Raw genomic sequence first — 144179 nt, 5'->3', positions numbered from 1 at the left:
CTTTTTCACACTTCTCACCCTCTCAGCCTCGTCTCTTTCCTCCTTACCCTCTCCCTCTCTCTCTCTCTCTCTCTCTCTCTCTCCTTCCATTCCATTTCCAAGGTGTGATTTTGCTTTAATTGAGCAGAAACATGTTGAGAGATCAGACATATCTCGGGGGATTAGAGGAAAGCTGGGAGTTTGTGCGACTGGCAGCCTGTGTTTGGAGCGAGGGGTCTGCTGGGAATGAATGTAGTTAGTGTGACCTTTAACCCGGGAGGCTGTTGACGTGGAAGGCAGCCAAGAGGGGTCCAACAGAACGCTTTTGTTAATCTCATTCAGGGCTCCCTGTGAACCCCAGGCAGCAGGGGGAAGCTGGCGATTCAGACCTGTGGAATGCCCGACCTCTTTTTTCCCATGCTTTGGAAACAGAGGTGGGCCCTGGACCAGCAAGACTGGTTTTGCAGGAGCTCCTCCACTCAGCTCAATCGACACTGACAGTTTCCTGGCTTAGGCTTGCCAACTGGCAGAGCAGCGGAGCAGGGGGGACAAATGTGCTCCGTCGGAGCCGCCGAGGTCACAGCCCGCAGGACGGCACCTCTAGCGCGCTGCCACGCTACGAACACGGCTCCACAGGGTCCAGAGGTAGAGATTCGTCAGCCGGACGTGGTCTTCATCACCTGGGCTTCAGCACCGCCTATTCTACACCCTGGACCCCCCCCCCCCCCCCCTCCGCTAAACCCTCACCCAACCGCACGTATAGCTAGTGTCAGTTGTTAGACACAGAGTGAAATCACTTCACGGCGGAACAGGAAAGCGTCCCAGCCTGAGGAGAAGAAAACGATAAGGAGAATTTGTCACTCAGGTAATGGTTTTTGTCTCTCTCCCCTTCTCACACCAAACTTCCCCAGTGCCAACCCCACCGCCCACCCCCACCCCGTTTGGGGTACAGCTGTGGGGATTAGAGCAGCTCCCCTCCTCACATTCAGGACATTAACCACTCAGCGACCGGCTGAAATCAGTCAGGATTAGATTAGTTTACCTCTCCGTCGGCCATAATAGCCAGCGGCTGGAGCCTAAGTGGTAATCTGTTGGGCTCAGGGAGTTAGAAAGGACACGTCACACCGTGTTTGATGAACACTCTAGCTGCTCAAATCCAAATGGTTAGTGATTACACATGCCTGACCGCACCTTTGTCTGCTCTCTTGCACTCTCTATCTCGCCGGGCGAGCACATGCACGCACGCACAAACACACGCGCGCAACCAGTAGTGCTCAACCTTATAACCACGTACAGCCGCTCTTACCAAGTCATGAGAGCAACTGGTGTGTGCCGAAATGTGCGCGCGTCGTACAAAGCCAGAGTGGTGTAAAACGGGAGGTGCTCTGGGCGGTACCTCTCCCGCTCTCTCCTGCTCCCTCAGCGCCAGTCCCAGTCAGCTGAGTGCTGCTCCGTGGTTGTGGGGAAGTTCCTGCCGGCCGGCACAATGGAGCTGCTGGGATTACAGGCCCTCCTCTAGAGAGCTGCCTGGTGGGGCGGCCGCCACAGTCTGTTTGGCACAGCAGACACCTCCCGTCCCTCCCTCCTGTCCCCCCGTGCCCCAATCCCCTTGCCTTCTCACTCCTGGCTCCCTCCCAAACCCCAAACACACAACCCACCTGGGCCGTCTCCACCCATCCCCCTTGTTTCCCTTCTTTTCCTCAGAGTATCCCTCTCTCTTATTCTTCCTATATCTCTCTCTTCTTTGCTCCTTCCCTCTCTCTTTCTTTCTTCCCACCTTCTGTTTCTCTTTCCCTGTAGGTTGTAACCGCCAACCTGTTTTTGGTTAACGTGGGTTGTTCTAAGATGCGGGAACCAGCTCTGTGGTTTACCTGCAGTCCATGTGTTTTATGTGCCTCATTTGGAGAACAATGGCCCATAAAGCCAGTCCAAAACAAGACAGGAGATGTTAGGGCAGCCCAGGGCTTGTTCACATTACAAGAGAGAGAGAATATAATGCTGGACAGGCTTACCTTGGTTTGCAAAATCATTTCCATAGCGCTTGAATTTACACTTGCATGTTCGAGTACCACTCAGGATTCTGTCCGTCCTTCGCTGGAAAATTTTGCACACTGCACAGAAACCTAATACAGTAGAGAGTGGTTTTCACACATGCAAACCTCCAGGGGGTCTTTATTGAAAAGGTGGCATATCTCTAGATATCAATATAAGTTTCCACAACAATATAATCTAGCATCTTGGAATTTGCAGCATAATTTAAACAAGCCCCCAGACTGTGGTCAGTCTGAAGGGCAATGTAAAACCAAGACTGGAGCGTATTAGCCAATGCTAACTAACTAATTGGGGACAAAGATACACAGCTAAACTGAGGGGTGAGCCATTGTACAATGAGCACAATGGCCCAGTTGGGACAAATGGACACATTTCAAACGGATGTTGTGTCGTGGTCTGTCGAGGAGAGAGCTTTTGATTAGACAAATTACATTCTAATAGGACTCTAAAAGTTATTTCTCATTGCAGAAAGGTTTCAGATAAAATTCTGCAAACAAAAAGTGGGTGATACTGATTTCTAACACCTTTTATTGATAGAACTCGAAATTCCTGTTGTGAAACAAGTCAGATCAATTTGACAGTATAGGGATTATGGTAATGGGATACCAAGCAAAAAACATTGAAACTTACCCTTTACCAATACAGAGGAGATCATGGCTTGACTGAGCTGAGCGAAGGTTTTCAAAAAAATCGACCTGGCTACTGCATAACAACATGTGTTGTAGGATGATGAGTCAAACAAATACATCACCGTCAAACCCCACAGGGTGTTATTTATGCACAACAGGTTACCCTTTGGAGTTAGCTCAGCTCCTTCTGTCTTTCAAAGGATAATGGAAAATCTGACGATGGATCTTGATATGGTTGTTTACTTGGACGGTTAGTATCCGGCCATAACCAAAATGAACACCTGAAAAAACTTCCAGAGGCTACTGCAACATCAACAAATGAAAAAGTCCAAATGTGAGTCCGGAAAAACAGATTGAGTATCTAGGCCATGTGTTGAATAGCGGAGGAATCCCACCATCCACAGATAAAATGAAAGCCATCGAATTGCACTTCCGCCTACCAATGTTAATGAACTAAGAGCTTTTCTTGGTCTGGATGACTATGGTTGTTTGTGCTACAGCAAAGTACTGTCCAAACACCGCTGTACAGGCTGCTGAGAGATAAAGTGGCCTGGCGTTGGAGAAAGCAGGAACGGGATGCTGTCAACAAATTCCAAGAACTGTTAACAAGTGATCAGAACTGAGTCCCAATGTGACTCAAAATGACCTCTAACTTTGCCATGTGACACGTCTGCAGAAGGTTTTGGAACAGTCATTCAGTATACCAAACTGAGATGAACGTCCCATGGCTTCAGCATCCAGAACTTTATCCAAAATATATTGAAAGTTTGAAAAGCAAGCCTCTGGGCTAATCTACTGGCATGAAAGAAGTTCTGTCAGTATCTGTGGTAGAGCACAACAGCCTTCTTACAATGGCCGCTGCCCGCATTTAGCAATGAGCCATTATCTTAAAAATAGCTTGTTGAGAGGACAATGTGGAAAGTGCATTCAACTGTTTATTTTTATAGGACACATGGCAATGGTTTGTGTTCATAGATGTTACTGTTCCTACGGTCTTTCATTCTAGGAATTGGATGAGAATTGTTGCTTGATGTACTGTATTATTAACCAAAAGTAACATTGTGTTCTTTGGAGTATTAACTTGACAGTACATGCAGATTGCCTTGCAGGGGCTTCAGAAAAGTGCATTACAGGAAAACACATGCTCATTCATTCAATAATTCAAACATTGGACTTAACAGGATGACTCTGTCTGCTCAAATACGATCCTGGAGGGCCAAAACACTTCTGGTTTTCATCCTACCCTGCCAATCGGAGACCAATCCAAACCCGGGACACCAGTTGAGGGCAATAAACAAGCCGGTAGAAACCTTTGAATAGCCCTGCTGTAGAATGTATGACATAGCTTGATGCCCTTTTGACTGTATTTGAATTGCCCTGCTACCACACATTGGAATCTGGATCCTGTAGACTATTTGCTTTCCTGTATGAAAATATCTGTTTTCTAGACCTTTTCTAGCCATGTAGTGGATGCTCACAGGGCTAAGACCCAGACATGGTGATTCACCGCACAGAGCTGCACCAGTGCGGTTGTGGTTTGGTATTGGTCATTTTATAGCTCCCCAACTAATACAGACATGACGGAACCTTTGGGCAGACTTCCTCTGATTTAATTTCCCGTTGCAAAGATCAAACATGTAGCGACGTTTGAGGAAGGACGTCCAGTGATTATTCCTTCTGGGCCTGCCAAATTTGCTTGTCCCGTGCTGTGACTACCTGATGAGTTATTCACACAAAGGTGTTAGGCATTAACATTCGCAGCATTAATCAAACGCTGTGCGACAGTAAACAGAGATACAGTAAAGCTGTGTTTCAGGACTGTTTTCTTTAGCTGCCCCCCACCCCCACGAGACAAACATGCTGGGACACGTATGCAGGGGTATTTCATGACAGACAGTAAATCCTGGGTGACTCTTCCTCTAGGAGACTCCCTCCACGGGACCACGTCTTTATGAAGGTGGGATGGGCAGCAGGCACCATAGGGATTTCACAGTAAATAAACGTATATGTTTACACACGGCGGAGTGGGGGAGCCAGTGGGGCGTGTAACAGGGTTTGGGGACCGCCCCTCGGGGGTTTATGGCCAATGGGGCTGTAAAGATGTCACGCCCAACCACCAAGCGAACGTCCTGCAGGAGAAGGGGTAAGGCGATCCAGCCTGTAATATGAAAATGTCATCATCTGAAATACAACAAGGATCATCAATGGCGATGCTATCTGCTCACCGTCCTTTATTGCCTTCTGTAACGGCCTGTCTCCCCGCCGGATGGCCGAGCTAAACCTTTGACCTCAACGCGTCCTTCGGTCAGTGCTTGCCAGCCTGGGGGGAGGCGGAGTCCGTGACACATCCAGCTCCGCCCCCTCCTGCTAGCCGTGCGCAGCGATTCCTTTGTTTAACCCCTGACCTGTGAAAACAAGACATTCTCCAGAGTTCTGAGGCGGCAGAGAGGAAAGGGAAGTGTTCGGTTGCAAATTAAATATGTGCGTGTCGTGAGCCATAAATCGCGGGTCCCGCTAGCAGCGCTGCTACTGAAACGCCATGTGTTACCAGGGCTTCGGCAGTAAAGTTTTAAAGCTTCGCCTCCATCGCAGCCTTTCAAAGGAGATCTCGCTGACGGCTGGACATCGGGCAGGATGGATCCCAGCTGTCAGTACAGGGAAGAGGAGAGAGGAGAGAGGAGAGTGGAGGACAGCAGGAGAGGGGAGGTACATGGTAGAACCGTGTGTCGGTCTCAGCAGGCCTGCCATAACAGCATGTAACAGAGCCCCTCCAACACAGGCGTGACTGTCTCTTGTTCTGACAGACAGACACGCATTCTGTAAGTCTACTGTCCTGAGGATTGGAACCTGGTAAACGTGCGGACAGTTGGACGTCACGGTCTGTTCAGCTACTAAGCATCTTATAAGCGATCCGTGTGTACTGTTGGCACAGATGTGCCGGGTGTAACACGTTTCATTTGAGCTAGAATAATGGTTCTGTTGTAACTCCCCGACAGTCAACGGAGCATGGCGTTTTTATTTGTCTTCTAATCCACGCCTTCAATAGAAGACGCCCAATAAACATGATGCTGCACATGTTTGCCAGAAATGGTGTCTCTGTGAGTGTAGGTGTCTGTGTTGTGTATGTGTGAGTTTAGGTGTGAGTGTGTGTTTAGATGTAGGTGTGTCTGTGAGTGTAGATGTGTGAGTGTGTGTATGTGTGTGTCAGTGTGTTCCTGCTGAGTGGCTGGGACCCGGTGTGTGTCCTGAGAGGCAGTAGAGAGAGTGTGCAGACCCTGATGGTTACAGGTCCAGACATCCCTCTGATGTGATAGTAGTGCAGTGGGATTGTCCCCTCTGGGACTTGGGGTAGTTCCACGACTGATGCTCACTGACAGACAGCACTCACCTCCTCATCGCCACTGCAGCTTAACACTGAGGAAACCGAGTTTGATGATTAAACCGTCTGAGTATTAACGCTGATGAAAGATTTTCATAATAAACCTCAGTATTAAAACCTAGGAAACACAGAGTTTCAGAATTAACCATCTGAGTGTTAACATTGAGAAAACTGTTTAATGATAAACTTTGTCAGTATTAACGCTGAGGAAACTACACTTGTTCAATTACTTTATACAGTCAAGCTACTAAAACGTGTCCTTTCTTACGTTGTTTTCACAGAGGAATCAAATCTCATCCTCGGCTCTGTTTACAAATCTTGCCCATATCTTTATAGAACGCATCCTTTCAGAATTCCACGCTTGAGAAGTTTCCCTTCTTTAAATATATGTGCTGGATGAAAGTCAAAACAGGATTAGGCTGTAATCCCCCTCGATTGTTTGTGTCTTTTTGCCACTGGGAGAACTAACTCCTCAGGCAGACTGCTGGGGTCCTGCTCTGACTGACGGAGAGAGATGGAGAAGGGGGGGGGGTGAAGGAGAAAAGAGAAAGGGAAGCAGGTCAGAAGGGAGAAGAAGGCGAGCAGGAAAAAAATACTTTAGAGGCAGAGAGACAGAGCGAGAAAGAGAGACAAGAAGAGACTGGGGCTGGCTGTGGCTGCCGGCTTGTAATGAAAGCAAGTAATAAAGTGGATGCATTCATGGCCAACTGAAGCCAGCAATTAAGGAGAGAGGTAGCTAGCTAGCTTCTGTTGGACACTCCAGATCTTTTAAATGTAAATACAGCCGCTTCTCTCCGAGTGCTCTGTGAGATGTATTCCAAATGAAATCCCTTTCGCTAATGAGAGAATTGTGATATTTCTCCGTGAAGAACTTCTCCTCAGTCAGCACCACACCAGGACTCCTGTTGAAATGTTTTAATCAGGACGAAGGAACAGGGATTATGATATAACAGTGGTGGGGAGACTCACTCTTTCTCTGTTTCCCATAATCAACACAGCCCTGTTTGATCTGAGTAGATATCCACACGACGGTGACTCTCTTAATTAGCTGAGTATTCTGTAGACTTCATGTTCTACATAGTAATTGCAAGAGCCAACATGTCACTAAGCACCATATATCGAATTATAAAAGAAAAGCTCCATGACAATGAAAAGTAAGTCACCGTTACTAAACGCATGGAGAAAATAATGAGAGATATGGTAGTGTGCTGTTTTTCTTGACAGAAAGCAAATTATGGTAATTTTGATAAGCAAAGCTTTGTATATTCTGTATCATTTCGTGTTTGCAAGATCTTCTCTTATTGCCAGTAAATTGCCGGAGCCTTGATCAGATGATACGTACAAGCTGTCACGGATGCGTGGCTCGCTGCTTGCTCGTTTCATCCCCAGCTATGTGCCTGCCTGCCTGCCTGGGTTTGAAGTCTCCTCCACAACGCTCACCATCCGCACACACACATTATCTAAGCAGAGGGTCAGGTCAGTACACAACACTGCTTCTGACGAGAGTCGTGAAGCCAGCATCATCCTGCTGCCCACTAACAAACAACAGCTTGACTCACAATATTGTTGTTTGTTCGTAAGGAGGAAGAGACTCACTTGGCAGCGCACCAATTCAAATGAGCTGTTTATGATATCCGAGCGGAGGAAGAATATGAATAGGAACGAACATGGGATCTGTGTTTGAGGGCTGCCCCAAGGCTTGGAGATGAGGCATTTTCTAACATTTTCTAAACGGTTAATGATTTCACCATGGACCACGGCCCAGGGAGGAAGTGCAAATTAGATTTTTATTAGCATTTTGCATTTTGCATCACATCCAATTAGCACCATTTAAGGGGTCACTTCTGACATACATTGGCTAAGTGGGTGCTGTATTTTCCAGTGAATCTTCCCCTCAGTCAGGGCACTAATACAGTTTGGGAGGTGAACAGCCTATCCTATAGTTTTTGGAAAACCATCCAAGTTAATTCAAAACAGAACACTGAAAACCATATAAAACACCACGCCAATAAAGCAACCGTTTCTATGCCTTTGTATTGCGTGCAACATGTCTGAAATGAGATATAACTGGTGTAGAGCGAGCCTTAATCAAACTTCCTACTTAACGCCAGCTGTTAATCCTCTGAGTATAGTTTTATCTCTACCTTGGATGAAGTTAAATCCTTAATCCCTCTGCCTGCCGGCCTGACACAGGTTTGGTTTGTTCTAGCTCTGCTTCATGTGGAGTGATGCAAGCTCAGTGTGCATCAGTGCAACAGCATGGGGCCCCCAAAGGACCGCGCCGACTGCGTGTGTGTGTGTGTGTGTACATGTGTTTGTTACACTACAACAAGCTGCCTGCTATGCTCCTAAACTTCCTGGGTGTTATTGTTCCGCAGCTAATGCAGAGACAGCACATACAGAGGCACTGCTCACACATTGCCCCCCGACACCCTTAACCTTCAGTGGGGTTGGTCAGGTCCGAGGAGAGTTAGAAGGATGCCAAACTCTCATTCTTATGAATCTCTTCTGTGTTGCCTTTAGGAACCGGGGCTCTGTCTGTGACGGGGAACGTTTGGCCGGAGGATGTCTCCTTGTTCCTTCTGGCCAATGCTGCCCTCTGTCTTTAATTGAGTTCATCCACCCTGACTCCACCCTCCTCACCCAACCTGTGTGCCACACATACTGCCGTGACGGGCACCTTTGTTTCATCTGGCGGGTGTTTGGGAGCGGGACGCTTTTTCGGGATGTAGATCCGGCAGTGTGGGCGGCTCAGCCTTAATGGCGGCCGCGGGAATGCTAACAGACAGGAAGCAGAAGTCGGCCCCCGCTAGGTCGGACCCGGGGCTTAGCGGATGACCCAAGCAATCCTGCACCCCCCCCCTTCCCCCCCCACCCCCCACGCCCGGGGTATCTCATGGGCTTTTGTTGCATGATGGGATACGTTATGCCTTAGTGGAATGCTGCTCCGGGTGTGCCCCCTGCCGTTGTCCGGGCGTCGGAGCAAGGGGGGAGAGAGAGAGAGAGAGGAGGGGTGGGGGGGGGGGGGTCATGACTCAGTGAGCTGAGCAGGGGGTAGCAGGGGGGTGGGGGGGTACGTCACATGGCTGATGGCTGATTTAACACTCCACTGGAGAGGCCTCTGAGGCCACCTCGCTCTGGTTGCGCTCTGCCCACATCCGTGCTAACACGCGCGCACTCACACACATGCACTCGCATATAAGCGCACTCACAAACCGCAGACACATACCTACACACACACAACCCACTCCACCCACACACACACACACACCTGCCCCAAATAGGTCTCATTCTCTCCTCCTCTTCGCCAGTGGACAAGGAGGACAACGTCAGCCTTTCCACCATGGTGCCCATCATTGCATGGAAAGCTGTTGTGTCATTCATTTTAACAGGCCTCAGGTGAAGCACCTGCTCATAATTGAATGTTCAGTTATAGGCCTTTCATGTGGCCTCTCAGTTTCGGCTTTTCCTCGCGACATGAAACACATTTTCCCTGTTCTTACAACCAGACTTTCTTTGTGTATTCCCACAGCACTTTAACATCCGGAGCCATTCACTCTCAGTAAGGATAGCGCTCTTGCCCGTTTCTTTTTCTTCCTTACCTATTGCGTCCCTGAAAACACGCATCTTTGTCTCTTACCGCGTTATTATGGCGGAACATTTGGAGCACCATTCGCTTTCTTTCTGTAGCATATAACTGAAGTCCCGTCGGATATATTCATGTGACAGGCCAGAGGCTAGAAAGTGTTTCCTTCCTCAGCGAGAGCAAGGCCATCGATACAGAGGAGCTCACATAAGCACTCTCCCTTTTAAAAAAAACAGAATAGGAAGCCCACATCCATAATATGACGGCAGGCATAAAAGTAACCCTCTTGCCGTTTTCTTTTAACCTGTTAATGTGTATTGATTTGTACTCCTACAGTCTAGGTGAATGGGTGACCTGCTTACAGCACGTCTCCATCAGAGCAGCCCCACCGGCTGAAGAGCAGTAGCATCTTTAAAAACAACCTCTCCGCAGTATCTGGTTTCTCAGGTTTGTGAAGTGTCCGGAACAAGAGCATAAAACAATAAAGCTTCCAGCAGCTCAGCTGAGGCATTTGCCAACTCCGTGTACACCGTTTGTCCATGAAAGCGTTTGGAGCCTTGCCCAGTCAGACAATCGCTTCATCATTGTGTAAGTGTAAGTGCGCTGAATAAACTGTGGCTTTGTGGAGTGGCTCTGTGCAGGTGTATTTGGGTATGCTGATTTGACCTTGAATTTCATGCAAGGATTCTTAAATGCAACATTTTACACTTGCAAACGCGGGTTGCCCAAGCCTTCCTGTACTTGACATTTTAGTGAGACTTGCGTAAAGGCTATTTTCGTTCAGCCAAGCTGTAGCAGTAAACCTGGTCCCCTTCATCGCTCCTCTACTGTGAGCGTTGCACATGTTTTGGGTTAGCTGTCTTAAAAAAATACCGTCGCGAGATAAGAGAACACTCGTCTCTTTCTCTCTGTCAACATGTAAGTGTTAAGCGAAGCCGAGTGCTAGCTGGGATTCCTGTCTGGTATCCTGTCTGACATGAAAGGCCACTTGCTGGGACTGTGGAGCTCACAGAGGAACAATTCCCGCCGGACCCTCCCTTCGGCTGATGGAATGAGCAGAACGAACGCACCTTAAAGGATAGGAGTGTCACCGCCGCTGTCGTGCCGAGCCTGATCAACACGGCAATCTGGGAATCTGAGCGACGTGGAGAGAGCACCTGGCTTTTCAAGGAAAACAGCCACTTCAGATGTGAAAGAACGGATGTCAGATAGAATCAGTTTAATAGTGAGATAATCCCACAGTCATCACTCAGAAAGCCATATCTTCAGGGCGTCTTGGAGGGACAAGGAGTATCTGCGTCATTACGTTTAGCCGGTAGATGTAATTAAATACAAAAAGCTGCAGCATTTTTCATCATTGCTGAAATGAAACAAAGAGGAATCATACTGTTAATTTCATTGGGACAACGCCAAACTTCAATTGTTTTTATTTCAGAAAATGCTTTTTAGATTTGTAATCATTTATTAGTACACCTCTAAGAAAAATGTTTTGATGATAAAGTATGAATTGAATGTGTCCATGCACGGCTCCGTGTTACAGTGGTAGGCACAGTGCAGTCCACGGAGGGATGTGGGGTGACAGGGAGGGATGTGGGGCGCTCTCAACCACACTAGCATGTGACGACGTGTTGTTCCTGTTCATGTCTTGTCACTCAGAGGAGCTCGCTGGAGTTTTGTTACCCAGCCAGCCAGCCAGCCACCTTCCCTGACCTGTCACTCATTTCTCTGACAGCTGCTGGGTAGACCGCCCCTCCTCTCTGTCCCCCAGCACGATGCAGGCCAGGCTCATTTTCATGTGTCAGGGCCCCTGGTTGGCATGACAGCTCCCTGTCCGCCTGTCTCATTAGAACAGCTTGGCCTCGGAGCAGGAGAGCAGGGAGTGCTAGCCACCGTAGCCCGGTCTTCAGAGATCAACCCTGCTCAGCAAGGTGCTAACAGTCATCCCACTACTTGACATCATCAGGCTAGGTCCAGATCTGTTTATTACTCTCGCCCTCTGTGCTATCCACACTATTCACTCACTACATTCTATACAGTTTCTATAAGGACCTCATCCACACACTTGCCTTCACTGTGCTGCACTTTTTTTATCCATTCATTAGTTGGGCTTATGACTTAAAATTTTAACTTTCAAACTTTTTGTGTAAGAGCTGGTTGAATTATATATTTTTTTATTTCTCCCTGTTCAGGTTAGATGGAACTTTTCAACCTGTTCAGGTGTATCTTATTCTTATTAGAACACAAAACATCTACATATAGCCCCTTTAAGCGTAACTTCAATTCTGGTCACTTGGTCCATGGTCACTAACTAGTAACATTCTATTAACATGGCAGCCATATTGTTGACCAGGAGTTGAATGGGGGAAATGTATTTTGAATGGGGACAAATTACCGTTTAGTCTAAATTAAACTATAGAATTAAAATATATCAAAATTACAAATGTAGGATAATATTTAGTAGAAGAAAACACTGCCATCATATTTTTACCAAATGTAAGATGGCAATTTTGTCATTAGCTAGCAAATTCCATCAATAATAGCAAGTGATTTTAATATTAGCTGGCTAAAATTTGCCAACTCCCTCCAACTAGCTATTTAACATTGTACTGCCTCTCAAATCAATTTGATGACGTCAAAACGTTGATTTAGTTACTGATTATTGGAGGTACAGCTACTAATTATTTGCCTTGTTTAGAAATAGTATTATGTTTTAAAGCCTTAGTAATGCACTTTAGACCAAATCTTGATCAGCTCCAATTGAGGAAGCATTGAGTAGAATTCTCAGTTAGTCATCTGCCCCATGTTACCGTTTGGTAGAATGAGTTCTAGAATGTACATTCATTTCTGATATATAGGGCAGTTGGATATCTTCAGGACACATAACCGAAACCTAATCATGACGTAAAAGGTCACAAAAGCAATATATTAAGAAAGTGATAAATGCCATCATTTATGGAGGCGTTAATCCCTTTCAAATCCCTTGCCACAACAAACATGAACATAAGGAAATGTTTACTACTAGAAATTAAAATATTTGAAACATGGAATAGAAATAACCTGCAAACCTTTTAAGAACCACACCTGTTTTTTTAAGGGCACAACCAATGTTTTTATCCTCGGAAATATTGACTATTTTAAAATAAATTAGAGTGCCAGTTCCGCAGCCATAGATTAAGTCCAGTCTTTGGAATGTGCAACATTAGAATGTGTTGTTACTTTTTTCCAAAACTGGCATAAAATTGTATAAATCCACTAAAACTGACTCAATAAGGCTAAACGTTTTTGTTTAGGCCAATTGTAATAGTGTCCCAAAAACAATCAAAAGTTTGGCAGGATTTATGTTTTAATCCCATTCCCCAAACCCAATAGTGTCAATCCTGGCACCAACAACATGTTTGGGTACATGCATATTTTCACCAATTTCATAGATGTAACATATAAAAGTATAACCTAGTCTATGGAAAATGGTTATGTAACTTACCTGGACATAAACACACAGTAATCTACATTGTAACAACATACTCTGAACAGAAACATTTGTCCCCAACATTTTTTGTGAATGGCAGTGCTGCCGGCAAACAGGAACAGCATTGAGGCATTCATTTCACTACTATATTTAGGCATGTATAAAATATTCAGCATGCAATGAATATCTTACAACAAAATGTGTACGCTTTACTTTGATATATCAATATGTCTACTAGAGAGTATAGCCTAGAGAGAATGAACAAACTCATACATGGACAACACATCAAAGGTCCTATCAATCCAACCAAGCATATTTCAAACACTCAAGGTCTAATCAAGTACTTGTTTTCTTTCAAATGTAGCCCATTTGAAAACCTAAGGCTATTGGACAATGCTAAAAGAATGTAGCCTATCAAATGGACTGACATGGAAAGTTTGAAATGTAGTGAGAGAGGGAGCGATTCAATAATAGAATTAAGAATTATTATAGAACATCTCTCTTTAGGCTATGCAATAGACAACCATTAGAAATTAGAAACAAAACCCAAGCTATCCTTACACTAATGATCAGCTGTGGATGCATTTTTGTAAAGCAATGTAAGTCAGATGCATTATTAGGCTATAATCCTTTAGGATTTGCACATAGGCCTATTGGGGAAAAATGTAAGGTCTGGGAAAAAGGGGGGGGGGGGGGGGGGGGGGGGGGGGGCGCAGGATAGATATTTGCCAAATTATTAATTGTGCATCTATGTCATATCACTGGATTGACCATTAAGTTTGATAGTTAAAACTAGCTACTTAGCATATTACATACTTAGCGTAACAATGTGCATTTTACAGTCGTCCTGGCAGCCAAGTCGACTTTCATTAAGTTAGCTAACCAATTTTAAATGTTTAGGGGAAGGCAACAATGACTTAAAATGTTTGTATTTTAATTTGGTTCAAAGTTTTAAATTACCTTTACCATTTTACACACATGGAAAAATCACTTCCCAACTAACTAAAACTTAAAACAAGTTGGGTTGCATGCATTAGAATATTTTTGGTTTTGTTTCCAGTTCTGTTAGCAGACTTTTCTTACTTTCTTTGGTTCAAATTCATACTCGATTCTTATAAAAGTATTACAATTTCACTGAATATGTATTTATTATTATCCCAGTTGTCCAGAATATGGAAGACTGACAAATTGCTCTTTCTGATACATGTTAGCAAAACTGTGCAAATAGCCCAAAAACATGACTCAGTCTCAGTTAAAGATTAATTTTAGGACTCCAAACAACAAACTTTTTTTAAACCCCCCATTTTGGGCTGATGACCTGTGGTCTATATCTAAAATAGCAGAATCTCTAACACACCTAAGTTACAGTTACCTGGGGCACATATCAGTAAATACCATACATGCCATAGTATACAGTTTTCAGGGAGCTGTTTTTGCTCGTCAGCCCCACATTTACAATCATTGGCCAAATATAGTGAAAATATATTTAAGGATATCAAATTCTCTTCTAAAATCTAATCCTGTCCCTAGCTGTGAGGTTTTTGGATTCAGACTCACATTAACTAATTTAACACAGTGAAAGACAAAGTATTCATACCTGACTTTTAGCCATTTGTTTGCATGTGTTCAATAAAAAATGCTTGAGCTGCTTTACTTGCAGAAAAATGTTTGGCTGTATTGACGTTTTGTTTAACAAAATACGACCAAACTTTAGAACAATGTGATTTTCTGGCTACACAGATAAATAGCTCTAAATATCAAAACGGCTCTAACTAGCTAAATACCTCTAACTAGCTAAATTGCTTCAGCTTTCACCACACCAGTAGCCAACATTCAGTTAGCTTTCAGAGTATTGTTGTTATATGCTTTTTACATGATGCTGGCTAGTAACACTAGCTAATTGCAGAGCAAATGACATAGCCTGTAACCATCTAGTGCAATAACATAGCCATACTGAATTATAGAAAAGAGGGTCTACTGTATATATTTAAACAAAGCACACTTTAGGGAAATTATTTATCGTTATCTGGTCCCATTGGAACCGAAAATCTGGTTGCCGCTGCCTGACATTTGGTTGCAAGTGAAATTATGTATTCAAACTAATATTACCAATCTAAAAATGCAGTTTGAGAAACTTCATGAACTGATTATCTTCTTAAGATATTCAAAAATATTTATACACTATGTGTGTTTGTGTATACATATACATATTTTTAAGAGTTAAAGGAATCCTGAAAACTTTTTAGTTAAAATCTAGTTTAATTAATTGTTTTGCTACTAGGGAATAGTGGCTAAAAAAAATCCTCAATGTATTACTTCATGGGAGCGAATGTGATGAAAAGAGCTTGGATGTTTATTATCCTATTCTACATACAGTACATATCAAATATTTTGACCTTGAAAGTGAAATTAAAATTAAAAAAACAAAAGCTACTATTTCAGCTTTTGAGTTCTGTATTTTTTGTCCTTGAATGTTATTGTGAAATGTGGAAAGACATCCATTAGTCTTGGCTGTGTTTGATGTTTTTGATGTGAGACCTAGATGTGAGAAGTGAATAGTTAAATTATAATTGCAAGAGGAATTAGTATCATTATAATTTGGATGCTTTGTATTCCACCCTTAATGAACGTAACATCCCCATCTCGGAAGAGCAGTGATTTTGTAAGTTTATAATGAACTGTGAAAAGCATTTGAATATTTATGACGATGTAAGACCTGGGGCAAGATGTACACAAGCTCCCCTGATGGGTGTGAAGTTGATCAGATCATTTCCTTCCAAGTGCAGGTCTCATTTGGATCCGTGTCTGATAGTGGGCCTCTTTGTAAATACAGCTCTGTGGTAAAGTATGGGGCGGAATTTTGTGGTTCATGGACCAAAGCTGTGTTGTGAGTTACAGTCTGGTATACTGGATTGGTGTTTATTCATTTCTGAAGATCCCATGGGTAGATCATGATTATGTTAATCAATATGTTTTTGTTGTGTTTCAGATATTATGTTTCTAAATGCGACTATGGGGCTAAACATATTTATGCCAATATTTGGAATCAAATTATTTCGCAAGATATAAGGTCAACAAGCTGACGTTACATTTTGTATGGTTTTCTGTGTTTTGGTGGGACAGAAGCATTGGGAGTGGGATCTGTTGACATGGTCCATTGGCAGGTAACGTGGACTCTTTCACGTGGTCCAAGTCCCTCTTGCCCCTAATGCCTCTGACATCCGCTGGCAGGTGAACTTGACCTTGCGCACGGTCATTGACAAGGACCAGCCAGTGGCTTTACCTGGCGCGGCCTCCACCCTTTCAATTGGGACCTGCAACAACCCTCGTGGAGAATACCGTAAAGGCTAAGTGCGTCTTACAATCCGGGTAGTGTGTGTGTGTGTGTGTGTGGGGGGGGGGGGACCGACGGGTTGAAGAGCGGTGAGTGAGGTGGCGGTGGGTTGAGCCAGCGGCAGGCGGTTGCGCTGGCCTCATTTCCCCTGCCAGCAGGTGTCCTCTCTGGGTATAATAGGCTTTACATGTTCAATTAACACATGGCACTGTGGCACTGCTGCCTGGCCCTGTCACTAAGCCTGGAACTCAGAGAGCTGAGGCTGAGAGATGCTCACGCACCTCAAACTTGTCTCCCTCTGTCTTCGTCTGTCCGTCTCTCCTCTCTACGTCCCCCACCCCCCCAGCCCCCTCTCTATCACCCCTCTGTCTGTCACTCTCACGTCCATGGCTGGCTGAATGTAACGTTCCCTGGACCCGTCCCGCTGTGCTGAGAGCAGGTGCAGACAAAGGAAAGTCCTCGTGGAGAATGAAAAGAGAAAAGGCCCTCCTGACTCCTGAGAAAGGGAGAGCGATCGGTAGGAGATGGAATTGGAGAACAGGACATGTATGGAGTTAACAGCTTGCTGTGTGGGCCCACTAATGCTTTATAAACCCCTCTCGTGAAACCTGTAATTACCAGGGCCGTGTTAATCAGGAATGAAGCAGAGAAGAAACCGTGGGCTAATTGGGGCCGACGTGCTCTGTAATTAGAGTAATAGTCACACATTGGGATTTTATGAATGAATGACTTTGCCAGGTTTTTACGTGGCTTCGTTACGTTCTAAGCGCTACCAGCAGTTTATTTGCATGCATTTATATAAAGGAGACAATATGTTTCTGGTCATTTTTTTTCGGTCCAAACAGCAGATTTTCTCTCCAGGCCTCCTGACTAGTCCTGTGTTAATTAGGGATGTCCGAGGCGCAGGAGAGGAGGCGGGGGGGGGGGGAGGGGAGTCCAATTATTTCTCCTGTTTTTTGCCCCAGACCATTTCCACCCGTGCGCTGCCTAGCGCTGCCTAGCTTGCGGGGAAAGTGAAGCCGGATTGCTGCAGTGAGAGTGAAAAGAGCCCGGCTCATTGGGTTGGTATGGGGCTGTGCTCTAATTTCACCATTTGGCTTTCAGAAGCCGTTTGACCCACGGTTGATGGAGAACCAGCCCTGAATTCCACAGTGAAATCCACAACTCCACGTACAGATTATATTTCTTATTCTTTTATGATCGCTGGCTTTCTCTTGTCTTCCTATCGAAAATGGCATGATTATAAATGGTTATAGATCCTTGTGAAAATGAGATGCTTAAAAAATGTGTTTCTCATTCTGACTTTAATTCCCCCTCCCTTTCTCTCAATCAGAGAATGTGTGGGAGGGAGTAGAGGGAGAATAGCCATGAGAAATCATTCATGAGCAACATATATTCAAACTACACAGGTTAAAGAGAAAACAAATTCAGATTTGTATCAAGTATCTGTACTTCTTCATTCATAATTCATTTGACTGTTTCTTAATATTGATGTGATGTATTGAATGCATTGGGTGATCATATTGGTAAGATTAATTAAAGGTTAGTAAATCATTTATTTTTGTAGACATGCTTTAAATGCTATCTGTATTCATATTGATGAGATGTATAGAAATTTATTTTTTGTTCATAGTCTTGTGCATCATTTTTGTTTTGTTGTTGTAGTCTTGTGCATAATTTCCTGTCTTTTGCAGAAAAAACTTCACATTTTGTGCTGAGAAAGAATATTTTGTCTGTATGTACATACTCTTTAAATATAGCCACTATCATACCTCAATTAGCCATTAAATATCAAGTTTGAAAGCGGGTATATTTTGGTGACACATTCACAAGAGAGTGCACACATTTCGGGGACCTGTTTTGGCTCAACAGCCCACTTTAGGCCAAAAATATTGGATTGCATCTTTAAGAGGTTGTTTTACCCATTTTCAAGGTATCCCCAGTAGTGTGTTGGTTTTGGAACATGTTAGTCATGATGGCCATCCTAATCAGAGCGGAGTGTGTCACACATTGAGAGTCTCATTCCGATTGGCTGAGCCCCTGTTGACAGGGGAAAGACCACTCCAATGATTTATTGGAAGTTCTTCTATCTGAAAGTCCAGTAGCTGTCACTAATGCTCGCACCCCCGCCCCCCCCCCGCTCCTCTTCTCCACTCTCGTCACCTCGTTTGTCATGGCCCGCCGCCGTCCCCCATAAAACCCACTTCAAAGGGCGTTAAGCAGATCGAGTTCCGCCTGTGTCCTCCCTGCTCCTCTGACCAGTGATGGAGTCAGATAGGAGCCTCCCGTCCTGGCCCTAACCCCGTAATCAGAATCACATTGGCTCATTGATCTCTGGATGACAGGCTGTGGGCTGGTGGGCAGGCTATGTTTTTTGGTTGTAAAAGTGGACACACCAAAGGACTTTCATTGGGATGACTTGTCCACCTAAAGAGGCCCGATTACATGTGTGAGAGCACGTGATGATGCCTGTGTGTGTGTGTTCTAGCAGGCGCTCAGTTAAAACCGCCATGTTTTATATTAAACTTGTGCAATGTACTTATGCTCTGAGCAGTGTCGATGTTGAGACCGGAATTAGTGTACGTTTCTAGTCGTCTAATGACCACAAAGCAGGAACGATATTTGACGGTAAAAATAATGTACAGTTTGTTTCCTGTAGCCCTCTGGAGAATCCCCACCTCCTCTGAAGCGTTAATGTTTTCTCCCAGTCAGTGACATCTTCAAAGTCTGTCTAATGGTCTGGTCTCGGCCTCTCAGCTCCCCTTCCACTCCTCCCCTCTAGAGCCCCTTCCACTCCCCCGTAGCCTCCCACACACAGGTCGCCTGCCCTCCATCACGACAGGATCCCCGGCCCTCTCCTCTCTCCACAGCTCCACGCCATTCAAATCCACACACCATTATGGACAGGGCACCTTTCTCTCTGTATGCTTGTAATTGCATAGCTTGTTGTTTTGTATAGGCTGCAGCTTTCAGGGGTCAACGTCCTCCGTTGCTGGTCTCTTTTCAGACTCCATTATGACTTTCATCTTGGCTCCATCATTTAGCCGAGTGGCCGCTGCCATTTCCACTTCCTTTGGCCTTGTGTTTCAGCTGTACTCAGGCCAGGTCCCTACTCCCCACTCATCCTCCCTGTGACATCTCTCTCCGCTGAGTGCCGCGTCTCCTGTGGCATCCTGGGGGGGACGTGTTTTGTGCGTGTCTTTCCCTGTTGGTTTAGGGGCCTGTCTGAGCCACCTGCTCCTGAAGGAGCCTCTTAATGATCAGATCAAAGCAAGTGAAAAGGTGCTAAGTGTCTAGGAGCCGCAGCTACCTGACTACTCGGCTCTAAATTAAATATGGACTACGGGGGCAGAGATTTCTCTTTGAATTATTTTTGTTGTGGTAAAAACGTACATTTCCCCGTCCTTTATGTTGTTTGGTTGCAGACAGAGAGCCCAGTCGCAGGGTTTTGATGAGAGCACTGACAATGGGAAGCTTATGGTGAGCCGTGGCGTTCCCCTAACTGGATACCAACGTCTCCTGCTGCGGTACAGTAGGTATAAAGGTCTCTGCTCTCATTGGACCACAGATATAGGCCCATTAAGCGTTGCCAGTAGAGCCTAATAAGGCCTTGACTGTGTGTCCTTTACCCCGTTTGATGTGTGATTTGTTTGATGATCTATCTGATCTTGGAGTAAACAAACACCAACCCCCTGTATTCCAGCCCTCATGGAGAGACTTAGTCAACACTTTCCTCATGTACTGAGTACTGTGAGCCCGTGCCGGCCTGGCACCCCTGTCTTGCATTAAACCAGGGCCTGTTTATGAGTCAGACTGGGCAGGCTGGCCTGAAACAATTGAGGCCTTTGTGTCACCAGATGTTTTATGAGGCAGCGGCACTGTGGAGGCAGGAGTCAGTTAGGACATCATAGCAGCCTGGCCAGAGCGATCTGGGGCTGATTCAGTGACTGGATGGGGAACTGGGTGCAGGGATAAGGCTGGGGCTGGGGACAAGGATGAGGCTGGGGACAGGAATGAGGCTGGAGCTAAGAACAGGGATGAGGCTGGAGCTGGGGACAGGGATGAAGCTGGGGATAGGGATGAAGCTGGAGCTGGGGATAGGAATGAAGCAGGGGCTGGGGACAGGGATGAGGCTGGGTCAGGGGACAGGTATGAGGCTGGGGACAGGGATGAGGCTGAGGCTGGGGACAGGGATGAGGCTCGAGCTGAGGACAGGGATGAGGCTTGGGCAGGGGACAGGGGTGAGGCTGGGGCAGGGGCAGGGGACAGGGATGAGGCTGGAGCGGTGGACAGGGATGAGGCAAGGGACAGGGATGATGTAGGGGAGTGGACTGGAGACGGGGAGTGGAGCATTTGCCCGGGACTAGTGCTGGGCAAACCTCTGTCAGGTGCTCTGGTCTGGGTGCCCTTTTATGGGCCCGGGTCACTAATGAAAGCAGGGTTGTGGGATCACTGTGGAACATCAGAGACCACTCCACACTGGAAGCACCCCCCGCCCCCCAGACACACCCCCACGTCCGCCCCTGCAGACGAAGGAATGTCATAAAGCTTTAAGAGACTTCCCCTCTTTCATTATTCACTTCCACCTCACTCCACTCACCTCTGCACCTCCTGCTTTTATCACACAACCCTGGATTGATTCGCTTTGATTTGTTGTTTCACGTGAGGTTTAGTGGCAGTTGCACAAAGCTATTTCTCTTCCTCTCTTTCTCCTTCTTTGTTTCTGTGTGTCTCTTAAATTGAAATTAATTTGCTTTAATTACATACATATTCAAGGTGTCCCAAGTGAAGTAATACACACAAAAACATTATGAAAAAACCATAACAAGAGATGTATATATGAAAGAACAATACCATTAGTAGATATAAGACGGCAATAAGAGGCACCAATATCATATGTCAGTAATGGATACATACATTTGTACATACATATATAGATGCATATACTGTACTTAAATACATATAAAACAAAGATGACTGTATTAAATACATAAATGTGATGACGGTCAATATTTACATTCTAATTCAACATAGAATATTTAAAAGTTACTGTATAATTACTTACAGTTAAACATTGAAAATATATTATTTTTGTTCCCACACTTAATGTAGAGTGTGTAGATAAAAGATTCATGGTCTACTAAGTAGTGATACTTATTCTGAATCTTTTGTTGTCTATTACTGTATCTTCTAGAGCAGGGCTGCTCCATCCTGTCCTGGAGATCTACCATCCGATAGGTTTTCTGTCCAACCCCAGTTGTGACTTACCTGACTTTGCCATTCATCCAGCTTGTTATTAGAATCAGGTGTGCAGAATTTGGGCTGGAGAGAAAACCTACCGGATGGTAGCTATCCAGGAACAGGATTGAGCAGCCCTGTTCCAGAACCATCTGCTTTAGGTATGGTCTAGAGTTCAACAAGCCTATTTGAACTGTGAACTGCGGAGAGTGTAAAATGTCCTGCTAGCTGACTGTTGACTGGTGAACTAGGTTTAAGGTGCAGGGCAATTTGTCTTTGTTTGGGTAATCAATGCCAGTATTGGAGGGGGAGGATTTCAAATCAGCTTGAGAGTCATCAATTAGCATGAGTACTAAAGCCTCCCCAGGTTTTCAGTGGAGCAGCAAGCGCCATTCTTGTCAAGCGCCCTCATTTTTGCCCAGAATGTAGACTTGCACCAAAACAAAGACAGTTCTGCCTAGTTGATCTGTGAAGGGAAAATAGAGACATCGTCACTGACTCAACTGACTTCATTTTGGGTCCACATTCTGCCACTTTGTACTCTTTGGCAAGGAGGTTAATTACTACAAGTTAGCATTCCAGTGGGATCTGTTTACTTATTGATTATTTCCAGGGTTTCAAAGAGTTATCTTTTTAGTTTTTTCTAAATGTGTTGTTCTTCCGAGGGCTCTGTGGGGTTTGTTTGTGTTTGTGAACAAAACCCCATTATCACTCTCTGAGGGCTTTGTTAGGTTTGAGAATCCTGTAAATGGGTGTGAAATTTCTAACAGCTCTTTTCTGGATCTTAATAATTAGTAGGTTTAGTCCTAAATCTGCTCTGTGTGCATTATTTGTTGTTTTACGCTGTACACTGAATAATTTTAGAGTTCATATTTTACTATTTTTTATTTATTATTATAACTGGTTGTAGTTTTCTAAGCCCAAACCAGACTAGGATGCAGTTTTATGTTATTTTCATAGTGTAGAAGGTCTTTCTTGCTTTGTCTCTCAGATCATTCACAGCCTTGTTAAATTTACCGTGGAATGCATGTTTAGGGTGAGATAGGTTTAACACTCTGTTTTAGAAGAACAGAGTCGAATGGTATTATTTCTATTTTACTGAAATTTAATGTCAGGGCCTTAATCTTACTTAGTGTTGAAGATCTAAGAAGCACCAAATCATTTTGTAGTGCCCGTGTCAATTCAATGATATACGTAAATGCTGAAAATAATTTGGCTCTAGCTGCTTACTGTACCAACCTCAGCCCAAGGCCCTGAGGGATGAAATGGGTGCATTCGCTGCCAATTATATAGCATATCATGCCACACCCACTCAACACTGTTTTCCATTAATCTGTGGAAGACCTTTATACCAAATCGAGGTTCATTTTTTTTCATTGAACAAAATGTCATAAGACATCACTTGTCAGGGTGTATACATGGTGTGTCATGCAGTATTTTGGTAAATAAACAATTTCACATTTGCTCAGGAAGTGGTTGTTACAAGGCCAGGGTTAGCTCCCGGGGCCCTATGTAGGACAGTGCACTTGGCTAGCTCATCTGGGGTCTAGTAATCGAATACAGGTTCTCTGGTTTTCTACCTACATTTGGATACCACTATATTAATTGTAATAATGATCATGTTTTCCACAGTTAAACAATAAGCATGAGCATCAAAAACAAACATCTTATGTACTGGCTGTCTTTCTGAGTGTGTCTGTTTCTGTCTTTATCCACCCACATCTCTTCCTCTCTGTCTCTTCCTCTGCCTCTCTCTCACTCCGTCTTTTCTGTCTGTTGGTTCTGTATGTTATTCTTTGTCTGCCTGTCTCTCTCTCTCTCTGTCTCTCTCTATGTCTCTCTCTCTCTCTCTCTCTTACTAGACTGTTATGAATGATAGCCAAATGCTGAGTCCTACCTGAGGGGACAGACAGGCGGCCCACTGTTTAGGTGCATGGTCCTTAACGCAGACACACATGGGATAGATAAAGGGTGTGTTTCAGTGCTGAGTTGTGATGCTGACACTTCAGGGGCCTGCTGGAGTAAAGTTGCTACAGAGAGGATACGGACGTTCCCTGATCCCTAAATCTCTCCCTTCTTTCACTCTTCCATCATCCTCCCAGCCGAGTCGCGCTTCTTTTATCCACAGAGAGATACTTCCTGTGTCCTTCACTCCTGCTGATTCCATACTCAACTATCTTCTGTCAATCCCCACTCAATTCAAACGGAATTTATTGGCGAAACATTTACATTGGCAAAGCAAGTGGAAAATAAATAATTATAAAAATCAACAAATATGAAATATGCAACACACAACACACACACACACAAACAGAGTCTTTTATGTCTGTCTCACATGCCTCCCTGTTACCGAAACTTTTAAAGCACATGCCACAGAATTTTAACATTCACGTAAATCAGCAGGCCAAGACATACATCCTGAACCGGTCGCCTGTAGCTCGCGCCGCGGTGTCATGTAGAAGGGTTCAAAGTGTGTTCGCTGTCTGTTTCCTCATGGAAGCGCATTAACAGTCTGAAAACCCCACCAGGCCTCCGAACGATCTGACTGGATTACAGCCTTCAGCCCCACTTACAGCATGTCTTAGTCACAGTTAAACACGCATGACTGATAGCAGAAAGAGGACAACAACAAGGGGAGGGAAAAACAGTGAGGGAAAGAGCGTTCCCACTGGCCACGTTAGTGTGTCTTGGCCCCGGCGCAACGTTGCGCTAAAGAGGGGCTGTACAGAGTGTGGCGGTGTGGAACAACGGACAGTTGTCATGTTAAACAGCAGGCTACGTGGGGGGATGTGACTCCCGAACACCCTGCAGGGGGCAGGGGAGTGCAGTTGATCTGGATGTAGCCGGGGGGGGGGGGGGGGGGGGGGAGGATGACAAGATAGAATGTGCCTCTCCAGTGTTAACCAGTACTTGGTTGTATTCACCAGTCAAGGGAATGTCCTAGTTAAGCCCTTAATGGTCCCTTTACCTAGTCATTTAAGTCTACATTAGGAACTTCTCTCACCTGGTGAAAATGATCAGGTACTTTTATTTAAGGTGGATGTGGTCGGAATGAAGAAGTGGAGGTGGTAGGATGAGAAAGTAGAGGTGGTAGGATGAGAATGTAGAGGTGGTAGGATGAGAATGTAGAGGTGGTAGGATGAGAAAGTAGAGGTGGTAGGATGAGAATGTAGAGGTGGTAGGATGAGAAAGTGGAGGTGGTAGGATGAGAATGTAGAGGTGGTAGGATGAGAATGTAGAGGTGGTAGGATGAGAAACTGGAGGTGGTAGGATGAGAAAGTGGAGGTGGTAGGATGTGAAAGTGGAGGTGATAGGATGAGAAAGTGGAGGTGGTAGGATGTGAAAGTGGAGGTGGTAGGATGTGAAAGTGGAGGTGATAGGATGAGAAAGTGGAGGTGGTAGGATGTGAAAGTAGAGGTGGTAGGATGTGAAAGTGGAGGTGGTAGGATGTGAAAGTGGAGGTGGTAGGATGTGATAGTGGAGGTGGTAGGATGTGAAAGTGGAGGTGGTAGGATGTGAAAGTGGAGGTGGTAGGATAGGTAGAGGTTGCAGCATCAGGATCAAGGGTTCTGTGTAAAGGCACTATCTTCGGTGGTGAAATCAATGTGAGCCTTTCATTTCCTGCGGCAACTCAAACCAGTTCTCCTTCTCTCATGTCTACTCTTCACTGCCTGCATAACCTACTTCTGGACACTCCCCTGCCTCCCACCCCGCCCCCCTTCCCCATCCTGTGCCCCGTCATTGGCCTGTGTAAGTGTGCTCCGGGGGGGGGTCTGCGGCCACTCCGTGGAAGGGGCTGCTCAGGAGTTAGTCAGCGGTGCAGGCGCGGTCATGCACGGTCATGCGCGAACAGCCAGAGCGCTTGTGGTCATTATCAGAGCAAGTCTCAATGCTGCCGCACCAATTAGGTTTGACCCAGAAGGAATATCTGGATACTGGGGGATAGGTGCTGCTCCGATATGGTCGGACACACACCGCAAAGTACCCTCTCGTACACACGTACGCACGCACACACACGTACGTACGCACATACACACGCACGCCCGTGCACACGCACGCACTGCACATGGCTTTTGCAAACACGCGCCCTCTACGCTCTTCGCCTCCCTTTACCTTCCCCGTCCCTCCCCAGTGGCCGGGACTGTCCCTCTCTCTCCGCTGTCTCTGTTTCCCTGGTAGGTCGGGGCCCAGTTCCCCCTTCTGATTTGTTAAGGTAATGATGTAATCTGCGGCCATTAGGGGACAGCAGGCTTTAGTGTTTAATGTTTGGCCAGGTGGCCCAGCTGCCAGCTTCACACATTAAACGGCTCCTCTTCCCCCTCCACACCCTTTGAGTAATGAGGGGCATTTAAAAACTGCCTTACCTGAGCTTCACGGCCGATATGCCTCAATATGGCCAGGTTGAGATGAATAACTTTCATGTTTTTTTTTCTCCCGCTTGATTCCACAGATGCTGTTGGTTTTGCCCACTGCACACACACTTGCACACATACACATCTGCGCACATACACACACACACACACACACTGAGGGAGCGGTAGGCTGAGCCTGGCCGGTCAGACTGGGCGGTCCCTTGCCAGTGCTGTGTTTAATGAAGGCATGATGAATGCCATGTCACATCACACTCAGACACCACGAAGACAAGCTCCGATGATTCCTTAACCAGCTCTCAAATCCACCTCAGATAGCTCAGCATTCAGTACACATGCAGTAATCAAGCTCCAAACAAACCAGGGCGTAGATCTGTCCTCGGGCTAAATGTCCCTTTAGAAAGGGTTCTGGTCAGCTCGACCAGAACCAGGTAGACCCAAACGTTTGCATGTCTCCGTATGTATTTGTTTTATAATTTTTTGGCTTGTCACTCTGTAGATCTGCATGCTTCACTTCTAAATAACAATTTCTATGCTGTATACTGTGGGCATTATTTTTACATAGGTAAATCATTACACTGAAAATAACCACAAAGCTCTTGTGTATGTATATCGTTGAATGACTTAGGTTTAAATAAATAAAAAGCTTTGGAAGGCTATCAATCCATACTTTTTTCCCTCAAGCACTCGTTGTGTAACTAACGGTTGCCTGTTGAATATCCAATAAGTCAATATAAGGTCATGAGGTAATCTTTAACACTCCTCTCCCTCTCCCGTAGCCTCTTCTAGCTGGGGAGATGAACCCCCGGTTTGGTTTCCGTGCAACCGTGGCGTTAGACATGTCATTAACAGACCTGATTTGAATATTCAGATGGCTGTTTTAATTGAAGTGAACAAGTGTTCACACATGGCAGGGCTGACAGCGCTGTGGACAACCCGGGGGCCTGTCCCGGAGCACAGCGGACCATCTGAGCACGGCCCAGTGGACCCTGGTTCTGCCCGACCCACGCCGTTGCCCAACACTACACAGACCGCTGTACCCTGCCCGGTTTCATGGGCCCTGGGGCTCCACACACACAGAGGAGAGGAGATCACACTAAATCTGGAGAGAATTAGTCAACACTTGAGTGTACTCATCTCTGGAGCCAAGGAGGCTGAAAAGTGTCCAATAAAGAAAAACTAACTAGTAAAATATTTACAATACATTTGTTGCCTTTGAAATATGAAGAATTACCTTTTGTGCAATTACTTTGATGCACCTTTTGTGCAATTACTTTGAAGCTGTGGAATACTTCTGGCAATGTGTTTGGAACATACATTTGTTAATGTTAGGCATAGAGATAACTAAGCAACTGGGAGTCTGGGCTGGTCTGGAGACGTCTCTCCACCTGTTTACAGGGCTGGTCTGGAGACGTCTCTCCACCTGTTTACAGGGCTGATCTGGAGACGTCTCTCCACCTGTTTACAGGGCTGGTCTGGAGACGTCTCTCCACCTGTTTACAGGGCTGGTCTGGAGACATCTCTCCACCTGTTTACAGGGCTGATCTGGAGACGTCTCTCCACCTGTTTACAGGGCTGGTCTGGAGACGTCTCTCCACCTGTTTACAGGGCTGATCTGGAGACATCTCTCCACCTGTTTACAGGGCTGGTCTGGAGACGTCTCTCCACCTGTTTACAGGGCTGGTCTGGAGACATCTCTCCACCTGTTTAAAGGGCTGGTCTGGAGATGTCTCTCCACCTGTTTACAGGGCTGGTCTGGAGACGTCTCTCCACCTGTTTACAGGGCTGGTCTGGAGACATCTCTCCACCTGTTTACAGGGCTGGTCTGGAGACGTCTCTCCACCTGTTTACAGGGCTGGTCTGGAGACGTCTCTCCACCTGTTTACAGGGCTGGTCTGGAGACGTCTCTCCACCTGTTTACAGGGCTGGTCTGGAGACGTCTCTCCACTTGTTTACAGGGCTGGTCTGGAGACGTCTCTCCAACTGTTTAAAGGGCTGGTCTGCATGAAGTAGCCATTTGATTGAAAAAAACTTAAAAGAAACTTTAAGAGCTAAGCACGGTCTGTTAGGTTGTGTTGTCTTTTTGATGACATGAGGGTGCAATTCAATCCAACGCCCTGTCAAATTCACTCATCGACAGTTTTTCAGTACTGTATTGACAACTACTACCCTGCTGATTCACAGGAAAGATTTCACTATTCCCAGTTAAACCTGTCTGGGCACGGGATGAATAGTGTAAATACAGATACAGTGTTGTCACAGCTATAGTAGGTTCCTCCCCCTGTCTCCCTCTTCTTCTCCCTGTCTACCCCTCTCTCCCCCTACCTCCCCCTGTCTACCCCTAACACCCCCATGTCCCCCTACCTCCCCCTGTCTCCCCCTACCTCCCTGTCTCCCCCTACCTCCCCGTCTCCCCCTACCTCTGAGTCTCCCCCTACCTCCCCGTCTCCCCCTACCTCTGAGTCTCCCCCTACCTCCCCGTCTCCCCCGACCCCCCTGTCTTCTCCTACCTGCCTAATGCCTGTCAATAGATCCCCCTGTCTCCCCCTTCCTCCCCCACAATGCCCTGTCTACCTCCGTGTGCCCCTGCCTCATGCCACCTCCCCCCTCTGTCCTTTGGCTCTGTGCGGAAGGCCGTTACAGATATGCATCCAGGACATTTGAGCGGATTGCATTTCATTAGTTTGATTCGAGCGGACAGCACTAAGCTGCTGAAGGCTCTGTGCTGACAGCTAATTACACGAATCAGCCTTGTCCACTGATAGAGAACAATGGCCTGAGATGAGCATCTCCTCCTCGCCTCCCCTTGTCTCTCCTCGCCAGGGGGACTCGGTCTCTGGCGGCCCCTCTGCAATACTGTACCATGTTGAGCGGTTGCATTGCTAAATATCGTCCTACCACGTCCAACATTACTAGTGTTAAAGACTTTTTAAAGCCCCATTGCCTTGCTGTAACTTCCAATGTCAAAAAGCTTTGCAAGTGTTTGGTGTGAAGGTAGACAGACAGAAATAGAGAGACTGATGAAGAGAGAGATGGTTGGGGTAACCTACGGATCCTACCTTACAGGCGATTTTTCTCTGACTGTGTGTGTGTGTGTGTGTGTGTGCATGTGTGTGTGTTTGTCTGCGCACACGCACGGATCTGTCCTCCTCCCTAACCCCTTCCATCTTTAAATCGTCAACATTAAAACTTCCCGCTCACTCATGTGAACAGTTTCCCCCTTAAAAGAGAATTAAATGCATTAGTGGAAACGTCAGTAAATTTAGCGGTGCATTACCCCTGCTACACTCATACAGCCAATCGCAGAGGGACCTTCGGATTAGGCCCGTTGAGGGTCCCGCCTTCTTCAGAAGACCCTTTTGTCATGACTTTATTCCACAGTGCACAATGCTCAATTTCTTCTGGAGGGTAAAAGCAAAGACGGATAATCGGTGAAACTGTCGCCACGAGATTTCCAACCGCAACCACACTGCACTCTAACAGCGCCTGTTATAAGCGGTGCTCCCTTCCTTGTGTGAGTGCTATAAGTCCTCAGCGCACAATTTCAAAACCACTCGCAATTACTTCAGTGTTGTTTGCTAGTGTCCCTGTGACCGGTGGCAGGGTGCACCAGCACACATTATCTTTTTCATGGTGAACCTCCTCATCTCGTGCTTTGCGTGCCATTTTCAGGTCAAGCCTCTAGGTCACGTCCCCCCTGTCGATTCTACCAGTCTGTTTTCTGGTTCCGTGATGGGACGTAATGATTGAGAGGCCCATCCTGCTGAACGTGGGCCCGTGCCTGTCTGTGTGTCTGCGTGTGATCCTGTCAGGTCTGCTCAGTGATGGGGCCCGCGGTCGAGGCCGCGGAGAGCACGGAAGCCCAGCCGGCACCATGGTCCCTGGGGGGGGGGGTCACCGAAATGGCCCCGTGTTGAGTGACAGGGCGCTGGGGTTTGTTAGTGAGATTTGTCCCGTGCTGGATCTCCTGTCGCCGTGGCTACGGCCCACGTGTCAGTTTGCACCCCCGCTCACGTCCCAACCGTGCCTGACAGGTGAGCTGCAGAGTGGCCTGCCGGACCTCCTAATTATCTCCTCTAGTCCTTTTATTTTGTGGGGGTGCAGAGAGGGCGGCTGGGCAACCGCAGCCCGGTGCTGTTAGATGGCCCTATGGGGCCTGGCGGCCTGGCCCAGAGCAGGGCTCCTCAGCTGGGGAGGTAATCCAACATGAGGGCCTGTCTCTCTCATGGCTGGTTCTCTGGTTGTCTGTTGTCCGTGGTGCTGATGGACAGCCAGTTCGCCCTACGGAACAGGTTGACATGCTGTAGTCTGATCACTGGTTCTGTCCTACCAAAAGTAATGTACACCAAAGTAATCTCTCTCTCTGTGTCTCTCTCTTTCTTGTATGTGCACATGCATGCACAATAAATCTGGTAACTTTTACATAAATCCAAGGATGAGGTATGTATCATTTCTGCTGTGGTCTTCGGGGAATTCATGGCTTTCAGCGAAGGGGGATGTGTAATTGTCAAATAATTCCATGCTTTGAATTCCCCAAAGTATTGCATGTCTAACACTGAAGGCAGTTAATGCTGTATATGTTTTTGTTGCATGGTGTTACATGATGAATTGAACGGAAGGGACGTCACAAACAAACTCCTCATGTTACGGAAACGTTTCACAAAAGATGTACACATTTTCGTATCATGTACGCCGTCCCCCTAAGATGACTCAGAGCATGAACAACAACACACTCAACAGACAATGCTACCATTTCCATCAATCAGCGATGCCGTTTATTGGCTCGAGACGAGCTCAAAAGCGATGAACGTTTCGCCGAGTGAGAAGAGAGAGGGGAGGGTTGTGAGCGTGCGCGCGCGCGCGCGTGTGTGTGTGTGTGTGGGGGGGGGAGACGAGAAGAGAGGGGAGGCGTGCTATTTCCTGGCACATGAAGGCCTTGATGCCAGCTGTGCAGGGCTGGTGCTGTTTCCTGGGGGCAGATGCCTGCAGTGCTGCTTCCATGATCCCAGCTCCGTTCCAGCTCCATCCCCAGCAGTCTGCTCCATGCCCTGGGGTGGGGGGGTGGGGTGGGGGGGGGGTGCACACACACATACACTCTCTCCAACACACCCAAGAGCACACAGGCACACGTACACAAAAACACAACACGCACGCACGCGCACACACCCAGACACACACGGCGCTGGAGCCTTAATTAGGCGGACTGGAAACCCACAGTACCATCACCGAGCTTGTATTATACTGAGGGATAGGACACTAACATCCACAGCTTCACACACACACACACACACACACACACACACACACACACACACAGAAACATATATACAGACACACACACAAGACTCAAAGACAGACGTGTACAGACACCAGATAAACAGACTGACATACAGCCACCGACATCAATTCTGGAGGAACAGAAAACAGAATGAAAGAGAGAAAAAAGAGATCCATGCAGTTATTTGAAGAAGTTGGCTCCTCCTCTCCTCCGCTGGCTGTTGTACCATTCTGTCAATCCTCTCATCCTCTCCCTCTCATCCTCTCCCTCTCTTCATGGCTCTTCGTGTTACTGACACCACACTGCCACCCAGAGGCCACTGACAGCACTGGAATTAATGAGTCTGTAATTAATTGCTTTGAGAATGCTGTTCAAAATGTACACTGTAGGTTTTACATCCCTCTTCAAATTGATGTTATGCAGGTACATTATCAAACTCATTTGAAGGAGGAATAGAAAACTGGCAGGGATACAGAGTGTTCAGTACTGTATTGACTTGGTGCTGCTCTACGAACAACACATGATAATCCTCTTCTGTGTGAACGCTGCTGTTTTATATGGACTCATGTTACTACTGGCAGGTTGTTCACCGTATCTGTGTGGACCGAAAGCAACCAACTCACTCTACTGCACTCCACTGTTGTACTGCCACGCCTTGCTTTTGGAAACAGGTGGCTGTATCTGGCTGGTTGTACTGGGCTGACTCTTTCTATCTGGCTGGTTGTACTGGGCTGACTCTTTCTATCTGGCTGGTTGTACTGGGCTGACTCTTTCTATCTGGCTGGTTGTACTGGGCTGACTCTTTCTATCTGGCTGGTTGTACTGGGCTGACTCTTTCTATCTGGCTGGTTGTACTGGGCTGACTCTTTCTATCTGGCTGGTTGTACTGGGCTGACTCTTTCTATCTGGCTGGTTGTACTGGGCTGACTCTTTCTATCTGGCTGGTTGTACTGGGCTGACTGTGTCTTTATTTCTGGGTTTGTTGAGCTGACTGTTTCCTTCTTTCTGGCTGTACTGGGCTGACGGTTTCAATTTGCCCGGCAGTGTTGGGCTGACTGTTTCAATCTGCCCTGCTGTGTTGAGCTGACTCTTTCAATCTGCCCGGCTGTTTTGGGCTGACTGTTTCTTTCTTTCTGGCTGTATTGGGCTGACTGTTTCCATCTGCCTGGCTGTATTGGGCTGACTGTTTCCTTCTTGCTGGGTGTATTGGGCTGACTGTTTCCTTCTTGCTGGGTGTATTGGGCTGACTGTTTCCTTCTTGCTGGCTGTATTGGTTGACTGTTTCATTCTGTCTGGATGTATTGGAATGACTGTTTCTATCTGCCTGGCTGTATTGGGCAGACTGTTTCCTTCTTGCTGGGTGTATTGGGCTTACTGTTTCCTTCTTGCTGGGTGTATTGGGCTGACTGTTTCCTTCTTGCTGGCTGTATTGATTGACTGTTTCATTCTGTCTGGCTGTATTGGGATGACTGTTTCTATCCACCTGGCTGTATTGGGATGACTGTTTCCTTCTTGCTGGGTGTATTGGGCTGACTGTTTCCTTCTGGCTGGGTGTATTGGGCTGACTGTTTCCTTCTTGCTGGCTATATTGGTTGACTGTTTCATTCTGTCTGGCTGTATTGGGATGACTGTTTCTATCTGCCTGGCTGTATTGGGCTGACTGTTTCCTTCTTGCTGGGTGTATTGGGCTGACTGTTTCCTTCTGGCTGAGTGTAGTGGTTGCCCGGGCGCGTGTGTGACCAGCTGGGGCAGCCCTGCTCTGCATCCAGTGATTTCCGATAGGTCTCCTCCTCAGCTGCGCATGGCCTGCGGCTCCTCCTCTCCTCACGTCTCCTCTCCTGGTCCTCCTCTTCACTCAATCAATCGACTGATACGGCTGCCCGGCTCCCACAACACACTGCTAGGGGGAAGCGGATTACAGTGGGAGTGTGTGATCGTGTGTGCGAATATCTAATGGGAGAAGATACCTTCACTGGGTTAATGTGCCTACAGTGCATTCCTGTAGGGAAGGACCACAGCCATAGGCGTGTATACATAGTAAAACATCTACATTCATACACAGTACATGTAACATTTACATTCATACACAGTACAGGGATGTGAAAGAACATATCCCAGGTAACAGGTGTGTGTGTGTGTGTGTCCACACACTCCAGGGAGCTGGTCATCTGTTGTTCTGTGCAGAGGAAAATTCAGTGCTTAATCAGGACCCGAGATCAGTTGCACCTGATGCCAGCCTCAACCCCCTTTACACCCAATTAGCCCCATTACTGAGCTCTGAGCTCTGTGGCCCGCGCCTGGGGAGGGGAACATAACGGCCCCATACTGCAGGTAGGCACTGGTTACCACTGAACACAGATAAACACACACATGTAGGTGTTTTACACACGATCAGAAACAGTGCTGTATGACACACTTTTCTCAAGCAGTGCGTGGGCGTAAAACTTAAATGCATCTAGATATGTCAAATACATGTTCTTGGGTTACACACGGGTGTTTAGAATGTTATATTAGAGTAATCTGTTTTATTATCTCTTTCTTCGTGCACATTAATTGATTAATTGATCCTATCCTATACAATGATGCACATTAGTTTTTCTCAAAACAATGTAATGTGGTCTGTTTATGAAGTTTCATTACCACTGAAGTCATTCTGAGTGCAGGTGTTGGATGATCAAATATTATTGTAGGTCTCCTCAAACTAATACTGACTTGCACATCTGGCCTTGCTGCTCCATAGGCAGGAGTGCTTCTCCTTGCAGCTAGGATGGCCCACATTCACAAATGTGTGAAACTCTAGCTAAAATAAAGAAAATATCTACAGGGTAAAAGTTTATTTTAAGAGACCTAATTCCGTCTGTATAGGTTCTATGGACAGTAATGCTATCAAAACATTTTAAACAATCTATCTGTTGATAAACATCTGTTTGCTAAAGATATGGGTGTATTTAGGGATGGAATAAGGGTTAGGGTAAGTGTTAAGGATGGAATAAGGGTTAGGGTATGTGTTAAGGATGGAATAAGGGTTAGGGTAAGTGTTAAGGATGGAATAAGGGTTAGGGTAAGTGTTAAGGATGGAATAAGGGTTAGGGTAAGTGTTAAGGATGGAATAAGGGTTAGGGTATGTGTTAAGGATGGAATAAGGGTTAGGGTAAGTGTTAAGGATGGAATAAGGGTTAGGGTAAGTGTTAAGGATGGAATAAGGGTTAGGGTAAGTGTTAAGGATGGAATAACGGTTAGGGTAAGTGTTAAGGATGGAATAAGGGTTAGGGTAAGTGATAGGTTTAGTAGATTGTTAAAATGTTACTGATAGTCAGTAGATAAACTGTAGTGCATCTACAGAAACACCTTTGGGACTCAAAGTAAAGTGTTACCAACAGTTGTAGTGCCTTAGAGAGGTCCATCGGTCTAAGCTGCTGCCTCTGGTACCTTTATGCTACTCCAGCATCGGTTTGTCTTTGGCCTACAGCTATTTCCAGCACACTCTCACGTCCCACAACTTTGTCAATAACACGTAAATTGTCCCAAAATATAAAAAAACTATTTACTGTACATTCCTCACATTTGCCACATTGCACGAGCACATCCCTTACAGCGCACCAAAAAAACATGTTCACATAATCGTCTTCGTTACTTATTCACCTAATCACCTTCCATGTTAATCCACTTGATCAATTATCTAGTGTTACTGTTCTATCATTTAATATTTCGTGCATGTGAAACTATAGGCCATATACGCTATGTGACTGGCACTAAGGTTCATCATTTATTATTAAAGGGAAAAGGACGTCCTTGGTTGATTCAGCCTGCTGTCAGACGTACAAATGAATGGAGTCGTATTTTGAAGCAATTATTATGGCCTTTGTGTGTCGCTGATTGGTCGATCACACTACTGGCAGGTAGGTATGGGCGCTGACCTCTGCTGGTCTGGACACTTAAAGACTTAGTTATGGATATTCTCAATGAATATAAAAAGAAAAACGTATACTTATAATATTCAAAGCATAACATTAAAGTGCAAAGTTTCTTAAGCACCACGAGTTCTAAAAGTTATGTATGGTCACATGATTTTTGCAAAATCCAAGCTCCCGCAGTTCTCTTTTGGATGCCAAGTTGCTTTCAAACACTGACCTCTACTGGACAGCTTATTTATCTAGGTACAATAGTTTTCAGATTGCCACTTGAGTGGTCGAGAACCAGGTATCAACAGGATCTTTAACAGGCACTGGCTTGAAATTGACTTCTGTGAAAGAACAGAAAATATATGTTTTCTTGAATCCTTCCTGATCATTATTCCTGGTTAATAAAATATGCTTTAATTTTTATTAAATCTATTGTTATGGAATGAGTTATTTTCAGTGCATCGTTTGACCTGGTTTGGTCTTCATCGTTCCTTGTATTACCGGTGGCGTTTCTATATGTAAAACATGTGTGGGGCACAAACCATTTCAAAATACAAGGAACATACCAGTAAAGCTACAAAACTCCCTCATGCTACTGATGTGTTTATTTAACACATCAACAAACAGCATGGCTCCACAAAACACTTTTAATGACAGAGCGGCTTGCTTCTACCAGGTGTTGTATTACACATACTGGAGAGAGAGAGAGAGAGAGAGACCTTCTTGTGTAACTGCTCTCCTTCTTTCTCACACACATGTCAAATTACCATTGTCACATTTACTAACCTAAATTAGGAATGCAACCAAGCTCAGAACCAATGTGCCTACAGGGCCATACTCGAACAGCAATGAGCTCAACACCACTGAAGGCCACAACGAAGCAGAAAGACAACTTTTTAGGGATACATATCCATTCTATGACAACAACCGTAATAGATAAGCATGGACACACTGACACTTGTCACCATTTATATCAATCGATCCAGCACAAAAACATAAACAATGCACGGACCAGCACCACAAAGGCAGGATGATAAAATATGCTTAAGGCTGAGGGCTCACTTGAAGAGAAAGGTGGCACGGCAGTTCTTCCTCTGGGAAAACTTTTCGATTACTTTGTGAATGAAGTCATGTAGCTGCTGAATCAGCTGGCTTTCGATGGACAACACGGCCAATGCGTGGAGTCGCGGCTGTCCCATGGTATTTCGAGTGAAGGTTTTTACCCTCTTCAAGGTGGAAAAGTTCCTCTCTGCCTCGGATGTCGTCATAGGTGTTGTTATGATCATTTTCAGCAGAGTGACGGTCTCAGCAAAGCCTCCTCTAGTGTGTTCTCATGGATGGATCTTAACAGAGACAGGTGTGTTAACAGAGACGTCTTACCAGTGTGAAGCTCAGTGTGGCAGTACAGAGTGGTCAGCTCAGACTTCAACTTATCCTCGTTTCCTCGAGGCCATAGTTTCACCGCACAGTCAAACTCAGATATAGGGAATGACAGGACGAATTGTGGGAAGAGCGAGCTACCAACCAGCTTGGCAGCGATCAGGTGGTCACTTTGTGAAAACCTCTGGTCCACCTGGGAGATGATTGTGTCGCATGCCTCCTTCATCACCGGCGCTGTGTTGGTTACTCATCGGCCTGGTTCGTCTGTTCCATCGTGAACGATGGCAGCCCGTTCCTCAGTTTTCTTCCGCATATTCTGGACATTCTCCTTGAAATGGGTGAGTGCACTGCTAATCCCAGATGCATCGATGTTCCGTTTTTGCAGAGTGTTATATAAAACATCAACATCAGGCATTAGGAAGAAAAAAAATCCAGCAGCTGCAGAAAGGTTCGGTCCCAGAGTTTTTTTGACAGGCCGTAGGCCTCACTTATTGTAGCCTTATCCCATCCTGGTTGTGTGCCTATGTCCTCCATATACAGGAGCAGCGCAGCGCGATTTTCCGGAATTGCATTGACAGTTCTAGTTTTAAATTTCCATCGTACAATGGGTGGCCTTGGAATGCGTCTCTGTTGCCTCAGCAAGTGCCGCAACACGTTTTGGAGCACCAGAGAAAAAGGTGGCAAAAGCAGTAAAATCTGCAAAAAAAAAACTTCAGGATGCTCATCCTTGATGAACAAAGTTGCAAGGTCAGGTTCAGCTGGTGAGAATAGCTGTGAACAAACTGGGCATGCAGGTATGTCTCTTTCATTAGCGTCTATACCCTCGGACATTTCCTAACAGAAATGATATGCAATTTAGGCATATGCTATATTCATAGTTAATAAGTTATAGGAAGTAATCTTCGAGAAATAAAAATAACATAATTTTGTTCCACTCATTACAGCCGCACCATCTGAGCGATCAGCTTTTTTCCAAGCTTCATTGGTTCCAGCACACCCTTGATTCTATTTGAGAGGCCAAGTCCAGTTTTATCTTTGACTTCCACAAACTCCAAAAACCTCTCTGTCACTGTATTGTTAGGCAACATGTATTGCAACACAACCACCATTTCTGATTTACAGGAGACATCAGTTGTCTCATCTGCCTGTATGGCAACAAATGCTGTCTCGTCCACTTGCTTGGCTTTCCCCTACCTGTACACTTCATACATACAGTCTAACAGTTCGTTTTGTACAGTGCTAGATGTCCCTTTGAAGATGGGCTGAGCGTCATAGTGCCTCTGAAGTCTCGAATCGCCCTCACACAGTCTTGAAAATGCATCTGAATATTCCAGGATTCAGGGAGTCCACCGACTCGTCGTGCCCCTGCAGTGCGGTTTCACATTTACCACACAGTTTAATACATGTTATGATCCGAAAGAGAACGTATCTGTTTTCCTCCACCTGTTTGTTATGCTGCTCAATGGAGCATCTGTATGCACTATCAACTTGGGCTGTGACATTTACCCTTCCAAGTAAGCCCAATTTCACAGCATTTTCCAGATGACCCCCGCTGCTCTCATGCTTTGCAATCCTCTCTGAAAGATGTTTCAAATCTTTGTAACCCGTCCTCGACCAAGTAACATCACCAAATAGCAGACATGGATGCTAACTGTTAGCCACTTTTTCTTCAAAAACCACTCCACGTTAAACCTGCGGTTACCTTTACCAGCAGTTTGAGTGATGACAGTATCCCGTAGCTGATGGGTACCAAGTCGCTTTACTTCAAGTTTCTCCTCCAAATTAAGGGTTTCAAACCGGTGCTCGAGTATGAAATCCACTTTATTAATTTTCTGAAGTTATCTGGCATTTGTGAAGCTAACAATCTAGCTAAGACAATCTACCCTCCTTGCTATTCTTGCCGATTAATGTTGGCGCAAGACAGACAGCCAATCAGGTCTGAAATACGAAATGACACTGTAGTGGGGCTACCGGCTGTCAGCCCCACTTGGCATCAAATTTTTGTGATCTACATTGATCACACCAACATTCTGAGCATGCGTATTGATATTTTCACATGTTCAATGTACATTCATGCTTAGCCTAAAGCCTTCTACTGCAAACTCAAATCGTCAGAACACAGTCTGAAGCACCAAGGCAAGGACCAATGAACATGAAATAAAATCCTAACAGGATTTTGGGGGAAAATAGCCGGAAAGCCAGAAAGTATGATGTGGAATGCTGAATCCCACATTCTAACCAAATACAGTACAGAATAGAAAACTAACAAATGTCACATCTTTAATGAGAAAGGATGTTTTTTATAAACATCAACAATTCTATTTATTTCTGACTGGGGTCCATGCTTTGCTCTTTGTTAAAACCATAAAGTAATAAACAATTGGTTAACCTTATTTTAATCCGCTGTTTTGCCCCAACTAACCGTAGAAAAAAAAATATATATATATATATTTTCCTCTATATATAGCCATGCATCATTCACTAGGACAGTGTCCATAGTTAAGCTATTCAATTTAAATCCCAACCCTCCACAGATCATTAAATCTTTCCCAATATTTCATCATGTTATTGTTTCCTTCTGAAGTGCATTCCTCCGTTCTTCTCACTAGGGTCTTGAACCTACATATTTGTCAATATATTTGCCGATACTGCTCCCACTCCAGGTTGCCCAATTCATTTCCCCAGGTCACCCAATACCGTCCCGCAGTTCCCCAACACTAGATTCTGCATCTCCCTGATATTATGGTTTGACATTCATTGCAGGTGTTTTGAAATGCAGATAGATGGGGATGTGTAGATAGGGGTGTAAAAACAAGGAAATGTAGGCATGTTGTTTGAGACAGGACGGTGCAGACAGGGAGGTGTAGATGGGGGCGTGCAGACAGGGAGGTGCAATCAGGACGATGCAGATATACAGGTCTACATAGGAAGATGTAGACAGGGAGGAATTGATTGGGAGGCGTGGATAGGAAATTCCAGTCAGATATGGGAGGTTTAAAAGGGAGATGTGTGTGTGGCGGTGCAAACAGGAAGTTGTAGACAGGGAGGTATAGCTTGGGAGGTGTAGATAGGGAGGTGTTGGTAGGGAGGTGAATATAGGGAGGTGCAGAATAAAACTTAGAAAGGAAGTTGTAGCCAGGGAGCTGTAGGCAGCCTGACAGACAGACAGCAGGTGAGATCTCTATTCCAGTTCCCACTCTGCTCTGACAGGACTTCCCACCGGCTTGGCGCAGTGTGCTGTAACCACCCACACAGAGACTAGACAGCAAACCCCTCCTTCCCTGCACCTCGACATCCTAAAAACCCATTGCGAACCTCCTCTCCCACACATACACAGCAACACGAGGCTCCCGGTGAACACGGGCGCATCTTCGCCGCGCTCACCCTGCAGAGGCTGATAGGCATGTAACAGGCTCACGCTGAGCCCTGTTGAGCGGAGATCACTTTACGCGTCGTATCTGTCCGCTAGGTGCTACGCAGACACCCCCGGGAGGCAGCGAGTGTCTTTGTCCCTCTGCCTGTCTTCTTCACTCATTCTGTCTGTCTTCATGTCTGCCTGCCTGCCTGTCTGTCTGCCTGCCGTGGGGAGCCCACTCATCTCAGCTGTCCCTCTCCCTCTGACGTGTCTGGAGATTAATTAAATGCCTGCACCCAGGCAACACCGTCACATTACCCATCAGCCCTGCCCAAATCTACCTCCAGACCCACTAAGACGCCGTGTGTGTGTGTGTGTGTTCTCCTGGGTAAATCACTCTCCGATCATGGAGATCTGCCACGGCAGACGTCAAACCCAGCGACGGCAGCAGCATCCAGAGGGGGAGATGACAGTGGGGGTTTATCCGGAATTTAGTTTGATTGTTTTGCCATCATTGTTGTCATTATAGCTGAAACTAGCGCTGCTATATCGCTCTGGCCACTCTTATCATTACTGTGTTACCTCACAGTGCTACAGGAGTTGTCAATTTTTCAGCCCTTCTCAAGATGTACCACTGCTGTCAGGAAGCTGAAGGATTTTCTTCTTCTTCCTTTCAGTTTTTTTTTTCCCCTTTCTTCTTTGTTCTTTTCATTTCCCTGCCACCCTTAAAGGAAGTGAGTGTGTGTAGGGGGGGTCAGTGAAGCAGGCAGCTTGCAGACAGAAGCCTTGGTGAGGAGAGACTAGCTCTGCTCGGCTATGGGCCTTAATTGAGACATACTGTCAGAGTGACAAACACATTTGCATGGAATGTGTTTCTGTTTGGGCTCCGTTCGTCTCGGCCGGCGCTCCTTTCTCGCCACGCTGCTCTGCACTCTGTTAATCAGCTCCCCATCACGCACACACACAGACACACACACACACACACACACACACACACACACACACATGCACACAGAAAGACACACAGATACATAGAAGCACAGGCAGACACACAGCTGTCCTGAGACATCTCCTCCTCCAAACTTGACAGATTCAACATAGCCAGGAGGCGGGGTGTGGGGTGGGGTGTGGGAGGGAGGGGGTGGGGGGTGGGTGGGAGGGGGTGAGAGCAAGGGAGAGGGAAGTAGGGGGTGATGCCCCGGGACTGTCCTTTTACACTTTTATTATTTATCAGTCCTTTTGCTCCTTTTTCCTCCTCATTTTCTCCTCTGTTTCCATTTGTGAGTTCGTCTCTCACAGAAGTTAGACAAAGTAACTATCCTGTAAATGGCATTCATCTGTGGCGTAGTGGAGCCACCTGAGTGACTAGACTTCTCTTGAAAAATAAAACACATTATTCAACGATAAAAAGCCATCTTTTTTGCGTCTTTTTATTGTATTAACAATAATCTTGTCCCCAATCTTGGACCTTAGAAAGGTGGGGCCCTAAACCGAGGGAGGGTTGTCCCTAGTTTCCATAGCTGAAAATTAAAGAAACCCCATCACAATCAGTCTACAATCTTGCAGTTCAATCTTAACTTCAACCTTGACCTAGCATAAACTAAATTCATGAACAAATAGGTTATATAAGCTATTTTCTGTGTATGCTGTCCAACAATGTGACTATGGATTTTAATAAATATGTTTTAATAATTTTCAATCAAGCAATTAGGGCTAAGTGCCTCAAAGAGCATGACAGCATGACGAATAATCTTGTTGGACTGGGGATTCAAACCAGTGAAATTTTTACATTTACATTTTAGTCATTTAGCAGACGCTTTTATCCAGAGCGACTTAAAATAAGTGCATTCTTCTTAAGGTGTCTTGGAAAAACCTCTGACAATCATAATAAGCACATTTTCCTTCACCGAAGTTATTAGTTAGCGAAGTCAGTGCCAGAGAAATCAAAGTTAAGTGCATTTTATATATAATGCACTTAACTTTGATTTCTCTGTCACTGACTTCTCAGGTGGTGGGGGCAGGGGGGGCACAGAAGTGACTTTTGGTTACTGGCTCTATGCAGTCTTACCACTACACAACCTGCAGTTTCTATATCTGGTGGAAACTAAACAAATGTTATTACTATATTATTTATGGTTTAGAATTTAGGTTGCTTAGGCCTGCTTTCAATGTTTCAGCTCTCCCCTCCTTGTTTAAATTGCATGCACTGCTTATATTTTGAAGTTCATCCAACGTATGGATAGATCCTCAGTCTTGTAATTTGCCAGCTACACTCTTCAATGATTCAACAGAGGAAAGCCAGCTGCATGGTGGACAAGATCATATTGACAAGAACAAAACCTTTCTTTTATTATCGTCTGTATGTGTATTGAGGAAATTCTATCGTGAAAAGGACTATACAGAGAGTGAGCTTTAAGTTTATATTCTGGATTGTTTGAAGCCTGAGTACCCATTTCATGTGTGTGACGGGGAAATAAATACTTGTTAATGTTCTGATTACATTGGTAACCAAATTGTAATACATGATTGTAGCTTCAGCTTATGCAGTAGCAGGCTATATCTGGGTGGACACACATGCAAAGAGCAGTGTTTCCTCATACTTCAAAGACAAAGCAGGACTGACTGTTCACTGCTTTCACTGGAACTCATTCAGTGTCACCTATCAATCAATCAATCCAATTTATTTATAAAGCCCTTTTTACATCAGCAGTTGTCACAAAGTACTTTTGCAAAACACCCAGCCTGAAACATCAAGGAGCAAGCAACAACAGTGTTGAAGCACAGTGGCTAGGAAAAAATCATTGACAATCTAGCTCTATCCGGGGGAGGCCCCGGACGGTGCCCAACAGGCAGGAAGTCAATCCACCCACATTGCCAAGCATCTACCAAAGGGACACTCACCAACCCCAACCACCCTGAATGAGGGCAGAGAATTGAGAGAAAACAACAAGCCAGTCTCTCTGCCCCCGAATGGCATTGGAGAGTGGGCATCCCAGTGGCGATGAGAGCCTACCTGGCAAGACAGTGGTTAATGCTGCACTTCACCCTGAAGTCGTGTCGTATAGGACCCTTTATTGCTTGCTAGTTTGCATTGAATTGTTTAATCTTTTTGTAATTTAGAAGAAGCCCTTCTCCAACTCTGTGTGGCATTCAGTTGGTCTCTAATCTGAGCTGCTGTTAACCTGCGATTTCTGAGGCTGGTGACTCGGATGAACTTATTCTCAGCAATAGAGGTGACTCTTGGTCTTCCTTTCCTGGGGCGGGCCTCATGTGAGCCAGTTTCGTTGTGTGGGCGGTCCTCATGTGAGCCAGCGCTTAATGTTTTTTGCGACTGCACATTCAAAGTTTTCTCAATTTTCGGGACTGACTGACCTTTATTTGTTAAAGTAATGATGGCCACTTGTTTCTCTTTACTTAGCTGATTGGTTCTTGCCATAATATGAATTCTAACAGTTGTCCAATAGGGCTGTCGGCTGTGTATCAACCTGACTTCTGCACAACACAACTGATGGTCCCAACCCCATTAATAAGGGAAGAAAATTCAAATTATTAACCCTGACAAGGCACACCTGTGAAGTGAAAACCATTTCAGGTGACTACCTCATGAAACTCACTGAGAGAACACCAAGGGTTTGCAGCGCTATCAAAAAAGCAAAGGGTGGCTACTTTGAGGAATCTAAAATATAAAACGTTTTCAGTTATTTCACATAATTCCATATGTGTTCATTCATAATTTTGATGCCTTCAGTGAGAATCTACAATGTAAATAGACATGAAAATAAAGAAAACGCATTGAATGAGAAGGTGTGTCCAAACCTTTGGCCTGTACTGTAGGTTGAGTGGGAAAGGCCTTGTTGTAGGGGCAGGAAGGCAAAGAGAACAGAGGTGGCGGAACGACAAGCCCAGGTTGGTTTATAGGATTTGAGCATTGCCTTAAGGGAGGGAGGAGAAGCTCCCCTTGCTGTTCTATAAGCACTTTGGCCTTGTATTTGATGTAAGTCTCAACTGGAATATAGGAGTGGGAAGAGTAGTGGAATGACTTGGAATCAACAGTTTTGGTGGCAATAGCAGAATAGTCTACCAACAGTAAGGTGTAGTAGTCAGTGAGGTGCAGTAGATACGAGATGCCAAATGCCTCTGCACACCTTACTGTGTGAATTGTGGTTGTATTCAATCAGATTTGTAAAGAAGCATTGTCTAGATCTTTTGTACAAGGGGCAGGCAACTTACGTGTTCTTTCTCAGGGGCCTGCTGGCATAAAGAAAAATACAGGGCATCTTTTTGTTTTATTTACAACTTTCTATCACAATTTTTACTACCCTAACAACACTTTGAATAACATTGTTTTAATATTCTCCAAACACGATCAATCAAGCAAATTCATTCTGTATTTTAAGACTTGGCCTTCAGAATACTCTTATAATGTTAAAGGGGCATTTCACCTTTGCACATCTACTTAGTGTACCAGTTACTAATGTGATACATTTGTGTCATAAAAACACAAGGTCTCCCCGACACAGACTAGGAAAAGCTCATTTGAATTTCACAGTATCTACTTCCTCTGCATTGGTCTGTCCATAAAGTACCACAATTATCAGAATTCATAAAAGGGCGAATGAAGACAACGGTAATTTTTTGAAGACGGAAAATACACTTGAAAACAACAGACTGCAACGTGGATCATGCCCATGTAGTGTGCTGTGCCTGTCTGTAGTATTAACAAGCCAATGCAGTAAAATGCTCTTTTGGTTTTCTTGGTGCCACTGTCAGTAATGCAACCAAGAAGCTACAACAGATCTCACTGGTAAACACCACTTTCACGTTTACCTCTTCCAAAATATACCTTCCAAAATGTAGCAATAAACAATAATATTAACACTTATTTACCCCATAGAAATGACTGTTTCCATTGATAATTTGCTTTTGACAAGCTAATCTTTTACATTCACGGTTACTTAGCAAAAACGCAAACAAACTGTGGCATGAATGTCCCCGCACCCCACAAATCAGTGTTGCATCAATGCCCCCAAAAGAAAATGCTGGTAGATTCCGTAAGAAAAATTACTGTACTGTAAGCTTAAAACATCAGGGGGTACTTCAGCGGCAGTCAGTGAAGGGCAAAATTCAGTTGGTGGTACAGTAACAAAAATAGGTTGGGTACCACTGTCAACACAGTATCAGACCCATTTTTCATTGAATATAATATAACATCAGCTTTAATATAATACATATGTCACAAGTAATAACAATGTTGTAATACTGTGAAATGGCAGTTGTTATTAACACTTCACATTAGAGCAAATGACCGATGTATGGTTGTCATAGATGGTTTTAAGACTTCCATATGGACACTTACAGTAAAGTTTTAACCCCAAAGCTTCCCTGGAGTCAAGGTGCATTATTAAAATCTGGTTGTATAATTCCCACAGTTAACGGGTGGCCGTGGTCGCTGCTTTATTCCATCCGAAATGGCATTTTAATGAATATAAAAGGCAAACGGCTAACAGGCATTTTGTTCTAGAATCTCCTAAGGAATATGGATTATGAATGAAGGCGGGAGCAGAACAGACCTGCTGTGGTTTCAATATGTATGAGCCCTTTCATATTCAGTGCACTGGCTCTTTGTTTGCCTCAGCAGGTGATAGAAAAGGAGGAAGGAAGGAGCACTTTCACAGAGGTTCACGAAGTGGGGAAGGTGAGGACGGACGGTTTTTGGCTGGCCTACAGGTAGATATTCTCAGCTTCTGCCAAAGGATGCAAAGGATGCACCACGTTTACGTGATGCAAAGCCAATGTGCAAAGTGCAAAAGTTACCATAAACCAGCATGATTAAACGTGAAACTTTTCTTCAACAATGTGCCAATTGTACTGAACCCAGACCATCTTGTAAGACCCCGTTTGCACTTTGAGATTATAATTAGGGTTACGGTAAAGGTTGTTCTTCGCACCATGAATTCACGCCCTGAAAATGTCACCCAAGGAAGATTGAGGACGAAGGTGACCTGAAATGATGAAGGTGCCGTGGCATACAAAGCTCTAGGCAAAGTGGTCCCTGATTGAACCAATTTCTGCTGTTTAGCCTTGTAAATGATTGGTCATCCATAAAACATGCAGTATAATGTCAGAGTTTATTATTACTGTAGAAAAAAAGGACGATTTCGCAAATGGTCACACTTCATCTCATGCCGTCAAAACTCAACATCGTGCGACACTGGGCAACATGTGCTTTGAGTGAAACAAAAGACTGGTGTACTGACACCATCTGCTCTCAAATGAAAAACAACATTACTTTACATGCAGACTTCTCACGAATGTCTCACCAGTAAATCGAGAATAATTATCTAGCACAATAATTAAGTGTGAGAAAATAAGACAGAGCGGTGAGCACAAATGTACAACACTAAATTGACTGAGCCTTGATCTACCTGTAGTAAACAAGCACCAGTCTCCATTCGTCACTGATACTCGCATGGTAACCTGTTTCTCTGGGAAGACTAACTGCTGCAGAGACTGTAACTGTAATGTAGAAAACCCTGGACATATGCAGAGCACTTAACATCTTAGTTCTAGAGAATCTGCGTTCCAGTAATTCTGTAACCACAGTCAGGCTGTATGTGTGTGTGTGTGTGTGTGTGTGTATTTTTATTCACACCAGACAAGGAACGATTCTGAGCACACTGACAGGCTGGCTACATGAGTCGCCCTCCAGTCTCAGCTTAATTAAACACACTTTCATTTCTCCTCCTTTATGTGTCTACTCTACCTTCCTCCCTCTGTCACTCCTCTCCGTCCTCCCTCTTTTGCCTGTCTTCTTCCCTCCCTCCCTTTTTTCCAGTCTTTCTGCTTGTCTCTCTCCCTCCCTTTCTGCCTGTCTCCATTCCTCCTGCTCTCTCTATTGCTTTCTTTCCTTCCTTCCACCCTCCGCCAGTTCCTTCCCTTACACTCTGCCTCCAAATTTCCCTCTGTGCCTGTCTTCCTCTCTCCTACCTCTTCTTCCCTTCCTTAGCTCCAGTCGGACGTTAATGAAGCAGTCTCTCCCCCACCCATTGGGCCCATGCCCCACCACTGCTTTTGTGTTCTGGCACCGAGCCATTTGGCTGGGCTCTGTCAGCTCCGCTCCTCTCCTTTTGCCTAATTAGCTCTGTTGTTCTTCTCCTCCCAAGATCCCCTGTTTCAAGTTCAGACAATCAGCGCCGGGCTTTAATCCCCTCGCCTCCCCCCATCGCCATCCCAGCCAAAGGCCTAGCATGGCTCAGATGTGACCCCTGGTGTTGACCTCTGTGTGAAGGCTGTCACCCCTAACCTCTAGACTGTCCAGCACTCTGGCTTTGGACAGATTAGAGTCTGGTACTACAGCGTAACCCACAAATCACCAGGCAGTCTGCCTCTGGTCTGGTACCATAGATTAACCACAACATTACCAGGCAGTCTGCCTCTGGTCTGGTACTACAGATTAACCCCATAATCACCAGGCCGCCTGCCTCTGGTCTGGTACTACAGATTTACCACAACATTACCAGGTAGTCTGCCTCTGGTCTGGTACTACAGATTTACTCCATAATCACCAGGCAGTCTGCCTCTGGTCTGGTACAACAGGTTAACCCCAAAATCACCAGGAAGTCTGCATCTGGTCTGGTACTATAGATTAACCACAAAATCACCAGGCAGTCTGCCTCTGGTCTGGTAATACAGATTAACCCCAGCATCATCAGGAAGTATACAGGTGTTGAGCTATATGGGATTATTTCCAGAGAAAGTATGTTTCTGGAGCTGTCCATGGGCTGTCCAGGGGATGCTCGCCTTCCCTTTCCTGCAGGTCTAATTACAGTAATTAGTTATTTCTCCCTCCCTATCAGTCCTACCCTAGGGTACACATTAGCATTCCACTCACATAGTGCTACACCAACGCTAACAATTAAGAAATACTCATCAGCAGAGTAAATATACACCCATGCTTCCACACAAAACTTAGTCCTCTTAAACTCTTGCTTCCGTGAGAAATATACCCTCAAGTCAAGTGATTCAGGCTGAACTCAAAGGAATCCTGAGCTACTGGAGTTGTGTCTGCTCACAGTTCCAAAAGATACTTTAAGGTGAGAAGGAACATGGTTTTTCACAGATCAGACAGTTATTCTGCTGTATCATTCCCACCCACTCATCCAATTTTGCATCTAGGTATCTACCTGACAGTTCGATATCTAATTATGTTTCATTGTGACCTGTAACTAGTGTGTGTGTGCGTGTGTGTGTGTGTGTGTATGGCGTGAGTGCATTAGTTTCAGAGGCGTTGGCAGCCCGAACGGTGTCAGGGAAAGGCCAAGCTACACTCTGGGTCATAGCTTTATTCATGAGAACCGGGTTTATCCATTTAAATTGATCAGATGAGAAAAACCCCAAACCGTGGAGTAAATACATTTATACTTTTGCATTCTCCTTCCCTTTTGTCCCCCTCCATCTCAATACAGAGCTGCAGCTCACTCTTGCTCTCTAGTGGTGTGGAATGGGATTTGTTAATCGTTCATATTAGCCTTAAGAAAGCAAGCAACATACAGTTGAATTTTTTTTTTATTATTATAGAGCACGTTTATCTGAATCTACGGTTTCAGTGCTCAGTTAAAATAACCTCCTGCTATAATTCTAAAAAGGGATGATTTCTATTCCACAAACAATTGTACACCTGTTATCATCGGGCTAAGCCTCTGCAAACCATATCAACTGATCCATAATAATTAAACCGGCTAAATTAGTTGCCTAGTTAGCATTTGGCAGGTGTGTACAGTTACTGTACAAATCAGCTGTTAGCCTGCCGCCGTGCCAGTGTTGAGCAGTGTTTCCTGGGGTAAGGCTGTCACAGTGGGCTGACAAGCCTCAGGAACATACTTCTAATGTAAGCGTGCTTTTATTCTCCTCTTCAACCACGAGCGGAGTACGCAGGGAGAATGACATTCTGTGCAAATATTCAACATCCTTCCAGCTTATTCCTACATCTTATTTTCTCTATGGCTCTTTACATCACTGCTTTCCACTCTCTTTTCTCTTCTCTCCCACTCTTTCCCCCCGTTTCCTCTGGCTCTCCCTCCCTCTTTTCATTGTATTGTCTCCTCAGAAGCCCAGGCAACAGATCATTTCCATCTCTTAGTGTCAATTAAAAGTGAAATATCTGCATTTGTCAACGTATCATTTGTGGCCGTCGGACGCGCGGCTGATTTGTCGGCGATTCCTGACGCGTGGGGGAGAGCAGGAGACGGCCGTCTCCCTCATTAGAGCAAGAGCTGGCACCATGATGGCTGACACCGCTGCGTGGAGTGCTTCCCGCGGTGCGCCGCCTCCCCTGACATGATACTTACCCAGGAACAGCCCTCGTCTGTCAGGGCTGTCACACGCCAGCGCTAGGGAGAGGGCCCCTGCACACCAGGCACCCATCTCTCAGGCCCCAGGAGGAGAGGAGAGGGGCGGAGGGGTTTGGGAGAACCATGCTGGAGTTTGTCTTTGTCCAAGTTTCCATTTACTGTGTTTGTCTTTTATTCCTCAAATCATTTATTTAGAACAAAAGTTCACTGTAATTTAGAGCTAAACATGCTCCCAATGTTAACTTAAAATGATATAACTTTTCTATTACTTCACTATCTAAACACTTCAGAAGAGTCTTTGAGAAAATGAATAAAGTTAAATTTAGGAGGTGTATCATTACAACCTGCTTCAATTTGAGGTTCAAATCAAATCACGCTGAATTTGTTACCTGCTTCTTTAACAACTGGTGTGGACTACAGTGGAATGCTATCTAATATCCAGAAGTATAGTGATAAAGTAAATGTTTTCTCTCATTACTTGTATTTCATCACTGTGTGCCCTTTTTACTGGAAACATTCTACCAAAAGCAAAACAGAGCTGTTTGCCCCAATGTGTTCCAGGACCTCCCGAATTACAAATTAAGCACTGCATGATAAGATACGTCACCCAAATGAAAATAAATACATATTGGTGTCCTTACCCTGTAAGCAGGCTATGGATAGGTCTTAATACCGATTTTAGCATTTTATGAGCATCATATGCAAATCATCTGAGAGTATGTTAAATTGATATCAGTTATGGATTGTTTGAACAATAAAATATGCATAGTTGACATATTTGGGAACAGTGGGAACAATCGAAGTGCTGAGGCAAATCATGATTTTAGGAGTAAACTCCATTGTTGTTCTCACTCGAACAAGAAGTTGGCACAGCAGTTCTTTTTCTGGGCAAACAAATGTTTTAAACACTTCAAACCAGACTTTGACCACAAATGCTCTCAGCTGATTATCAGGCAGGGCAATCACAATTGGGCTTGTTTTGTTATGCTAGGTGCATACCACAGCTTTTAAATGAGCCACGCTAGCAACTTTGCAAACAACTTTGTTTATGCTTTAGTTTATATTGGCATTTTCTCTGCAGTTTGTTGTCATATAATACATTTAAAAGAATATTTGTAGTAAATTGTCAACATAAATCTCAGTGACTACTTAGCTAGTAGCTGAATAAAATATTTTTAAAATGTAGAAGTGACACTACAATCAAAGCTACAGAATATACATGACATTATGGGATTTTATCTCTGGTCAGTGGCCTTGACTCTTCTTGACCAGCACTCGTACAGTAAATCTATGACAGAATCCAAGCGGTCCACTCTCAGCTAGCTACCCCACTAAGTGCTGTAGGTATATTCCCCATGAGTGACAGCCCCCTGAGGTAATCACAAGCAGCTAAAGAAGATTTACAAGGCTGTATCTATGCATCGATATTTTGGAACATCTTCTCCTGGTCACACTAAAATGTACCAAAACAATGATTTGAAGGTACAGAAAGCGAGTTTGTCAATTATTATTACATAGGTACAGTGGGGAGAACAAGTATTTGATAACCTGCTAAATCGGCAGTGTGTACCACTTACAAAGCATGTAGAAGTCTGTAATTTTTATCATAGGTACTCTTCATCTGTGAGTGACAGAATCTAAAAAAAAAATCCAGAAAATCACCTTGTTTTTTTATAGTAATTAATTAGCATTTTAGTGCATGACATAAGTATTTGATACATCAGAAAAGCAGAACTTAATATTTGGTACAGAAACCTTTGTTTGCAATTACAGAGATCATACGTTTCCTGTAGTTCTTGACCAGGTTTGCACACACTGCAGCAGGGATTCTGGCCCACTCCTCCATACAGACCTTCTCCAGATCCTTCAGGTTTCGGCGCTGTCGCTGGGCAATACGGACTTTCAGCTCCCTCCAAAGATTTTCTATTGGGTTCAGGTCTGGAGACTGGCTAGGCCACTCCAGGACCTTGAGATGCTTCTTACGCAGCCACTCCTTAGATGCCCTGGCTGTGTATTTCGGGTCGTTGTCATGCTGGAAGACCCAGCCATGACCCATCTTCAATGCTCTTACTGAAGGAGGTTGTTTGCCAAGATCTCGTGATACATGGCCCCATCCATCCTCCCCTCAATACGGTGCAGTCGTCCTGTCCCCTTTGCTGAAAAGCATCCCCAAAGAATGATGTTTCCACCTCCATGTTTCACGGTTGGGATGGGGTTCTTGGGGTTGTACTCATCCTTCTTCTTTCTCCAACCACGGCGAGTGGAGTATGGACCAAAAAGCTCAATTTTTGTCTCATCAGACCACATGCCCTTCTCCCATTCCTCCTCTGGATCATCCAGATGGTCATTGGCAAACTTCAGCGGGGCCTGGACATGCGCTGGCTTGAGCAGGGTGACCTTGTGTGCGCTGCCGGATTTTAATCCATGACAGCGTAGTGTGTTACTAATGGTTTTCTTTGAGTCTGTGGTCCCAGCTCTCTTCAGGTCATTGACCAGGTCCTGCCGTGTAGTTCTGGGCTGATCCCTCACCTTCCTCATGATCATTGATGCCCCACGAGGTGAGATCTTGCATGGAGCCCCAGACCAAGGGAGATTGACCGCCATCTTGAACTTCTTCCATTTTCTAATAATTGCGCCAAAAGTTGTTGCCTTCTCACCAGGCTGCTTGCCTATTGTCCTGTAGCCCATCCCAGCCTTGTGCAGGTCTACAATTTTATCCCTGATGTCCTTACACAGCTCTCTGGTCTTGGCTATTTTGGAGAGGTTGGAGTCTGTTTGATTGAGTGTGTGGACAGGTAACGAGTTCAAAAAAGTGCAGTTAATAAAGGTAATGAGTGGAGAACAGGAGGGATTCTTAAAGAAAAACTAACAGGTCTGTGAGAGCTGGAATTCTTACTGGTTGGTAGGTGATCAAATACTTGTGTTGTGCAATAAAATGCAAATTAATTATTTAAAAATCATACAATGTGATTTTCTGGATTTTTTTTTAGATTCCGTCTCTCACAGTTGAAGTGTACATATGATAAAAATGACAGACCTCTACATGCTTTGTAAGTAGGAGAACCTGCAAAATCAGTGTATCAAATACTTGTTCTCCCCACTGTATATTTTATACTGTGTTTAACTGGGAAGTTGTATATGCAGTTGGAGCTGCCGGTGTGAATGTGTGTGTGGATTCTAGCCCAACATTCCTGCCTCCTCCCTCCCACGCTGTGGATCACGGAGGAAGCCAGTCAGTGTTCCCTCCCTCTCCCGTCCTGTTCATTAGAGAGGCACTGACCACCGCTGCACTGATCTGAGCGTGGGACACTGACAAAGACACAAAGGAATTCATCAAAGAGGCCAGTGAGGGAGGGAGGGAGGGAGGGAGGGAGGACAATGCTGAGTCAGAGAGAGTGACAGAGACTGAGATACCTATACAATAACTTATAATCTCTCTGACAACCACATTTTTCTACATATCCATAACCATCAAATGTAATGACAATAACTGTTCTGTGAGGGGTTCTATGCACTGAGAGGTCCCATTTCCAGCCTTTGTGTTTTGTTGGGAGAGGAAATGACATCTGCTTGTGAGTGACAGTATGACATATGTGAGAGCTCCTAGTGGTTTGTGGGATGGAAACCCTTCGGCACAATTGCATTAATACTATGGACACAAACCATGGACATTGATTTTTTATATTCTATTGGAAAAAATAGCAATCAAACTATTTTAAGATGACTGTTGACTCCAAAATAAAATTAACAATCAAAATTTCGAAGAGACAATTCACAAACCACAATGTATCCAATTAATCCATTCATTCATGGTATTTTATTATCCTTCTAAAGACCTCTTTTCCATCATTAAATATGTAAATCCAATAGAAACGTTTGATCTTTACAATTTCATTATACAACAGCGTTGCTTTCCAGTCGCATTGTACAGAATAATCCCATAACACTCCCTGCACACCCCAGTGTAATCTACCTCAGCCCGACCCAGTATCACACACTATTAAGCTGCATTTGGTGCGGCTTGAGTGTCCAGTGTGAGCTCCTTTTACACTGTTCACAGCTGGTATACTGATTTGTCCAGTAGTTCCACAGTTGTAGATGTGCATACAGAGAGTAGCAGTTTGACTCAATTCATTATATAATTGTCAATTCCCTTACTGAATTAATTGGGCAAAATTCACTTCCTGAATTGACACCAACCCTGGAATGTACTCTGTATAATCCAGCATTGAGCAGAGCTGACATCAGCCTATACCCAGTACCATTTTCTCTGGTACATCTCTTAGCCCTGCAGTAAAGGAGTAGAACCAGTTTACCTGGAAGTGTATTTCTGTCAGCCTGCCTGGTACTCTGTTAGTTTGTCATTACAAAATTACACACATATATCTATACAATCATCACAGGACGTTCATTGATATTTAAAATGTATCTTTCACTGATTTGCCTCAAGTGTCTTCAATGAATGTCATATCAAGCAAATTCCATTAAAAAAATAATATATAGCCTTAGTTTTGTTCAGCTCATTTAGGCTATAGTATAAGAAAAAACATACAGAAAAATAACTACAGCACAGTATTTAACTTCAGCACCTTTGGACAGTGAGAATATAAATTGGTCACTTGGCTTGTTTAGTGGCACTGCTGAGCAAAGGATACGTGTAGGGTTACAAACATCTGGCCACTTCCACAAAATTCCTAGATTTCCAGAAATGGTTGTAAGATCCTTAATCCTCTGTACAGAATATATTATTCTTTTTAACAAAAAAAGAGTAAAATCACTAGAACTGTGTAACCCTGTGTAACCCCATGACTGTATGTTTGGCTAAATGAGACCTGTTGAATACTGTGGCATCTTGAATACTTCAAGATAGCATTAAAGTGGTCTCAATCCAATCTACAGATTCTAGCACATGAACAAACACATATTGTATATTTCGAAAATAGAGAGAATTATTTACAAGTAAAAAAAAATAGCCCATGGTTGGTGTAGTGGTTTGCCTGTTAGTGCACATCCAGAAACATATTGTATTACCATCAGTCTCAGTGTGACATTTCCTAATCAATGTGGGTTTAACAGTGTTCACAGGTAGTTGTTGGTAGATGCTGGTCCATCAGTCCAGGGAGGGGACCAGCTGATGAGACTCGCAGGTAGAAGACAGGCTCTTTCAGCCTCCACCCTCCCTATCTCTGAGTCAGACTCCGTCACCTCCTACGGCCGAAGCAGCTCTGGGTCCAACCAGCTGCATGACACAGCACTATTGTCAGGGCATGATGTCTACATCACCCCCTGGACACCCCTCCATGAGTCTGGCCAATCTGTGCGTCTCTGCAGCTGGGTAGAGTGGTTTGTTCCCATCGTGTGCCATGTTCATATGAGCCTCTCCTCTGGGGGTACTTTGAGCACACTGCCCATCTCCAGCCGTGCGCCTGCCCTCTCCTGGGCACTGGGGTCATAGCTGCCTTCCGACTGGCGTTTCTTGCGGGCGGTCAGAACCATGAAAACCAGGGCCAACACAGCCAGCAGCACACTCAGGCTGGCCAAAGGGATGGCCACCACCAGCCAGGGAACACGGTTCCTGTGCTCCTGCCGCTACAGAAGGGAAGGAGCAGGATAGCACAGATCAGCACTATTATGGTAATATAAACACCTATGGAATAAAGAGGACAGCACTGACGCTACGTTTTAACTGCTTCCGATGCAGACCAAACATTCACTTTCAATGAAGGGTGGTGTAACGAGGACGCGCGTGGAGGACGCGCATGGAGGACGCGCGCCACCCCTCCCGACGTGGTGTTCGGCGCACGTCATCGCCGGCCTTCTAGCCACGCCGCTCCTCCTCCCACGGCACTGTCCTGTCTTGTTATTGCACACACCTGGTGTCCATTCCCTCATTAGGTTGCCTATATTAGTTCCCTTGTTTCTGGGCATCTTTGTGTGGTATTGTTCTATGTTTGGTGTTTGTAATTGCAAAGCTGTTGCACGCTTTTGCGCTCTGGTTGTTATGTGTGCCATTTTTTGTTATTAAGAAAGAAGAAAGAAGAGTAACTACCTCCCTGCGTTTGGCTCCCTTATTCACGCACCTCGACACACCAATGACAGATGGTTAAGTTGGTGTTTGGACAGGTTAGCATGGGGAGGAAACCAAAAGAGTCAGATTGTACCGACTTGGAAAGTGGAACAGCCCATATTTTGTCATCTTGGTTCCGTGGGTCACGTGACCCATTAATTTTACCTTTTGAGAGTCAGTGGGAAAATTAACTACTTATCCCATCAAGCATTGCCTTCTGTAATGTCCAATCATCAACTAAATACAAGTCATCTGGCCTATCTCCTCACAGAGATTCCACATAGATCTGGGGTGCAATAACTGATGTCGGGAAGATACTGGCTAGCATAACTTTGTTTGGTAACTACCCAGCAAACACGTTACGTAACCACGACCAAACGTGATGTAGTGGATTGGTCATGTCGTGAAATTACCTTCTTACAAAGATGTGGCAACGTTGTCCGAAGGTAATTGCATGACCACATATTCCTCAACTGCTCAGGACGTTTTAGAAACGTAATTAAATGACGTATTGACAATGTAAAAACGTTCATACCAGTTTGGTAACGATCTTACGTAACTACAACAGAAAAAGTTAAACTCCTATTTTCGTTGCTACAGTACTTTGCTTATGATGTCATTACTTGCCACCACTTCGGAAACCATATTCCAAATATTTCAGAATTAAACTGAAGAAACAATAATACTCCAATACACGCAATTGCTCAATTCAAATGCCACACCAGATGGAAGATATACACAAATTAACTGTGCACGCACGGAAGAGCCGCAGCTCGAGGGTCCCGCCATTACTTCGCTGTAGTATATGTACTCCTAAATTATCATGAGAAGTTTACCTCAGCAATTACATTATTGCGGTGTCTGTATTCTTCTGATGTGTTAAACTAGATTTATGTTTTTTACTCCAGTTTAAGATAATTCTGTTTTAGTCCTATCTGTGAGTTTTCACAAGTACTCTTCTACTCTTGTTAGCCCAATAGAATAGATTATATTGCTTAAGTTTCAGCCGCTATCATAGTTTTTTCGAATTGGTCATTGTTTTCTATTTAGAAAGCTTTCAAACTACAGCAAGGTACTTTCGGTTTTCATAATCTAGTGATTTTTCAATTTAGAATTGATCATTGTTTTCTATTTAGAAACCTTTCAAACTACAGCAAGGTACTTTCGGTTTTCATAATCTAGCGATTTTTCAATTTAGAATTGATCATTGTTTTCTATTTAGAAACCTTTGAAACTACAGCAAGGTTATTGGGGTACCAATATGTGATTCATAAAAAATGCAGAGTAACTTTAGCTTTTGTCATCATAAAGACAATGTCCCCTTAATATTTTGGTCAGTCTCAAGGAAGATATGTAGACTGAGACCAGTAATACAAAAATACTAATACTATACAGCTCTGGAAAAAAGAGACCGCTCCTAATTTTTCTTAAATCAGCATCTCTAAATGTATGCCAGCCATTCCATTCCAGTGTCTGTTAAATTCCAACACAGGCACACCTCATTTTACTTAATGAGGTACTGATTAGGTGATTACCCAATTCAGTGTTTTGTGCCAGGTTGTAATTATCTCTGTGGAGTGAGTAATAGCAAATCGTTTTACTGGTTTCCCAACAAAGAAGCTAAGAAGCACCAGTGGATCAGACTGATAAGGTAAATAGCTAGGTACATAGCTAAATGTACAGTAACGTTATACTTCAATAATAGCTAAAAAAAAATTGCTACATACCTAACGTTATCTACAAGGCTACTCACTACTTGTAGCCGGCCATGCTCAAACCCACTGGATGAAATTAGCTGAATTAGCTACCACTTTGGTTAGCTCTGAAGACAATTAATAGCTAAGGCAGTGCTACTGAAGCTGATTAGGGTGTCCTATAGTATGTCTTCCATGTAGACAAATCAATAACAAAATCTAGAAAAAATGATAATAGTTGGGTAGGTGGGTTTTCTTGAGGTGATCACAATAGCAAGGAATTTCCTCAGTTTCTATAAATAATGGTAATAAGTAGAAAATGTATTACCTTACTATTTGTCAGGAGATAAAATATGAATGCAGATGTCAATTGTTTGACAAAATGAATTAGCTAAATCCCCTACAAGTGAGAAACTCTAGGCAGTGTCTGAGTGGCTATTTGGATTTTCATGTTTAGTTAAAACGCAGCCTAATTCATACAGCTTAAATGTCTACAGGATAGACATATTGATTAGATACAGTAGAGTCGGTTGGTTACTGGGTGTATTGTGGAGATTGGGTCACTTACATTGCTTTCACATTGTGTGCCACTGTAGCCTGACACACACAAACACTGGAAACTGTTGATTTTGTCCAGGCAGGTACCACCATTAAAGCAGGGATCGGACTCACACTCATCGATGTCTGTTTCACACCTGGAAGAGTTAAACACGGCACTGACACAACAGTAGAACCACAGCCTTCCACATACATGTACTATCAGAACTCAAACAGTGTCCATCCACTGGCATAGACAGCATTTTAACCGTGGCCACTTCCCTGGAAATAGGGTACACCCAATCCATAGGGAATGCATGTAGTCCTATTTAGTCAACATACAGTACCGGTCAAGTGTTTGGACACACCTACTTACTCAACATAAGTTAATGATCTTACCAGTCCCCAGTGTATCCTGGCTTGCAGGTGCAATTAATGCCCCAGATCCCCTCCAAACACATCCCGCCATTGTCACACTTGGTCTCATCACACGTCTCCATGTCAAATCTGGACCTGTGGAACACATTCATTCAGTTGTTACAGCGTCTCCACATACTTTCAGTAACATGTCCCGGGTATATAGTTTTCCGTACTCACTGGCAGCGGTTCCCAGTGTATCCAGGGGGGCAGACACACCGGTAGGTGCCCATCTCGCTCACGCAGGAGCCCCCGTTCGTACAATTGTGTCCCTGGCAGCTGTCCACCACCTCGTTGCAATCCCTGCCCCCCCATCCTCTGTGGCACTCACACTGGTAGTCTGCCAGCAGGTCTGTGCAGGTGCCATGAGCGCAGGGATCCGAAGCGCAGTCGTCTGTGTCCCTCTGGCACAGTCGTCCTTCCCAGCCTGGGGCACAGCTGCACGTCAGCATGTTCCAGAGGTCCTGGCAGATGCCCTGGTTGAGGCAGGGCTTGGACAGGCACACATCTTCACCGAAACACCCCACCTTGGGCCCCTGACCACTCCGCCGGATAAATCGGGCCGCCTGGGGGGAGTCCTGGCCATCCACCAGGGGGAGATAGACCCCCCCCACTCTCACTTCACCCAGACAGCCCGTGTAGTTCTCAGCAAGCCACACTGTGGCATCGTTGAGGAAGTTAAGATGCCTGGCGTTGCCTCGGGAGCTTCCCGCCCAGCGCCCGTCCACGGTGAGGCGCCAGCGGGACACAGGTTGCAGGGGGTCATCCATGGCCAAGTGGAGGTGGTGCCAGGCTCCATCTGAGATGAGCATGTCACTGCTGAACGCCTGCAGCTCCAGGCTGCTGCCGCTCTGCAGTTTGACGAGTAGGGAGGAGTTGAGAAGACCCAGGCAGAAGACTTCGGTTCCGTTGGCGGCCCGCAGAAGCACGCCATTCTCCTCCCGCGTCCGTATGTCCATGGAGACACTGCTCACCGCGGTGACCAGCGAGCCACTGGCCGTGAATTGCAGAGCGTTGTTCTTAAAGGTGGAGTTGGTGAGGCCTGTGGGGAGAGCAGTGTATCAGCAAGGTGGTAAAATATAATTATTTTTATTCAAATTATTCAAATGTATGCACTCGCTACTTTAAGCCGCTTTGGATAAGAGAATATGGTAAATAATGAAAATGGAAATAAAATATAAATCCAATGGAAATAAATCAAAGAAACCCACGTACATTCATAACCGTCCACTAGATCCACACACCGACTTCCATTCATACATGGGTCGCTGACACACCAAACCCGAGTGGCACACCTCCTGCCGGAGAAATTCATGGGACAGGTGCACTCAAAGTCATTCCAGGTGACCGTGCACGTTCCTCCATTCTGACAGGGACCGGGCTGACATAAACAGAGAGATCAATGTCAGTTAAAGAGTCTTTCTCAGGACCGTCACCTGACAAATGTAGACACATTCATTACCAGCATCACTGTCTGGAGGAGTTTAACCAACTTCCTGCAGTTACAGTGAAACGCCCCAAAAACAAGAAAAAGCAGCCGTCGTTGTACCTCACATGCCTCATCGCTGACGCAGTCGTCCAACACGTTCTCAGCCTTGTTTGGGAAGAAGCACCGGTGCTCGTTGGGGGCGTGGCACTGGTTGGTGTGGCTGGGGTACAGGTGCATGTTGTCCAGGGTGATGTCCTGCAGGCAGCCTTTGAAGTGACCACCCCATGGGGCTGTGGTCTCCCCCGGGGGCAGACCCCCCAGGTACACCACATCCCCACGCTCCATCCTCACCTTCCCCAGGCGGAGCTGTGGCCCGGCCCGGCTAAACCGGACCTGGTCCGGCCCCAGTGCCACGGAGACCGGCTCGCTCTTCCCGCCGGTGATATAGGACCCGTTGGAGAACAGAGTGGTGGGGGGGCTGTTGATGACCAGGGTTCCCTCGCGCAAGTACAGGGAGAGGTACGCCCTCCTCCCTCTCCTCAGCTGGAGGAGCAGGCCGTTGGGCTTCAGGGAGCGCAGGAAGAAGGAGATGCTCAGGTTCTCCCTGTCGGTTTCGTTGAAGTTGAAGGCTGCATAGCTCACTGTGTCTTCATGGCTGAATGTCCATGAAGGGAATTCTGAAGGAAGCGACAAAAAGCAATGGTTTGGTCCGTGAGTGACGAAACCTGTACAAACCAGAGTCGAGGGAAATTGGCTGTAAGCTCAGTTCTTACCTTTTTCACACCGGGAGCCGTGATAGGGTCGATTACACACACATCTGAAGTTTGTCCACAGGTCAACACACTGACCCCGATGATTGCAGGGGTCAGGATGACACCAGTCCGTCTTATTGCAGCCTAGCTTCATGCTCCGAAAGTGCTCCAGCGAGATATTCTGAGGCTCTACCAGCAGGTGGTCAACTTGTAGATCCTCCATGCATCCAATAAAACCCTTCCTGCTTTCCGTGTTATCCAGATATTTCTCGGGGACGCCCGCTACAAAGACCTCAGGGAGTGGTCCGGAAAGGAAGATGAGTTTGTTGTGCGCTTCATCCTCCACCTTGCACCCGTCGTCGTTGTCACAGACCGGTCCTTTAACCGTCAGCGCCAGCTTCTCGTCTATGGTCACGTTGGCTTCATGCCAGTCCCCGTCGTTCACAGGAAGTCGGTAGGTGGCCTTTAAGTCCTTTCCTGACCTAGCTTTAGCCTGGAGGAAACCCTGCACAATCTCCAGGGACACAAAGTAGTCCTCAGTCCCCCTGTAGAATAGTAGTACGTCAGGCAGGGTGGTCCTGAAGCGCAGCTTAACGCAGAGCGCCTGCTGTGGCAGAGAGGGGGTGTTTTCTCCCGTGCTACTGTTAGCCATATGAGGGAGCCGGATGACGATGTGGCCATCCGTTTCGAAGGAGAAGGTGGTGGGGACAGTGCAGCGCTTCCCGGTGAAGCCCGGGGGACAGAGGCAGACGTGTCCGTGCTCATGTTCTCCGCTTAGGGTGGGCACGCAGGTGGCCCTGTTGTCACACTGGTGTTCCCTGCAGCCAATCAGACGAACGTCACAGTTGCGGTCACCCCACGGGTCCTCCCCTGGCTCCGCCCCCACACAGTGGCAGGTGTAGGAGTTGTCACCATCAACGCAGGAGCCTCCGTTCTGACAGGGGTCGCTCTCACACTCGTCAATGTCCACCTCGCAGTGCACACCTGGAATGAGACGTAACACGCCATCAGTACTTCATCCGGCTCAGGAGTTTGGCCATATTTTTTCTCTGCACTGCGGCATCCCACCAAGACACTGACTCCATTAGCCACACAGATAATCAGATATGCAATTAACTACACTGGCACACATGAGGTTCTCTAGGAAGCGCTTGATTGGATTGTGCCCTTTACTTATGAGGAAATGGCTTACGCAAATGGCCTACAGTTGATTAGGATTGAAACGTTTTCTACACAATTAATAACTGTCACTTCAATTGTTCTGACAGTTGATATATTGATATGGACACGAGCCGAGTTATTCCTTCTCTTCCTGCATCACAGTGAAATTGCATTAAAGATAAGCAATTGCTATGGAGAATATTTCAAGGTTATTCACACGAGAGCAATTCAATAAGACTATGACACGCTTCTAAAGCAATGAGCCCAGAAGGTTCATGCACCAGCAAACCCCGCTTAACGGCTCTCCGCACAGCATCTCCCCATGTCAGCCCTCTCACCCCCCCCAATAAACACAGTTTCCCAGCTGCCTTTCTCAGGTCCAAGGTGTCTCTTTACCTGTCTGTCCCAGTGGGCAACACCACACAGCCAGCCAGAGCAGTATCTGTAGCTCCTTCATTTTCCCAGACTCATAGCCAAACAGGTCCCCCAGAAGAGATCTAACTTGTGCCCTTTCTCTATAACACACAGTCACAGAGTACACACCGTCCGTAACACTCATATACTCCCTCCTGTACCAGGCAGGCAGAAGTGATTACACCAGCCCAGCCCTCTTCACTCCCCCTCACTCCACTCAGCAGCCCAGCCCTCCCACCCAGCTGGCTCCTGTCACCGCTGACAACAGGAATGTTATGCTGCAGTCCCTCCCGATCAATGTTTTACGGATGCCCGCTAGAGGCAGACAGCGTTCTAACCGCGAGACTCCCGGGGCGTGGGGCTGTACCCTCCTGGACTGACCCTGGGGAGGGGGGTTGGGTGGGGTTACAGTGTTTAATTGGATGAACCTGTTTCGTGAGTATCTTCACATGTGAAGGACCTAGACGGAATCACAATGAATATGCAGTCATACGTTGCATCATTTGTTGTGCGTGTCTTATTTCCCTCTATTTTGCAATATATGAAAGTATGCTAACACTGCAAATCGTCGGGGACTAGATGAATCACAGCATTCTGCGCTAATTGGTAACAGCCTTTGTTTTTGTGTTGAGAGGGTCTTTCATATGGCTGCTTTTATTCATCAGGGGTTCATAAGGCTTAAGCAGCATTCTGGTAATCTCTGGTAAACTGCAGGAGAGGCCTCTGTTAAATGCCTGGGCAGGACACTGGACATATGGCAGTGGGGTTAATGGGCTTTGTGGTTCTTCTAGAGCCCAAGCCCCTCCATCTGGGCTGCTACCCACCCTGTCAAAGCACTTGTGTGTGGCAAGTCACCCACAAACACTGGAGATACACTCATCCTGTTGTTATTCAGAGTTATTAACTGTTCATCCGAAATATAAATGGGTGGTCTTCCAGGAGATTTTTTGATTTTGTTTGATTTAACTGTTATTTAACCGGGGAAATTGTTTGAGAGCAAAGTTATTATTTATGACAACCTGGTCGTACAGTATATTCAATACCCTCTGTAATTATTGTGACATTTACTTTTTCATCTTCTTCTTTTGGCTCTTCTTTCAAGTAAAAACATTTAGATTAGAAATCAGACTATGACTATGAGGTACTATAAATTATAGTATAGCTCTCTTACGCCTGACAGAACACATTTATCTAAGCAAAACCATCAGTCAAGCCAACTGTCTCAATACTTCTAATGTGCTGAAATAGGTGTCTTGTAGTTGATATAGAGCCAAAAGAAGAACTACATTAACCTACGCTACATATAGCCAGACATACCCGTACTGTAGATTTAATGATTCAGCAGGTACACTTTTGTAAAGGAAGTGTCAAGTTTATAATTCTTTCCATTTACTGGGGCAACGCCAGCCATGAGTTCCCTGACCAACTGTCAACCCACAGGGACGGTACCAGCGCATTAAGTCATACTTAGTAAGAGGCTCAGAGACTCGCAAGCTATCAGACCTTTAGACGCCTGATCAACCTCACCAACCCGACTCAACTGGGCAAACAAACTCATTCATGCACTAATCCACCGAAAAACAAACATGTAGTTGCTCAGTCAAAACCTTTACAAAGATTATTGTCTGTACTATAAATATTAACACACTTTAACCATTACTATGATTATTACATGATTGCTGCATTTGATGCTATTTGACTTAATAGCTCTTTCTTTTTACAAGGTGAAACATTCAAATAATAATTTTGGCTTGTGTGCTTTGCTTAAGAATATGACAACCAAAACATATGAATATGAATACCAAAACATATGAATACCAAAACATATGAATATGAATACCAAGAGTTGTAAATATGACAACCAAAACATGAATATGAATACCAAGAGTTATGAATATGAATACCAAAACATATGAATATGAATACCAAGAGTTATGAATATGAATACCAAGAGTTATGAATATGGATACCAAAACATATGAATATGAATACCAAAACATAAGAATATGACTACCAAAACATATGAATATGAATACCAAAACATATGAATATGACAACCTGGAAGTAGGGTTTTGGCCACCACGAGCCTCTAGTGCAGCTTTAATTCCTTGTGGCATAGATTCTGCCTTTAACTCAATGGGAATACGCAACACCATTATTCGACAAGGATTATCATGTATAGGTGCCCCTGCTTTGAATGCACTTTCTATGGCATTTTTTAAAATGTCCTCTTTATTTTTGCATTAGCAATCTGTCTGAATTAGTATGTTGGTGTTTGTTATGTGATTACACAGTAAAGCAGAGGGACAGTCTTACCTGTGAATCCAGGTCGACAGGCACACTCATAGGAATTGACCAGGTCCTCGCAGCTCCCTCCGTTTTGACACGGGGCCGACTCACACTCGTCCACATTCCGTTCACAGCTCTCTCCTGCATTAGACAGGCCATGAAAAACCCTCAACTCAAATTACCTTTGAGTACAATAACAGATCCCATTCCAATTAAAACCTCCCATTCCTATTCAGTGATCATAAGTGTGCTTATATCCCTATTTTGCTTTACCAGCAAACCCAGCTTGACAGTGGCAGAGGAACCCTGCTGCCTCCTGATAGTTGAACTCCGTGTTCCTCAGTCCAGACAGCACGCCATAGTGCAGCAGCTCGGAGCGCTGGAAACATTCTCCTCCGTTCTCACAGGGCTCCAGTTCACACTCATCTACATCTACCTGGCAGTGATCGCCCTCATAACCTGCAACACAGCAGAGTAGGAACAGAGCCACACGCTAGGTCGTCCACACTGCTCAATACATGTCTATCGTACCAATTAATCGAGGTGTTTAAAACACCAAAATAATAACATTAATAGGAATGTCCTTGTTTCATTATTGTTCGGCCCTCCAGCTGCGACCGTCCTACACTAGATGGCGTTGTGGTGTAAAACCACTTTTGGGGTAAAAGTTTGCCATCCGTAACTGCATGAGTAATACTTCCTGTAGTGTAGGGAATGCTTGGCAAATACGTGACCTGACGTTATGACTGATAATTAAAGTTGCAACTCCCTCATCTGGGGAGAAGTGTGTACTGAGGGTATTTGGAGTGTGTACCTGGCCAGCAGGAACAGGCATACTGGTTGGTCCCGTCTACACAGGTGGCTCCATTCTGGCAAGGATCAGAAGCACATTCAGGGATGTCCTCTTCACACTGGTCTCCTGTGAAGCCTGTGCCATTACAGTCACACTCATAGCTGAGGAAGTGAGAAAGATCATTAATAACCAATTCAAGAAACTGTGATGTCTTGATAAATCCTTTCTGATCTTTAGGTTTACTTTCTTTTTTTCTTTTGTTTTTGTGATGTGAGTGAAATGACACCCGCTTACATCTATAAATGTTTTCATTGGATGGAACAGCTATCAGCGGACCGGAATAAGTCAAAACCGTACCAACAAACCACATTGTTTCTATTTGAAAAAAAGGCTGCGAAACAGGACACATTCCACTAAACGATCAATTTTGTTATTGGAATGTAACTTGTTTGATCTAACTCATCTCCACCTGAAGATGACACACGGCCCATGTCTGATGAAGCTCTTTTTCAGGTTTTCCTAACATCCCCAACTAACAAGTAATTATCACCCCAATAAGCCGATTAATCCTTATCCTTGCACTGTTAAACTTTACTGTCTGGACGTGATCCATCGTCTGACATACTGCTCGCCGACACATTGGGGTTAAGCAGCTGATCCAGCCTATGATAGGGCAGACACTCGGAGCCGCCTTACCTGTCCACTAGGTCGGTACACATGCCCTCATGCAGACAAGGCTCGCTGGCGCACTCGTCAACGTCCAGCTCGCAGTCTTCGCCCTCGTATCCGGACGTACACTCGCAGGTGTACGTGGCCACGTGGTCGTGGCAGGTGGCACCGTTCTGGCAGGGCTCCTCTTCACAGTCATCTATCTCCACCTCACAGTTCACCCCTGCCACACACACAACGCACAGACGATGGTACCGCCGTGAGAAAAAGTCCTACGGAGTGACAGTAAGCGCGCTCCTTTAATTGTTCCTGATTGCTGTGTTATTTTTAGGCGGGCAACAGTGCCTGCCCTAGCCTTTTGGGGGCCCTAAGCAAAATTTTATTGTGGGCCTCTCCCCTAGTGGTCTGGGGCTCACTAGCAGTCGGGGGCCGTAAGCGGCCGCTTATTTAATTTATGCCGAGGGCCAGCCTGGCTGGCAAAGTAGTCGGCTCGGAACTGATGTTGTCTGCTCTTCATATGTCTGATTGGTCATTTCTAGTTGCTAAGCTCCGTTGGAACGTCGAAGCACTGAAAGAAAGAGGTTACCTCTCGCTTTAGAGGCGGTGGAATAAGCTGACCTAAACAGAGAGGCTATCTTACCTTTGTAGCCCAGCACACAGTTGCATCTGTAGTGATCCACCTCGTCGACACAGGTCCCATTGTTCTTACACGGCCGCGACACACACTCATTGATGTCCAGGTCGCAGTGGAAGCCTTGGAAACCCGGGACACAGAAGCACTGATACCCGTTGGGCACGTTTTTACAGATGGCGCCGTTCTGACAGGGCTGTGACTTACAGTCACCGACATCCTCCTCGCAGTCCCTCCCCTTGAAGCCCGGGACACACTGGCACTCATAACCCTCTGCCATGCCCACGCACGTGGCCCCATTCTGGCAGGGTTCCTCTGAGCAGTGTCCGATCCCCTGCTGACACTGCTCACCTTGGTAACCAGGGGGACAGTGGCAGGTGTAGTCGCTGGTGCCCAGCGTGCTGGTACAGTTGGCACAGGGGGCGTCGTGGGCGCACGGGTCGTAGAGCTCGTCGCAGTCTTTGCCCGAGTAACGAACCGGCCATGTCGGGCAGACGCACGTGTAGTCGCCCGTGTTGTCTGTACAGATACCTCCGTTCTGACACGGTGCTGAGAGGCACAGGTCTGCTGACGCAGTGAACAGCGTACCTGTAGGAAAACGGAAAGAAAAACAATTATTAACATAACTGAGACTTATCCTCTCAGATAAGTAGGCCTTGTCGATGTTCAGATTTTAAAACCGAGTTAAGATAGTCACTTCTGAAGCAGTGTGTCCATTATACAGGTATGTACAGTTGTGCTCATAAGTTTGCATACCCTGGCAGAAATTGACATTTTGGCATTGATTTTGGTTCTGGTTCGTAATTTTTATGGACAGAATTTCTAGGCGCAGCCAGGGGCCGGAGGGTGTCAGGTTTGGGGACCACGCGATTTCGTCTCTGCTCTTTGCGGATGATGTTGTCGTGTTGGCCCCTTCTAACCAGGACCTTCAGCATGCACTGGGACGGTTTGCAGCCGAGTGTGAAGCGGTTGGGATGAAAATCAGTACCTCCAAATCCGAGGCCATGGTCCTCATTTGGAAAAGGGTGGCTTGACCACTTCAGGTTGGTGGAGAGTTCCTGCCTCAAGTGGAAGAGTTTAAGTATCTAGGGGTCTTGTTCACGAATGAGGGAAGGATGGAACAGGAGATCGGTGCAGCTTCTGCAGTAATGCGGTCAATGTATCGGTCTGTCGTGGTGAAGAAAGAGCTGAGCCGCAAGGTGAAGCTCTCGATTTACCGGTCAATCTACGTCCCTACTCTCTTGGTCATGGGCTTTGGGTCATGACCGAAAGGACAAGATCCCGGATACAGGCGGCCGAAATGAGCTTTCTCCGCAGGGTGGCTGGGCAAACCCTTAGAGATAGGGTGAGAAGCTTGGTCACCCGGGAGGAGCTCAGAGTAGAGCCGCTGCTCCTCCACATCGAGAGGGGTCAGCTGAGGTGGCTTGGGCATCTGTTTCGGATGCCTCCGGAACGCCTTCCTGGGAAGGTGTTCCGGTCCCGTCCCATCGGGAGGAGACCCCGGGGAAGACCTAGGACACGCTGGAGGGACTATGTCTCCCGGCTGGCCTGGGAACGCCTCGGTGCCCCCCGGAAGAGCTGGAGGAAGTGTCTGGGGAGAGGGAAGTCTGGGCATCCCTGCTTAGACTGCTGCCCCCGCGACCCGGCCCCGGATAAGCGGAAGAAGATGGATGGATGGCATTGATTTTGAAAATATGATTGATCATGCAAAAAAAATGTCTTTTGTTGAAGGATAGTGATCATATGAAGCCATTTATTATCACATAGTGGCCAGTCAGTACTCTTCAATCACTTATTTAGAAGTGGGAAATTTGGGGATCCCTTGATACCAAGCTACGGTCAGGTAGACCAAAAAACATTTCAGCCAGAATTGCCAGAAGAATTGTTCAGGATACAAAGAAAAACCCACAGGTAACCTCAGAAGAAATACAGGCTGCTCGGGAAAAAGTCAGTGTGGTTGATTCAATGAGCACAATACAACAAAACTTTTAAAAAGTTGCATGGTTGAGTTGCCAGAAAGAAGCCTTCATTACGCCAATGTCACAAAAAACCCCAGTTACAATATGCCCAACAACACCTTGAAACGCCTCACAGCTTCTGGCACACTTGTAACCATAATACGGATTTATGGTCACAACCATAAGTGCTATGTTTGGACAGGGGTCAACAAAGCCTATAGTGAACAGAATACCATCCCCACCATGAAGCATGGTGGTGACTCACTGATGTTTTAGTGGTGTGTGAGCTTTAAAGGCACGGGGAATCTTGTGAAAATTAATGGCAAGATGAATGCAGTATGTTATCTGAAAATACTGGCAGACAATTTGCCTTCTTCTGCATGAAAGCTGCGCATGGGACGCTCTTGGACTCCAGCATGACAATGACACTAAGCACAAGGCCAAGTTGAACCTCCAGTGCTTACAGATGAAAAAGGTAAGGGTTCTGGAGTGGCCATCACAGTCTGCTGACCTTCATATCATCGAGCCACTCTGGGGAGATCTCAAAATGCGGTTCATGCAAGACGACCAAAGACTTTGCATGACCTGGAGGCATTTTGCCAAGACGAATGGGCAGCTATACCACCTGCAAGAATTTGGAGCCTCATAGACAATGATTACAAAAGACTGCACGCTGTCATTGATGCTATAGGGGGCAATACACAGTATTAAGGACTAAGAGTATGCAGACTTTTAAACAGGGGTCAAAGTTTTTTTTCTTTGTTGCCATGTTTTGTTTTATGATTGTGTCATTCTGTTATGACCTACAGTTGAATGTGAATCCCATAAGAAATAAAAGACGTGTTTTGCCTGCTCACTCATGTTTTCTTAACAAATGGTACGTATATATCCAATTCTCCAAGGATATGCAAACTTTTGAGCACAATCGTGTTATTACCTGTCCTTCACACTAGTTGGTACAACAACCTTTCCTTCACATTGGTTGGTATAGAGACCTGTCTTTAACACTGGTTGATATAAAGACCTGTCCTTGACACTGGTTGGTATAACGACCTGTAGTTCACACTGGTTGGCATAACGACCTGTCCTTCACACTGGCTGTTATAAAGACTTGTCGTTCATGCTGGTTGATACAACAACCTGTCCTTCACACTGGTTGTTATAAAGACTTGTCGTTCATGCTGGTTGATACAACGACCTGTCCTTCACACTGGTTAAAATAACAACCTGTCGTTCACACTGGTTGATTTAACTACCAGTCATTTACAGGGTTGGAGAACCAGTGAGATTACCAAGTATTAGTGATGAGAGTTCTTTGAAGCTTGACATCCTACAAGCTCATTAGTAGGCAAATACACCAGCTCCTATTGACCTCTGCTTGTCCCTGCTTTTGAGGTCTTTACAGAGCACTCCTAGAGTAAACCTTCCCACTTCACCCTCTCTCTAGTCTGGATTTACAGTAACACAGCAGATGGTGTCAGTAGTAACCGTATTACACACCCTCTTTGTGAGCAGCTGCCACCCAATGCTACATAATTGAAAGTTCCCTTCACTCTGATTACTCCAAACCTGGGTTTGACCACATGGGCGACCACACAGGCCGTCCTAATATACACTCTCAGTTCACCATTCACTAGTTTCGTAACCACATCCTGTTTGACCCTGGCTATGATTTACAATACAGTTTGGGATACAGCAGACAATTGTTTCTGCTCAATTTCCCTTATGAATAATTTGTTATATGGAGAAATAATACGCTTACAGTAGTGAAAATTATTATATGATGGAAAGCGATCGCACTGCGGGTTCACATACATAAATACGCATTCTATTAAAAATATAATTACATGTATTCATTGTATTACTGACCTAATGAACACAGATATCTATAGTTCATAGCTTATCATAGTTTTTCTATTTTCTAGTATAGTTTACTATGTATTGTGTTTAATAGCTAACATTAGCAGGGATTTGTAACATATGACATGAGATGTTTCTGTCCTGTGAGTCACCCACAGTTTATCTTCAGGAAGGTCACGTTGTGAATACTTCTCTGTCTCTTGTAAATCATTCCCTCATCATAAAACACCAGCCTCTACATCCATGGTAACATTTCCTGTACCGACATAGCCTAAGCTCTACAGCAGGCCCCAAGAGGGAGTCTGTGAAGTGACTTTGGGTTTTGGCCATTAAGGCAACACTTCATCTTAACTCATCATCCACTTTCACTGGCTTGGTAGAAGAGTGTAGAAAAAAATTATCCCGATACCTTTTAGTCCTTGTTGACAGGACCATGAATTTGGAACCCCTCCTCTCAGGTGTTCCTTTGTTTGTTGGATTAAGTAGGCCTTTTATTCCTTCCTGTGTCACACCTAACCCATACTGGTACCTCCACATTAACCCTGACTATCAGCCACCTGTATCTGGTGGCACCCATTAGCATGTGACATGACCACCCATTGTGCTGAAGAGCTGAAGGGTGGGCAGGCCGTTGCTCCGGTTCAGGGCCTAGATTCAAAGAACTGATCATCACCTTGATGAACCTTATGTGAGCCTTGCGTTGGGGATAGGACTGTTGATATTTGGCAAATTTTAGCTCCGCTTGTCTCTCTCTGCGTCAGCAGCCGCCAACTACTGATGGTCTCCAACTGTGAGGTCTTCTGACTGGACGTCCATTTCCCCATTCTCCGCTAACGGCCTGAGGGCCAGACACGGAGAAATGTTTTACTGGTTTCCTCCTGTTCATCCGTCAGCTCTGAAGCTTCTCGCGTCATTATATTACAGAGCGTGTGTTAATCCCACATTAGTGACCCAAAGACGGTCCAGATATCGTTGTCATGCTCCACTGTACTGTGTTGTGCAGGCTAACATCTGGGTCCGTCCGTACCTGGAACCCATAGCCGTCTAGTCATAGGGAGGGATGGTGATTGGCTGAGACAGTCGGGGGCTCCGGCCTGTTCTATTCTGCTGCAGCCAGACTACTGCCCCATGAAACATTCCACGGCTCTGATGTCATCGCTGACTCCTGTGTCATGAATCAGTTCATAGATCATGGTTTCAGGCAGATTGAGGCGTTGCTCTCTGACACTGCTTTTCACCAACCACTTATTCCAAAAGAATCAAGATGAACAGAATAGAGCCAGGTCTTAATTGAAGTGCAGCTAAAGTCGCAGAACCCCGAGTTGACATGTGCCGAGAAGTTTCCCAGACTGAACTCTAAAGTGAGTGTGTCAGTGTTTCCTTCTAACAGTTTGACAAAAGGCGGCTATATATATAAGATATGATTAATGGTTGTTGTGTTGGAATATTTGTCAAAATAAGGAGCATTTATTTCCACAATCCGTGAAGTCAGATGTCAACCCACACTGAGAGTTATTTTTAGGGCAGTGTTGCCATGACAAATGTGAGAAGATGCTCCTGAATGGTTCTGACACAAGTTATAGTTAGATTCCTTCTCTGGTCACCAAAGGGAACCACCAGCCATGCCAGTGTCACGCTTTGTACCAAACCTTATTCATACTCAAAGGACTCCGCTGTGGTGATTCATTTGGCTTTAAAATGCACAAACTCACACATATTTAGTCACAGTTCTCTCAGAAATGTAAATGTCTGAAATTCATGTGGGTTGATATTGAAGAACTCATATTGCGGCTAAGATGGTATTTCAAATCAACCATGTTTCTTTCAATGAGCTACGCAATACCAAAGTACTGTTTGTTTTTCCACACTTCCCCGAACACGCGCCTCTTCATTCTTAAGACAAAAAAGCGGAGCAGCCAAACTCTTAGCACGTCACCATGGTGATGCATAACAATGGCCACCACATGCGATCCCATCAGCCTGTTCAATTTAACGAGGTTCAGATGCTTCCCACAAGCAGGGCCACAGAATAAATGGGTCAGCGCATCATTAGGTGGGGTTCAAAATATCCCCCACACAACGGCACCCCAATACCCGCCTCCCTACTGCTCCCACTGCTCCCATCATAGAAGACATCCATGGTTTCACGGATTAAAAACAAACCAATTATCTCATTGTGTTAATTGAACGTGAACTATTCATTCATGCATGATAAGCGTTCAAGCCAATCACTGTATGTCAAAGTCTTTCGCATGGTGTTGGATGTTGTTATGGTGACAGACATTTTACCACTTCTCTTGTTTTACATATATGTATCAAAGGTTTGCTTGCTGTCCTCTAAGGCATGTCTGGCCGTATAATTAAAGAGTAACTCACTTATTGAAGGGAGACGGCACTCAGGTTTTCAGATTATCATCCACTATAAGACACTGACTACCAGCTGGCCATCACCACTTGTCCTCCTGTAACATTGTCTCGCCTTGCTAATGCCCAATTAATGCCCTCCCCCCTCGACACACGCGCACACACACACACACACACACACACACACACACACACACATAGACCCACACGAACACACACAACCGAGGACACGAGTGTTCACCTCGTCCCCATTAACACTCACACAAGCGTTCACATCCCCGTTGAAACACTCACACCAGTGCCGGCATACACCGCAATTACTAATTAGACCACTGGAACCTACAGACATAAGCCTTCTAGTTGACAACAGTGAGGCCTACCCAGATCGAACAGCACCAAGGTGATCAGCAAAGTTCTTCGGTAGTCGGGAAAAAGCTCGCCAAACTCCATGGTGGTGGTGGGACACGTTGAGTCCTGTTGTGTCCAACTGAAGAGGTGATGCCTGTCACTCGTCCACAGTGTTCCCACCCAGCATTCTGGGCCAGCCGATCAGCTCCCTGCTCGAACAGAAGTTAGCTGGAAGTGTGCTGTGGCCTCTCCATGCCTGGTCAGTCCTGCGAGAGTGTGAGCTCTCTGGGGACAGAGCTGGGCTGGCTGGGGTAAAGGCAGCATAATCTCCCCTGCAGAGAGAGGCCAGGAAAACATGGACTGGATTCCCTGACATGGACTGTCTGTTTCCCTAGCGCCCTTACGTTCTGCCACACCCATCCTCCCTCTGGTCTTCTTACTTTGGTCTATTTCCGCCTCAATCCTCATTCCTCTCTCCCACTTTATTTAACTATCTGAAAAAAAATCTTTAAGTCACTGTTTACCGATAACAACAGTACCTTTCGATCTGAGTCTAAATATGTAATGGAACTTAAGGTTTCAATAGATCTAGTCTAGCGTAGGGGTTTGTCTTAGCACAAATGTTAAGCTGGGCATTGAAGTCTCTTGACCGTCATGCACTAGCCGTACAACAGTGGCGGGAGGGACGGGGAGAGGTCCAGTCCCATGCAGGCAAACATGGAGAGGTCCAGTCCCTTGCGGACACACATGGAGAGGTCCAGTCCCATGCAGACACACATGGAGAGGTCCAGTCACATGCGGACACACATGGAGAGGTCCAGTCCCGGTTTAATGAGTGCATGCACGTCCGTCATTGGCTAGCCTGTTCCTTTTGTGAGTAGGGGGCTTATCCCGTCACGCTTTAACACGTCTCTGGACAGCAGAGCCCCCCCCCCCGGCAGCTGGGTCGACCCTCCGCCTGCCCCTCCACCCCCACCCCCCGGAGCAGTGTCCTGAGGCCGGCCAGGCTTAACTGTGTGGCATGCTGGGATTGAACAAGACAGAGTTTAATTAAGCACTCGGCATCGTCGCTGGACAGATTGAAGTCTACGTCCATTTACCACAGCCTGGAAGTCTGGGAGTGACAAAGTGACAGAGTGACAGACGGGGTCACTACCAAAGCAGGGCAACTCTCAGCATTCCTGACCTGGCAGGCCTGTCAAAGTGATGGCTGCATCTTTCATTAATCGCCAAGACAATGGAGAGAGGGCAGGAAGACAATTCAAGTTGGTCAGTTTTTCTTTTTTGATTTACATTTATGTAATGAGGCAAGGTAATAAGAATTACTTATTTTAAAAATATATATATTTTGTATGGCCTGTACAAAATATACAAACAGATAAAAGTCAATAAAATACTCTATAAAAAACCTTAATTAAGGGAAAACCAGTTGCACGACACACTCAGAAGCCTCCCTCACAGATAAGCAAAAAGCCTTGGCTCGTTTGAAGAAAAATATCAGCTCTACAAGGGTGCATTAAAAAACTCCTCTTGTACTCTCTATTCAGCCATGACAGTTTGGCTACAAGACGAGTGGTGAAAACCCTCACTGTCAACATAAAAATCAATCAAATCAATCAAATGTGTTTTATAAAGCCCTTAAAACATCAGCAGTCCTCACAAAGTGCTTTTACGGATGCCCGCCCTGAAACCCCAAAGAGCAGGCAACAACGAGAGCTGACACGCAGGTATTTAAATGAGAAGATGACAGTGGATTTCCGAGGGACAGAGTATTGAACATGTCCTCCTACACATCGATTGCATCACTGTAGAGAGGGTCAAGAGCTTCAACTAAGGACCAGAAATAGTCCAACCACACAGAGACCACGGTGAAAGAAGCAGCACAGTGCCTCTTCCACCTCAGGTGGCTTATGAGATGTATCATGTCCCAAAATATTAAGAAAAACAGCTTTTACCCCGAGGCCCGACTATTAAACCTGCCTACCTGACCAGCTGCCTGATATGCATGGTAAAGCCCAGTTGCACACAAATTCACACTGCAGTTAAGTTATACAGTCACCATCCACACGCTCTATCACACACAAACTGTATGGTCACACAGTCACTCTTAACTCACACATGTTCACCCACAAGCATGCATACATTAGATCCACACCTCTTTCTCACTGGTCACATCATGTTATTTATGTTCAGTTTACCTAGTTTAAGCTTTGATTTTCATTGTGAATTTGTGATTGTGTACTTTTATGAACTTTCTTGTTTCATTCAATTATTCTTTACTGACTGTGTTTTTATTAAACACGCATTTTGATAATAGGTGCTTTAATATACAAATTGAAAACATAAAACTGGATCTTTGAAACTATGGGTACTTATATATGTAAGAGGATTATTGTGGAACCCTGACTGAAGGCTTTATCATAGGATTTATGGCTGTGTCTATGTGAGTGTTCCCAGACCAGGCCCACCCCCAGACCAACTTTTCTTATGATCAGTCGTCTGCAGGCAGACAGGATTGATGGGGGGGATCTTCTCCAGCCTGAGTAAAAATAATTGGCTTTTTTACAGGACATAATTGTTTTTTTTACAAAAATAATTGCTGAATTACAGGAAGCTTTTTGTAATAATTATGTTTAGTTAATTATGTGATTATCTGAATTCCTCAACATTTTCTCGACACACGTGGTTTTTCAGTGTTCAGCTCACTAATCTGACAAAGTAAATTTCTACTAAACATCTACTATGAGGAGCAAGAGTGTGTTCACCTGATCCCTGCAGGAATGGGAATAACAGTGATGAGGCGGGTTAACCTATACCAAAAAAACAATATTCACATTAGAGCTAGAAGCTCAACACACTTGAAGAGCCCAGAATTGATTCACTATAAGGACTGCTGGAATAGTTATCTAGTAGAGACTTTATAGAGGAATCCCGTTTCAGAGAAACAGTCTTATCACAGTTGACAACTGGGATATGAAAATAAGCATCCCCTCTGCTGGCTGAACCTGAGATGACCACTGAGACAGGAAGCAAATAGCATCACTGAATTTACGGCAGCATTGTGTGGTAATGTGGTGAATCAATGACACCGACACTGTAATATTGACAAACTACAGGTGGGCCAGTGTCAGAGTGCTGGCGTGCTGGTTTAACAAGGATGCTTTAACAGGGAGGAGTTCACACGAGGCGTTGAACAACTCGTGCAACTATTTGAATGGGCACTAATGGAGGATTGTGACATTCCTTCTCAGCCCAGTGAATGTGCCTCTATCTGCCCTTTTACGACTATTGATGGGAAATTAGAACGTGCATGATGGAGCCTGAGAGAGAGATTGATGGGTTGCAAGCCTGGGCTTTCACAGGGCATGTGCTATCCAACGCTGTCTGCCTTTCTTAGAGATTGGGGATTTATGAGACTTCTTATAATGGCTTAAACTGGTGCTTTATCTGCCTGCGCCATCCCAAACACTCTGCACCTTAAGCACGCGCACACGCACGCACGCGCGCACACACACACAGACACCCTCTGCGCACAACATTGAAGAAGCTGCTGAACCTTATTTCAAGCCTGGCCCTAAACAATTTGGAAATGTCGAAAGAGGTCTGCATGCCAGGTTGTGACCTCCAGCTATACCAAGATTATGTTTTCCTCTTTTTCATTTGAACAGTAGAGATTGGCACCAGCAAGAGACTGGAGGGCTTGAATACCCCACTGGACAGACAAAGCACCATGACCTCTGTTGTCTCACATTCACCACTGGCATCCATAAAAGTTGCACTGGCATCCATAACCATTGCACTTTGAAAAAGGACAATGTGTTTTTCCTCCGTGAAACACAACATTGTTTCTTCTGAATTTCTGCAGGGTTGTTTCGGTGTCGCTCTCTCTCTCCGAGTGACGAGAGCTGCAGAGTTATGTTTCACTCCGTTCCGCCGCCGTTCCTTGAGCCGTGCGGGGCCCTGTCCTGCTGTAGTCTGATGTCAATCGTACCATCTACTCAGAGAGCAACGACACTTAATACACATCACCCAATCCCTGCAGTTTCTCATTGAAAGGAAACATGAGTTCTCTCTTAATTAGCTTGTATGCTCATCAGAATGACCCTTTGTAGTCACTGTTTGGTCTACTGACCGTTTGACTTAAGTACTGTCATTTCTGTTTAATGTATGATCAGGTATTAGTCCATCATTTGAGTTTGATCTGGTGTTTTTGGTTATATATTACGCTGTTCATTGTCATTTACATGTGGTAGTCCAGCAGAAAACCTGAGAGGGTGTAGAACTAAATCTCTGAGCTCATGACAATGGTTGATGAGTTTTCAAAAGGGGTTCATCAAATGCCACTAATCATATTTTTTCCTGTCAGGCTTCCCTGCCATGACCTCTTGCCTACAGTCATCTTGATAACAGACTAAGATGTGAGAGACCCCAGTGTCCTATTGGAGCCCTGAATCCATACAAAGATCCCACTTTAACTGCTTGTCTCCCAGGTCTGGCCACAGGGCTACCCCCCTCAGATGCTGAAGTAATGAAAGGATTCAGCCAGGACAAGGGGATTGAAGCAAACTTCCTCTTGTAATATTTTGAAGGTAAAGCTAATGGCTAAATATTGCATTCCATTTAGCTTTTAAGATTCTGTCTGTCTGTCTGTAAGCTTACCTGAGACATTACATGGAATTCATTCACTGAGGAGGCATGAACGACCAATACAGACAGGCTTGTTGTGGTTCTGTTTCATCACAACTCTGGCAAAGGTCAGCGAATATGTACATTAGTCGAAACTACTCTGGTAAAAAAGAATGCAAACCAAAACAATAATAATTTAATCACCTTAAGAAAAGTATTAAATTAAAGGTCTTCTCTAAGCATTAAACTAATTTCTTGTTAACACAACATGACTACAACATCACTATGTGGTATAAAAGCAAACTACTACCATCATCCCAATGTCATACAGATCCAAACTCACAGCCTGACCTATAACAGTCTGAGCCAAAAAATCTACTATGTCAGGTCGTTATCGGACCGCTGGGCTGATCAGGAAGCTATGGAGGGATCCAGGTGTTTCAGAGCTCCTCCTACCAGGTGTAGACTCCCTGTAACCAGGACAGAGATATGGGCTGCCTCTTTTAGCGCAGTTGCTTTAGCCAAGACGCTGGTTTGTACAGGAACCAAAGAGCTTGCTGCAGCAGCCAGCACACCATCCCTTTCCTGACCGATCCACTGGAGGGCGCTGAGGATGCAGGGAAAGACAAGAGTGTGAGTCCTGGTCTTGGCCAGAAGGGGAAGCCTGTCTGGTATTAGCAGCTCAGACCCCTGCTGAGTCTCTGTCTCGCTCAGCCTCTGCCAGCTGCTCTGGTTGTCCAGGCAACGGGTCAGCACGTTCTCCATGGACACATTGAAATTCTGCTGATCTGTAAAAGAGCACAGAGAGCACAAAACGAGACTGAAGGGCTGCACACACGTCCAGGGTATTTCTCCCAACAGGATAAGAAAAGCGCTACTTTTTTTAAAACAAGAAAACCTTTGACAAATCTAAAAATGTAAGGATCCTTGCATTTGTTATTGCATTCATGCTCCAGTATATGTCTATTTTCATTGCACTGACTTGTCTGTGAAAACCTCAGACAGAGAAACCAAATCACCTGCATTGTTTTCTGTAATAGTTTCAGTGATGTTGGGGCAAAACACAGTGAAATCAAACTGGCACGGCTGAAAAGACAAAAAAAGAGGGAGATTTCAGTGTCTGTACAGTGATATGACCTTCAGACCCATGCCACACACAGTTGTGCCTGACCTCAGATCTGTAGAACTCACCACTAGGAGTTTAAGCAGTGCAGCTGAGTCTCTCTCCCCCGTGGCATTGAACAGCAGCACTCTGACCACAGGACCTCTGTTATACAGACACACAGGGAGTGGGCCTACTTAGAAGTTCTATTTGTCAAAGGGAACACATATCAAACTCTATTATGTAAGCGTTACTTCTGAGAGCTTGTGTTTGTGTTCATGCAGGGCTGGTTCTAGCCTATTGGTGGTACTGATCAGAATTTGACATGGTGGGCCTGTCTCACGTCATCAAGGTATATGTCATAAATGTTTGTATAATAACACATTGTTTTTTTAACAAACATACAATTTACAAACTTGAATGTAAAGACAAAAGTACTACTTGTTACAAGTAAGATGATCATTTATCACATCAGAGATTAGAAAAGTCTGTTAGAATGTTTCAGTTACATTATCCTGTTTCACCTCTAGGTGGCACATGACTGGGATATACTGTAACACTACAAATAAAAATCACAGTGTGTATTGAAAGTCCACACCAACTTTCAAAATGTTCAACTTTTGTTGCCATTCAGCCTTAAGTGAAAACACATAGAATCTAAATTTTCCCAGCTTTATTCACACACAGTAACTCACAATGTCCAAGTGAAAAACAGTAAAAAAAATACCTTGTTCGGATAAGTGAACGACTCCCTTAGAATTGCAATTGCAAACTTGCTGAGGTATTACTAACCACCTTCCAGATCACAAATCAAGCTAACTGGCTTCCATCTGTGATCAAGTGTATTGGCTGTGATTAGTTCAGAATAAAAGCAGTTGTTCATAGAGGATTCCACTGCTTAGTATTGCAATTCAAGGCAAAAAATCTACTATGGCCTGATAGGTACTTTTAAAATATATACAGGATAAAGTTGTGGAAAGTCATGGGATGGATATAAAAAGATTTCAAAGGCTTTGTATATCCTGTGGTGCAAAATTAAAACTATTATTAAGAAATGGAAGGCATATGGTACCACCCAGATGTTGCATAGATCAGACTGTCCCTCCAAACTGGATGATCTGGCAAGGAGGAGACTGATCAGAGACGCTACCAAGAAACCAATGGTGACTTTAAAGGAGCTTCAGGCCTTTATGGCAATGACTGGTAAATGGGTGCATGTGACCACAATAACAGAAGCACTCCACAAATCTGGCCTCTAAGGGAGGGAGTCAAGAAAAAAAAACACTCCTCATAAAAGTCAAAAAAGGCAACAAGTCTTGTTTGATCTTTGCCTAAAAGCACATTTTTAATTCCGAGGTCAAGTGGCAAAAGGCCACTTTTTGGCCTGAACGCAAGACAATACTTCTGGTGAAAATGAAATACATCTACTTACCCTAAGAGCACCATGCCTACATTTATTAAAGCACAGCAACGGCACCATCCTGTTGTGGGGGTGTTTCTCATCAGCAGGGACTGGAGCACTTGTGTACATGTACTCTAAATTATAGTTGCATTAAATACAAATGAATAATCGGAAGGTGGGCCCCTAGCGGTCAGGGGTGCCCTAAGCGACTGCTTATGTTGCATATGTCTGGAATCAGCTCTGCATGCAGCTGTTTTTTTACAGTCAGATAAGCCTACAGCTTTCCACAATCATTCAACAAATGAAGGCTGCTGTTTAAAAGTCTGAGGACCCTTAGTGGCCATGCAGGGACCAACCTGTGTCCTCCCTCCTCCTGCTGGGTCTGCTGCCTAAACCAGTGTACACAAGCCTGCATGCTGCCTGTGGTGTGGGCCCCGTCCAGGTAGTAGGTGATAGGACCATGCCTCAAGGTTTGAGTCCTCCCAGGCCACTCTGTGGCCTCTAGCCCTGGGGAGAGGGGAGAGGGGCCACGAGGGAGGAGGGTCGGGTAGAAGATGTGGGGAGAAACAGAGAGTATAGAGGGTTTTATGCTTTAACATTGTGCTTTTGGGCATAATTTATAAGCACATAATATTTATTTTGAATTGATCTCTAAGGGCATTTAGTTTCAAATTCTCTGCTCAGCCAGGTATACCAGCATTCACTGTTAGGCCAGCTGGACCCATCACTGTCTTAAAGAACAATAAATGCTGTCCTGTAAATGTTAGAGGCAGGATTCTACAAAGTGCATGTAAAATCTCCTCATCTTCCATAAATTCCGCATTAGGGTTTCAGTTATCTAATTATTTCAGCTGACTTGTAGTTTAACATTGAGTCATCTGTGTACAAAGACACGCTTGTTTTATTCAAGGTCAGGGAAACGTCATTCATAATAACAAAAAAACTGTGAAGGCCCAAGTCATCTGCCCTGTGGAACGCCACACTCAACTGTGTTCATTAAAACTCTCTTTGATCTATTCTATCAGAACAAAGCAACAGGTTATTATCAACGCTAACAAAAACTACAGTGAAGCCTAATGGTACAGCTTCCAAAAACATCCTATTATACATTTCTTCTAGCCAGACAATTGCCATTTGTGTCAGCACAAAATGCAGTTGACTGGGTCGGTGAGTAAACCAAAAAGTTTCTCAATCCTCACTGGTTAAAAGGCAGGGTCCTTTAGATGAATGAAACTTACCTTTGAGCATGATGGAGCTGGGCTGAAATGCTGGTGCCTGGGAGACCAGCAGCTTCTGTGCTGTTGGGGGGACGAGCCGGACATCTGCAACTAAGAAAAGGCCAACAGTTACAACTACCTCAGCAATGTTGACTTAAGCAGTACCTTCTCATACTAGCTAGAATAATGCTGTCATACACACACCAGACTGCCGGTAGCGCTCTAGCCAAGTCTTGCTGAGCTGCAGGGCGAGTGATGCATTGCAATGCTGCTGTTGTCCAGCCAGGCTGAGATGGACTGGGCCAGCCCCAGTCTCATACTGCTCCAGGTCAGGACACACCCACAGGGGACACTACACAGCATAGGCATTGGAAATAGGGCTGCACTAAAATATACGCACCGCAAGGTTGAAGGTTCATGCAACTCTACCAATGCTATGCTAATGACAGGAGAGAACCTGAGTCACTCACCCCTTTCTCTTTGGCTCTGTCTTTTATGACAGTCATGGGTCCAGCAGGCTGCCTAACAGTGAATCCTGGTACACCTGGCTGAGGAGAGAGAGTTAAAAATATATATTTTTTATTATGAATTAGATACTCATACTTCTTGCACTAACTTTGCTGATAGCAACATCATTCAGTACTGTGTACTGTAGTGATTATTATAAATGTCCATGTCCCAACTACCTGTCTTAATATGTATGCACTAACTGTATGTCCGTTAAATGACCATCATGTTAAATGTAACTACATTCAATCCCGAGGACAGGCTTTAGATTAAGACTAGTGCCACAGGTACCCACAGGTTGACCTCATTCATTACATCATTCATTACACTAACCTTAAATATGCCCGCTTTCTGCCAGGCAATCTCTTCTATGCTGTCCCCTAGTATACTCATGTGATCAATTTCTAAGGAAGAGATTCCACAGACCCACGGCTTCCTGTTCACCAAATTACAGGAAAAAAAAGAAGTGAATACAGTTTCTTCCAACTAATCAATCTAATGTACGACTCTGATGATATAGCCTTTATGATATGCCACAGAATTACCTGATTATGTTTGTACAGTCATAGGCCCCTCCAATCCCAACCTCAACTACAGCTAAATCCACCTGCCATACAAAGGGAGGTACTGCTCAGAATGGTTTTATCAGTTGATTTTGCTATGAGTACATTTCTATTCAAACTTTATATGTCGAAGGGATTAGAGTATGAATGTTACCCTCTCCCGTAGGAAGACATGGAACGCCAGGATGGTGAGGAAGCAGAAATAACCCGGCATACTACCTCCATGAGGGCCCTAAAGATCACAGCCATAACAAGGAAGGGTAGGAGAGTTCTGCTGAGGCTGGATTGTAACTGTTAAGTCTTCAACAATATGAAGTCATACTGTACCTGTGTACCATCTAACTGGTCATAAACCTCCCAGAAGTATTTGGTGAAGAGCTCTTTGCTTATTGGCTGTCCATTGATGCGTATTCTCTCTCTGACCTGTATCAGGTGTGGGGAGCTGTCAGGAATTAATTACATTCATAAAGATTGCATTTGGACAGTAATGACATCTTTGACTGTAAGTTGGGTAAAGCTTGGTGTGTAGTACCCATGCTTGCATTACATTGTAGAAGCAAGCCAACAGGTCACAATTTACTCTCTGCTGCCTTTTTCCCAAGACTGCAGTTGAGCTTTCATTATCAGATAACAATTTCAATGCTCTCAGATTTATCACAACTCAGGTTAATCATTACATGGGCAAAGATCTAACAAGCCAAAGTTCAGTATGAGGATACCCTCCCCCGAAACCCAACTCGACAACTTACAGCAGGAAGCAACCGTTAAAAAAAACCATAAAGAAAGACAAAGGCACATGCTTAGAAAAACCTGCAACTACATGGGCCTTAGGTCAATTACCTGTAAAACCCAGTGCGAAAGCCATAGCCCCTAAGGATTCTCTCTGTAAATGCACAAGTGGATCCCTAAAAGAGCAGAAAGTGAACATGTCTTGTACATGTCTTATGTATCAGCAATTATATATTTCAACGCATAATAATGAACTTTCAGACAAGGCTTGTCATTTACATAAACCCCATGTTCACCTTGCCTTTGGTCCCTGTCACGTGGATTATATTTAGGGGGTCCAAGTCCTCCACCTAGACAACGTCCGACCGGGAAGCAATGAGAGAACATTTAGTCAGAGAGAACTCTGGAACCAGCAAAAGTCACCAGAGTGAAAATGGAGACCAGAATATAGTGATGCTCAGATACATCAGAGTGTGTAGATTGTGAGATGGTATTTTCGATGCCAGTTCAGCACCAGTCTGTCTGATGGTCACTCACTGTCAGGCCTGTACGATGGAGAAATCCATACATGGCCTGGAGCTGCCGGTCAGGTAGCTCACTCCGTTCTTTCCGCACCTGATCCAACACACTTGCATTGGTTTGTAAGGTGTTCAGTGCGCACACTGCTTCCTGAACAATCAGACACATGTTATGTCATTTTTATTACATATTATTCAGATTTGAAAGAACTAACAAAGAAAAGACAGTGATGTATCAGTTAATGACAGAAGGTCATGAAAACGTTTAGTCCTGAATTCCCCAGATTTTGGCATGATGTTATGTAAGCAGCTGTAAAATAAGGCATCCTGGTCAAATATATCCATTATGCAGGTTCTGGCACGAGTGATACTAAACAATACTAAACTGGAGTGATATGGCTTCAGACTATTTTTGCTTGCAACATGTCCATTTCCTTACAGAAATTAAATTGGAGTTACACAGGCAACTTTGAAGAAAAGTAAAATTCCTATTTCAGATAGAACCTGAACTTACCTCATAATTCATTATGAAAAGTCTTGCAAATGAGGTTGAAAAGTATAGTCTTGTCTCGTCCTTACACTCAGTTCAGTAAGAACCAACAACAGACCATGTCTTGATTACGAAACTTGACGTCAGCAGCAGCATGAGGCATTATGCAATGGGGTTATAGTTTCTGCCCAGGTAATAATTGGTGAATTTATTGATTTTATTTTTTTGGGGTGATGATTATCCCATTAGACTTTGTATGACCAAGGATTCAAACACAAGACTTTAATGGGAAAATTCTTCTAGTATTGAAGCTGTTTTTTCCCAAAAAAGTTGGGACGCTCTGTATAATGCACATAAAAACTAAATGCAATGATGTGCAAATCATGTATCCCTGTATTTCACTGAAAATAATACAATAACAACATATCAAATAGAAATATTATATTAAAATAAATATTATTACTTTTGGAAAAATATTGATGCCAGCAACACATTCCAAACAGGTTGTGGCAGAGGCATGTTTACAAATGTGTTGCATCACCTCTTTTTTTAACAATACTCTGTAAGTGTGTGGGAACAGAGGAGACCAATTGCTGTAAGTGTGTTCTTGGTGTGTTCATCAAGGATGACCTCACTTGGTCCAGGCAAGCAAACTCAGCAGTAAAAACTGCCCAAAAACAACTATACTTCATGGGGAGACTCAAGAAGTATGGCATGTCTGTAAAAACTCTCACCAACATCTACAGGTGCACCTGTAGATTGAAAGCATCCTCTCAGGCTGTATTACTGACTGGTATGGCAGCAGCTCCCTCCAGAGGGTGGTAAAATCTGCGAAGCGCATCATCGGCTGCCATCTCCTCTACAAGGCATTTACTATACACAATGCCTGAGGAAAGCACGGAACATCATCAAAGACCACAGCCACCCAGGCTATGGTCTGTTCATACTGCTACCACCTGGTAGACGCCACCAGAGCATTGAGGCATGCACCTCCAGACTCACAAACAGTTTTTTTTCCCTCAGGCCATAAGGCTCCTCAACCAGCAACACTGACCTAGGAATTTGTTCTGGTCGGTTGGTACAGCAGTTTGGCACAAAAGAAATAAAAAGAAATATGAATGGTGGGCTGAGCATAAAAACAGTAGACTGAGCATTAATAAATTACTATATATTATATACTATACATTAATTATTTATTTTATACTATAAAATATGTCAAATAAAATATGTAAGGTGCTAAAATTGTCCAGTTGAGGGTTGTCTGTATATGTGGGAAGGGGTCATTGATTTGTCTAGCTGATGTTTGTGTGTGTATGTGGGGAGAGGGCTATAGTCAGTTTGGCAGGGGGTCAGACAGGTGCTTCCCCAACCTCGTGTGTTGCCTCCTGTTGGACAGGAAGGCTGTGATCCACCTGCATGTGGACTCAGGCACTTCCAGTTGGGAGAGCTTGTCCTGGAGCAAAGCAGGAATTATGGTGTTAAATGCAGAACTGAAGTCCACAAACAGGATTCTGGCCAGGGGCGATTCTAGGGTCAGAGCTTTAGGGGTGCATAGCATAGCATAGCATAGCATCATCTTCCGCTTATCCGGGGCCGGGTCGCGGGGGCAGCAGTCTAAGCAGGGATGCCCAGACTTCCCTCTCCCCAGACACTTCCTCCAGCTCTTCCGGGGGGACACCGAGGCGTTCCCAGGCCAGCCGGGAGACATAGTCCCTCCAGCGTGTCCTAGGTCTTCCCCGGGGTCTCCTCCCGGTGGGACGGGACCGGAACACCTTCCCAGGAAGGCGTTCCGGAGGCATCCGAAACAGATGCCCAAGCCACCTCAGCTGACCCCTCTCGATGTGGAGGAGCAGCGGCTCTACTCTGAGCTCCTCCCGGGTGACCGAGCTTCTCACCCTATCTCTAAGGGATCGCCCAGCCACCCTGCGGAGAAAGCTCATTTCGGCCGCCTGTATCCGGGATCTTGTCCTTTCGGTCATGACCCAAAGCTCATGACCATAGGTGAGAGTAGGAACGTAGATTGACCGGTAAATCGAGAGCTTCGCCTTGCGGCTCAGCTCTTTCTTCACCACGACAGACCGATACATCGACCGCATTACTGCAGAAGCTGCACCGATCCGTCTGTCAATCTCCCGTTCCATCCTTCCCTCACTCGTGAACAGGACCCCTAGATACTTAAACTCCTCCACTTGAGGCAGGCACTCTCCACCAACCTGAAGTGGGCAAGCCACCCTATTCCGACTGAGAACCATGGCCTCGGATTTGGAGGTACTGATTTTCATCCCCACCGCTTCACACTCGGCTGCAAACCGTCCAAGTGCATGCTGAAGGTCCTGGCTTGAAGGGGCCAACACGACAACATCATCCGCAAAGAGCAGAGACGAAATCGTGTGGTCCCCAAACCTGACACCCTCCGGCCCCTGGCTGCGCCTAGAAATTCTGTCCATAAAAATTACGAACAGAACCGGTGACAAAGGGCAGCCCTGCCGGAGTCCAACATGCACAGGGAACAAGTCTGACTTACTGCCGGCAATGCGGACCAAGCTCCTGCTTCGGTCGTACAGGGACCTGACAGCCCTTAGCAAAGGACCCAGGACCCCATATTCCCAAAGCACTCTCCACAGGATGCCGCGAGGGACACAGTCGAATGCCTTCTCCAAATCCACAAAACACATGTGGACTGGTTGGGCAAACTCCCATGAACCCTCCATCACCCTGTAGAGGGTATAGAGCTGGTCCAGTGTTCCACGGCCTGGACGAAAACCACACTGTTCCTCCTGAATCCGAGGTTCTACTATCGGCCGTATTCTCCTCTCCAGAACCCTGGCATAGACTTTCCCGGGGAGGCTGAGAAGTGTGATCCCCCTATAGTTGGAACACACCCTCCGGTCCCCCTTCTTAAAAAGAGGGACCACCACCCCGGTCTGCCATCCCAGAGGCACTGTCCCCGACTGCCACGCGATGTTGCACAGGCGTGTCAGCCAAGACAGCCCCACAACATCCAGAGACTTGAGGTACTCAGGGCGGATCTCATCCACCCCCGGTGCCTTGCCACCGAGGAGTTTCTTAACCACTTTAGGGGTGCTGAGCACCCAATGAGCCCCACTGCCACCACCCACCCTCTTTTCACACAAAAACTAAAAAATATGCCTATTGAAAAATAACTTTATCATTTTAACATTGGTTCAACTAACTCCAAAGATTTTTTTCTTTCTTTTTTTGAGACCTTTTCAGTGCACCAGCTTAATTGTGAGAGTTCACACAGACAGCCCCTTGTAACAAACACAAAACCTTCTTCACTCAGTTGGTTTTCCTGACCGTTAACTCCATGTGCCTCCTTTTGTATCAACAGTCATCAGATTGGTTAGATTAGATTCAACTTTATTGTCATTGAACAAAGTAACAGGTACTTGGACAACAAAATGTCATTCATCTTCTGTAAATTATTTACAAATGGCCATCTCTAACATATCTGGTTGCACGCCAGTCTGAACTTTCATAAACCAATATAAGTCATCAATAAATAATAATAAAACAAGCTTCACATCAAGAGCAAAATAAAAAAGAAAAAAAAGAAGGTAAAATATCCAAAATATCCAGATTATTTACAGAGGTCTTGAAAATATTTAGAAAGTAAAGATATAAAAAAAGAACGAGAGGGAAATCTTTGAAGTACCTTTCCCTGAATCCCCATTTGGCTCTACTTTGGGAGAGTTAATCTATGTCGCCACACTTTGAGGGTGGCAAACCTGTCAATGACCCTTTGGTGTTACATTTTTTCAAGCAACTCCTCAATAGACATCACAGCTAGGTGCTGGAGTCTGCTTTGGCCTGTGGTCCTCCTGAGCCATGTATGGAGCTGACGCAAGGCACTAAAAGACCGCTCACATGTACAGCTGCTAACTGCTATTGTCAAGATAACCTGCATAACAGCTTTCAGTGAAGGGAACATTTCCGAATCTAGGTGTTTGTACACTGCTAGCATGTCCTGAACAGAAAAGACGCACGTAATGTCATGTTAACATGACTCCCGATTGTTCAAATGAGTATGAAATTAACGATAAACTTTAACAACAGAGACACACGTAGGCACTACACAGGTACGCAGATTATTTGTCGCGCTGGGGTTTTTGTTTCACACTCTAGCAGTTAACAAACAGAACTGCATGCGTCTTGCGGAAGAACATTGTAACCGCCGCTACTTCTACTCTCCGTTTATGACTATGGACGAGTCACCCAGGTCCTGTGCTACTCCACAGTTGCGGCGACCCGCTGGACTAAAATAGTCCGAAAATAAACACGTATTATAGGTATACCGTGATTCAGGATACTGACTCCAGTACTCACCGATATGGTTTCGGAATCGGAACAACTCTAGGTAAAATGGAAGAAGTGTGAGACACAGCTTTGGAGCAAAGTTGATTCACAACACTACATAACGGGTTCTCACTCTGCGTGTGTTTCGTGCTGGATGACGGTTGTGCTGTGCGGTGCAGGTACAGAGGAGAAGTAGAAGAAGTGAAGAGGATGACACAATTTGCTAAGCGGGGATGTTTTCATTTTCATCCTTAACACACATTTTAAACCACAAACTACGGAGTATGTTTTGGACATTATTTAACCTTGTCAAAGACGAACAAAAATGTTAGAATAACAACATTTCTTACTCCAAGTTTTAGGGGTGCTGAGCTCCTTTTTAGGGGTGCTGAAGCACCCCTAAAAAGGGGCTAGACTCGCCCATGATTCTGGCGTATGTTCCAGGGGAGTCCAGATGCTGGAGGATTAAAGTGAAGAGCCATGTTGACCCCATCGTCCACAGACCTGTTGGCTCTGTAGGCAAACTACAGTGAGTCTAGTAGAGGGTCTGTGATTGTCCTGAGGTGGGACAACACAAGGTGTTCATATGACTTCATAACCACAGAGGTCAGGGCGATGGGTCTGTAGTTGTTAAGTCCTGTGATCCTTGGCTTCTTTGGGACTGGGATGAGGATGGAGGACTTGAAACAGGACGGGATGCAGCATGTCTCCAGTGAGGTGTGGAAGATGTTCACGAACACAACAGAAAGCAGATGTACAGTGCTTAAGGGTGGATGGGGAGACACCGTCAGGCCCTGCTGCTTTTTGGGGGTTCTGTCTCTTGAATAGTCTGTTAACGTCCCCCTCCAGGATTGAAAGTTCCATTGTAATGGCAGAGGTGGGGTTGATTGGGATGGGTGATGGCTTTTGAACTCTGCCCTGATAAGAAGCCAGATGGTCCCTTTCCTCTTTAGTCTGGAGGACACAGCGTCCATGATTCCCAAAAATAGACAACAGGACAGTCCATCTATAATGAGCTTGGGCCCTGAGAAGGTGACAGTGATTTTGGATCTTGTTTATGTATGTTTTTTTTATTTTACATGGTAGAGTTTTAACTTGCATTTGTGGATGCAGTGATATACTGTGTTCACAGATGATGGTTTTCAGAAGTGTTCCTGAGCCCATGTAGTTATTTCCACTACTATATGTATCTGTTTTTAATGGAGTGTCGCCAGAGGGCCTGAAGATCATGACCATCCAATTTTGGTTTTCAGCCTTGGCCCTTGCATACAGAGATTTCTCCGGATTCTCTAAATCTTTTAATGAATTTATGTACCGTAGTCGATGAGATCCCCAAAATCATAGCAATTTCACGTGGAGTAACATTATTCTTAAATTGTTGCACTGTTTGCCTGTGCAGTCTTTCACAGAGTGGTGAAACCCTCCCCATCCTCACTTCTGACAGACCCATCCTCTCTGGAAGGATTTTTTTATTTCCCAATCATGCTACTGACCTATTACCAATTGACCTAATTAGTTGTGTGATATTTCAACAGGTTTAGTTTTTCAACATTACACAATTTTTCCAGTCTTTTGATGTTTATGTCCCAGAATTTTTTAAATGTGTTGCTGGCATCAATTTCAAAGTGGGCATATCTTTTTCAGTGGGCAATAACATTTCTCAGTTTCAACATTTGATATGTTGTCTTTGTACTATTTTCAATTGAATATAGGGTTTAAATTATTTGGACGTTATTGCATTCGGAAATAATTGGACACTGACACAAGTTTTGTTATTTTGGATGGTTACTAAAATATATTCAAGTTACAGTTAAATGATGAATATGTCTCTCACCTTTAATTGGAGGATATTCACATCCAAATTGGAGGAATGGTTTAGGAATTACAGCTATTTAATATGTAGCCCCCTCTTTTTCAAGGGACCAAATGTAATTTGACAATTGACTCAAAAGCTGTTCCAAGGACAGGTGTGGACTATTCCTTCGTTACTTCTTCATCACTTGAGCAGATATAAATTCTCCTTCACATTTGGAAGCTGTTGCTGTGAACCCACAACAAGCAGTAGAAGGAGGTCTCAATGCAAGTGAAACAGGCCATCCTCAGGCTTCAGAAAAATCCATCAGAGCGATAGCAGGAACATTAAGAGTGGCCAAAACAACAGTTACATTCTACAGAAAAAAAAAAAAACGCACTTGTGAGCTCTGCAACACAAAAAGGCCTGGACGTCCACGAAAGACCACAGTGGTGGAAGATCCTAGGATCCTTTCCATGGTAAAGAAAAACCATGCATACTCGATCGGGTTGAGATCAGTTGATTGACTCAGCCATTGCAGAAGATTCCACTTCTTCGCCTTAAAAAACTCCTGGGTTGCTTTAAGAGTATGTTTTGGGTCATTGTCCATCTGTAAAGTGAAGCACCATCCAATCAACTTCGCTGAATTTGCCTGAATCTGAGTAGACAATATATTACTATACACTTAAGAATTAATCCAGCTGCTTCTGTCTTCTGTCACATCATCAATCAACACTAGTGACCCAGTGCCATTGGAAGTTATACCATGCCATCACACTGCCTCCATCGTGTTTTATAGATGATGTGCCTTCTCCATACTTTTTTCTTCCCATCATTCTGGTAGAGGTAGATCTTAGTTTCATCTGTCCAAAAAATGCTGTTCCAGAACTGGGCTGTCTTTTTTAGATGTTTTTTGGCCTTTCTATTCTTGAGGCTTATGAATGGTTTGCACCTTGTGGTGAACCCTCTGTATTTGCTCTCGTGAAGTCTTTTCCTTATGGTAAACTTGATATGACTACCTCCTTGAAGAGTGTTCTTCACTTGGCTGGATGTTGTGAAGGGGTTTTTCTTTACCATGGAAAGGATCCTACGATCATCCACCACTGTTGTCTTCCGTGGACATCCAGGCCTTTTGTGTTGCAGAGCTCACAAGTGTGTTCTTTATTTTCTCAGAATGTACCAAACTTTTGATTTGGCCACTTCCCGCTATCTCTCTGATAGATTTTTATGCAGCCTAAGGATTCCCTGTTTCACTTGCATTAAAATGACCTTTGACCACATGTTGTGGGTTCACAGCAACAGCTTCCAAATGTGAATGCCACATCTGGACTGAACTCAAGGACCTTTTACCTGCTTAAATGATTAAGAAATAACAAAGGAATAGCCCCCACCTGTCCGTGGAACAGCTTTTGAATCAATTGTCCAATTACTTTTGGCCCCTTGAGAAATTGGGGGCTACATATTAAAGAGGTGCAATTCCTAAACCCTTCCTCCAATTTGGATGTGAATACCCTGACATTATAGCTGTGAGACTGTACTTTATTCATTCTTTATCTGTAACTTGAATATATTTTGGTAAACATCCAAAATTACAAAACATGTGTCAGTGTCCAATTATTTCTGGACTTAACTGTACATGCAGAGTTGTAGAAGGTAAAAGTATCAACTGTGTTCAGCAGTATTCACCTCTTAACGGAATTATCTAATTAATAACTAAGTAACCAGGTAAAGAGAGTTCAGAACTAACCAGTGATCAAATCAATAAAAAGGAAGAGTGTCCATGGTCAATTATTAAGGTCACTGGTTAGTTTACCTGGACATTCAGCTCTTCCTTAGGAACTTCCCAAAACTGGTCGACACAGTCAAGTACTTTTACTTTGTACTTTTTATACCTCTTTTATATGATTCCAAAATACATCATGATTTAAAAAATCATTCATGGTCCAGGTTTTATAGAATTTTACACTGTTGCCATAGGGATTAGAGAATATTTAGCAACTTTATAAAACATGCAGCACAATTCCACTCATTTTGACCTGGCGCTGACAGACTGTTTTTATTGCAGTTTTTAGACACAGTTGGAGATCAAGGCATACCTGGCTAGTTAGTTTTCATCTATTATTACAACTACAATTAAATTTAAATAGCTTATTAGATTAACTACTGAAAATAATGGACACTTTATGAAATGTCTAAATGTCAACCAATTGAATGTCTGACATAAAATCCTGTTTATGCACAACCACATTTCAACTGGTGTTCTTACTCTTTATAGTAAGTTAAAACCAAAAAAGATCTAATAATATCCATACATTATTATTTATTTGTCTGCAGTTAATTGAAGAACCAGAGCTCATTAAATCACTGGTGACAGAACACAGGTTCTCTAAAATGGTGGAACGGAACATTTTTAGAACGCATGTTTACCATCATTCCAACTGTAAAAAGTGTTGGTGTGTATAATTAGGCAGTAAGGCCTGAGGGAGATGGTCAACACATCACGGCTAAGGCTGTCCTTGCACGGCAAAATGAGAAGTGCTTGGATACAGCCCTTAGCAGGGGTGGATTGGTGATATACCACAAACCTTCACATGCCTTTTTTCTATTATAAATCAATTACCAGCCCACAAGTAACAGTAAGCAAGTCCTTTTGCATCATTGCTGTGATACACTGTCAGATATATCACGACTTACAAGCCATTCACACCAAAAAGCTAAACTACATGGTTAATCGTGTTAAATAATGCAACATGCCTGTGTTAATCAATAATATAAATATCCTCTTGATGTACATATATTATGAGATAAAATAAATTAAAGACACAAGGAAACAAATTCAGTCATCAAATAAAATGAAATCACATAGTTTACAGAAAATTCACTAAGTATCATCAAACTTCTCAGAATGTCTCTTTATATTTGTCCACTATTGTGTTTGAGATGGACAAAAAAATCTGCAGGTGTGTCTTTGGTGTCTTGAGCATCACTCACATTGGGTGAGAGCCGAGCCCTCCCTTATAATTACAGGGATGAGGAACACAATGAGGGAGTGTCTTCCCAGAGACAGTCCAGCGAAACTATAAATGCTTTCACGGCCTCAACATAGAGACAAGTAAGAAAATAAAACAGACAGCACATTCTACATACAGGTGAGTTCTGGGATGATACATTTAGACTAACTATTAGTGGGAATAACACTTCTATTATTTAATTGATATATTGGCATGAGCATCCCTACTTCCACTGACATCCAATCATGCAAAATAAAGCTTTTTAAAATAATTTGTCTTTGGAATATAAACAAAATGTTCTATGTTTTCAGCTGAAGGATTCTTACTGTATCCACTTTTGTCTTGCACCTATTAACACAACATAAGCAAAATGGCTGGTCAGTGTTTTTGTTCTATATTCTGTTTTTCCAGAGAGATATATTTTGTCTATGGACATGAGTTCCATATATATATATATATATATATATAATAAAAGCTTAAACATAACTTTAACATACAGTATTACTGTGAATGAATAAAATATTAAATATATTTAGCTATTCCTTTACTGGTGGAAAAGGTCCATCTAACTTGGCATATTTGATTTTAATTAGGTGCTAGCTTTGAGCAAGAGTTTCTGGATACCCACAATGCATACCGGAAAAAACATGGCAGCTCACCAATGACCCTGAGCAGGGACTTTTGCAACTCCGCTCGGAAATGGGCTGAGCACTTGGTAGCAATCCAAAATGTTGTCCACAGCAATGGTGAAATTGGAGAAAACATATTTTGCGCTACATCCACTCCTCCCCAGACTCTGACTGGTGAGTTGGATAAGTTACCTATGACAATGTCAAATTGTGTCTTCTAGGTTTAACCACAAATATTGTATTTAAAAAATGTCACTCCCCTTAGGTTTGCTCACATTTTATAGTATTTAAACATAAACTAAAAAATGAATGCAGTGGGCCTTATATTGTTGCCTGACTACCTTGTAGGGAAGGAGGCTGTTGACAGCTGGTACAGCGAGGTCAAAGACTACAACGACAGCAACCCTGGATTTGATCTCAAGACAGGTGCACGGCTGTTAAACTCTTAAACTATTATCTTTCTGAACTAGACGGCTATTATCTTTCAGAGAAATGTATTATTTGAGATTATGTGTTGAAAATTATTGAGTATTATACTTACACAAAGCTTAGTTCCAACCATGTTGGATTTTACAAAGCCTGAACACAGAAAGGTTTCTTTATGCATGACCTTATGTATTGAAGTGTTCCTCCAACAGGTAATTTCACCCAGGTTGTTTGGGAGGAGAGTACAGAGCTAGGTGTGGGCTTGGGGATTGATGGAGGGACTGTCTATGTGGTGGGCCACTACAAGCCCAGCGGAAACAAAAGTGGTGATGGATGCATGAATGATGTACTTCTGAATTAAATCAGAATCAGTAAATCCTTGTCACAGTAAATGATGGAGAACAGCCTTGGTGTGCACACTGCTCTTGCTTGCTGTGTGAAATGACTAATTCTCTGTTCTCTCTTTCCAGTGTAGTAAGAAAAACTCTTTGGCACCTAGACAAAAGTCTAGGCACCTTTGCCAAACCACCTGCGCTCTGCAATTGAGGAAAACCAGCGCTCTTCTATTGGAGCAGTTTTTCTTATCCCTTTTCTTTCTCTGTATCCCTCTTCTTTCATCATCGGAGTAACTACTACTCCAAAAAAAATTACCAAAATCTTTCCCTTCACTTCGGCCACATGTGAACATGATTGGAATAGAACTTTGATCACTTGTATAAAAGAACAACATGCTCCTTTACAACACCTGGCCCATTCAGGCATGATGTTAAAAGATTAACCAAAATCATTGTTTCTTCTGTCTGTTCAGGGTATTACGGAATTTTGTACGATGCATGCATGGCTGGTTACCTTTTCTTATGACAAACATACTGTTTTGTATATTTAAATGGAAAATAAAAGTTTGCTTTCACGTAAAGAGACAGCTGTGTCAAAATGTAATGTTGTCACAAGATAAAACAGGGCCATGCACAGACCTTTCAAGAGGCGTAAAAAAATGGGCGGAGTTGTCGGCTCACATAGTGGGGAGCTGAGTGACGCATAATGAAGACAGACAGGCACATGTCAACTGGAAAGGGCACTACATATCAAAGGGGCACGTTCTCTGCACAGGTTTAGCCTTAACTGAGCATCTGCCTGCTTTAGACCAGGATTTAGTTAAAACAAGATAATAGTGTCTAGTCAACATCTGTTCTCAGATTAATAGGATGTAAAACCCTCAGCATTTAAAATCAAACAACCCATCAAGCTCATAATGGTCAGTTCTGTTTCTGTTCATCATACCATGAACATTTATCCAGTCCATCACACGAAAGAGGAGAAATGTTAAAAGACTTATTCTAATGATTCTAGGACACAGAGAACAAGAAACCAGGCAAGCCTAGTTCAGCAACAAAAAGTGTTGCCATCTCAAGATTCAAACCCAGGTATTCCATGTGAAAGGCTGTGTTGTTAACCACTACACCACAGAGCTGCACATTTGTCAGGTGTCAGTATAGTCTCTTGTCTCTATCCTGAACAAATCCTTTTTTGCCACTGTCCGTTTTAATAGTTCATTGGCCATTCGTGAATGACATTGATACAGTTAAACTGACTAACACAAATAGCGTCCATGTATGGCGTTTGCCACTGGCCGTTTTAACAGCGTATTAGCCAGTAATACGCTTACTAGTATCTACTAACTTACTGGAATAGTCATAAGAATTGAGCAATTGCTAGTGAGAAAACAGTCGCAATATAAACATATACAGTTTCAGTTAAGGCTTATTATAACGTAACTACTGAATGTTAAGCCAGCAAATGTGTTTGTCTAACCTGATCCAAAACTCATGCACGGATGCGTACTTTGAAAATCCACCAGAAACAGTCGCATAATTCCCGTAAACTGTTTTATTTCAAGCTTAATATAATGTAATGGTTTTAGCCAGCGAAGTTTTCATCTATACGGAATTACTCATAATGTGTACTTTGCTTCAGCACATATAGTTCACAAGTCCACGTCTCTAACCACTACGCTATTTAACAAGGGGTGGTCAGTCAGTCACTCACTCACTCACTCAGAGACATTTGCTCTTCTTGGCCAGCTCCGCTTACGCAGTCCAGCAAAAAGGAAAACAGGATATTAAACAAGGTCTAAACCGGGCATTCTTATCCACATACATTGAAGATTGTGAAGCATTCCAGAATCGCAGTGTGCTGGCATTGTCTAAAAACAGATGACAGCATTAGGGAAGTGGACAGTCGTCACAGTGTCTTGTGACATGAATTTCCAATAATCCTTGATGTTTTCAATGCAGCCAGAAGATGGCAGTAGATGTCTGAAGATGATCGGAATGTGATAGCTCTCTGGATGGTTTGGGCGTGGGCCTAGTAGACGGAAGGGGCATAGGCTTAGTAGACGGAAGGGGCGTGGGCCTAGTAGAAGGAAGGGGCATGGGCCTAGTAGCTGGAAGGGGCGTGGGCCTAGTAGAAGGAAGGGGCGTGGGCCTAGTAGAAGGAAGGGGTGTGGGCCTAGTAGAAGGAAGGGGCGTGGGCTAGTAGAAGGAAGGGGCGTGGGCTTGGACACAATGGACGGCTTAGTGGCTACCTTCAGTGGCAGACCTCTTAAAAGAGATAATCAAACCAAAAGAGAATCTGTCCCACAGATTTGGATTCTTCAGTGACAATCTCTGGTTTTCTCAATTCCAACTGTATCATTATTGGTGACTGTGTAGCATGCATACAAAATAAAATAAAATAAACACTATAAAGGATAGGGCAGGATGTGCTCATTAAAATCGCTGATTGATCAAAGCCTACGGACTATGGATCTCATTTGAACCATTTGATGTTTTCTAAACTGCTCTAAATATTCTCAGGAACAGCCAACCAAACAACAGACGTGATCCTTTTGCTAGATGCCCTCCACTGGGTTAGCGTTGGGAAACAAAGATCTTGAATGAACGTATTCTCCTTGTCTTTGGAAAAGAAAGCATGCATTTTAATCTCAACTCCTTTAATTAGTAATGCGGTAGTATTACATCACACTTGATAAGCTCTACATTAACATTGATTCAGTGTGCTGACTCATAATCAATACAAGCCCATACCCTGTGTTGTTCCACTACCACCACACCCATTAGCTACGTTCCATCTTAGCCACCGTCACCATCCCTCTCAGTCGGTCGGCCAGGAGCAGCGATAGCCTACCACACAGCCACCACATAGAATTATGTCTGTTATGTGATAGCCTGTATTAGTACGCGTCCTGGCGGAGTTCTGGACTTGAGATCTCCGTGCCACAGCTGACTGGTTGTTCTCTACGTATGAATCATCATTACCAGCGAGCTCCGTGTACGCACTCCATAGTGGGGAGCTGGGTGTCTGGCAGCGTCAGCATCAGCTGTGCCGACTAAATGACTGTTATCCCAGGGGACAGCCATGGAGACAGAAGGACAGAGGCCCGGGGAGACAGAGGGGAAGCACAGTTAACGGCCAGCATGCATGGCCGAGCTCTGGAAAATCAATGGAAGAAGGATGCATTTCCTTTCTGCATCTGGGCGACGTTCCATAATTCATGCCGTAGCCTGGAATGCCCCCCCCCCCCCCAACCCAACTGAACCAGTGCCTCCCCCCTCTCTCTTTACAACAACGCAGTTTGACCATTCACTGGCAGATTGTAATGCTTTATAAGGGAATGGGGATACACAGTTAATGATTTGAGAGACTGGAATCAGACAACTGTTCATTGTAATAACTATTTATTGTCCTCAGCATTTACAATAACATAGTCAATGTAAATAACATAGCAAATGTAACGTGATATGACTCTGAAACACAGGGCTCCCTCAGCAGGCAGGCATCCTGTACTGTGCATGATCAGCGGGAGACACAGCTGCTCCTGTCCAACACCTGCCCTGTTTCATCAGCCGCACCCCAATTCCACACACTCATCCACAAACCTGCTGTACAAGCCACGCCAGGCCAGACCGCCTCTGATTTCTGCTATTCTCCAGTGAAACATGTTAAAAATGAGATATTCAGTGGAAGTACTAAATATTGCCCGCAGAACTCTTCTTGTAGCAAGAAGCCGTCCGCCTATTCCAACATGCTGGCTGGCTCTTGAAGCTGAGCAAGACTGGGCGTGGCAGGTATTTTACAATCCCTGTAGATACTAAGTGTATTTTGCTAGATTTTGAGATAATGTGCAGGGTTCGTTTGTAGAAAAACTCTGAACGCAGCACTAAAATAGCATGGTGTGTCAACTACAACACAGTAACCATTGTCTTCTAGCTAGCATTTGCATAATGCCGGGGAGCCTTTTTGCATTGTCACGGTCTCTTTGTCATGAAACAGCCATTACACTGTGAGCTCTGACCAGCTCTTCCTCACACTCAACACTAAGTATGGCACTGTCAATACTGTTCTTTATTATTTTGCACCTTTATGTTTTTTCAATAGAGCAATGGAATTGCAACATCATCCGTATTTGTTCTGTATTTGTTCATGTCCTTTTCTGTAATGTTTTATGTTCTGTCCGGACACCAGGATGAGTAGCTACTGCTTCTGGCTGTAGCAAATGGAGATCTTAAATACAGACGCTGTTAGATCTAAATTATAGTCTTCTAAACATGTTGCTATGGACCACACACTGCACACAGTCTGGCAGAATAGAGGATGCAGTAGTCCACTGCAGGGGGAGAGAAGACGCTGAGTCAAGGCAATCTAACCATCTATGTTCTGGGGAGCTACAGAGGGATTTTTAAACTGCTTGCTACTGTAAGCAAATAACAAGGTAACAGTTTGACCCGTTATGCAAATCCAAGTATATAAAGAGAGAAAATGCCCTCCTGTGACTCAGAGGGGCTTTTTTTTCTGGACACGTTCATTTTGGCAGCCTGACATAACATCACATCACTTAACATACAGACAGACTCCATTTCCTTCCAAACAGATGAATAATTAATTTACAACTGCAGAAGGATGAAAAGGTTCTAGATAAAAAGAAAATCTGACTCCTCCATTCCTGTTTTAGAGCTGTCTATAGTTAGAAAGACCCAGCCCTTGTCTGTCTACTTCTTTTAATAAAAAGTACCCCACCATGAAATCAACAAGGTGACAATGGATCTTTATCCATCCGTGTGTGTGTGTGTGTATACGTAGTTAACACACAAAATCTTCGACACCACTAGCCCATTTTTTACCTGGGTGAATAATGTATCTTGCCAAAGAGACTGGGCTTTACAAAATTACTGTGACTTGCCAGATGGTGGTTATAACAAGCTATTGAAAATGCTAGCTTTGCAAAGGTCATACAGGTCAAGCCGATTAACCTAAAATCAATCAATTTCACAAGGAACCAATTTGTCTCAAAGACTCATAAGCACAAAAGCTGAGGGATAAGTTTTGCTAACCAATATCTCAGACAACACAATAAATGTTTGACAAACTTTGGGGGAATTAAATGTTTGGTCATAGACATACAGCATTTCCAAAATGACAGTGATTGCCTGTGCATCATTTGTGCGGAACAATATGTTATCTTATGTCTTATTGAGATAGAACTGCTTCCTTAAGATGAAAAATAAATGAAAAGAAAAGAAATGTGGATAATCTGTGAGTATGCATAGGCTCTGTTATTCTATGTACTGAATGTATCCTCTCAAGCCCTGGTTCTGGACTGGTTTAGATTCTAAACCCAAATTAAGCCAGGTTGTATCTGGCAATGTAGCATTTTTGAGGACACATGATATACTAAATAGCAATGCTAACAAAGTTTGTTTAAAAAAATAAATTAAAAAAGTACTCCACACTGCCATAACACCCTTCAGTCTCATCACCAAGCTCAGGACTCCGTAACTACAACCCATCCTTCTGCAACTGGCTATTGGACAGACAGGCAGCTGAAATGAGGCGAGGGCAGGTAACAATACATTCAACACTGAAATGAGGCGAGGGTAGGTAACAATACATTCAACACTGAAATGAGGCGAGGGTAGGTAACAATACATTCAACACTGAAATGAGGCGAGGGCAGGTAACAATACATTCAACACTGAAATGAGGCGAGGGCAGGTAACAATACATTCAACACTGAAATGAGGCGAGGGTAGGTAACAATACATTCAACGCTGAAATGAGGCGAGGGCAGGTAACAATACATTCAACACTGAAATGAGGCGAGGGCAGGTAACAACACATTCAAACGCGTTGACTCTCAAATGGGCGACACTCACTGATGATTGGACCAGTAGAATTATCTATGGATCACAGTTAGAGAATTACTGATCTTGGTTGAATCTTGGTTGGGATCAGCAAGTCTCCAGTACGGCCCTTAGATACTTCCCACATGTCAACATTTAATGTGGATGTGTTGTCAGTAGAAAGCCGCCACTCCTTTAAGGACATAACCTTTAGAGACAGTTCTATGGTCAGAAGCGTTTCAGCCTCAAACATCCAGAAATGGGTTTAGAATAAAAAGAGGGATGGTCTAGCAGAAAACAACCTAATCTCAAATGTGAATTATTGCAGTGGATATAAATGATATAAATGTGGTGTAAATTGTCTGCTTTCAAAGGCTATGGAAAGACATGTTAGGGCAATGGCTATTATATTCCCCTAAACTAAACCCCACTGAAAACCTGTAGGGTGAGTTGAAGAGGAGCACTGAGAAGCAAGGACCAAAGAATGAAGAATCTGAAGAAATTCTGCATGGATGAACAGATCCCTTGTTATATGTTCCCCCCACTGTATCTGACTAAATATGAAAAGACTCAGTGCTGTTATCGTGGCAAAATGAGGGTGCCAAATTGTATTATTTTATTTTCTACTTGATTTGATTGATTTAAATTAGCATTTTGGTTGGTTAACACCTTTGTGAATTCATCTACCTGGTATTACTTGTTTTAAATTATCCTGGAGCTATCCTAGTTTTCATAATTTATTTAAAAACTTTAAAGTATTAAATTTTTTCTTGGTTATGATCAATTCAAAACCTTCTTTGCACTTCTGGTTAGATGCTAACTGCATTTTGTTGTACTGTTCTTTTACTTGTTCAATGAAAATAAAGTTGAATCTAATCTAATCTTTGACCCAAACCTAGGGCACGACCCACCAGTTGAGAAGCTTACCACAGGGAATGTCATTGTTTGCTGTGTCAAACTGAGAGTACACTGTATGATGACCCAGTTCTGGAGTGAGCACAGTAGCAATGTCCCTGTAAAGGCAGCCTACGCTGTGAGAATGGACTGTGCTGTAATGAGATTTAAACTAGGTCCTTTGTTTGAGTATAGCTATTCACTCAGCTAAAAGAGCTCTTGCTTCTCTAGCGTTATCTACTGTACATAAAAAATGAGCTGAGTGGGCCTTGATAATCTGCAAGAAATAGTAACCCCTTTAGGTCCCCCATAAAGGTATACTCAATAGAAATATTTGCTAACTGAGAAGCTGTGTCTTACCTAAAATATGCAGCAACTGAACTATATGGTGCTGTGCCCATACAGTAGGTTAGGCGCTGGCTCATGGATAAATTCTCCTCCTGGCACACAGATTAACTATTAATAAGCCCTCTGCTCTCATTCCAGCACTGATTCAGTTTATAACAGCCATGCACAGCTTTTGCGCCCCAGCCCTTTCTCTTTTCTTCTGTCTCTTTCTGTCAGTCTCTTTTCTCTCCATCAATTTTTTCTGCTGCTGCGGTACCTTCTTCAGTTCTGGTCATCCTTCTGTGTCTGTCTCTGGGGAGTTGAGTTCAACAGCCCAACCTCCGTCTCATGCTCAACTGGAATTTTGCAGTTTCATTGCAGCATGTGTTGTTTCACATACATATACATACATCGAGATTGAGAATGCAACCATAAACACGGTTCCTGTGTCAAATTAAACCTTTTAATGGGCTGTTTGTCTATCACCAGCATATGCTCAGATATCCATACTAAGGCCAAATTGTTATACATTGACAAAATACGTGATCAGACATGGTTTACTTCACAGTAGGCTACATAAACGCGAAAAGGAGCAGCCAGCCAACCAACCAACCATCTGTCTGTCGCACCACCTGACACAACCCAGGCCGCCATGTTTCACAATGCGCAAAAGGGAGTCGCCCATTATCAGAAGTATGTAACAACAATACTGAGAATTAGGCATATAAATTATTGTATGTAACTATTATCCAAATAATCGAACGTTTCCGGATGATACCATAGGTTATAGCCCCTGGTGTTTTTTGTTTATATGATTGTCTAAGATAGGAAAATAACAATTCTCTTGGAGACATTAGAACCAATTCTTCACAGTGTGCATCAAATGTGATGCCTGATAGTACACAATTACTTAAACAAAATGTAAGCCAAACGGAAGACGAAAGTTATTTCACCCACACGAAGCCGAAATAATTTTGCCGTAATGGTAAAGTAACAATGAGCCACGTGGACTTGGAAAGAATTGGTCTGGTTATTGTTGCTAATGTCGTCTAACGAGTAAACGGTTGAATTTGTTTTGGGTATTATTTTTTTACTCCGCTGGTACCTTTCCAAGTAATGATATATGTGAGGTTATTGAATCAAATACTTTTAAGAATATAGTTTAAAAGGAGATATGTTGCCGGCTGTAAAAACTAGGACACATCTTCAAGATAATGTGACAATCATACGTTTGCTTTCAATTTGATTGCCAGACCCGGAGGCCAATGGAAATCATTAAATGTGAATATAATTGGTCTAAAAGCTTGTCAATTACTGGGTCTGGAGAAATATTAGCCAATAGATATTTTAGTTGGTGTGCCGTTGCACACAGGGGGCGGGCAGAAAATCCCAGTTATAAAGCCATGAGTCCATTCTTTACTCGCAGTCTCGGAAAGGAAAGCAGTGGTTTTTAATTGTGAAGGAGTTGTTCTGTCTTTAAAGTAAAAATGAGGGAAATCGTGCACCTTCAGGCTGGACAGTGTGGAAACCAGATCGGCGCTAAGGTTTGTATTATTTATATTTATTTGTTTTCATGGAATTCGTTTACTAAATACTCCTGCGTAAAATCGCCGTTTCTTTGTGTGCGTGTCCTGTTAACCACACCCAAAGGACTGTATTTATGGAAGTTACTGTAAATTAAGTTCTTAACCGTAGTTGCATACACGTTTTATTTTTGGTCGGAGGAGAATTCAAGAAGGGCGTTGGTCTTTTCTAATTGTCTACACTTATGTATGCCATCTTTTTTATTTGAGCAGTTTATTTTGTCTGGAAATAGTTTGAAGTGTACTTGCGAATAAGACAATAGACATGCGGATGTGTATGCGGTCATTTATTAAAAATAATTATAGTTTAAATATCTGTGGGTAGGCCTATGGATTACCATAATTGCTACTCGATTTTGGCTACTGCAATGCGCAAAAGGGGAAGTAAGCTAAAATGCGAAGTAAGCTAATATGTGCATATTGTATATTATTTATTTAGCCGTGATTATATTTCGGAAATAATTGTAAAATAAAAGAATTACTTCCCGAAAAATGAATAAGGACATTTGGTCATCCTGCATTGTGGCCTACATTTTGGATTCATTGAGCGCGCACCGCGCCCGGTTTTCTGGCGGATATGGGCGGTACTGTTGCAAGTGACGTAATTATACATTTCAAAACCGTAGCTGATGGATTTTAGCCAATCAGAGGTCATGCCGCGCGCGGGGAATCCTACTGGAGGGAGATGTTCATTCGATATCTACTGTAATCTATAAATGCATCTAATAGGCCATGGAATAAAATGGATTTGAGCTATTGTGATTTAGGAATATTTAAACAATGTAATGGCATATTCCAGTGTGTTGCTTGTTGCCATCAGTTAGAATAATGGGTCCCAGTATGACTAGCGTTTCATCTTATCTTATGGATTGTGCTTTTGCAGTTCTGGGAGGTGATCAGTGACGAGCATGGCATTGACCCAACTGGCACATACCATGGGGACAGTGACCTTCAGCTTGACAGGATCAATGTCTACTACAATGAAGCCTCAGGTAAGTTGTTTGTCCAATTTAAAACCTCATTAATTGCATTTCTTAAACTTCTCAACTGAATAAATGTGTGGTTCTGACATTGCCCTGTTTCCTGCTGGTAGGTGGTAAATACGTGCCCCGTGCAGTTCTGGTGGACTTGGAGCCAGGGACCATGGACTCTGTGAGATCCGGACCCTTTGGCCAGATCTTCAGACCAGACAACTTCGTGTTCGGTAGGTCCTTCGCTTATTTCCCCACTGTCTAGAGTATTTTAATCATTCATAAAATTGTAAGATTTTTTCCTTTATTTATTTTTATTAAATTTTTTACAATTAATCTTTGATCATGTTTTGCAGGCCAGAGTGGTGCTGGAAACAACTGGGCCAAGGGCCACTACACAGAGGGAGCTGAGCTGGTGGACTCAGTCCTGGATGTTGTGAGGAAGGAGGCTGAGAGCTGTGACTGCCTGCAGGGCTTCCAGCTGACCCACTCCCTGGGAGGAGGCACTGGCTCCGGCATGGGCACCCTGCTCATCAGCAAGATCCGCGAAGAGTACCCCGACCGCATCATGAACACATTTAGCGTGGTGCCCTCCCCGAAAGTATCAGACACTGTGGTAGAGCCTTACAACGCCACCCTCTCGGTCCACCAGCTCGTAGAGAACACAGACGAGACCTTCTGCATTGACAACGAGGCCCTCTACGACATCTGCTTCCGTACTCTCAAACTCACAACTCCATCCTACGGCGACCTCAACCACCTGGTATCGGCCACAATGAGCGGCGTCACCACGTGCCTGCGATTCCCCGGCCAACTGAACGCCGACCTCCGCAAACTGGCCGTCAACATGGTGCCATTCCCCCGTCTCCACTTCTTCATGCCCGGCTTCGCCCCCCTCACCAGCAGAGGGAGCCAGCAGTACCGTTCCCTCACCGTACCCGAGCTCACCCAACAGATGTTCGATGCCAAGAACATGATGGCCGCCTGCGACCCCCGCCACGGTCGCTACCTCACCGTGGCTGCCATCTTCCGCGGGCGCATGTCCATGAAGGAGGTGGATGAGCAGATGCTGAACGTGCAGAACAAGAACAGCAGCTACTTTGTGGAGTGGATCCCCAACAACGTGAAGACCGCTGTCTGTGACATTCCTCCCCGTGGCCTCAAGATGGCCGCCACCTTCATCGGCAACAGCACAGCCATCCAAGAGCTGTTCAAGCGCATCTCCGAGCAGTTCACCGCCATGTTCCGGCGTAAGGCCTTCCTCCACTGGTACACCGGAGAGGGTATGGACGAGATGGAGTTCACCGAGGCGGAGAGCAACATGAACGACCTGGTGTCCGAGTACCAGCAGTACCAGGATGCCACAGCAGAGGAGGAGGGCGAGTTTGAAGAGGAGGGAGAGGAGGAGCTGGCTTAAATGTGTAGTTGTGCTTTCCGAGCTGTAATTCACTGACATGTCAGTGTCAACCTTTCCAGTGTTCCATTATCTGTCCTTTTTGTTTTGTCACCTCTGCTATTCCTGTCTTTTTTTTTTTTTTTTTTTTGTCTGTACAGAAACGTCAATAAAATGTCTTTTGTTTAAAGTGCTTCATCCCTTGGTTTCATTATAGCCATTATTCAATAAACAATACTATAACATAAAAATCCATTCTCCTGGCCACCAGTTCTTTAACCAAGCAATAGTTATTTTTGGGTGGCAATAACATCCGGTGAAAGACGTTTTTATATTTACAGAGTTGCTTGTGCAAAAAATTGCATTCCTGAACACTTACTGATATGAATACACCATTGTTCTTGAGCAGTCAGGTGCTATCTCACTGAGGTAGTGCTAGGTTTTTTTTTTATATGGATTAGCAAGCTCCACTACCCTCATGGTATATCTACTGCTTCAATTATAGGCAATTTAGTCATTCAGTCTACTTGGTCTCTTAATGCATTGGAAAGGTTAATAGTTTTAGTTTATTGGAACATTCATATAACGCAATCTTTTGGAATCACTTATCTTAGTATACACATGAATTAGCTTGGCTGGCTGTTAAAGCTATAAGAGTAATATTGGAATATGACCATACTGTCACCATTACATAGCAGTGGCATGGGTTTATCTTAAAATAATTAACCTGCTAAGCAGTTTCAGTTAGTCTAATTCCTATAGGCATGCTAAGTGAAAAGCTTCTCTGTGCAGCAGATAGGATTATATTGTAAGCAAGCTGGCCAGTTCATTCTATGAACCTATTGTATGTTGAGCATTGAAACTATTAAACTCAATGTTGTTGTTTAGAACAATGTCCTGTATACAATATGTTCACATATATAAGTCCTGTATATTCCTCATATATTTGCTTCATTCTGCCCAGCAACATCTTATGTTTAGAAATTACAGGATTTATCCCACTGGTAGATCATGACTCATGAATGTAGTTTCACACACTGAATGTATGCTTTGAATAGTTGAAGTTATCGTTACAAAACTAAAGCACAACGCAAAGGTTTAAAATAGGAAATAGTGAGACATTCAGATATATTTGGAAGATATGCCTTAGGAAAATATTTATTAAACGAGCAGACTTTTGGAGCTATGATTACAGTGACAATGTAAGGGATGTTTTAAGAAGTTCTTCTTTTCCAAACAACATAAAATAGGATACTGGTGATTAATAGCAGTAGAGTCCAGCAACACACCTTCTTCACCTGGCTCTCCAAGTCCTGCTTTGGGCCAAAGCGGGACACAAAACCTGTCTGCCAGCAGCACAAAACACCATTAGATCCTAGGAGTTAAACACATTCATAGTACAACCCAACCAAATGTTAAACTGTTGCCTAGTCACTCCCATGCTAGCAGTCAAGAACCTCAACCATTTCACTTACCCATCCACCCTTTTCCCTAATCTCCGGACAGATGACCCTCTCCACATAACCCCCCACGCACTCCTTAAGCTGGGGCAGGATTCTCTCCATGCCCTTCTCTTGGCAGTGCAGGGCCATCTGGCCAGCCAGCACATACACAGACAGTACTGCGCTCCAGGCCAGGTCTCGTCGGCGCCCCCCGCTGGTGGTGGGTGCAAAGTGCTCGTCCAAAATGGCAGTGAGCATGGGGCAGGCGGAGACCTCGGTCACGTCCTGGAACACACGTGGCCAGCGCATGAAGAAGATGGGGAACCTGGTAAGCAGCTCATCCCCAGCGTGGCGCAGGGCTGCGGCAGTGGCAGTTGGAGGTGGGCCTATTTGACCATCAGGGCCAGTGGTCACATAGTCGATATAGTCATGGAGCATCAGATAGGCTTCTCGTACCAGGGGGTCAGGGCTGTTAATACCACATCTGCTTTCCTGACCCTCGGATTGACCCATCGCCGCTGACAATTGACTCCCCGTTGCAGATCACAAGGCTGTGAGTTCCATTAGAGCCTTGGTCTCGTCACAGATAAACTGTCGCTCTGTCAAGTAGCTATCAGCCGTCCTCTCAAAAATGTCAATCCCTCATAGTGGATTACAGATACAGTCACCTGAAATCACAAAGAAACTATAAACGTCTGGAGTGTTGATGCTGAAACGACCAAACCATTATCATGATGAGCTTTCATTTTAATAAACACAAATTTCTGAATTGTCTTTTTCTGTGTGCGTTAATAACATTTGTGCAATTCACTGTTATCGTATTTGTTAGAGTGTACGTTACATTACAATATTTGGTTACCATAACCGTAAATGGCAACCAAAAATGTTTCCATGTCCAATTATAAACACCAACAATCAACAAAGCAAGTATTTACAACTCACCCATTCCTTTCCCACAAAACAGTGCTACCAAGACACACACACAAAATAACACGCACACAAAGAAAACTGAGGAGCAGGTGAGGGAAAACAGCGGACCAAGAGCAGTCTGGGGTCCTGTAGGAGTAAGTCAGCAACAGTCTGCCCCTTCATGGCTTCACCGTGGCTAATTTTAGAGGCCTTGTTGGTAACTGATACAGAACTCCTGTCTCGCATGTACAATCATCAACCCTCCGACACATCCCCATTCCAACACAAGCGGAGTTAAATATAGGCCACAGTGTGTGAATGAGGCTTAGCGGAGAAACAGTTAACTGGAACATTCTACAAGATCCCGAACGGTGAAAACAGACAGAGATGGGGCAGGACAAAAGAGATGAGACAACTGATAGGTTTAAAATGCCACTGAGACTTTCAGAAAAACGTTTGAAAACCATTACCCGGTCTATTTTAGGATTTTGCATTCATCAAAACAGCGATGCCTCAATTATGTTGTCCTACTTTATGAAGACTTTTATGTATATATAGTTTTAGTTCTGGAAATAGGTCTCCAGGAAGCTCGTCATGAGAAACATCTTCTTTATGATGTTTCTTTGTGGGATTGTAATTCAGAGATTTGTGATCAACATCTGCAATGCACACAGAGTTTGGAAATGAACATCCATGCACATATTGCTGCTCACAGAAATGGCATAGATTGAGCTTTGCCTAGTGAGGTGTTTGGGGACAAACACACACTGCGGGTGAATTGGAAGTAAAACTATAAAATGGAGGCCACAGATGGAAGAAAACAAAAAAGAAAGCTCAATCGTAATGCATATTATATTTAAAATATCATTAAAGTGCTACCAAAAATAATACAGAGAACCCCATTACAAAAGCATCCATGTTTCACCGAAAAGAAGAAGATGAACCACATTCTCTTTTCACTCTCTGCTACCTCTAATAAACAATGATTACTGAAACTACTAGGTCCCTAAGGATGGTGTAAATTACAGGTTCAGAAATGCTCATGTGACAGAGAAATTACAGAGGAGCAGCAGATACTCAGCAGAAGGGTTTGATTTCATTATTTCTGAAATAGAACCCAGACTGCTAATATAAAGATTTAGTCCATTAGAAATTGGAGGCCCGATGTTGTGATTTATAAAACCTGGCAAAATCCATAGAACATAGAATAATAATATATTATTAATCTGGATCTAAAAAAAACACAGATCATAGATAGTTTAAGTAAATTCTTTGAAGCCATAGAACACAATGAAGCATGAAAGTTATTCATAACCGAAATTCATTGCTGATTTGAAAAGGCCTTTGATAAAGTATGAATAGATATTATATAATTGCCTATAATTTCTTAATCTTAGGGATTCTCTTATCCAGTGGATTTAATGGCTAAATGCTGAATTTTTTGCTATGGGATATCAGAACGTGTGTATAATATACTGTTTCTGCATTTATAGTGGAATGATAATGTTTCACAAGATCTACTCACCAGAAATTATTTGGGTGTACACAAAAGCTCATCATAAAAGAATACATTTCTATTGGCCAACAAAAGGTGCAATGGCTTCTGCTGAAAAATGGAAAAGCAGCACCCTCCCACCCTGACTTCCATCGGCTTCACAAAGAAACTCCATTATTTAGACTCTGACAAGCAATGGCAGACACAGGCTGCAAGCAGAATCCTCCATGTCTGGTTCTAGTTTTTCTTTGGATCATGCGGCACACACCTGTCTCCATCATTGTTACCTGTATACAGTGGGGAGAACAAGTATTTGATACACTGCCAATCTTGCAGGTTTTCCTACATGTAGTGGTCTTTAATTTTTATCATAGGTACACTTCAACTGTGAGAGACGGAATATAAAACAAATATCCAGAAAATCACATTGTATGATTTTTTAATAATTTGATCACCTACCAACCAGTAATAATGGCTCTCACAGACCTGTTAGTTTTTCTTTAAGTAGCCCTCCTGTTCTCCACTCATTACCTGTATTAATTGCACCTGTTTGAACTCATTACCTGTATAAAAGACACATGTCCACACACTCAATGAAACAGACTCCAACATCTCCAAAATGGCCAAGACCAGAGAGCTGGGTAAGGACATTAGGGATAAAATTGTAGACCTGCACAAGGCTGGGATGGGCTACAGGACAATAGGCAAGCAGCTTGGTGAGAAGGCAACAACTGTTGGCTCAATTATTAGAAAATGGAAAAAGTTCAAGATCTCCCTCGGTGTGGGGCTCCATGCAAGATCTCACCTCGTGAAGAGAGCTGGGACCACAGCCTCAAAGAAAACCATTAGTAACACATTACGCTGTCATGGATTAAAATCCTGCAGCGCACGCAAGGTCCCCCTGCTAAAGCCAGCGCATGTCCAGGCCCGTCTGAAATTTGCCAATGACCATCTGGATGACCCAGAGGAGGAATGGAAGAAGGTCATGTAGTCTGATGAGACAAAAATAGAGCTTTTTGGTCTAAACTCCACTCGCCGTGTTTGGAGGAAGAAGAAGGATGAGTACAACTCCAAGAACACCATCCCAACCATGAAGCATGGAGGTGGAAACATCATTCTTTGGGGATGCTTTTCTGCAAAGGGGACAGGACGACTGCACCGTATTGAGGGGAGAATGGATGGGGCCATGTATCGCGAGATTTTGGCCAACAACCTCCTTCCCTCAGTAAGAGCATTGAAGATGGGTCGTGGCTGGGTCTTCCAGCATGACAACGACCCGAGACACACAGCCAGGGCAACTAAGGAATGACTTTGTAAGAAGCATCTCAAGGTCCTGGAGTGGCCTAGCCAGTCTCCAGACCTGAACCCAATAGAAAATCTTTGGAGGGAGCTGAAAGTCTGTATTGCCCAACGACAGCCCCGAAACCTGAAGGATCTGGAGAAGGTCTGTATGGAGGAGTGGGCCAAAATCCCTGCTGCAGTGTGTGCAAACAAAGGTTTCTGTACCAAATATTAAGTTCTGATGTATCAAATACTTATGTCATGCAATAAAATGCAAATTAATATTAAAAAAATCATACAATGTGATTTTTTGGATTCCGTCACTCACAGTTGAAGAGTACCTATGATAAAATGCTTTGTAAGTGGGGAAAACCTGCAAAATCGGCAGTGTATCAAATACTTGTTCTCCCCACTGTATTTACTCCTTCAGTTCTGGGTTCGGTGTCCTTTGTTAAATTATCGAATGTTTCGTTACCCATGTGCTGTATCACAGCAGAAGAGACTTGCTGTGTTGTTTTGCTCATGTCGTGTTGAGGCGTTTTGTTGTGTTTACTTTTGATTTAAGAGCAGTGCTCATTAAAACCCTCCTGTTTCTCTCCACCTCCGTTTGGGTCTACCCTTCTTTGGAACATTACAGTCATTGATGATCTACATAACTTTTCTAAATGATCTGGACATAAACCGAATGATAATAGCTGTACCATACTACACATAATAGTTACTTATAACTGAATAATGATCTGCTATGATCTCTCACTTTGGAGAGCAAAATGGCTTTCTCCTCATGGAAAAATCATGATATACTTCATTTTGCAGTACCTTTGATGCTGCCTACTGTACTCTATATGTGCTCAAAAAATTTCATTTTATTCAGAAAAGTTAAATTGATGGGCAAACGATGAGGTTTAATAATACAACATTAAACCTCTCTAAGTAACAGTTTGACCAGTTTAAAGTCAAAATGGCTCTTGGGTAGATTATTAAATCTCTCACCCATTGTTTAAATATTGTCCTTCTACATTTATCTAGATCACAGCCTCTGATTTCCCAGATCTTTTTAGATATTTTTTAATAATATAATGATGTTAGGTTATACATTAATCAAACATATATGGGAATGTTTATCCTATCCCATGTCATACCCAGATGACTGCAGCATTACTGCAGATACTGATGAGGTAAGTGAACACAGCAGGACATGTGGAACTTGTATGCAACCGAGGTTGTCTTGGAAAACAAGTCGTAGATAGGGAAATGTGAACGTTTCTTTAGAGGAACAAAATGTTGATCACTTGATTCAGTATCACTTGAAATGCATGCAACCAGCAGAATGTTGTTTCTATGGGCCACACAAGCATCTCTACATTGCAGATTTTGAACACCAAATCCATTAATAAAGCAAATATCTGTGGTGTCAATAAGGAGGTTTGTGCTGCTCAAGGCTTTCTACTTAATTAACCATTGTTATCATTCACTATACTCTGGCTTGTATGAAATTAATGCTTCTGACTGGGGGAGTAAGAGATTTAGTCACATGTAAAAACTGATACTTCCACTAGAGGGCAGTGGTGTGTCACTAAACAGATCTTCCACTTGTGAGTTGGAGTCATTTCCTGAACTTCAAATTCTGTTGTTGCAATGCTGTATGTTTTTTAAGGACAATTTAAATAACAAAGACCAGTTTATTGTTTCATTTATCCTCTCTATTTTATGTAATTCTGACACCAGCAACCGGGAATCAGTAATTTATCTGTAAGACATTGTAAAGCAATATGAGTTTCAGGATATCTTTTTTTCTTTCTCATCAGTCACATTTATTTTATAAAGCCCATATTGCAATCAAGAGAGGAAGTCATTGTTTTTCTTGGGACAGTGTATTGTTAACACACTCATGTTGACACCGTCATGTTAACACACTCATGTTGACACACTTGTGTTGAGACATACATGCCTGTGAGTGTTAACTATCAACCATTTTCACTTTAATCTGAGGAAGCACTTGGGGACAAATCAAATGCACCAGAAATGAAATTGACTCCTGTTCACTCATTGATTTATATGCAAGGACAAAGACATGCTTAAGTGACACTGTAAGCGGCTCTGTGTTTTCCCATCTGGCACTATGTTGGGAAGGAGATAGGAAAAAGCACAAGATCCTTCCTCCTCCCCCACATAAAGATGGAATATGAATGTGAGAAACAGTAAAGAGATAAAAAAAAAAAAAATCTTCAACACTATTAATCAAGTAGCAGCAATCTGCTGAACTGTGAGGAAAATGCATATTTATGTTAAAATCAGAGAGTGTTATCATATTCTAGCGGTTTTCCGCTCCTCATAGAGAAGTTGTGGTCCAGGGGAAGTGACATCGGAGATTGTACCTGCTATCAGGTCTCTCATATGTTCATGTGGTAACATCTGCAGAGGGTGACTTCCTGTGTAGTTTTACTGAAGGCTTCAGAATCCTTTGAAGTTGGTTCATTCGCAGCAAGGGGAAGTAACAAGTTTAACCAAATGAAACCAACCAAACTCTGACAGTTTTATTTGACAAGCTGATCACAATACACACGTTTATTATATTATTTACATAATTTTACCGTTTTTTCCGGGATAGCTTTAGAACTACCTTTTAAAGAGTATCTAGGTGTCCTCTCCACACACTGTTGAAGGGTTATGTGGTTACTCCCCCCAGCTATCTTAAGATCCAGTACAGTCCATAAGTATCTGGACATAAACACACGTTTTCAGGTTTTAGGTCTGTGCTCCAGCACGTTGGATTAGATATTATAGGGTTAAAGTAAAGCATGTCAGCTTTTGAGGGTTAGGGTTATATTCACTCAATCATATTAACCTTCTAAAAACAGCACATTTTGTTCAAACAGTGCCCTCCATATATATTGGGACAATAAAGTCAGAATGGTTATTTTGTGGCACTCTCAATGCGCACACTATGAAAATATGATTGAAAGATTAATGAGGCAAAAGTACAGATTGTCACCTTTTATTCCTGTTTGTTTCAACACATAAATTGTGTGTGTGTGTGTGTGTGTGTGTGTGGAGGGAGGGAGGGCTATGTAAAAAATAAAAAAGTAAGTAGTACATGTGTTGGCATATGAAAAGGTACTCTTCTCACTGATAAGAAGTCAGTCTCTGACTGCTGAGATGTTTTCAGAGCTTTCTCAACAGCAGCATCCCCACTCCACCTCCACCACACGTTAGAACAGATGAATAGGTCTGGCCCCTGGATGTGGATCACTATCATTTGACTACATGTCGATTCTCCAGGAGAATTCACCAGGCCCTTTCTGGAACCCAAATTGATTTAGAGTTTCACATGACTGTCATTATCAACATAAGAATATCAAGCAACAGGAAGCTGTAGTAGCAGCACAATGAATAGAAACAACGAACAAAGACAACACAAATAGTATCTCCACAACTCACCCTGTCATTCACCGCAAAGAATGACTCCCTGACGAGATAGGAACAGGAAAGAAGAACAAAGAAACTGGAAAACAAGAGTCTTGATCTGTGGTGAAAATGAACAAAGAGTCTGGAACTTGGAGGCTTTAGATTGAAGGTTCCTCAAGTGAAGTCTACATGCTACATTTGACGGAGAAACCAGAAACACAAAATGTTTTGCTCTATCTGATCTCTATCTGATTCAACTTGTCTGTTACATGTAATGCAAGGAGTTTGTACATACAGCTCTGGCGTTCAGGAAGTTTCTCATCAACAACGTCTTTCCGAGAAAGGTAAAACAAAATAACGGAATTAAAAAACAACCCCTCTATACTTTTCCTCGCCCTCCCCAACACCAAGCCCCCGCACCACCCAGAAGCAACCGAACAACAGGTGCAGATCTTCCCACCTCTTTGAGTGAGCCTCCCGTCTCTCTCACAGGGGGGGGGCTGAGGAGAAAAAGAATGAAATTGCTCTGAATTTGCTGGTAATTGAAAACACCTATACCTACCCGTGTCCTTATCCGTTCCTAGACTTAAACATCAACACCCCTCTCTTCAACCTGTGACTGCCTGCCTTTTATTCCAGAGAGTACTTAATGGCTTCCCTACCCCAACCTGTCCTCCGTCTCCCACTGGATTGAATTGATGCAAACGATCGGGGCCCATTTAATGTCTGGTGGAGAGGTGACCCACTTGTACTTTGTGTCCCGCTGTCTCCACCCCACCTATGTTCCCCCAATCGGAGGTATTGATGCCCCCTATTGTTTCCCCGTCTGCCCAGGGGGTGGAGCGGTTTGGAGAAAATTGGGGACCCCTTTGGCGTAGATTGCTTTTATAGATTTTTGCCTTCCCCTCCTATTTTGTCTTGTGCTATACACGCTTTTTTCAAAGACCCAGCCAAATCCGAGCAGGCGTTCGACGTTGTTAAGTGGCATCATTCTAGCTGCCCATACTGTAGACGCAGGGGCCACATTCGCTTCATGCTGGGACGATGACAGCGGAGATGAATGTGCCACTCTGAAAGATTGTCTGCTTGTGATCGTTTGTCTGACTGGTTCTTTTTGTCAGAATCAGAATGACAAGTGTATTTGGTGCGATGGCTTTGCCAGTTGTAGACGTGATTTAGAGACAGAATTACACAAAGTTAACATGATTGGGTCTTTGTGCTTCTGTTAACTTCCACAAAATGTATTTTCGTAAATCAAATCATTATAAAATTAATTGCATAATTAATACAATGATAAAGTATTAAGGTATTGGTTAACTATTTATCTGAGAAATGGGGACTGCATGGTTTGGACAGAACACGCCATTGCAGTCAAGGTCAGGTTAAGACAGAGTGGTTGCTGAGCTTCCTGAACGGGTCAAATGTTATTCAAGGGCCCTCTTACTATATTAGCCTACATTAGCAGGTAGACCAACTGGACGAACCAGCTCGAAACCTCTTCTCCGCCCCCTAAACCTCTCCAAACATGGATGAATTTAGCGATCTATTAAAATGTATAATAGTGTCTAGCAATGTGCTGGGACCAGAGCATCCAGGAATAGAGCTAGAGAGAATGTTCTGTTCATTATTGTGAAGGAGGGGTGATAGTTGGCTGTCCTGTGGAATATGAGCTGCCTCTTCATACCAATACCTCCCTCTCAGTGTTAGACCTGTGACACGACGAGAGCTCACCCACTGGAATATGGAGGTCTCCCTCCTAGCAGCACTGTTCGTCTGCTCTTCACCACATGAATATGTTAAACCAGATATCTACCTACCCAACCTACCGCTTGTTTATATAACAAAAGTCTCTGCTTAATTAGAGCAGTGGGGGTGAAAAGAAGAGCAGGCGCACACACAGACGCATGCTCACACACACACACATACGCACGCACCCACGCGCTCTCTCTCTCTTTATTTATCTCCCTCTCTCACTCAAGGACAAGAGATGTGCGTGTTGGTGTGTGTGTGTGAATACCTGCTATCTGCGTTTGAGATAATGAGATAAAAATTCAAATTGTGTAAGACAAAGACCTGCAGAGTGCTGCATCAGTAGATACAAAAACACTAACAGTAATTAACACATGAATTTAGATTAGGCACAGGTTTCTTTTCCATTTTTCAGCTCTATCCCAGTAACTCTAACAGTTTTGGTTTGTCACAATCTATTTCCATTACCATATCATGCTTGCTTTTTGCCCTCTAACCACCCCTATTAGTCATAAAGGGCATCACATTACAATACATAATAGCCGAGGTTAAGCCTTGTTCCATTCCTATCAACAGAGGTAGATAATAATATTGAGGGAATTCAAGGACTATTTAAAGACTAGTCCCACTCAGCCCCAATGCAGGTAGCCTCCCTGACACTGCCACAGAGCCAGTGGAGCAGGATGCGTGGAGCTGAGGACCACATTTATTTCCTATTTACTTTATGGATCCCTCCCATGGGGCATGTCCACAGTCTAAAGGCATACTAGTAATACGTTTATGGGACAAGACGCATTCATCCACACTCTAAACCAGTGCGGTTTTCTGCAGTTTGATTTGCTCTGAGGTCATAATAGACATGTTGATCTGCAAGCTGTGCAAACACACAGAACCCGATTGGACTGCACAGGTTCTGAGATTGGAGATCTGTGGCTCTTGCCAACAGGTCTGGACCTGTTAGAGTGGAACCAGTCAAATTTGAGACTAAACTGAACAAAGGTTAAAGGGTCATTACGCTGCTGTGATTACATTAATGCCCCTTTATTTTAGGAGATTACGGAAATTGTTGCATGATTGCGTCAGATGTTTACCTAACGCACGGCGTTGACCGGTGAGCTGTCACTGTCACACCGTTTCTATTTCTGTCATGGTACACACGGGTCGGACCAACACACAGCCAGCACCAGACCCTCACCGTCCCCCGCTGCCGACGGTGGGATCTACGGCGTCCCGAGGTCCTCCTGACGGCGCACTGCCAGGTTGTGTAGTACAGCTCGGCCCCGGTCACAGACGGTGAGGTCAGGCGGTCCACTGAGGGGGGGGGGGAGAGTGACCGGGCGGGGGGGGGGGGGGGGATGGGGGGGGGGGGGGTGGCTGGTCTGAGGGAGACGTGACGCTCCTGCGTCAATAAACTCCAAATCAAACCAGATGGACTCATTTGCGGGCCAATTCACGTCATTATCAGTGGAGTCAGCCTCGGCTGATGCCGTTAGACCTTTCACCTTTATTCACAGGTAAGCCAACGTCTAGGAAGCGACGCTTTTCGGCGGCGATGCGGCTCTCGTCGAGGCAGAACGATGGACTGGAAGGCAGATAACTCAAGGTTGAAAACTGTGAGTGAGCGGGCAGAATGTGTGTGGGGAGGGTGCACGCGCGCGCCAGCGTGGGCGTGGAAGCACCGGGTGGCCGAGGAAAGCTGAGCTGATTGGCACAACTGTTTGAAATGTGGTTTGCCAAGTGTGTGGTTCAGATCCTGGATATTGGGGACAGGGTCAAACGAATTGATTGGGGCGAGTGTATAAACGGGGGGGGGGGGGGGGGGGGGATTAGGAGATGAAAGAATCGAACATCAAAACCACAAGTTGCCTACATTTACAGTACCGACCCCACAAAGACAAAACAAGGGTCGGTCTGATGTTGTATTCTTTCCATTGCAACATGTTTCTTTCCACCGCGGGGGCAGAGGGTTGGGTGAGTGTTCTGTTACTGCCTAAAAGTTTCTCATAGGGTTTGAGTCCTGCTGAGGAATGTTGCTGTAGTTGCCTCCCGCTTTTTTTCATCCCCCCCCTCTCTCTCTCTCTCTCTCTCTCCTAATCGCGCTCTCCATCGCTAACTTGGCCTTTGCTTGACTCCTTTCGTGATGGTCCACTTCACTTAGCTCATAAACAATGCCTCCGCCCCCCCTCCACACCTTCATATTTCTTCCTCCCTACCAACGCCAGACCGGGCACGCTGCCTCTTCAGCTCCACGTTGCAACGTCCTACTGGACCTTTTGTCAGCACAATCTGCAGCGCAGTAAGACACCCGCCTAATACGTCTTCATTCGATCCATGCGTGCGTCTAGTAAGTAAGTTATATTGACGTAGTCGGAATAACAATGTCCTCATTATATACCTACTCAAACAACGTGGGACTTTATCCTAAGCATGATCGCCGATGTGTTGTCTAAATGTGGCCATCATAGTGGCATAATGGAGGGTTCTTAGTGATACAGAGACATGATATTACCGAGCTAAAACAGGCAGTTAGCAGACTGCGTGTGTGTACAGCGGCTCACGGGTTCATCGCGCCAGTTCACACTCAGTGGTTAGTTACAGCTCCGTTGGATCTGACGGCCGAAATGCAGGGGTGTTGGATATCGTCAAGACCTTATCGTTTGGTGCCGCGGCAAAATCGAACGTGTAACTGCCACCAACCGCGGCCGAGCTTCATTTGAGCACCTATAAATGAAACCGCCTCTAATTGCCCTTGTATTGCTTAACAACACTGCCAATCCTAAGTAGGGCGGAAAGACAGAGCAATTTTCCCATTACTACAGGAGCAGAAAATGAAGGGGAGCCAAGGGGACTGGGGAGCCCTGGCTCTCCGGAGACCACTGCAGATGGCTTCATATCCAAGTTAAAACACACAGACAGGAAGGATGGGGTGAGGGGCTTTCACTTGACTTGCATGTATACACACACACACACACACAGACAACAACATGCATCTCACACACACGTTCACAGACAACACACAATCAATCAGCTTTTAACCTGGTTTGTGGAGCCAGACTCCTCTGCTGTACATGGTCCCACAATCCCTCAGCACACAGTACAGAGTAAGCATCTGAATCCAAACTAGAGACACAAACTAGAGTCTTACGTGTTTCTCTAGACCAGACACGGTTAGACCTTCCCTCTGCTCTGCACTACATTGACCACTGGCTCATATAGTTGGTTTTCACTCCTCAACATTTTTTTTTCACTCAGAATACAAAAATAGGACATTGTCGTTTCCAGAAGATTTAGAGCTGGTCTTCAGGCTGCAGGGGAACACAAAACGGTTATGAAAACAAACGTCTTCATGATAAGTCAAATCCCATGTGATTATATTCAAGCGCTTCACCCCGAAAGCGGGATACAAAAATGTATTTTCTTTCTCACCTGAAGGAATGTTCATTCAGAGACGCATATGCAGTGTAAAATCTGATAAATCCGGACCAACAACCAAAGTGGATTAGTGTGTATTTGTTTGTGAGCTTGTATGTGAGTTAGAGAGAATGAGCGATTGCCATGACTAACTCTCCCATCTAGTATCAGACCAGACATCTCAGAGGCAACAACAGTGTCTACAGTCTGGCTCCATGGCTTATCAGAGTTCTTCAATGACTTCTACATTTACAGAATACATAAACACACCCGGCGCTTATGTCAAGCACAACAACGGCCCGCCCAATACACAAAAACCCTTTCGTCAAACATATTCCATATACAGCACATTCTAAAAGCAATTCACGCACTTATTTTGTATGTTCAGGTAGGCTGATCACTCTTTCTGCAGTTACCGGGATGAACAGCGAGCAAACAGACCCTCAGATTAAACCAAGATAGCGGGAGTGACTGTTGGAGTGAACTGATATCAAGCTGCCTCTCTGAACTTGACTATGAAAAGCCTGGGTGAGCTCGCACTGAGATGGTGACAAACCACAAGGACTTCATTAGCGGACCCAGAGAGAGTGGAGTGTATACAGCGGTTTGACTTACTTGCTTAATACACGTGACACTTATACAAGCCCAGCACAACGCGTTTACTTCTAACGGTGCCCCAGAACTCATTTGTACCTAAACACTTTGGTTCGCTCGCACCAGAGTATGCCAACACTTTCACCGGTGTGTACACGAACACATCGGCCGACTGGTGGCCCCCAGGGGGAACTGGTTTGAACCCGTTTAATCCCGATATACAGTAAAAGCTGAAGGCTAAAAATGTATTTTAGGCCTGCCATTCACTGCCTGTGCGCACATGCTAACCGGTCACACACACACACACACTCTCTCTTTTCCTTTATCTCCCTCTAACTCACTGCCCCTATTGTCTTTGTGTGCAGGTGTGTGGGTGCTGATAATTTGTGGAGGTGCCCCATGGTTCATTGAAGTGGGTCTCCATGGGGGTTGTCTGGGGAGAGCTCTGCCCTTGGCCCTGTGCTGGCATTTTTACTGCGAGGCAGCGTGGAGGAGGGCAGGCTGCTTATCATCCCAGAGACCGAGGCCCAGACATCCACGGGAGACATGGGAAAGTGCCTTCCACCCAACTGCATTAAGCCACCGCCGTTTCACACAGACCTTTCCCCCAAAACCCTGAGCGCTTTGTCTGACTGGGGCCTCTGTCAGTGTCACACACTCACAGGAAAACCACAGCCCCACACAATGTGGTTGAGACTGGCCCTTACACACCTTTAACCCCGGTCTCAAGCCGTATCTCTCTTCGAAATGCCAGAGCACACAACGGCCTACAGTGACATTTCAGCTGGTGCAACACTTCTGATTGGCAAGGCATGGCTTCAGACAGCCAGGTACAAACCTTAATGCACTGACTGTGGCAGGAACGTAATGGTTGTTTGATTCCATACCTGTAAGAAGAATTAACAGATGAGTGAAACATTTTGTATTTCGAAAATCAAGAGTCTAAACCCATAGTCCGGTATAGCAGTTGAACTGTACCATAGATCAGTTTAGAAGGGGTCCAGTCCCATAGGCCTGTAAAGCAGAGATCTGGTCCAGTCCCATAGGCCTGTAAAGCAGAGATCTGGTCCAGTCCCATAGGCCTGTAAAGCAGAGATATGGTCCAGTCCCATAGGCCTGTAAAGCAGAGATCTGGTCCAGTCCCATAGGCATGTAAAGCAGAGATCTGGTCCAGTCATATAGGCCTGTAAAGCAGAGATCTGGTCCAGTCCCATAGACCTGTAAAGCAGAGATCTGGTCCAGTCCCATAAGCCTGTAAAGCAGAGATCTGGTCCAGTCCCATAGGACTGTAAAGCAGAGATCTGGTCCAGTCCCATAGGCCTGTAAAGCAGAGATCTGGTCCAGTCCCATAGGCCTGTAAAGCAGAGAGTTGGTCCTGTCCCATAGACCTGTAAAGCAGAGATCTGGTCCAGTCCCATAGGCCTGTAAAGCAGAGATCTGATCCAGTCCCATAGCCCTGTAAAGCAGAGATCTGGTCCAGTCCCATAGGCCTGTAAAGCAGAGATCTGGTCCAGTTCCATAGGACTGTAAAGCAGAGATCTGGTCCAGTCCCATAGGCCTGTAAAGCAGAGATCTGGTCCAGTCCCATAGGCCTGTAAAGCAGAGAGTTGGTCCAGTCCCATAGCCCTGTAAAGCAGAGATCTGGTCCAGTCCCATAGGCCTGTAAAGCAGAGATCTGGTCCAGTCCCATAGACCTGTAAAGCAGAGATCTGGTCCAGTCCCATAGGCCTGTAAAGCAGAGAGTTGGTCCTGTCCCATAGACCTGTAAAGCAGAGATCTGGTCCAGTCCCATAGGCCTGTAAAGCAGAGATCTGGTCCAGTCCCATAGGCCTGTAAAGTAGAGATCTGGTCCAGTCCCATAGGCCTGTAAAGCAGAGATCTGATTCAGTCCCATAAGCCTGTAAAGAAGAGATCTGGTCTAGTCCCATAGGCCAGTATAGCAGGAGTCCAGTCCTATAGCTCAATATTATACGGGTCCAGTACCATAGACCAATAGTATATACTCAAGTCTCAAAGGCCGGTGTAACTGGTATAGCAGGGGTCCAGTCCTATAGATTAGTATCCCAGGTGTCCAGTACATTTCTATAAACCAGTATACCAGGTGCCCAGTCTGTCCCACTGTGTATACCAATATATCAGATGTCCAGTCCCATCCTGTAGACCAGTATACCAGGTGTCCAGTCCCATAGGCTGGGAGGTCTGGTACCACGCTGGGCAGTGCTCAGACCACCAGATCTCCTTGAAAGTCTTGCTCACTTATTTTCAGGACTTGAATTACAGAACTTGGCTGGGATGGTGTGAGTTAGTTTTAATGGGCAATTAGTGATTGGTTGCCTTCAAAGTGTGCCCTCTTGAGGAGTGGGAGAAGAGCATTATTTACACATGGCTGCAAATCTAGGGAGCAGAACACGGTGTGCTGCTGGGGGTGTCTAGAAAAATAGCGCACACACTACACTAGAATTGACGCTGTATACAGCAATGAGGATTTTTAATTTAACTGTTAAATGTGAGGCCAACCACAACACCATAACATTATATCCGTGCTCAAAACTCTGACTGAACTTCTACACATTCCTTGCAAAGAAAAATAGAGGGAGAACGATAAACGACCTTAGTCATTCATCTAAATTGGACAAATGTCCCACATGTCTGAACTGTGACAGACCTCCACAATAAGCAAGAAAAGAGGGGAGGTGCACGTGTGTGTGTGTGTGTGTATGTGTGTGTGAAAGAGAGGGAGAGAGCATGTTGCATCTGCTCCTCATTATTAACAGAGCGCTAATGAACGCATGTGTGTTCCACCTGGTTCCAGTGAGACTGGATTTGAAGACACACTAACTAGACCTGCCAACAAGGACTTGGCCTTTCACAACACCGACATATAATGAAACTTTGTCTCAAGAAGTAGAAACGAGGGCTGTGGAACATAATCGTATGAGGTTGCCCGTGCAGGAGATCTAAGACCAGTTTTTCCTTTTCCATCTCAAGGGTTACAGTTAATATTGGGGAAAGGCATACTGATCTTAGATCTGTGTCTACAGATACTGAGAAACACCCTCAGGTCTGCCACTGGAAGAACGTCTGAAGCCTGGCAGCGGGGGGCCGGAAGTGACGGGTGGAACTAACAAGGTCATCAATATGCTGCGGGGGGCGGGGTTTGGTTGGAAGATGTGGATCAACATCCCACATTTCCAAACAGCCCATTTCGGGGCAGCATCTGTCTCTCAAGTGACAATTATGTTACTTCCCCTGGGGATCTGCAGTCTGTTTTGTTTGGTATCGATACAACACTTGGCTTACCCCCCTAACATGGGCCACGCCATCAGAACAACACCAACTGGCTGGAGTTTTAACCATTAGTCAATTAGAAATACAGTACAGGGTGTTTTATGGCGGTGTACACCCCCTCAACAGTCCTCTGTCTCTGTCAACCATTTCCCAACCATGACAAACAATGACAGGCAATGGTAATGGCAAGCGGAACGCATGCTTGAACTTCTTTTTCCATTTTTTTCTTTCTCCAAATTGGCAGTATTACAATTCGCTCAGAACCTTAAGTGGTTGTTAATTTAATATGCAAATGACTCTTGTCAGTCTGAATGCATTTGAATGAATAGCTTGTTTCCACAAGAGGGGGGTGCAGGTTGTGGGGGTGTAGAACAGTCAGGAGAGTCAGGAGCGCACGGTGGATTATGATCTAAATGCAACAGAGGGGTGGGGGATAGAGGATATCATGGGCAGTTTTGAAACTGAATTATTTATTGAATTATCTTGTAGTTTTTTTTTGCATATGAATTGCATAGGTGCATGGTACTGTAGACTGACTCAAGCAGAAATAATAGGGTCTGATGGGGGGGCAATGATGATGGGCCAGTGTCTCTAATACCATGGTATACAGAGCAAATCCAGTGCCTTGCCAAACTATTTATAAATTAAGTAATTTTGCTCAATTACACATGGTACAGTGAAATGTTTGTTCTGTTTGACATTTTAATATACACTCACCTAAAGGATTATTAGGAACACCATACAGATATTTTGTTTGACCCCCTTTCGCCTTCAGAACTGCCTTAATTCTACGTGGCATTGATTCAACAAGGTGCTGAAAGCATTCTTTAGAAATGTTGGCCCATATTGATAGGAAAGCATCTTGCAGTTGATGGAGATTTGTGGGATGCACATCCAGGGCATGAAGCTCCCGTTCCACCACATCCCAAAGATGCTCTATTGGGTTGAGATCTGGTGACTGTTGGGGCCATTTCAGTACAGTAAACTCATTGTCATGTTCAAGAAACCAATTTGAAATGATTCAAGCATTGTGACATGGTGCATTATCCTGCTGGAAGTAGCCATCAGAGGATGGGTACATGGTGGTCATAATGGGATCGACATGGTCAGAAACAATGCTCAGGTAGGTCATGGCATTTAAACAATGCCCAATTGGCACTAAGGGGCCTAAAGTGTGCCAAGAAAACATCCCCCACACCATTACACCACCACCACCAGCCTGCACAGTGGTAACAAGGCATGATGGATCCATGTTCTCATTCTGTTTACGCCAAATTCTGACTCTACCATCTGAATGTCTCAACAGAAATCGAGACTCATCAGACCAGGCAACATTCTTCCAGTCTTCAACTGTCCAATTTTGGTGAGCTTGTGCAAATTGTAGTCTCTTTTTCCTATTTGTAGTGGAGATGAGTGGTACCCGGTGGGGTCTTCTGCTGTTGTAGCCCATCCGCCTCAAGGTTGTGCGTGTTGTGGCTTCACAAATGCTTTGCTGCATACCTCGGTTGTAACGAGTGGTTATTTCAGTCAAAGTTGCTATTCTATCAGCTTGAATCAGTCAGCCCATTCTCCTCTGACCTCTAGCATCAACAAGGCATTTTCGCCATGTCTTCCAGCATGACAACGACCCGAAACACACAGCCAGGGCGTCTAAGGAGTGGCTGCGTGAGAAGCATCTCAAGGTCCTGGAGTGGCCTAGCCAGTCTGCAGACCTGAACCCAATAGAAAATCTTTGAAGGGAGCTGAAAGTCCATATTGCCAACGACAGCCCCAAAACCTGAAGGATCTGGAGACGTTCTGTAGGGAGGAGTGGGCCAAAATCCCTGCTGCAGCGTGTGCAAACCTGGTCAAGAACTACAGGAAACGTATGATCTCTGTAATTGCAAACAAAGGTTTCTATACCAAATATTAAGTTCTGCTTTTCTGATGTATCAAATACTTATGTCATGCAATAAAATGCTAATTAATATTTAAAAAATCATACAATGTGATTTTCTGTATTTTTTTTTTAGATTCCGTCACTCGCAGTTGAAGAGTACCTATTATAAAAATGACAGACTTCTACATGCTTTGTAAGTGGGAAAACCTGCAAAATAGGCAGTGTATCAAATACTTGTTTTCTGAGAAAACCCATTTCAGCTGCTTGTACCCACGATCTAGTTCTTTCGGTCATGACCATAGGTGAGGGTAGGAACAAAAATTGACCGGTATAGCGAGAGCTTTGCCTTCCGGCTCAGCTCTCTTTTTGTCACAACGGTGTGGTAAATCGAATGCAATACCACCCCCGCTGCTCCGATTATCCAGCCATTATCTCCCGCTCCATTGTCCCCTCACTCGCGAACAAGACCCCGAGATACTTGAACTCTTTTACTTGGGGTAACGCCTCATTCCCTACCCGGAGAAGGCACTCCATTGGTTTCCTGCTGGGAACCATGGCCTCAGATTTAGAGGTGCTAATCCTCATCCCAACCGCTACGCACTCGGCTGCGAACCGGTCCAGTGAGTGCTGAAGGTCACAGACCGTTGATGCCATCAGGACCACATCATCCACAAAAAGCAGCGATAAGATCCCCAGCCCACCGAACTGCAACCCCTCCCCACCCCGACTACGCCTCGATATCCTGTCCATAAAAGTTACAAACCGGATTGGTGACAAAGCGCAGCCCTGGCGGAGGCCAACCCCCACCTGGAACGAGTCCGACTTACTACCAAGAACCCGAAAAAAGCTCTCATTTTGGACGTACAGGGATTGGATAGCCCTCAGGTGGGACCTCCTCACCCCATACTTACATTTACTTAATACTTGTACATTTTTCTGCACTTCTCTATTTGCACTTCTGGTTAGACGCAAATTGCATGTCGTTATACTGTACTTGCACTTTTCAATGACAATAAAGTTGAATCTAATTTAATCTAATGATGAAATCCCATTCAAGTCACAGATGTTTCAAAAGTGTTATAAAAGTAAATATTTTAAAAAGTAGAAAACATTTATGTAAGCTCAACACACTGTGTTTTAAAGTTTAAACAGTTTCTTTACCTGAAATGAGTAGCATACTAAATACTAATAAGAAGAACAAATAATACAAAGATTGAAAAAAGAGTAAGGACTCTTGCTTTGAAGTCATTTCAGACAGAAAGCATGAAGTTTAGTTAAACCATTTACTGAGAAAGATGCACAGCAATACTCATACAAGACTTGGTATTGAGGTTCTGCTACTCTGTGATAAATGTCTGCCATCACAGGATTTTGTATACAGTACTACCAATAACAATATCAACACCATAATATCCTAAATAGCAATCCCCATAGGCAATGTGCAAGGTACGCAATGCTGAACTAAGTGCTGTAGAATATTATGCAAAATATACAACTAGAAATAGAAACCAGAAACAAACAAGACATTTAAGCACAAATGTCCCTAAACTGACTTGAACGCCAGAGAATAAAAATTACTTTTAAGACGAGAATTAAATGTCTTGGTAGTGGGGGATGACCTGATAATGGGCAATTTATCCCACAGTCTAGGGGCCACAACCGAAAAGGCACCATTATCTTATGTTTTCATCCGAGACTGTGGAATGGCTTAAAGGAACTGAGCCAATCCATGTAATGCCTTAAGTAACAGCACCTTAAAATCCATTCTATATTTGACTGGTAACCAGTGAAGAGAGGCCAGTATCGGGGAGATATGGTCCCTCTTCCTGGTACCAGTCAACAATCTAGCAGCCGCATTCTGGACAAGCTGCAAGTGTGACAATGATGAGTGACAAATTCCTGAGTACGAAGCAATAATCAGTTCAAGATGATATAAGAGCATGTATAACTATCTCCAAGGCCTAAAAGAGAGGAAGGATTTTAGAACAGTTCTTGTGAAAAAAGCTACCTCTGACAACAGAATATATTTGTTTGTCAAATTTTTAAGCTGAATCAAAGATAAAACCTAAATTTATTGCAAGGGGGCGCATGTTTGTGGACAAGGGCCCCACATTTATAGATAGTTCCTCCATTTATTTTTTGTGGTGCCAAATAGTATGATTTCCGTTTTGCTCTCATTAATCTGGAGAACGTGTTTAGCCATCCAGCACTTAATATCTTTAAGGCAGACCAAAAGGGACTTCATGGAGGAAACTCTCAAGGTTTTTTTCCAAGCAGTTTATGGAAAATCCTTCCCAGCTTCTTGCAGGGTTTGCGTTGGTTTTTTGTATTGTTTGTCTGCTTTTTTGGTGTTCATTTTCCTTGTTCAGATGATCCCACACAACGTTGAGGTCAGGGCTCTAAGGTGGCCAATCAAATAATACGAGTGTTCCAATCGTTAGACGTCCACCACAATCAAGTCTCAGTTGCCTTTGCAGAGTGTTTGGGTTACTTCTCATTCAGAATGTTTTTGCCTATCACTTAAAGTTTGCTGCGTGACATTTTTTGTAAGACTTCCCATGGTCAAAACATGTAAGATGACTGAGCAAGCATTTCACTTTTCTTCAGTGCCTTAAGACAGTGAACTTTAAGTACTGATATAAATTACATCTTGGAAAGCACAAGTTTATTTGTATTCCAGATTAAAGCCATCTGTCACCTTCTCTCAACCTTTACCACATACAGTGGATATAAAAAGTCTACACATCCCTGTTAGAAAAGCTGAACTTTATTCAAAGAGTCACTTTAAATGATGGCAGGTGTGACATGACTTCTATTTAATGTCATTGGTTTATTCTGAACCCAGCCACATCCCCAGTTATAAGAGGGTGTGCACACTTATGCAACCAGGGTATTTTGAGTTTTTTATTTTTTATTTTTCCCCCTCAGTTGGTTTTTCAATTGAATTGTTCACGCTATAGGTCACATTAAAGGTGGAAAAAGTTCTGACATGATTTATCTTTGTCTCATTCTTTTACATCACAAAAATCTGGCATTTAACAGGGGTGTGTAGACTATTTATATCCACTGAATCTCCATAAAACCCTCTCTCTTGATTATTTATACCACATTTCTTTCAAGTGTTCAGTAATGTTCCAAACATATTGCTAATTCTAATCACATTGTATCAACAGATTCTATTTTAAAATTTGTATCTTTGCTAAAACCTTTGTGGATAGATACAACAGCTTTGCAAATCACCTAAAAGTGCTATTTGAAAAATATTTCTAGCCACTGGTTGAAAAAGTGCCACAGTCGAGCCAGAAAGGGATGTGATATACAATCACCTAAAGGATTATTGGGAACACCTGTTAAATTTCTCATTAATGCAATTATCTAATCAACCAATCACATGGCAGTTGCTTCAATGCATTTAGGGGTGTGGTCATGGTCAAGAGAATCTCCTGAACTCCAAACTGAATGTTAGAATGGGAAAGAAAGGTGATTTAAGCAATTTTGAGCGTGGCATGGTTGTTGGTGCCAGACGGGCCAGTCTGAGTATTTCACAATCTGCTCAGTTACTGGGATTTTCACGCACAACCATTTCTAGGGTTTACAAAGAATGGTGTGAAAAGGGAAAAACATCCAGTATGCGGCAGTCCTGTGGGCAAAAATGCCTTGTTGATGCTAGAGGTCAGAGGAGAATGGGCTGACTGATTCAAGCTGATAGAAGAGCAACTTTGACTAAAATAACCATTTGTTACAACCGAGGTATGCAGCAAAGCATTTGTGAAGCCACAACACGCACATCCTTGAGGCGGATGGGCTACAAAAGCAGATGACCCCACCGGGTACCACTCATCTCCACTACAAATAGGAAAAAGAGGCTACAATTTGCACGAGCTCACCAAAATTGGACAGTTGAAGACTGGAAGAATGTTGCCTGGTCTGATGAGTCTCGATTTCTGTTGAGACATTCAGATGGTAGAGTCAGAATTTGGCGTAAACAGAATGAGAACATGGATCCATCATGCCTTGTTACCACTGTGCAGGCTGGTGGTGGTGGTGTAATGGTGTGGGGGATGTTTTCTTGGCACACTTTAGGCCCCTTAGTGCCAATTGGGCATTGTTTAAATGCCATGACCTACCTGAGCATTGTTTCTGACCATGTCGATCCCATTATGACCACCATGTACCCATCCTCTGATGGCTACTTCCAGCAGGATAATGCACCATGTCACAATGCTTGAATCATTTCAAATTGGTTTCTTGAACATGACAATGAGTTTACTGTACTGAAATGGCCCCAACAGTCACCAGATCTCAACCCAATAGAGCATCTTTGGGATGTGGTGGAACGGGAGCTTCATGCCCTGGATGTGCATCCCACAAATCTCCATCAACTGCAAGATGCTTTCCTATCAATATGGGCCAACATTTCTAAAGAATGCTTTCAGCACCTTGTTGAATCAATGCCACGTAGAATTAAGGCAGTTCTGAAGGCGAAAGGGGGTCAAACACAGTATTAGTATGGTGTTCCTAATAATCCTTTAGGTGAGTGTATGTCATGCACAGTGCATTCGGAAAGGATTCAGAAATCTTCACTTTTTCCAAATTTTCTTACATTACAGCGTTATTCTAAAATTGATTTAATGGATTTTTCCTCATCAATCTAGCCACAATTCCCCATAATGACCATGAAAAACAGTTTTTGAATTTAATATGTAAAAAAATATTTAAATCACATTTACATAAGTATTCAGACCCCTTCACTCAGTACTTTGTCAAAGCTCCTTTGGCAACGATTATGGCATATCAGTGGTATACTTGGGTACAAGCTTGGCACACTTGTATTTGGGGAGTTTCTCCCATTCTTCTCTGTAGATCCTCTCAAGATTTGTCAGGTTGGATGGGGAACGTTGCTCCACTGCCATGTCCAAGCCTCTCCAGAGATGTTTGATTGGGTTCAAGTCCAGGCTCTGACTGGGCCACTCAAGTACATGACTTGTCCTGAAGTCACTGCTGCAATGTGTTGGCTCTGTGGTTTGGGTCATTGTCCCATCGACATCTGAGGTCCTGAGCACTCTGGAGCTTGTTTTCATCAGAATCTCTCTGTACTTTGCTCCATTCTTCTTTCTCCTCAACCCTGGCTAGTCTGCCAGAGCAGACCTGCTACTGGAAAAAAAAAATCTGAAAAACTGTTTTTATGCTTTTTCACCATTGCTTTTGGCCTTGGCTTTGGCCTAACACGTCAGTATTCTGTGCGCTTTCGGCCCATCCCTCCTGCACTTCATTTGCGGTCAGTCACACCAAGGTTGTGCTGCGTTCTGTCTGGCTTTTGTGCCAATTGTTCCACGGCCCCATCGGGTCTGGAGATTGTCCACCTTCCCTTCCGCCCCTCCCTTTGCATCCACTGACCGGCTGCATCCGCATGGCTGAGACTGGTTTGGTCAGGACCAGACCAAAGTGTTCTGGTCCTGTGACCAATTTTTCGGGGACGGGTGGTCTGGCAGCTTTTTCTCTTGACCCCATTTTTTGGGCAGGTTGTCTGGACCAGTCAGAGAGACAGGGGATTGTAATGGACACCCATTTCCCCGAAAATAACTCAGTTTAAAGAACAAAGGAAACCATATTGTTATTGTCAGCTCATGTTTTCCAACTGTCCCACTTCAGGTGTTTGTGTAAGTTACCCCACATCTGTTCACAATGCCATTAGAATAAATACAAATAAACATTCAAAATATAAAGAGCAACAAATGATTAGGTTTTCCAAAAGGTCATTCTTATCTTGTGAGATGGCTAGAAGGTGTGAAAAAAGTGAATAAGAAAATTCAATAGAACACTGAAAATGCTGTTTGTGTCTAATGAACAGTAATTAAATGTCAATTTCTTTAAAGACAGAAAGACATCTAGTGAAGTGCTTGATTTTATCCTAAAATGCATTAAATAAACATTTTACATGTATTTTCTATAGGGAATGATTAACATGCAAGACAAAAGGACAATTTTTTATTATAAAGACTCACCAAACATTAAAAACATGACAAAAAACCAACAACTTGTATCAAAACCTGGCTATCTCATGACTAGTTATTTCAATAAATCATTACAAATTGCCCATAAACTTTTTCAATTTTCTCATTTACAAATTCAATGATGCTGTATTTTCATAGAACACAAATAAAAAGGTCAAAAATATTTAGCACACAGTGCACCAATACTGACAAAATACAGTAAACCATTGTGACCTATTGACATTCTTCAATATCCTTACTGTTGATGCCACAAATTACCTACTGACATTGAACAGGACTTGCTGCCCAGCCTCATGGAAAGAACAAGAATTACAAAATAGTCAATAATTGTGGCACGAATTTGAACCAAATCTTTAGGTCTATGTGGTCTTCTTTCAAGGTACTAACCCACCTCGCATCTGAACCCTTCTTAACTTCATTGTGTTTGGTCCATTCTTGCAAATATCAACTCAATTGTGACACCTTTTATGTCTGAGTAAGGACTGATTGATGATTCAACAATTGTGTAAAGACATTTTGTATACATGCAGAAGAGATTCACATTCAGGTAGTTTGTAAAAGCCGTGACCAAACATTTTTATTTAGTTTGACATGATTTACTGAGTTTTGCGTTTTTGGTAGAGAGGTGTTTACTGTTTTGACAAAATGTGCTTAGCACTGGCATCGTGTGTGAAAGCAATGAGTAATGATTACTTCTTGTGCAAAAAAAGAGTACTGCTGTGCTCATTAGGTTATAATGGAGATCAACTGAATTCCAGTTTCATTAATAATATCGTAACAATTGAGAAAAACCTATTTATCATTTTATATCACTAGTTGCTGTGGAGTCACTGAAATAGAAATGCTTTAGTCATACTTGATTAGAGGTCAGATTACATTTAAAAGATATTTGAGTAATAAGACTAAGATTCATCATGGAAAACCAGGTGGAGCAGTGAGGTCATTTTGGAGGAGGGGCTACACAGGATTAAGAGGAAGCCAACACAAACATCAGTCTACACAAACATGACAGCACAACCTAAATCACATATGTATACACAAACATGACAACACAACCTGCATCACATCAGTCTAAACAAACATGACAGCACAACCTACATCACATCAGTCTACACAAACATGACAACACAACCTACATCACATATGTATACACAAACATGACAGCACAACCTACATCACATATGTATACACAAACATGACAACACAACCTACATCACATATGCATACACAAACATGACAGCACAACCTACATCACAAATGTATACACAAACATGACAGCACAACCTACATCACATATGTGTACACAAACATGACAGCACAACCTACATCACATCAGTCTACACAAACATGACAACACAACCTACATCACATATGTATACACAAACATGACAGCACAACCTACATCACATCAGTCTACACAAACATGAAAACACAACCTCCATCACATATGTAAACACAAACATGACAGCACAACCTACATCACATATGTATACACAAACATGACAGCACAACCTACATCACATCAGTCTACACAAACATGACAACACAACCTACATCACATATGTATACACAAACATGACAGCAGAAGCTACATCACATCAGTCTACACAAACATGACAACACAACCTACATCACATATGTATACACAAACATGACAACACAACCTACATCACACATGTATACACAAACATGACAACACAACCAACATCACATATGTATACACAAACACACATATAACCCAACAAATGCACACACCTATACAAACCCCTCTTTATACAACTTTTTGTTTATATCAGACCTTGGCAAAACCTTTGCTTGCACATCCATGTTGTTGAAGACGTGAGGGGAGTAAGGTGAGCGTGTTATTGGGGGGGATTGCAAGCAGTGTTAAGTCAAGCAGGAACCCTCAATGTTGCTAATTTATTTACAGATTTAATTAGATGGATAGAGCCCTCACAGATATAAGAAAGAGAGAAGAGATGTTGCCAGCGTTACAGCACTTTAATTATGGTACCAGGCTCCTGATCCCCGCACGATGCTGTCTAGGGAACCAGTTAATTAAAATGCTCATTATTTTACTTTTAATTAGTTCCCCCCTCTTTTGTTTCCTTTCGCCATATGGCCCTGTTCTGTGGTCAAATTAACGTAATTGAGCTAATTAAGCCGATCAGTTTAATTATTCAAAGCGTTCTGATTGGGCAGGGAACCTTTCTCTCTCACACTCTCTCTCTATCTGGCATTCCTGTGTGTGAGGCTTTTATAGTTGTATTTGTCATTAAGCCTGTTCTACCTTGCTTGTTCAAGATAGTCAGTTATTGGCAAATCAATATTCTTCAAAAAAACACGTTCCCATTGAATCCGCACCACAATCAGATTGACTCTAAATCACTTAGAGTCAAATTGAGTGATGTAAGGGTATATGTATTCACATCCAAAATGATTGGTCCTTCATAGGTATAATAAATGCTGTAATTTATTTATTATCTTAAAAAGATAGGTTTCTTAACCACTGGCCCTTTTGTCAGTGCTCCAGCACCATTCCCTTGAGGGTATAAAAACACTTAACACTTTTCCCAAAAAATTATCAGATTGGAGAACACATTTGAAAGAATCTTACATAAGTTCTCCAATCAACCTTTCCAGATCCTTGATTACCTTTGTGTTTCACATATGGACAATCTCCTTAGATTCAAACCCCAGGTATTCAGTGAATGAGCTGGCCATTCCAAAATGTTGATGTTGTGCACTGCAGTCCAACTTCACTGTGATATTGCATTTTAACAGCCATTGCTGCACAGCTCGACTGCTCAGTGCCCCATATATTGAGCATTCCTTTTGTAGCTTTTGTTCTTTAAAATATTTTTAAATGAAAGGCCTGGATGGATGTGTCAGTTGTTTATACATATCAAATCTTAGACCCAATGCCATGGTATCGGTACATCAAAGAACTTCCCCCAGGAATGCTCCTGAATGGGAGTCTGCCTCACAGTAAAGCTTCATAATCGCCGCTTGGGTTCCAATCCTGGTTGTGGTATTCCGACCGTGCCCTGGGGTCAAAGGGCAGAGCCAACTGGCTGAACACTGTCCAGGGTTGTTTAGGTGGCTGTTGGGCGGGTTGTTTTGCCTCACTGTGCACTAGCGACTCATTGTGGCAGGTTGGATGCGTGCAAGCTCAGTTGTGGTTGTCGGCTGGGGAATTTCCAGGAGCACTGGTTCCAGAAAATATTTCCTTGTTGGACAAGCTGTGTGACAGAAAACATATTGATGAGGTGAGATGTATATTGGGTCACAAGTCTCGATCCTTAACTCTCCCTATAGCTACGATGAAACAAGGCCATAATCCTGAATTGGACGAGGAATGGGGTAAAACCTTTTGACCTTAAATGAAACTGATACATGATTTATGTTGGTCATTTTGCGCCCTACTTCTTTTTTATTCGGTGGCAGACAGATTTATTGCTTTTCATGAATTGCCTTTTCCCATGTTGCAATGAATATGCAAGGAGTTGATAATTATTTTGGAAAGTGTGTACTCTCTGAAACATGCTTGTTCTTTGCTTGCATGACATTATTATTGATATTGACAACATCATTTATAAACGATGCACTCATCATAATTCTTATATCAAGAAGATTATTTCTTTCATCAACATACTGGATTTTAGCTATATTGTTTGTTGTAACAGGATGCAAAGGATGGCCCTACTTCTCATTAGGTCTGATATTACTACACTGATCAAAAAAATTAAGGAACAAAATAATCACCACAGAATAATACGATGTGAATTAAACTTCAGGGATATCAATCTGTCCAGTTAGGAAGAATTGCGACTGTCAATCAATGTCACCTGTTTTGGTGCAAATGAAAGTGACAAGAGGTGCACTGGAGAGGCAACAGCAAGACAAACCCCAAAAAGGGAATGGTTTTGCAGGTGGTGGCCAAAGACAATTGCTCTCTCCTTATCCTTCCTTATCTTCTCTAGTTTTGTGTTTTGCTAGTGTCCTTGTCACTACTGGTAGCATGAGGCGGTACCTGCAGCCCATTCAGGTTGCACAGGCGATTCAGCTCCTCCAGGATGGCACATCCACACGTGCCGTTGCAAGAAAATTTGCTGTGTCCCGTTCTCTTCACACATGAGAGCAGGTTCCCACAGAGCACATGTGACAGACGTGAACAAGACGACATGGTGAACATTATGCTGCCTGCGACATCATCCAGCATGATCGGTTTGGCCGTGCGTCAGTGACGGTCTTGGGAGGCATATCCTTGGAGGGTCGCACAGACCTCCACGTGCTAGCCAACGGCACCCTGATTACTGTTAGGTACCCATACGCTGTTGCAGTAAGCCCTGGGTTCCTCCTGGTGCAGGACAATGCCCGGCCTCATGTGACCAGAGTGTGTAGGCAGTTCCTCAATCAGTTGGTGATTTTGATTTCCATTGACTGTTGTTACCGTCATTTTGTTCTCAACGAATTACACAGTGTACAGTAAAGATTTTGGTCTTTAATATATGTTGTTCATTTATACCCAATGGGTTATTTAAGTGTTCCTTTAATTTTTTTGAGCAATATATATTGTCAGGTGTTTCCATTAATTTGTCCATCCCTTGTAATTGCAGAATCAAGGCTTGAACCTAGACTTTGGTCAGCTTTGTGCTATGAAAATGTTTTTTAGACCATTGCGCAGTATTCTATTTTAACATGGGTGCAATACTTCTTTAAGCTTAATAACAACAATTTATGTAGAAGTCAACATCATTCTCGAGGACACTAAGTGCAATGTACATTCTCTTGATTTTATTCTCCATTCAGCTAGAGTTAACAGACACTTTTGCTGGTGATAGTTGAATCTGTTTTGGTAAACAGGACAGTTTTATGGCTCCAAGTAGGATTCTTCACATAGTTACAATTCCTTGACTATATACACTTGGCTTTTGAAAAGACCGGCCTACGGAACAGACAGATGGTGTTTTTTCTTTTGCGGGAAACCTGTTACAATGAATGTTATATATGTGTTTAGGCGGACATCACCTCAGCTTGCATGCCTGACTATAAACACAGACCCCCTTTTCAGCAGTCTCTGGCTCGCGTCCTGACACTGACCACATGCACATACCTACCTAACACACTGTACACACTGAAAAACATCTAACAGCAGCCAGACTGCTGAGCTGAGGGGATTTCAATAGAGGTCTTGTCTGTCTGTTTCTTAATTCCTGCATATTGTCAGATTGTTCCAAACCCTTTCCTTGGCCTCTAAACTGATCGTAAGACGTAGAGGATCGTCCTGCCAATCCTTCTGGCACAGAGACAGTAGATGCTCATCATAAGACGGCACTAAACAGAAACTACATCTTGGATCTGTATCAGAGTAGTGTCTGGGCAAAAGGACAGCACTCAGACACTCTCTTCCTCTTCATCCGCTCGAAAAAATATTCTGGCTCATTTTTGTCTAATTTCTGTCACTTCACACAGCACGAGGCATAAAAGCTAAGGCAATTACACTCATCTGCATGTGTTAATATTATTAATTAGTGAGTGTAAACACTTTCTTATGACCGAACCTACATGGTGAGCCCCACACCTGCAAAGACTGATAAAAGACAACGCCTCATTGCAGAGGCTTTTTATGAGACCTGTTAATTGGCATCCGAAAATGCTGTCCTAATTAGTGATATGCAGATGAGGCCTGATTGGTTTGAATGCAATGTGTAACTTGTGGTGCTGTGGGATTGAGACTGTGCACAGGTTTTATTTCCTCACTGTCGAGGTATGGAGATAATTGTAATTGTGATCATTTGCATACGTTAATGAATTTGAGTAATGCTTTTCAATCAAATGTGGAATAAATAATTGATGCAGTATCAGCACCTACTATGACAAGTGAGACATCTAAAATATAGGCGCATTAAGGTGCAATTTTAATAGCTCCCACGCTCTAGCATAACGGTGAAAGCACAGACGTCATATGAAGCATTGCAGATGCTATCTACTGATTCACTCAAGCTGTATTTTCAAATGTTTTAACCATGGGTCTACAAGCCCATGTCTAATTACAGATGTCATATCCAGTTTTCCATAACATCAAACAGACAAATTCAGTGAAATTTAAACACTTTAGCCAACTCAGGATTAAAAGGAAGGCAGAGTCCTTACAAAACCTCTTAAACCCTAACTTTTTTCAAACTTTTTAAACTAAATCTGCTAAAGGTTAATTGAGTGAAATGTAGTTACAATTGATGTCATTGTAACAATCTTTAGATTAATAAAGTAAGTTGCTTTTTTAAAATGTTTTAGCAGAAATTGTAAGGATTGGAAAAGCTATGGCTTGTGTCTTTTAATTGCAACCTACTATTGTAAACACTGGAAGCATCAGAATGTTTTTTTTCCAGGCTGGTTAGATGTCCAAGAGCTCCTCCCCTTTAATTAGACGGGCTACTAGATTAGTCTTTATTAAAGTCAGCCACGGGAAATGGCCAAAGTTTAGCCTCCCAGGAGCAGGCAGCAAAGCAACACAGATGCACAACTCGTTTAATTGCTTCTGTAAACGTTCGGGGCTCTAGCCCTCTGATTCTATTCCTCAGGGTAATCAGGCATGTTTTCACCCTACACGTCTGGAGGGAGCCGGAAGACAACAGGCGAGGAGGAAATGCCACACCAGTCGAGTAGTAGCCCACCATGTAATACCATGAGACTCATGTAACGCAACCAGCTAACCGACCAACTGCACGTACGCGTTAATTAAAAAGGTCTATGTAGCTCAGTTGGTAGAGCGTGTTGCCTGCAATGCCAGGGCATTAGGTTGGATCCTCAAAGGGGGTCAATATGAAAATGTATTTCCTCTAAATAAGAGGGTCAGGCATTTAACGAGAAATTAATTCAGCTCACCTCATGTTACAGTAAAATCTTTTAATAGCATTTTTTCCATGTAATAATTTGACATATTAAACAGGGTTCCGTAATTAAAGTGAATCTATTGTTAAGGAAATAGAACTCTACTGGGAAACACACAATAGCATTATTTAAAGGAAAAGATTGCAAATGTATGTTCTTCCTTGACTCGACTCATACGATGGTTTAATCTACATATCATGGAGCTGCCAGATTTGAGGCTGCCTGGCTACTCATCCACATCGCTCCAGCCAACTGACGTTTCACAATCAATAAAACAGTGGAATTCATTTCAGAGTGAGTCATCTGGCAAATTGGGAGAGTCTGAGTTCATCATGTATATTCTAAGCAATTGGGCATCCCTGTCCATAATGACAACTGTAACACGGCACTGTGAATGATGAAGTATTTCGAGGTGGTCTGTAAAAACTTCTGCTAACTTTAATCTTCTGTGTCCTGGCAATACCCATAAAACACAGGATTTGTCTGCATGCTCCGAAGTTCTGGAAACGGACACGACTGCGTGTCCTTTATTTACAACATGTGGACTCAGTGTGATGTAGCCATACGTAAATGATGTGGTCCGTGTTAATGTCTTTGATATTCGGACCACATCACGCGCAACTAGCCATGACAGTGTGTCTGTGTACAGTGCCTCAAGAACGGATAGACAACACATCTGAAGTTGATACTGCAAGCAAAAACAACCCCCCCGGGTCAAAGAGACAGGAGGGTGGAAGGTGATCCCCAACGGCATCAGGGGCAGGGTGAGCATGGAGACCAGGAAGTTGGATGGCACACGACCCCCGTCTGACCACTCAACACACCTACAGACAAGGGCAGGGGAACAGAACGTCAGCCACTGGACATACAGTGTGTCTTCAGTGTATGTCTCCCTGATCATTATAGTTCTGTGTGCGCGTGAACGACGGTCGAAAATATGAAAGGCCCCATGTTCAGTCTCTGTCTCACCTTCTGGTCAGGCAGCACAGGGTTGCTCTGCAGTGAGGGCAGGTGACTGTTCAGCAGGCCAGCCCCTGGCCGGTCATGCTCACAGAAGATGGTGCCGTTCACATAGTGGAAGCGGTCGCCGGGCACCAGCCTGTTTCTACAGGTGGCACAGGTGAAACACTAGACATAAAAGACACAGTCGTTAGAATCCTCTTCCCAGTCTCGCCAACCCAAGTCCAGGACTTAAGCCTCCAACATCCAAGGGGACTTTAGGACAAGTTCGAAGTTTATATCAAGTACACAATTGTTACACACACGTACTGATGGCGACCGACACTAACAAGTTACCTTGAGATGGTAGACATTTCCCTGTGCCCTCATCACCATCTCATTGGCCGGGATGGACTGGCCACAGGCATTGCAAGCCCCACTGTGCCCAAACAACCTGCAGATACAATATAAAGCCAGATCAAACTCAGGCCTCCCGGCTTGGGTGTTGACATCCAGATCCTCCCCTTCCTCGCCTCTCCCGGGAGCACCACGGGACCTCACCTGATATAATCACTCCTGCAGAGGATCATGCCTCCTTTACTGTAGCAGGTGGTGCCAATGTCACCCAGCTGAGCGTGGCAGCAGGAGCACTTGAGGCAACGCGTGTGCCAGTAGCGCTCCATTGAAAAGAGCAGGAAGCGGTCGGCGATCTTTCCCCCGCATCCAGCACAGGACCTGGGGGGCGACGCCACACTGCCAGCCACCTGGCTGTTCACCATTCTGCACCCTCTGGAGCTCCTGGGAACAAAGGCCACGTTGACACGGGGGACACAGGGAAGCAGCAGTGCGTCGTTAAAATGACTTCGATCCACCACGTCTCCCTCATCGACTATATATTGGGCAGGGATTTGGTTAACGACTTGGTTGAACTGTTCATCCACTGGGATTTTAATGCATTCGTCAAGTGTCCAGAGAAATCAAGTGTAAAGCAACATAGCAAGCAATGTTATGCATATATTGACACATCAAACACTTGATCAAAAACTGTCCGGAGAGCAGTGTACCCCATGGGGTCATGTTAACCAGAAGATCTAACAGGTGGCAATTTCAGTGAGCATGCTTGGTCAACATGGGTCAAAGAAATGTGCCTCTGTCCACAAGGGATTACACAAAAACAAATAAAAAAAAAACTGTAAGATAATGCAGTCTGAGCATTAAAGATTTATTTTATTTCTGAAAATAAAATTAAAGTTCAGCCTGAAGTTAAATTAAATATTTGCAGTATATAGGTGGAACAGCTTTGATATATATTCCTCAAGATAATTGTGGATTGTCAATTCATTAAGAACACTTCATTGTGTATGCTGAATAAGGTATTCATCGTGGAATTTTAATTGGCTATCACATCTCAAGAGTCTGAAATACAGTCTGCATATAAATGTATGCTTCAAGGAATAGCCGACTTGCATTTGAGCATTATGCTTAATAACTTGTTCATAAAAATAGGCATTTCAAATCTTGGCTACTAAAACACAAGAACAGAGATTCTCACCTTATATCGTTCCAGGGAATTCAGACGTGAAGAACTTTAGTTGTATACCAAAATCCAATGGACGAAGGCGGATAGTCTTACAACAATAGTTAAACCTGAGCGTGACAACCCCGCGTTTCTATGATGTCCATCTCGTACTAATGAACGGAATCATTCACAATGCTGGTTAATTAAAACGCATTAAAGCTATGTCAAAAAAGAAAAAGTGCACGTTAAAATAGATAGGCCTGCAATTCGATACAATGTAACTATATTGTAGATTGATGGTACGACTCATACTTTTAAAGCAATTAGATAGATCATCCGACAGTAAACTCTCCCAAGCGTCTTTGACAGCTACACTATTTACTGAATTGCGCAAGCGGGTATTTCATTCGCTTCTTGGTGACGTTTTAAACATGCAGTGTGAGCAACCAATAGACGGTCAGGGGTGGGGTTTCTGTCAAAATGATTTATGTGTTTGTAGGGGACCGTTACATTATCTCATTGAATTGAACTGAATTATATTTCCAAATATTTACAATCCATTCCAATATTCAAAAGTGCAACTGAAACGCATGAAGCACTTCCATGCATGATTTAGTGTATTTAGCATGATACAATCGACACATTTACTGCACATTTACAATATATATCGTTTTTGCTGGAGGTGGCAATATATTTCAGTTGCGGATTTAATAGTCTATCATGATGCATGAAAAATACAAACTTTTACATAAAATACTAAATCTGATATTATGTATAATTTAAGATAGAGACAATGTCTTGATCCCAGCAAACGTTTGCCCTTAATCCAATTAAGAATAAGAACGTTCCATTAAACAGCACATGGATATAATGATTACAGTGTATTTCTTCACTGCTTGCTACCTGCCAGTAGAGGACAGTGTTCTCTTATATGGTGGTGTATAGGTTTCTTGTTTCCTCAGTAAGCAATGAGCAGGAAGAACATTGCTGGATTGGACAGTGTGCTGTAGAAAATCTACACCTACCGTAAGAATATTATTTTCTTTTTAAATAGGACATAATCAACGTTCCCCAAACTTGACTTTACATGCCAGATTATTATATTTGGCAGGAATATAATCTGGAAAGAAAAAATGCTAATGTATCCCATAATTGTGTGACAAGATTGACATAGTCATTGTATGCTATGAATTAGAAATAAGAAATGATTAAACATTGGAATACTTCAATATACATATATTGAATCTGTCCAAACAATTGGTTCGTTAACACTTAATTTGCCAATATAGGGTAATATTGAAAAGGTTTTACCAATTTTTTCTTTTACATTTATTTAACTAAGTTGAGTTTTGTAAACAGATATGAGACTTCATATTATATAAGATAATATGAAAAACACATTCATACCATGGTAGCAATGCTACAGTTTGGCGATTATGTTAACATTTTGACCAAAGGTGAGGACAACAAATCACCCGACAAAACTGACTCCCAACATTATATGTTGATATGCAACCCCTTTCCAAAAAAGTTACATTTACTGCGTAAAATGTAGTAAAAACAGAATGCAATGGTGTGCAAACCATTTAAACAATATTTTCAATAGAAAATAGTACAAAGACAACATATAAAATGTTGAAACAGAGACATTTTATTGTTTCTTGAAAAATATATGCCCACTTTGAATTTGATGCTAGCAACACGTTTCAAAAACGTTGGGACAGAAGCAACAGAAGACTGGAAAAGTTGTGTAATGCTAAAAAACTAAACCTGATGGAATATCACACAATTTATTAGGTTAATTGGCAACAGGTCAGTAACATGACTGGGTATTAAAAGATAATTCCAGAGTGGATGGGTCTGTCAGAAGTTGGGGAGGGGTTCTCCACTCTGTGAAAGACTGCAGGGGCAAATAGTGCAACAATTTAAGAATAATTTTTCTTAACATAAAATTGTAAAGTGTTTTGAGATCTCATCATCAACAGTACATAAAATTATTAAAAGAGTCAGAGAATCCGTAGAAATCTCTGTATGCAAAGGATAAGACCGAAAATCAATATTGGATGGCCGTAATCTTCGGGCCCACAGGCATTTCATTAAAAACAAACAAGATTCTGTAGTGGAAATCATTGCAATGGCTCAGGAACACTCCTGAAAACCATTGTCTGTGAACACAGTAGATTTCTGCATCCATAAATGCAAGTTAAAACTCTATCATACAAAGAAGAAACCATATCTAAACAAGATCCTGAACCACCGCCACCTTCTCTTGGCTTCATTTTAGATGGACTTAGGGGAAGTCCTGTGGTCTGACAAATCAACCTTTTTCATTACTTCTGGATATCATGGATGCTTTGTCCTCCGGACTAAAGAGGAGAGGGACCATCTGGCTTCTTATCAGCACACAGTTCAAAAGCCAGCATCCATGATGGTATGGGTGTGCATTAGTGCACATGGCATGGGTGACTTGCACATTCATGCTTAACAATATATACTGATTTTGGAGCAACATTTGCTGCCACCCAGACAATGTTTTTTTCAGGGACGGTCTTGCTTATTTGAGCAAGACAATGCCAAACCACATTCTGTTCGTATTACAACAGCATGGCTCCATAGTAAAATAGTCTGGGTGCTAAACTGGCCTGCCTGCAGTCCAGACCTGTCACCCATTGAAAACATCTGCCTCATGTAATGAAGAATACGTCAAAGGAGACCCTGAACTGTTGAGCAGCTGAACTCCTGTATTAAGAAGAAGAAAAAAACTACAGCAGTTGGTCTTTGTTGCACCTTCTAAATTTTCCCTGTCCCCTGCCCTGTTTAAACTTAGGAGGACATGAGTTCTTGGCCCACACCTCTGGAGTACCAGGCTTGAAATACTTGTTGCTGTCCCTGTCCAAAGTCCTCCAGGTTGTGTTGTAGATCAAAATGGTACCTGACGATTCCAGCTGCCACTCAACAGGGAACACACGGGGGAGGGAGGATGTGTCAGCACAGTGTCAGCTGACATCGTCAGGTAGATTTCTTCCTAAATGTCTGACTTTTTCCTAGCCATTGAAAAGTAACACTGTTGTTGTTTGCTCCCTGGGGTTTCAGGCTGGGTGTTTTGTAAAAGCACTTTGTGACAATTGCTAATGTAAAAAGGGCTTTATAAATACATTTAATTGATTGGTCTACTCAGTTCCCAAATGCTTACAGAGTATTGTTAGAAGAAGCAGTGATGCAACACAGTGGTAAACATGCCCCTATTTTTTAAAATTGTTACAATAACATTTCTCAGTTTCAACATTTGATATGTTGTCTTTGTACTAGTTCCAATTAAATAGTTTTGCAAATCATTGCATTCTGGTTTTATTGGCATTTGACCCAGATCCCAAGAATTAGAAAAATGGGGTTGTAGACTATATGGCTAAAAGTATGTGGACACCCAACAATCACGCCTATATGAGCTTGATGGACATCCCATTCCAAAACCATGGACATTAATGTGGAGTTGGTCCCCCTTTGCAGCTATGACAATTGCCACTGTTTTTGGAGCGTCTCTGTGGGAATATTTGCCCATTCTGCCAAAAGAACATTTGTGAGGTCAGGCACTTACGTTGGATGAGAAGGCCTGGCAAGCAATTGCCATTCCAATTCATCCCAAAAGTATTCAGTGGGGTTAAGGTCTTTGTATCCTGTAGCATAAAGATGACCCTTCACTGGAATTAAGGTGCCTAGCCCAAACTTTGAAACACAGCCCCAGACCATTCTCCCTCCTCCCCCAAACTTTACAGTAAAACTTTACAGCTCCCAACGCACAGTCCTTGTGTTCTTCCAGAGGCAGTTTAGAATTCTGTGGTGAGTGATGCATCAGATGACAGGCAATTTTTACATGCTACACAATTCAGCACTCAGCGGCACTGCACTGTAAGTTTGCCTGCAGTGGAAATCAGATTAATTTAATGACATATTCCCAAGTGTCTTTTCTTCACAACAGACAAAATGTGGCTAATTCTGTTAA

The 144179-nt window shown here is 43.9% G+C and overlaps 6 protein-coding genes and 1 long non-coding RNA gene across 10 annotated transcripts; 2 read left to right on the top strand and 5 right to left on the bottom strand.

Annotated features, from left to right (window-relative positions):
• Positions 1–53087: 53087 nt before the first annotated feature.
• LOC105014149 (protein crumbs homolog 2) lies at positions 53088–73319 on the bottom strand. The gene is made up of 13 exons (XM_010876201.3): positions 72714–73319; positions 66161–66739; positions 65548–65743; positions 64873–65012; positions 64332–64517; positions 64086–64199; positions 60216–61178; positions 59563–60119; positions 59229–59394; positions 58194–59055; positions 57996–58109; positions 57628–57754; positions 53088–54887 (listed from the first exon to the last, which is right to left on the bottom strand). Exons 1-13 carry the CDS (start codon positions 72781–72783, stop codon positions 54666–54668), a joined length of 4296 nt encoding a protein of 1431 aa, XP_010874503.2. The 5' UTR covers positions 72784–73319; the 3' UTR covers positions 53088–54665.
• A 4162-nt stretch (positions 73320–77481) lies between these two features.
• LOC105014148 (folylpolyglutamate synthase, mitochondrial) lies at positions 77482–96235 on the bottom strand. 3 transcript variants are annotated; one of them, XM_020052384.3, is made up of 15 exons: positions 96065–96235; positions 83365–83496; positions 83124–83177; positions 82939–83003; positions 82426–82540; positions 82253–82330; positions 82081–82142; positions 81869–81971; positions 81499–81576; positions 81233–81380; positions 81050–81139; positions 80168–80318; positions 78499–78574; positions 78327–78393; positions 77482–78095 (listed from the first exon to the last, which is right to left on the bottom strand). In XM_020052384.3, exons 2-15 carry the CDS (start codon positions 83395–83397, stop codon positions 77719–77721), a joined length of 1497 nt encoding a protein of 498 aa, XP_019907943.2. In that variant the 5' UTR covers positions 83398–83496; positions 96065–96235; the 3' UTR covers positions 77482–77718. The 3 variants fall into 3 exon arrangements, with proteins under 3 accessions (XP_019907943.2, XP_019907942.2, XP_010874502.2); XM_020052383.3 differs by lacking the exon at positions 96065–96235 and adding an exon at positions 83860–84190 and having other exon boundaries at positions 81266–81380; XM_010876200.5 differs by lacking the exon at positions 96065–96235 and adding an exon at positions 83860–84189.
• On the top strand, positions 93018–94556 carry LOC105014147 (Golgi-associated plant pathogenesis-related protein 1). The gene is made up of 6 exons (XM_034296496.1): positions 93018–93093; positions 93267–93332; positions 93549–93758; positions 93933–94010; positions 94223–94336; positions 94486–94556. Exons 2-6 carry the CDS (start codon positions 93326–93328, stop codon positions 94554–94556), a joined length of 480 nt encoding a protein of 159 aa, XP_034152387.1. The 5' UTR covers positions 93018–93093; positions 93267–93325.
• A 6586-nt stretch (positions 96236–102821) lies between the features above and the next one.
• tubb2b (tubulin, beta 2b) lies at positions 102822–105547 on the top strand. Its single transcript, XM_010876197.5, has 4 exons — positions 102822–102954; positions 103877–103985; positions 104087–104197; positions 104321–105547. Exons 1-4 carry the CDS (start codon positions 102898–102900, stop codon positions 105379–105381), a joined length of 1338 nt encoding a protein of 445 aa, XP_010874499.2. The 5' UTR covers positions 102822–102897; the 3' UTR covers positions 105382–105547.
• Positions 105548–106488: 941 nt separating this feature from the next.
• Positions 106489–107895, bottom strand: bcl2l16 (BCL2 like 16). Of its 2 annotated transcripts, none has more exons than XM_010876196.3 (3): positions 107742–107895; positions 106833–107467; positions 106489–106703 (listed from the first exon to the last, which is right to left on the bottom strand). In XM_010876196.3, exons 2-3 carry the CDS (start codon positions 107310–107312, stop codon positions 106572–106574), a joined length of 612 nt encoding a protein of 203 aa, XP_010874498.1. In that variant the 5' UTR covers positions 107313–107467; positions 107742–107895; the 3' UTR covers positions 106489–106571. The 2 variants fall into 2 exon arrangements, with proteins under 2 accessions (XP_010874498.1, XP_019907950.1); XM_020052391.1 differs by having other exon boundaries at positions 106612–106699.
• A 5111-nt stretch (positions 107896–113006) lies between these two features.
• Positions 113007–114247, bottom strand: LOC105014144. The gene is made up of 3 exons (XR_828289.4): positions 114188–114247; positions 113926–114010; positions 113007–113786 (listed from the first exon to the last, which is right to left on the bottom strand). It is a non-coding gene; the product is annotated as an uncharacterized LOC105014144 (long non-coding RNA).
• A 23474-nt stretch (positions 114248–137721) lies between these two features.
• On the bottom strand, positions 137722–140565 carry si:dkey-90l8.3 (LIM domain transcription factor LMO4-B). Its single transcript, XM_010876194.3, has 5 exons — positions 140213–140565; positions 139222–139458; positions 139018–139114; positions 138691–138849; positions 137722–138545 (listed from the first exon to the last, which is right to left on the bottom strand). Exons 2-5 carry the CDS (start codon positions 139437–139439, stop codon positions 138537–138539), a joined length of 483 nt encoding a protein of 160 aa, XP_010874496.1. The 5' UTR covers positions 139440–139458; positions 140213–140565; the 3' UTR covers positions 137722–138536.
• Positions 140566–144179: the final 3614 nt, after the last annotated feature.

This window comes from Esox lucius, chromosome 13, assembly GCF_011004845.1.
Source record: "Esox lucius isolate fEsoLuc1 chromosome 13, fEsoLuc1.pri, whole genome shotgun sequence".
Lineage (NCBI taxonomy): Eukaryota > Metazoa > Chordata > Actinopteri > Esociformes > Esocidae > Esox > Esox lucius.
Note: the sequence above shows the minus strand (reverse complement) of the source record. Positions and strands in the feature narration are given on the sequence as shown.

Excerpts from the sequence above, each read along its gene's own strand:
- LOC105014149 (XM_010876201.3), bottom strand. The coding sequence starts at position 72,783 with ATGGAGTTTGGCGAGCTTTTTCCCGACTACCGAAGAACTTTGCTGATC. Across the intron at positions 65,013-65,547 it reads TGTACCGACCTAGTGGACAG|CTATGAGTGTGACTGTAATG; the intron begins GTAAGGCGGCTC and ends TCACTTCCTCAG. Across the intron at positions 64,200-64,331 it reads CTGTCAAGCTGGGTTTGCTG|GAGAGAGCTGTGAACGGAAT; the intron begins GTAAAGCAAAAT and ends TGTCTAATGCAG.
- LOC105014148 (XM_010876200.5), bottom strand. Across the intron at positions 78,394-78,498 it reads CACTGCTTAAACTCCTAGTG|CCGTGCCAGTTTGATTTCAC; the intron begins GTGAGTTCTACA and ends TTGTCTTTTCAG. Across the intron at positions 78,096-78,326 it reads TATTACAGAAAACAATGCAG|ATCAGCAGAATTTCAATGTG; the intron begins GTGATTTGGTTT and ends GCTCTTTTACAG.
- LOC105014147 (XM_034296496.1), top strand. Across the intron at positions 93,759-93,932 it reads TCCTCCCCAGACTCTGACTG|GGAAGGAGGCTGTTGACAGC; the intron begins GTGAGTTGGATA and ends ACTACCTTGTAG. Across the intron at positions 94,011-94,222 it reads TGGATTTGATCTCAAGACAG|GTAATTTCACCCAGGTTGTT; the intron begins GTGCACGGCTGT and ends TTCCTCCAACAG.
- tubb2b (XM_010876197.5), top strand. The coding sequence starts at position 102,898 with ATGAGGGAAATCGTGCACCTTCAGGCTGGACAGTGTGGAAACCAGATC. Across the intron at positions 103,986-104,086 it reads CTACTACAATGAAGCCTCAG|GTGGTAAATACGTGCCCCGT; the intron begins GTAAGTTGTTTG and ends TCCTGCTGGTAG. Across the intron at positions 104,198-104,320 it reads ACCAGACAACTTCGTGTTCG|GCCAGAGTGGTGCTGGAAAC; the intron begins GTAGGTCCTTCG and ends CATGTTTTGCAG.
- bcl2l16 (XM_010876196.3), bottom strand. The coding sequence starts at position 107,312 with ATGGGTCAATCCGAGGGTCAGGAAAGCAGATGTGGTATTAACAGCCCT. Across the intron at positions 106,704-106,832 it reads TTAGGGAAAAGGGTGGATGG|ACAGGTTTTGTGTCCCGCTT; the intron begins GTAAGTGAAATG and ends TGCTGCTGGCAG.
- si:dkey-90l8.3 (XM_010876194.3), bottom strand. The coding sequence starts at position 139,439 with ATGGTGAACAGCCAGGTGGCTGGCAGTGTGGCGTCGCCCCCCAGGTCC. Across the intron at positions 139,115-139,221 it reads TGCAGGAGTGATTATATCAG|GTTGTTTGGGCACAGTGGGG; the intron begins GTGAGGTCCCGT and ends TTGTATCTGCAG. Across the intron at positions 138,850-139,017 it reads GAAATGTCTACCATCTCAAG|TGTTTCACCTGTGCCACCTG; the intron begins GTAACTTGTTAG and ends TTTTATGTCTAG.